Below are 144179 nucleotides of genomic sequence, written 5' to 3'. Positions count from 1 at the left end.
GAATTCTGCAGGTCCAGGAAGCATGGCCTCCGCCCTCCTGTCCTCGAAATGGTCCCCTGCCACCTGCACTCACCCGTGATTTTCTCCGCAGCCCAGTACTTCCCCACGGTCTCCAGCACCCAGGCTTCCTCGCAGTCCACGATCAGATACGCACTTTGGAAGCTGTGGCAGGAGCCTGCATCTTCGTAATAATTCCCGCCTTGTCCGTGTTCCTCCAGCAAGGCGACGATGACATCCAAGGCTTCTTTAGCTGTTGCGCTTCTCTCTAAACCAAGCCTGCAGGAAGACAACCGCAAGCACATGGCTGTCAGTTCGCCCCACCTGAGTAGCACCCTGGGGACCAAAGGCCGGGACGAGGCCAAGTTAGGAAGATACGCCAACGTGGGCATCTATGTAAGACACACAGGCCAATACGCGACCAGATGAATAGCGTCTAAACTCGGAATGCACAGCTCTCGCACACTGGCTTCAAAATCACGGGGGTGTTTTCCATCTTTGGACACCTCCCCCTTCTACACAGAGAGTCAGGAGCCCAGTGTCTTCATCCTCTTGAAGGGCAGTTCAGGAGGAGTTCCCATCGTGGCGCAGCAGAAACGAATCCGACTAGAAACCATGAGGTTGCGGGTTCGATCCCTGCCCTCCCTCAGTGGGTTAAGGACCCGGCGTTGCCGTGAGCTGTGATGTAGGTCCCAGACGCAGCTTGGATCCCACCTTGCTGTGGCTGTGGTGTAGGCCAGTAGCTGTATCTCCAATTCAACGCCTAGCCAGGGAACCACCACACGCCGCAGGAGCAGCCCTAAAAACCAAAAAGCAAAAAAAAAAAACAAAGCCCGTTCAGACACCTTTTTCTCTTTTCTGAGTCCCCTGGAACTGGCCAGCTCAGCTCCAGCTCTTAGAGGGACCCCCTCTCTGTGGCTTGTTCTCCCTCCTGCCTCTGGGCAAAAGGCAATGTGTGCCCAGTCCAGCCTTGACTGCTATTACTTTACACCAGGTGGCTTGGTTAGTTGGTAACAGACGTGTTCCGCAGCCAGCTCTTGCCCCCGCACACATAATTCACGTACAATCTCATGAGGGGTGGGTGGCTGGTTAGGGCACGATCAATCGTTTTTCTACATATTTTTCCTCCTACCTATCAGCCCACCTCTGCTGGTGGGACTTTCAGCTTCAATCATCCAAAAGGACATGCTTCTCCCACAGTGACACAGCATCTCCTATCAACAGACCCCTTAACACGGGCACAGACACTGCCCTCTGGGTGACCTTGGGCAAGTTACATAATATATTTGAACTTCACCTTTATGTCACCTCTAAAAGAAATACCAAAAGAAAATAAGAAAATAAAAAATGAAAGAAGTACCTACATCACTGAGTACTATGAGGATGGTTTTACGAAATAATGAACATGAAAACACCTAGGGCTGGTGCCCACAACCCAAGCACATGATCGGGAAGTTTCCAGAGGGAGCACAGCGTGGCACAAAAACAAATGACTCAGAAGTAAAGAGACCTCATCTCTAATTCTAGTTCTGCCACCCACGGCCAGTACAATCGTAATGTAACCTTTCTGGACCTTGACAGTCTCATCTATAAAGTGAAAGATGCTCAGTAAATGTCTCTTCATTCAAATTGGAATTCTGCTGGCAGGAGCATGGAGTCTTAGAGGCGATGGAGGCTGCCAGGATGGCAGCACAGCTCAGCTCTGGGTGTGTTTTCCACCTGAGATGCCATCATTATTAAAATTCGCCCAGCTTTCTTTCTGGAGGGACATTTCGCTGGGCTGCCCGGGAGAAGAAAAGAGGACGCGATTCCATGCCCCGGACTTATCCTTGCCACAGGCTTATTTTCATAAATAATTATGTATCAATTCATCTGGCGTTTCTCAGTTTAAGCTTATTTAGGAAGCCTTGGTGACAAGGTGATGCATTGAGAAGCTGAAGCCGGAGACGCTAGGGGAGGGATAAAAGAAAGAACTCATTAAAAGACAGAATTAAGAGGGCTTCCTATCGGTCAGGGCCTTCTTCTCCGAAGAGGAGTGGCGGACACAAGCGCTCACCTTACCTTGAGGACACAGAACAAAAGAGCATATGCTCCGAGGACCTCTCACAGCCCGGGCTGGGCACACAGGAGGGCCCCTTCCTCCTCTCTAGAGGTCCCTGGTGGCCCCTGATCACACGGCCCTGTGCTTATTCCTAACCCTGCCCTCAGGGCCTTTGCAGGGCCCATGCAAGCACATGCCAGGAGCCTGTGAACACCCCTCCAGGGGCAACAGCTCACCTCTGGCCGTAGTGACTTCTCTTCTGCGGTTTCTAACTCACTCTCTTGCTGTTCTGCCAGTGTGCGGCCCACGCTGAGATTCCCAACACCCCCCACCCCCGCCGTGCCCTCCCACACTGACTTTGGTGCCCTCAGAGCATGGTGTCTGCAGTGGGACCTCAGCCCTCATCCATCAACACAATTCTGATGCTACCCCTCCAGGTCTCTGTGGCAAAGATACACGTTAGTCTCACCTGACCCCTCCCACATGGTCTCCCTGCCACTCCGGGAACACAAGGCCCCTGCCAGGGCTGTGATGGACAGAGGGGTCACACCCCCTCCACCAGTGACTCACGGGGACAGATGCACCAGGCTGCAGAGATCCAGGCCACGAGTCACACGACATCAAGGGACCTATTCTAAAGCCATTCACGACAGTGTCACCTCCTAGAGGAGGCAGATTCATAAGAACAGAGCCTTGCCGGCGCCCCCACCTACTTTTCCTTTGGGTGCTAGACCACGTGACGCCCTTGACTGGAGCAGGAAAAGGGATGAGATGAAAGGGGCCAAGGTCAGTGTCTTGCTCTGACATCCACCTGTGGCGCCGTTCAGTTTCTTCCAAAGTGGGTGGCTGGTCTGGGTTTTTCTGGGTCTTGGAGTGAGAGGCTCCCAAATTCAGGTCCTTATTTTTTTCATACAAAATCCTGAAGAAAATCCCGACTTGGGATTTTCAAATAGTGTCATTTTTACGCACAGGAGTCACTGCGTAGACACCAGCCAAGGGCTTCTGTAGATAAAGGGCAGTGGAGTAAGTATCTGACAGGCCGTAACTTGAGTCCACTGCCTTTTGCCTTTATTACGTGAAAGCTTTGAATTACGCGACCAGTGATGCGGGTTTTATTTTGTATTTGCCACCTTTGCCATTAGCAATAATTACTGCCCTCCTTATGGAACCTCCTGTATCTGGACCTTAGCAAATGCAAAGTTTCCTCTCAGTCTGCCCTGCCACCCTTCGGGTACACTTAGAAGTTAATTTCCTTTTTCACAGATGATATGATTTCTTACTGTTTTAAATTGGAACGTGTCTTGCCTCATGAAGCTTTAATTTTTTTTTTTTTTGTCTTTTTAGGGTCCCACCCAAGGCATATGGAGGTTCCCAGGCTCGTGGTCGAATCAGAGTTGCAGCTGCTGGCCTACACCACAGCAGTGTGGTATTCAAGCCGCATTTGCAACATACACCCCTGCTCACGGCAATGCCAGATCCTAAATCCACTGAGCAAGAAGGCCAGGGATCGAATCCACACCCTCATGGATGCTAGTCAGATTCCTTTCCCCTGAGCCACGACGGGAGCTCCATGAAGCTTGAAATTATTATTTTAAGTTCCTCCCCGATGAAGTGTTGTCACCTAACATTGGCCCAGAATTGTGCTGAGCTCACTGTGCCCATGTCTGAACGGTTAACGCAGCTCACCAAGGAAGACAGTACCCTTCTGCACCTCCCCTGATGAAAGCCTCTGTGCTTGGGGACTCTGTTTGCTTCTTTTTTGCTTTTCTCTTTTTCGGGCCACACCCACCACACATGGAAGTTCCCAGCCTCGGAGTCGAATCGGAGCTGAAGCTGCCGGCCTACGCCACAGCCAGAGCAATGTGGGATCTGAGCTGCATCTGTGTGCGGACCTACACCACAGCTCACAGCAACGCCGGATCCTTAACCCCCTGAGAGAGGCCAGGGCTCGAACCCGCATCTGCACGGAGACAATGTTGAGTCCTTAAGCTGCTGAGCCACAACAGGAACTCTGCCTGTCTTTTCGACACCTGTGCCTCCATTGATAAGGGAGACCCCTGTGCCTTTGTGTCCCAGCTGAAGTAAAACTAGGTTATAACTAGATTTACTGTGGCTATACAATCACTGCTCTGGGGAAAGTCACACAATTAGTCAAGTCCCCTCCCCTTTTAGGGACGAGCCTGGTGCTGCCACAGGGAGGCAGATGCACATACCCCTCCTTCTTTTCCCGCACATCAAGGGGTCTGCAAGGCTTCCCGCGGTTCATGATTTTGTGGGTGCTGAATGATTCCCCGCCTCCAGCCAGAAGGTGGAGGGCAGGTGGGAAAGAAGTGGACATTCAGGCTGCACTGATTTGGGGGAAGGGTTGCAAAACCTTTGGACTAACCTCTGCCTCTTGGTGGCCAGAGCTTCCTGGCTGCAGGAGAGGAGAAGTGACATGGGATCTAGTTGGGGAGGCGAGGGTAGCCTCCCTGAGGAGAGCGGCCCTGGGATGCCAGGCTCTGGCACCTTCCAGCTCTGAAGCCTCAAGCAAGTCCCTTGGCCTCCCTACGCCCCAGTTCCCTGTCCACCAAACAGAGGCAATCAGGCCCACTTCACTGGGTTTGGGGGAGAGTTAAATGAAATGCTTTTTGCAAACCTCATCATATGATGGTGTTCGGGAAAAGGCAACTCTAATTACACACGTTCTTTCCTCCTAAAGCTAGGCTTTTGGCATAAACATCACTGCAAATGAAAGAGAAAAACAGTATTGCTTAAGGCTTGCTTTCAGACAGCAAGCCTCTAGGAAACACAAATTATACTTTTATCTTAAACGCAGTGCCTATTACAGTGCTACCAGTGTTGATTTCTGTCCCTCTGAACTGAGGCTGGATTTGACGTGCTGTTGGAAAGCACAAAGAATCAGAATCCAAAGAGGGGCAGCCACCAGGTTCATTGAATAATCCACCTCAGGTCTGGGAGGCACGAGAACCGGAGTGTAACAGGCAAGAGCCCTGCTCTCCCAGCAGCTGTCCGGGGGCCAGGGAGGAAGTGGCTTCCAAGCACAGAGGACAAGCGAGGAGTGGTCCCTCCTGCAGCAAGACCTAGGAAATACTGAGGCCGAGTTGAGAGCCAACCGAAAGAAGGATTCCGCCGGAGCACTGGTCCCCCACACCCCCGTCGGAATCACCCGGAGGGCGTGTTCACAAACGGATGGCTGGTCCCACCGCCAGAGCTTCTGATTCAGGAGGTCTGTGCTGGGGACCCAGAATTTATACTTCTAACCAGTTCCCAGGTGCTACCTGAGTTACCGCATCACCAACCACATGTGGAGACACCCCCCCCACCCCTACTCTGGAACCTTGTCCCTCAAACAGTGCTCTGTGGATTCCCAGCGCCCGTCGCCTGGGGGGTCTCTTAGACATTGATCTAGGAGGGCTTCTGGCTCGGGGGCCACGTTCAGGATTCGGTTGGGATGAGATGGCCCCTTCGTGTCTGACTGTGCCTGGCCAAACTGACCCCAGCTGTGTCAAGGTGAGACCTTGAACTCCAAAGAGCCACTCAGGGTGCCGATGCCTGCAGCAGCGTCCTCTTCACCCATCTTGTTATGGAAATAGCTGGACACAGTTGGCCAGGGAAGGAGTTCAATGGCTACAGTTAAATGCACCCTGTCATCTACTCCCGACACGGAGTCCTGTCTCAGACCTTGGTAACTATCACAACCCCAATTACGTGCCAAATATATCTTTCTCTGTCTACATCCCTCAGCCTTCTAGATCAAGGTCAAATGCCTCTCCTTCTAGAAGCTTCCCCAGACGAATGTGGTCTGTTGTTATCTCTGAACACCCAGCAGTGTTCTCTGAGGGCCATAGTCTAGGATTCTCCGCCACGCATGTGGCTACAAATCTCAGATGACCTGATACACATCTCTCCTTCTGTCATCTTACATTGGTCTGAAAATGGTGCACTGCTCAATTTGCTTCTCCCTGCAACCAGACTAAAATCTCTTTGAAGTTTTTGAGCTTCTTCATGAGTCCAGAGTCAGGCACAAAGCAGATATTCACTAACGCCCCTTGCTTTATAGGCTGATGATCTTGAAAAGCTACCTCAGAGGCTTTGAAGCAAGAAAGAAACATTCTCTTGCGTTGTCCCTTAGAAATCAACAGTGAAAATGGTGATATTTGACAGTTCTATAAACACCCTCCCATAAATACAATGATAACTCAAAGTGCAAGGCTATAAATGAGGCACAAAAGGGGCATTATTTTTCATTAACGCTTCATTTTCAGGCTTTCTCTTAAGCATGGAGGTAAAGTTACCAGAGCAGCTGTCAAAACACAGGCTCAAAACTTGCTGTTATTCTATCCATTTCATCCTGTTGATCAAGAGAAAACTGATTATAAATATGAGGCCTCGTCCTCCTTTTTTCCAGCTCAGGGAACCTGCTTCTTCTTTTGTAAGAAGCGGGAAGAGTGAGGAAGGGTGAGGAAGGTAGAAAGGCAACGTGGCATCAAAGAGGCGTGCCAAGAGTCCTGCCCATCAGGTGGCAGAAGCCATGGACCCAATGTTCTTTCAACCACACCTTGATTGCATTTCACTCGTTAGGAAAAAAAGGAAGGCATTTCAGAGTGCTGTTTCATTCCCGCCCATCCTCCGCTTCTGTCCTGCCTTCCAAACTCAGTCATCGATCAGCCACTCCGTGCCAGGCACACAGCCCCGCACGCTTGCGACCAGGTGTAAAGAGGCACAGGCACGCTGGGATCCCCGTCCTGGGCAGCTTACACTCTGCTGCCCTGTTAGTTGCTGGCTGGAAGGGGAGGGAAAGGATGAAAAGACGACCAAGACATAGAGGGAAAGGAGGGAAGTGATTTCTGTTGTTGTTCCCTTTATAGTTCATGTATTTTTATAACTTTTTACTTTTATGTATTATTGGATCCACGTCAAAGACCATAAAATTCACCCATTTAAAAGTGGGGCTCAGCGGTCTTCGGCATATCCATAAAACTGTGCCACTATCACCACAATCCACATTTGGAACATTTCAACATCCCCAAAAGAAGCCCCATATCCATTACGAACCACTCCCCAGTCCCCGCTCCAACCCCCGTCAACCACTAATCTGCTTTCTGCTTCCACGAATTAGCCTGTTCTGGATAGTTTCCATCAATATGTGACCTTTTGTATCTGGCATCTTTCACTTAGCATAATGTTTTCAGGAATGCAACATGTTAGAGCAAGTATCAGTCCTTGATTTTTTTTTAAATCTGAGTAATAGTCCACTGTCGTCTATTTTTTTCCATCCCCTCCCACTTTATATCAAAAGGCACAAGTCAGGCATTCCCACTGAGGCTCAATGGTAACGAACCCGACTAGTATCCATGAGGACGTGGGTTCGATTACTGACTTCACTGACTCTCTCAGGAGTTAAGGATCCAGTGTTGCCATGAGCTTTGGTGTAGGTCACAGACGCGGCTCGGATCCTACCTTGATGTGGCGTAGGCTGTGGTGTAGGCTGGCAGCTGTAGCTCTGATTCAGCCCCTAGCCTGGGAACCTCCAAGGGTGCATAGGCTGGCAGCTGTAGCTCTGATTCAGCCTCTAGCCTGGGAACCTCCATATGCCAAGGGTGTGGCCCTAAAAAGCAAAAAGGTGGGGGGGGGGTGCCACAAGCCTTCTTCAGAAGGACTGCACTACCAAGTATGAGGTTTGGAAGGAGAGGAGTCCCATCCCCACCCCCGACCTGTTCTGGGCACTTGTTTTAACGAACCACCATGCAGTACCTGACCAGGTCCATCCCCAGCAAGGCTTCTGTCTCTGCGGCCGGTTCTCTGGCATTGATGGCTTCGTTGGCTATGCACACTCCATGCTCATTGGCTCCCATTTCTGCCCCCCACAGCCAGGCAGGTCTGCTGATCATGATGGCATGGGTCCTGGGGACTTGGTCAACTGAAATGTAAGTGCACTGCAAAATGAAGACAGGAAAGAAAGGGCTGTCGCCTGGCAGGTACCGCTGAGGTTTCACCTTGGTACTCACCCTGAACCACCACATCGATGACAAAGCCAAGAAATAAAAGGCCTTGGAACACGCAGACTTAAAAGATAGCACACGTCTCAAAGCAGCTCAAAGGTTTCCACGGTGAGTTTCAGTCCTGCCACGCACTCAGTTTTCAGCCTCTGGTTAGGCCAGTCTGTGCATAATGCTTCTGTCTATGGTAGTTCATCTTCTCGAATCGGGTATTCAGCCCTTCTCCGCCCTGAATGGTCTGTGTCTAGTCATTTCAGCAGGCACAGGTGGCCACCAGCATTTCACATAAGGGTAGTTATTAATTTGTAAACCTCCTTCTAGATCAGTGGTGTTCAAACTTTTAAAAAGGTATAGAGCCCTTAATATATGGCACAGATGAACCTACCTACCAAACAGAAACAGACTCATAGACATAGAGAACAGACTGGTGGTCACCAAGGGGGAGGGAGGAGGGAGTGGGATGGACGGGGAGTTTGGGGTTCGTAGATGCAAACTGTTACATTTAGAATGGATAAGCAATGAGGTCCTGCTGTACGGCACAGGGAACTATATCCAATCTCTTAGGATAGAACACGATAGAATATAATATAAAAATGTATATATGTGTGTGTGTATGAATGAGTCACTTTGCCATACAGCCGAAATTGGCACATTATAAATCAACAAGAGTTTAATTTTTAAAAAATCATGTAAAAAAGAAAGTTACAGAGCCCTATGTATAAAAAAAAAAACTTTACCTGGATGCTTAACAGAGGATGCAGAGGAAAGGAAAGATGCTTTGTCTGAAGAAGAGAGGTTCCCTAAGCTTCCTGCAATGACCTGAGGGCTCCCTGGCACCCAGTTTGACAACCTACATCATGCTCTAGGGGTAGGAAAGAGAAAAGACAGTAACACTCCACGTTTCAGTAACGCATTAAATGCGCGCTCTCTTACCCATCGTGCTTCCCAGTCTGTCCCATTTGATCCCCACACTGAGCCCGCGAGGCGGACACATAAGGACACAGCCCCAGAGAGGCCTATTTCTGAGCGCTGTCCCGTCAGCAGCACACACCTCTTAAAGAGTCGTGTCTTACCTTCTCCAGGCCGCTGTGTCTTTACCTGGAAAATGAATGAGCTCATCTAGATCAGACTAGTTCTTTCCAAGTATTTTTAGCCCCAGAACCCTTCTGCCTACACACTCTTACATAAAAGCATAAAGACAATGAAACTGGTCAGAGCGTATGGCAGCTGGAAGGCTAGGCCTGGGCCTGGGGTTGGGGACTCGGAGCCTTTCTCTCCCTGCACTGGGCTCCCCGGGAGGACTCCATTGCAGCAGCTGGAGCAGCTGGAAAAGCACTAAACTAGGTTGTCCGTAGGGGCCTCGCTGACATTCTAGCAATCTCTGGAACTCTCCTCGTGTAGTGGAGACGGCAGGAAACTCTGGGCTCTAAATTACACAGAGCTTTTGAGCTCTCAGGGGAGAATTTTAGCAGGCGCAGCAGCTATTTACATTTTAAAGCGGGCAGCTGAAAGCAATGGATCAACACAGCCTTAGATCGCTTTTCGGTTCAAGATCCAGGAACATGGATTGCAGGCAGCCCAGAAAGTTATTCTGCATTGATTTTCCATAATCTCTAAACCTCAGGTAAGAGCTGAAGGGTGGTCACTGGTCACGTGACATCCGCACCTTCCCAAGCCCTGTTAGGCCAGTATCACTCTGCCCTGGGATAACGTTATTTCCCTCGATAACTATTTGTGAACTGAAAGCTGATGAAATCCAGAGGTTGCCAAGAGACTGTTCGATTTTTCATGGCTAATTGGTAATAAAATATACCCTTGAAATGTCTTCCCCTCTTTGGTTCCCCAAAGTTACTTTAAAAAAATTATTCTTTGGGAGCAAAAAACTGGCCAAAGCAGTAAACAAACTGTGCTCTGTGCTCTTCTAAATGGAATTCAAATTTTTAGTTAGAATTGTACTATTTCACGTAAAAAGTAGTCCAGGCATGGTAAGGTCCAGTGACAAATTCTGTCTTGAAAAGAATGAGAAAATAGGGAAGGAATCTCAGATTCTAAAGCACAGATGTATTCTAAAAAAATGTTTAAGGAATGAAAAAAAGCAAAAATAAGACGTGAGTTTATTTATTTGTCCTCAAATTCACTGCTGCACATTCATTCCCATTTCACCCATTTCCTAACAGCACCAACCACACACAAGGCTTTTTGTGCTAAGCGCTGCTGGCAGAGAAATCAGTGAGGAGACCCAGTCACTGTCCCTTCCATTGGGAAAGAAGGAGAAGGCACACAGGTATGACCACTAGCTAACTTCAATAAGTGTCACTCGGGGAGTTCCCACATAGGGCACAGATGCAGCCTGGATCCTGAGTGGCTGTGGTTGTGGCTGTGGGCAGCAGCTGTAGCTCCAATTCGACCCCTAGCCTGGGAACTTCCATATGCTGCCCGTGTGGCCCTAAAAAGACCAAAAAAATAAATAGATAAAAGTAAGTGTCATTGAGGCCTGTCTTTTAATATGTGCTACATCTCGCCCCCTCCTGCTGCCTTGTACCTCTGAGCCACCCGCTGGTGCTCTTCCTTTTCCTGTTCCCTATTCCATTCCACTTAAACCCTTGCCAAACACTACGTGGACTGACTGATGTACTGCAGGTGCTGTTTACGTACGCCGCCTCCCCCAGCTAGAACACACACCACTATGAGACACACAGAAGAGGGGGAGGGAGAGATTATGTGGTTTAGCTCACCAATATAGCCCAAATCTGGTACATAGTAAGCATCAATAAACACTTTTTTTTTGAATGAATGCATGCATGACAAAGGTCAGAGGGAGTGTAATAGAGATTCAAAGGAAAGGAAACACATCCATGTGGCCAGAGGTTTTAGCAGGTGGGTGACATTTGAACGGATCTTGAAAAAATGGGCCAGACATCAAGGTCCTCCGGACAGAGGTCAGAGCCTGAGAACAGAATGGCGGGGATGTCAAAAGTGTGTTCCCGGTTCGGGGAGCCCCCCACCTGCACGCACCCCGTCTCCCTGCGTGCACCCCGCTCCCCACCGCCCGCCACTTAGGTAGGGGAGCTGAGATGGCGCTGAGTCACAGGGCTGCAAAAGCTCAGTAAGCGCTGACTGAGAAAGATGCTCCACAGTGAATCCGAAGGACCATATGGTCTCTGTGGGAGTTCAGCATATCCGCAGCCAACCTGACACTTTTCAGGCCAAACGCAGAACAATGAGGAAGGAAGGAGAGATCCCCAGTTAGCCAGACGGGCTACATCAGCCCCTCCTAAGCACGCGCTGAAAATCGATGCCCCGATCCCTTCAAGGCACGGTGCAGGGAACTGGGGTGTGTGGGGGGGTGCGCCCCAGCCTTCATGAGCCTGTAACACCTGCCCCTTGGGGCATCTTTGACGTGAACCAGAGAAGGCTGGGCCTAACAAGGGCCCCTCTGTGGTGGCATTTCACACACAGCCCCCTGGGTTTGAAATCTGACTAATCACACCCAGGTCTGGGAGGGAGGGGGGAGGACGGCTACACTTGTCTCGCAGAGATCGGTTATTTAAAAATCCCAGCTTGGGAGCAAATCTCACAAACGAGGAACATTTACACAAGATGTAATTAGCTAAACTTTGGAAAGTCAGCCATCTAGAACATGAATTCCACAGGCAGTCATTTTCTTCAGTAAAATTCACCTGCACTCACAACTGGCACATTATTAACGAGGCAGAGAAGAAGTGGGATTTGAGGAAGCAGAGAAGGTTTCTTTAGGGGGGAAAAAAATCCCCCAAAGTTGTTAAGGATCCAGCATTGCCATGAGCTGTGGTGTAGGTCACTGATGCGGCTCAGATCTGGGGTTGCTGTGGCTGTGCTGTAGGCCGGGAGCTACAGCTCTGAATGGACCCCTAGCCTGGGAACCTCGATATGCTTCTGATGAGGCCCTAAAAAGACCAAAAATTAAAAAATAAAAAAGCACCTAAAATCTTCTTTCAGTGCAGAAAAACACTTTAGTTCTAGAAATTCCTAGCCAAATTTCTACTAGGGAAAAAAAAAAATGAAAAAGAAAAAGAAGAAAGGTCCCTGCTCAAAAGATCGGTCTTTACACAGATGGCTAAGCTGCTTAAGGGGGCAGCAGAAAAAGAGGAGTTATTTGTCTATAGCTGCCCCATGGCCACACCCATCCAGCCTTCAGGAAAATCAGTCTTTTAGCCAGTGTGACTTTGGGTACCAAGGCCACACAACAACATAAGGATGCCCAGAGTGGGCAGCATGCTGAGGGCCACTTCCACGTGCCTAATTAGTATCTGCCTCATGCCCACTACGGAGGTTTTAAACCCGTACTGAGCTGGCCACTTGCTCTGAGGTGGCTCCTGGGGACACATCCTCGGGACAGGTTGGAGGACAGAAAGATAAACCTTGACAAGGTATCAGAGACAAAGACAAAAGAGAATTCTTCTGCAGAGCAAACCCTAGATTATTTTTGTGTGATTGTGTCAGAAATGAAAAGGCAACATCAGCTTCCCGCCATCGCCTACCCCCTGCACTTTCCTGCACACACTATTTCTGGATATTGCCCCGTGAAAGGGGAATAGAGACACTTGCACAATAGACGTTTCAATGAATGAAACGCAAGCATTGTGCCTTTCCTCCTGGACTCGGAGAATGAACACAACCCTGGCACCACCAGTGAAAACCACTGTGAAACGAGGTGATGAGTCAGCCAGACTTTGTAGAGTGGGAAACAAAGGTAGGGAAAGAGGGATGCTTTGGGGACATATTTTTAGTTTCAGAAAATTTGTCACTCTAGAGCAGCATTGCTAATTATCACTGAGTTGTTTGTTTTAATTTTTTCATTCCAGTGTCTTCCTGCTCCTTGACTGGGTTTTGAACATGTGCCCTTTAATGCTCACGTGAGTCTAAACAAAGACAAAAGAAGATGTCGACCAAATTTTAGAAGAGCGGCTTTTTATTTCCCTGAAGATCTTTGAGGATGGACAATGCCAAGGCCTGGGGTCAGAAAGAGGTTTGGGAAAGGGGACACGATGCAAGGAAGCCCCCTGCCCTGCCATTCTCCCATGGGGCAAGGGGAAGCTCTGCCGCCACGGAAGGCTGCGGATTCTGCTCCTGGAGCCGCAGAGAAAGAAATGGGAAAATAGACAGGAAGAAAGACACACAATGGACTTAGTGGCTGTGGAGCTCTGCTTAGGTTTCTTTGATTCCAGAATGACTATGCTCTCCTGCTGTAAGGGACAGTCTTTGGAATTAACATTCAGAACCCACCTCTGCCCCATCATGTACACAATACACCCTAAAAATCACAAACACCGCTGCCATCTTGTCATTACTAACAGTGCCAATAGCTGTCTCTTTCTCTCTCTCTTTTTTTTTTTTTTTTTTTGGTCTTTTTTGAGGGCTGCACCTGCAGCATATGGAGGCTCCCAGGCTAGGGATCAAATCAGAGCTGCAGCTGCCAGCCACAGCTACATGGGAACTGAGCTGCGTCTATGACTTATACCACAGCTCACAGCAATGCCGGATCCTTAACCCACTGAGCAAGGCCAGGGATCGAACCCACATCCTCATGGATACTAGTTGGGTCCATTAGCTGCTGAGCCACAATGGGAACTCCTGCCAACAGCTATCATTAATTGGTAATTTTCTATTCTTCTTGCAAATATGTTCATTGGGGAAGAATAGGAAATTATCTGCCAAAAACCCACCCCAAATTGAAAGTTGTGTAACCTCATGAGGATATTATCCCAGACAGAACTTCATGCAGTAGAAAATAAAAATCAATTAAAACTAACTTTCAAAAAGAGGAAACAATGAACTCTAAAGGAGGGGAAAAAATGGAGGAGAGATTTATTATATAATAAGAGAATCTTGCAGCAAACATTATATGTCAAGCCTGACTTGGAATTCTGTCTCCATAAATTATTGTATAATTATCCTCTTGGGCAGGAAGCCTAAGTAATGTAAACTTCAGATGAAATCCATTATTTTTCTAGGAAAATACTCTTTTTTTTTTTTTAACCACAGTGTGCATGCAGCAGCTTGATGTGGGATCTCAGCTCCCAGACCAGGGAACAAACCCGGGCCGCCAAAAGTCGAAAGTGCTAAATCCTAACCACTAGATCACGAGGGAACTCACGGGAAAATATTCTAATGTATCTAATATATCCTTTTTTTTCTTAAAGGTGTGAGATATATTAGATCTTAAGAACAGACCTACACCCATCCAGGAGCACACATCCACACCAACACACACACACACACACATGCACCCACGCACACACAGAACATCATAATCCGGGAACTCATTCATCTGCTTAACACCCCTGGCCATGGGGAGAGGCAGGGCCTGAGGTAAACTGACACCAGTCCTCCGGTGCACAGTGGTGCAGTGTCTTCTGCGAGGACAGAGGGACTTCCACAAATAGATTCGTATTTATCCATCCTACCTCGCAACCAAAAGGGGAGTTGTTTAGAAACCAGAATCCACAGAAGAAAGACTAAAGAATACAAAATAAAATGCTCCAATCTGCCAACTCTGCAACTGAACAAAAATGTGCAGGATAATTTTAGAAACTGAGAAACTCTTGGCTGGAGGACCCCATTTCTTTCTTTCTTTTTTTCTTTCTTTGACCACACCTGTGGCATGCAGAAGTTCCCGGGCCAGGGATCGAACCTGCACCATCACAGAGCCACAGCAGTGACAATGCTGGGTCTTAACTGACTGAGCCATCAGGGAACTCTGAGGACCCCATTTCTTATTCCTCCATCTCAACCAACATGAACTTGACACAGCGTAGATGACAGATGGATGGGCAGACTGATGGACAGACTGAGGGAAGGGTAAAGGGTAGGAGAGGGGATGAACTGGAAGGGAAGACCGCCTGGCAGGATGGACCAGCTGGACCGGTGGGTGGGTGAGCAGATGAGTAATAACCAGGGTGACTTTTTGCAAATGGTTATTTTCAGAAAAATGAATTCCAGGGACTGCAACACTCACACATGATATTTCTAGGGAGACTTCAGAATATGTATGTTTAAAATGTCATGAAATGGCTGAGGAAGAGATTGGTTTTATGAGACGTTCTCACTCTTCAAAGTTAAAATTTTTCTATATGCTAATGAGGACTATTGTGAAAGTTATTGTGGTTCATGGCCCAAATATAGAAAAGAACTCATCATTCTGTACTTGGGACAAGAATACGGGGTGGAGACAGGTGTAACTGTAAAGGAATTAAAGGGCCAGGACTAAGTTTGAGAAGCAGAGTTAGCATGTGCTAAAGACAGGAGAACTTGGGAACTGAGTCCTAGAGCTACAGAATCTCCCAACATTAGCCTATTTCTTAAAAATGACTGTAACTATGACAGTAATATATAGACTGATTTCACCAATCCCCCCAAAAGAAAACAATTTTTGTAAAAAGTGTTATGTCAGTCCTATTTATAAAAGGCTTTGTGCAATGGTGTAATTATTATGGCTACTAAAAAATGACCCCAGAGGTCTAGCAGTGCAGACCGATCGTTTATTATGGTCATGAATTCAATACGGCAGGAATGTGGACAGGGCACAGGAAGGATGGTGTGTCTCGGCTAGTTTGGGTTCCTCCCAGGATGGAGCCTGGGTTCTTAGGGCTGGAGCCCTAAAAGAGGGAGACGAGTAGACCCAGCCCTTAAGGCCACACGGCATGGCCTCCATCGTGCTTCCTCAGCCAAGGATGCCGTCCCAGCCCCCGCCAAGGCTCAGAGCGGGGGCATGGGGCCGGGGAGGCGGGGAGGGATAACCCCCCCCTCCACGGACGCAAGCCCATCACACTGTGCGCAGCACACGTCGAATGGGATGCAGCACGGCCTCCTTTGGGAAATGAAATCTGCCCACATGAAAATCAAAGTGTTGCATCTGCTTGCACGACTCTCCGGGGAAAAGACAGGAAGATGTAGGGAGACCGACAGGGCAGGTCAGCATCAACGCACACCAGGCCAAGGTCACACTGAGCCCTCGCGTCCAGGAACAGGGAAACATTCAGATCCAAACAACATGGACACTCAGACACCACCGAATATACTCATTTGAAACCGCGCATGACCGCCAGCACGCTTCTTTCTTTGCCCTGTGAAAGAAGAAGTCCCACCAAAGCGTAGGAGCTTGGACCAAGTTGGTTCTGGCAAAAGTCCTCCGGGAGACAGCCAGCCACTGCCCCGACCCCAGACTCATGTCCCATCACGCTCAACTCGGCCTGTTCATTCCAGAGCCTCTGCTCAATTCACCTGGCATAAGCAGCTTCCTGTAGAGTTCAGTGCTCTTCGGTACCATTTAATGCTTTTAAAGGGTTGAAACAGGAAGAGATTCAGATAAGAAAAGGAGATACCTGAATGCCTGTTTTAAGCCCAGTACAATCGCCAGAAAAATCCTTTATTGCATAAAAAACATCAGAGTAGGCGTTCCCGTCATGGTGTTAACGAATCCGACTAGGAACCATAAGATTGCGGGTTCGATCCCTGGCCTTGCGCAGTGGGTTCAGGATCTGGCGTTGCCGTGAGCTGTGGTGTGGGTCACAGATGCGGCTCGGATCCCGCGTTGCTGTGGCTCTGGCGTAGGCCGGTGGCTACAGCTCCGAATGGACCCCTAGCCTGGCAACCTCCATATGCCGCAGGAGTGGCTCAAGAAAAGGCAAAAAGACAAAAAAAAAAAAAAAAAAAAATTCAGAGTAGAGATTATGTCAGCAGCAAGAGCTTGTTAATTTACCAGCCTTCAATTTTTTTCTCCAAATTCTTCATCCTTTAACAAAAAATTACCATTTAAACACACCCAATTAAATATACCATAACAAAGAAGTTTATTCCATGAATGCAAAGATGGCTCAATTTATCATTAAATAGAAAAAGAAAAAACCTTCATAATCACTGGAAAAACCTTTTGTTTTTTTTTGCTTTTTAGAGCCGCTCCCACGGCATATGGAGGTTCCCAGGCTGGGGGTCAAATTGGAGCTGTAGCTGCTGGTCTACATCACAGCCACAGCAACACGGGATCGGAGCTACATCTGTGGCCTACACCACAGCTCACAGCAATGCTGGATCCTTAACCCACGGAGCGAGGCCAGGGATCGAACCTGCATCCTCATGGATGCCAGTCAGATTTGTTTCTGATGAGCCATGATGGGAATTCCTGTCTTAGCAATTTTTAAGCACTCCAAATAGAAGTGAATGGATAATTTTTCAACATGATAGAAATATATAAACCAAGACCAGATGCTGTGACAGATACCCAAGACTGTTATTCCCTTCAGCCCTAACTGTAAGAGCAAAAAAGTGGAAAACAACCCAAATGTCCAGCAATATGAGACCAATAAAGTATGATGACATCCATAAATGGAACACTACGCAGCTCTAAATGAGAAATGAAGACTCTCTTCAGAGACCAGATGGCGTGACCTGCAAGATACGGTTTTAGTTGAAAAAAGCAGCATGGGAAAAGTGCATAGAGTATACCAGCATTCATCTAAGAAAGGAGGACGTGACTGGGATAAACATACGTGTGTGTGTGTGTGTGTGTGTGTGTGTGTGGTTTGCTACATACATATGTAATTTTTTCAATGGAAGGATAAACCTCAAACTTCCAAAGCATGATTATCTACAGGAGAAAAGGGAAATGGAGCAAATGTTACGAGACAGAAGCTAGACTTCGATGGATATATCTTGTTTTGTAGCTTTGACTTTGGAACCATGTAACTATTTTACTTAATTATAAAAACGGGCCATAGCAATGAATGCAGAATTCTCCCCATGACCCTGTTTTTAAGGCTACAGACAAACCTGAATGGAAAGAAGAATCTACAGAACCCACATGATAGTTCTGACGAGTGAGCCGGCTTCCACGTTAGGGTGCTGGGCAAAACCAGAGAACTAACTAAGAGACAGTCATGCACGACTCACCTCAACCTTGCTCTCGGGTTCATGATCGGTGGCCGAGAAATATACAACCTCTTGCACTTCATCCCGGGGCCGAGCTGAATTTTTCCCAAATACCACCAGACCGTCCTTCGCACGTGGCGGGAAGGCCACGAAGCAGTAACTTGGAGGGGCTACAGCCATCCTGGAAAGAGAGAGAGACCAGAGAGAGAACGGAAGCGGGCTTCACGTGGAACAGTCCACCAGTGAGTTCTTCAAACATGTTTCATCAGCTAACAGAGTTTTAGTACTGAGCTGTGTGCAGCTAGCTCACGAAGAGATCCCAGCTGGCAAACAAAGGGGGGGGGGCACCTGGAGGAGAATCACAGAGCCCCCGGGACCAGCTATTGTTTAGTATTCCGTGGGATTAAACGAGCTCAGATTTGCAACAAACCGCAGTGACAGCCAAAAGTGCAATGACGTAGGAGAAAGGAAAGGTTATTGTTCCAGGCAGAAAACACACACATACTGCAATCTGTCACAGCCCTAAACAAATAAATACACATACCTTGTAACAGGGCACTACGACAGACGTGGCTCTGATCTAGAGATGCATGGCTACCACATGGTAGATGTGGGGGTGGTGATGGAGAAGTGGGTCTGGAAATAAACCGAAAGGTACACCCCTCCTTCGAACATATTTTTGCTCCACCTCGATGACATAACACTCAAGCATCTCCTGGCTTTCCTGCCCCCCACATTCCCCCACCCCTGCTCTCTAGCTGTTCTTAGGCTGACGAGGTCCCGTCTACCTGGCTGCTGAGCATCCTCCCGACTTGGTCCTTCTTCTTCATTTACTGTTCTTTTTCTCTCTGGGAAAACTCAGCGACGCCCTGAACTTCCTTTGTCATTTACATGTGAATGACCTACACCCGCAATCCCAGCTCAGTTCTCTCCTTGAGCTCCTGACTCATAGACCCAACCTACCAGACATCCTAAGCTGATTTCATCTTCTTCCCCAAGCTGCGTCCCTTTCTAAGGTTCCACATCTCAACAGCCCGCTCCATCATCCCTCACCCTGGAGCACTGGGAACTCGAAGGGTCCTTACCACCTGCTCCTCCACTCCCTAACATATCCCCAAGTCCTGTAAACTCGACCTCCTAAACCTCTATGGAAACCATCTACTTCTTGCCATCTGTACCACCACCACCCTGCACCGAGCCACCATCACCTCTAGCTGGATCACTGCAGCTGCTCCTCTATCAGCTGTAGCAGCTACTGTTCTCCAAAACATTCTTCATATTGCACCCAAAGTGATCTTCTTAAAAGGAAGACCTGATCACATCATCCCTGCTTAAAATCCTTTATATTATCCCCACAGCTCTCAGAATAAAGACCAAAAGCTGATCAAGCTCCTGCCCTCTCCCCAGCCTCATCTCCTACCACTCACCTCTCCAGTCTCTCAACTCCAGCACACAGGCCTTTGTCTGGTTCCTCTGATACCCCCAGGCCCTTTGCACAAGCTATGCCCTTTTCTGCACACTCCTTCCCCTGCTCCCGCCATCAAAACAGTTTGCCTAGTTAACTGCTGCTCCTTCACAGACTAGCTGGAATATCCCTCTAATCTATGCTGCTGTGCTACACAAATAATCACTGTCTGTAATAGCTGGGTAATTATTTTACTATCAACCATCAGTACTTAGTCTTTGCCTCCAAAATCTAAGCAACAGGAAGGCAGGGTCCGTGTCTCTTCTGCACACGTCTCTGTGCACCCAGCTCTGCACAGTTTCTTCCACGGGGTAGATGTTCAATAAATCACAAGCGAGTGCTGAGTCCTTCTTTCTTAATACTCCATCAAGCCTCGGCCGACTCTGCAACTCTTTCTTCCCACCACACCTCTGCACCTGGCTGGAGTGCCCTTCCCTTCATCTTCATGCATGGCCTCCAGGATCTGATTCAAAATCCCTTTCTTGGAGCTCCTGCTGTGGCCCAATAGGATCAGCAGTGTCTTGGGAGTGCTGGGACGCAGGTTTGATCCCCGGCCAGGCACCATCGGTTAAGGATCTGGCATTGCCGCAGCTGAAGTTTAGTTCCTGACTATGGCTCAGATCTGATCCCTGGCCCGGGAGCTCCATGTGCTGCAGAGCAGCCAAAAAAAGAAAAAAATCCCTTTCTTTCAGAAAGCCTCCTGTGAAGAACTGTTGTCATTTTCTCAGCATCCATAAGCACTTAAGCATCTAGTTTGTTCTAGGATAATGTGCCTGTGTTACTTGTAAATGTACTGCTCTAGCTGTTCCAAATGAGCTCCCTACAGGCAGACCCCATGCCACCTAATTATAGCAGCTCTTTCCCCAACTCCCTGCATTATAGATGCTCAACAAACATTATCCATTGAACCAACTATCATATTTGTGCCATCTATGACCCAACTTAAGTGTCTTTTATTTCATGAACCTAAAATAAGTGAGAAGTAAAGCAATAGTCTCCGAAAAGCACCTGGGATTCAAAACTCAGCTCTGCTACCTACTAGCTGTGTGATCTTGAGCAAATCACCTTATTTCTCTGAGCCCAACTGGAGCAGTTTCCAAGCTGCAGAGTCAGCAATGTTCTCTGTTTAGAGCCATCCTTGAGAGGGACCACACTGCTACATCTACAGCCTGGCTGCTTCAGGTCAGCCTGTGCACACAGACCCCGCCTGTCAGCGTTCTTCCTGGCAGTGTCTATGCAGGCCCCTCCCCGGGGCACAGACAAGTAGGGAGACCATAACTCTGAAAATAACTTCCTCCTCACTCAGGAAAACAGCCCTCAGCCCCTTCGTGAGAAAGAAAAGGTAAGAAGATAAAGAGACTCCAGCTCCTTCTCCCCTTTCCCATGTCACAAACCCACATTATCTTCAGACCTGAAGGAGAGAGAAAAACCAAGACGCTGTGTGTGGAAGGAAGACCTGTAATAATTACAAGATAAAACGCCTTTATAGAGGTTCCTAGAACTTGGAGGTGGGAGAAATTGCTGGCTGAGCCAAAAAAAAAAAGTGAAACAGACCCAGGAGCTGAGATACGACAGAGTTCCCATCGTGGCTCAGCAGTTGATGAGCCTGACGGGTGTCCATGAGGATGCAGGTTCAATTCCTGGCCTCTCTCAGTGGGTAAAGGATCCCGCATTGCTGTGGCTGTGGTGCAGACTGGCAGCTACAGCTCCAAATCGACCCCTGGCCTGGGAACTTCCATATGCTCCAGGTGCAGCCCTAAAAAGACAAAAAGAAAAAAAAAAAAAAAAAAAAAGGGAAAAGGACACATTTTCCTGCATTTGTGAGTCTCATGAGTGATATGATTTCTCTTCCTCCCCCATCGCTGGACCACGTCAGACGTGCTGGTGTCAGAGTCCCCTGGTGGCCTAGCAGTTAAGGATTTTTGTTGTCACTGCTGTGGCCCAGGCTTGATTCCACATGCTGTAGGTGTGGCCAAAAAAAAAAAATCTGGAGCTTGCGGGGAGCCGAGAAGATACAGGGACTCAAAAAAAAAGGACCTTGCCTGATGGCAAAAAAACCTGAAGGCAGGTTCCTAGCCAAGGAAGGGAGCTCACCTGAACGGTACAAGCCGAAGGGGGGCTCCTGGTCAGGATAAAAGCCTGCCCGCCTGTATGGTACAAGCCGAGGGCAGGCCTCAGGTTACACAGCTCTCATTTTGGTGTTGATGGGGAAGAATTGGGGCTTTCCTGGGAAAGCAATTTCCATGTTTGCGCCGGAGAACATGGATTGTTTCTCAGATAACCTAGTCTTTCCTGCTGTTTTGTTTGTTATTCAGTTTTCCTCAGTCTTTCCTGATTATTCACTTATTATTCTTATTTTCCATTCTTATTTTCCTGTGGTGATTTGTGATTTAACAAAATTATAACAATAATATAATAAGAATTTCATCCTAAAGGACTTTCCCCTATTTAAATCCAACTTTATTAATACATAGTGTTTATCTACTAATTAGTTATACGGTAAACTTTAGAGTTAGGATTTTAATGAGGTTCATAGAAGTTAGACATATATTATTCTTGACCAAAAGACACCTAGCTACGAGTTATAGAAGCTTTTAAGTGATAGCTAGTTAAGTTGGTTTATATTTTCTTACACTGTCTCCTTGCCATAACACTTTAAAGATAAGCACCAGTCTAAAAACAAGATTTGGGAATGCCCAATTCTTGTGTCCGTGACCTCTTCAACTTGTGGAGACTTGCGGGCCACGGGATGATTGGCACTGAGTCTCCTCCTTTCCGCATGATGTATTGTACCTAATTGCCCTTCAGTTGTACTCACTAAATTTAGTTAAGACAAAGATGTTAAAATGTGATGTATAGCTGCTGTACCATGCAAAAGTTAACCAAGGTACTTTTAACACTATGATGCAATCTGTAGTGAAAAACTGTCTATATAATCAACCATTTATGCCAATAAAATTTGAGCAGTCCAGCGCCCTGAAAGAAGGGACAAAGAGGCTGTCTCCGTTGCAAAAGCTGATGTCCGTCCCTCTCCTTTGGGAAAAAGTGTACACTCCCTGGCTGCCGGAGCTGTCTCTGGCCACAGGAGCTCCCTTGTGGTGCAGCAGGTTAAGGACCTGGTATGGTCACTGCCGCAGCTGAGGTTACTACCATGGCTCAGGTTCAATCCCTAGCCTGGTGACTTCCACATGCCATGGGAGCAGCAAAACAAAAAAAAAGTGCTGGTGTCTCATCTATGAGCAGAACTTTAACTGAGCCTTAAACATAGTAAAAATCCACTGATCTTGCATTTTTAAGACATCTCTGGAGAAAATAAACAACACCCGCAGGGTTTCTGACAAAGCACTGACTCTTCAGTCTGAACACCTGCTTGATCAGCAAGTCATGTGAGTCACTTGACCGTGACCAATACGGAGGCAGTAGATGCCCAGGGATATATGGGCTCGCAGAAGTTGGGTTTTCTGCTGAATTTTATGAGTGACTGGGGCGGCCAGCAGGGAGCAGAATTTTAATGCCTATTTTTTAAAACACTAAGTGAACCAACCATGTATAACAACGTGTAGCAAATTAGCCAAGGCCAACTGTCTTTATTTTTCTTGGATCACCATTTTACACACAGACTAGCCTCAGAAACGACTTAGATGGATCCTTTCCTACTCTCTAGAGCAGTGCTCCAAAAGAACTTTCTACAATGATAAAAATATTTTATTTCCGCTGTCTAATGTGGTCGCCATGAGCCTCAAGTGGCCATTGAAGTGTAGTTGGCGTAACTGGGGAATTCAAGTTTTAATTTTTTTGGCCTTGCCCACAGTATGCAGACATTCCCCAGCCAGAGATTGAATCCACACCACAGCAGTGACAATGCCAGGTCCTTAACCCACGAGGCCACCAGGGAACTCCCTCATTTTAAATTTTATTACAATCTTTAAATTTAAGTAGCCACACTTGGGTAGTAGAAATCCTAGTGGCCAGAGCAGCACTGCAACCTCTCAATAAACCCGGAAATGAAGATTTTCACATTGAGGTTTCCAATGACCCCAAAAGAACTTATTCGCAAAGGCCCCTGCTTAGTCTAATGACAAAATGAGCTATATAAACCGCGTTAGCCAAGAGGGGTAGGACACGTCCAGAACACTGAAGAAAATTATCAGTAGGACGCGGCCGCTAAACTCTCCAGGTGAAGTGAGTTTCAGCAAGCCCCTTTCTCCAGAAGCCAAAGGTGATGGCAGCCCTGGAGGACAATTCCGTTTCTCTTGATGTGACGCTCCCATTCCTCACCCTGAAGATGCCACGAGAGTGGCCCTCATCGCTACCTGAAGTCCCTGGTGTACTTGTTCAGTCAACTCCTCTCTTTACTCCTCTGTGACCTCTGATACCGCGCATCTCTTCAAACACCTCCTCTAGGCAGACATCTCACCTCCTAGTCCACGAGGGTCGGTGGCTGCGGGAGAGACTGTTCCAGAGGGCGGACAGGCAGGTTTGAAGGCCCTGTGGCTGGAGGTGGGGGGAGGAGCCATTACATCAAACAGCCAGTGTGGGAGTTCCCGTCGTGGCTCAGCGGTTAAGGAACCCAACTGGTATCCATGAGGTCTCGGGGTCGATCCCTGGTCTCGCTCCATGGGTTAAGGATCTGAGCTGTGGCATAGGTCGCAGACACGGCTCGGATTCCGCGTTGCTGTGGCTGTGGCCTAGGACAGCGGCTACAGCTCGGATTAGACTCAACCCAGCCTGGGAATCTCCACGTGTTGCAGGTGCAGCCCTGAAAAAGACCAAAAAAAAAAAAAAAAAAAAAAAAAAAAAAAAAAAAAGCCAATGTGGCCAAGCCAGAGAATGAGGAAAAGCTGGAGGGGCAGGTCAACAGGCTGGGCCACACTGGGTCTTGAAGCCCATGGCAGGGATTTTAGTGTCTATTCCATAAAAAACACTGAAGGCTTTTCAGCCAGGTTTTTGGTAGAAAACAGAGCCAGTGCATACAGACAGGTTTTCAAAGAAGCTGGCTCTGACAGGGAGGAGACAGCACAGGTAATTCCATTTCTACGTATCTATTCTAAGGAAATGAGCAGGAATATGGACAAGATTTATGCACAAAAGTGTGCATCATAGCGATATGTACACAGGTGAAAAACTGACTAAGGAGTTCCCACTGTGGCACAGTGTGTTAAGGATCTGACTGCAGCGGCTCAGGTCACTGTGGAAGTACGGGTGTGGTCCCCAGACTGGCGCAGTGGGTTAAAGGCTCTGATGTTGCCACAGGTGTGGCACTGGTTGCAGCCGCAGCTCAGATTCAATCCCTGGCCCAGGAACTTCCATATGCTGTGGGTATAGCCATAAAAAATAAAGAAAAAAAATTTTTAATGAAAAACTGACTGAAATTTAATTGGGCAGCATCAGAAAAATGGCTGAAAATTTATGCCACACATAAATGCTAGAATACTGATTTTATAAATGTACAATAAAAGCATTTTTAAAAAAACAAAACAAAAAACTCAACTATGCAGATTTTATAAATGTGCAATAAAACTATTTGTTTTTAAAAAAATGGTGAAATACTGTAAAACCATTAAAAATGTGAAGAATTTTTAATTGCATGGAGAAATGGCACAGGAAGGGAGCTAATCCGGAATAAATTATCTTAACTGTAAAAATATGCATAGGAAAACACTAGAAGTGGTAGCCTGACCACTAAATTCTTTATTTTTTATATGTTCCTTTAGCTTCAATTTTCCTACAAGTATTCATACTTATATAATCACAAAAGAAGATTAAAAAAAAAATAAACCCGGGGATATTACCAATTTAGTCATTTTATTTTATTTTATTTTATTTATTTATTTATTTATTTTTTGGCTTTTTGGCTTTTTGCTATTTCTTTGGGCCGCTCTCGCGGCATATGGAGGTTCCCAGGCTAGGGGTCCAATCGGAGCTGTAGCCGCTGGCCTACGCCAGAGCCACAGCAACGCGGGATCCGAGCCGCGTCTGCAACCTACACCACAGCTCACGGCAACGCCAGATCGTTAACCCACTGAGCAAGGGCAGGGACCGAACCCACAACCTCATGGTTCCTAGTCGGATTCGTTAACCACTGCGCTACGACGGGAACTCCTAGTCATTTTATTTTAAAGGAAAAAATTTAGCTCTATCTCTATGCCCCAACATCTAAAATTTCAAAACTGACAAATTCTTTTTTGAGTTATAGTTAGGAAAAATGGGGGGGGGGGGTGGCCACATCCGTGGCAACGTGAAAGTTCCCAGGCCAGAGATGGAACCTGCGCCACAGTGCAGATGGGACACAGATGGAACCCAAGCCGCGGCACTGACAATGCTGGATCCTTAACCTGCTGCACCACAAGAGAACTCCTAGGACCAAATTTTTACTCCGTGTTATTATAGTTATTCTCTGATACTTTATTTTTTTCTTTACAGCCAGCCCAATTCAGAGTTATTCAAGGAGTACTCTCATTACCATTATTTACACAAATAGCCGGCAAGCCTCCTACCATTGCCTCCTTACCAGAAAAAGAAAAACCGACCCATCAGAAAGACAATTTTCTGCTGACTCTGAGATGAAATTCTTTTCAAACTGATTCAAGGAAATCTCAGTTTTGTTCCTATTATTTGTCAAATACTGGTTAGCATGCCAGAGAGTCGTGCTAAACAAACACACAAAAATCTGGCAAGTTAACTCATCTACGTACTGTATAAAACATGCATTTTGAAATCTGTCTACAGGATTTTTATAACTGTTAAATCATTCACGGATGACACAAGAAACTGACTTTACATTTTTTCTCCTTTTCCTTCTATAATCTCATACAGCATCATGAAATGTTACGTCTTCCCACAAGGAAACGTCAACTAAAATTTAATTAACTCCCGATCACATTTATTAATGCAGAAATTTACTACATAATTTTTTCATCCTTATATTCAGCTTTGGAAAACAGAATAACCATTCGATAACACATTTTCTGTCATAACTACACTCTATGTAAACTAAAATCAGTGAACAGAGCTTGCTCAGAAATAAAGCCATGATTGATAGCAGGGTTTATTTTTTGTTTTTTGGTTTTTTGTTTTTTTTTTTTGACTTGCTTGCTTTGAGGTCCAATTCTGAAGCCATCCTCTGAGCTGTGGGGATCCAGAGGTAGGGATGGGGGTACAGAGTTTTACTCGAGACTTAAAACCGAATCCAAGAAGGTCTAAAGCAGTGTTTTCCAAACTGCATGTTGTGGTCCTTTTGTGGGTTATGAAAACAACTTAGTGGACAAGATCAGCATTTTTTTTTTTTTTTTTAGAAAATATGTGCATCTCACATAGTAAGGGTAAGTGTTGCCACAAAAAACGGTAAGTTCAGAGGTACACACACCAGTGTGTGTATGTACCGGGTTGAGATGCAGCATTTCTCTTACTATGGGTTTCAAGCAAAAATCTTTGAAAGCAACAGGCTTGCAGGGCAGGTCTACTGAATAGGCTTCTTTGTGGTAAATACCAATTAGGATTCTTGCCAGGTTAGCAATAAACTAACAGTTCTAATTAATGAAACTCTCCAATTTAACCCCCATAGATGATTAAATGAGCAGGCATTTCCTAGGAAGTATTTGTTAAGAATATTTCAAAGTAGATTTATCCGTACTTTATGCTGAGTAGAATAAGCCAGTCACCAAAAAAAAAAAAAAAAAAAAAATGCAAACACCATATAATTTCACTTATATGAGGTTCCGAGAGTCGCCAGAGTCAGCTTTGCAGGATGCACAATTTCTGGAGATTGGTTGCACAGCCATATGAATATTCCTAACACAACTAAACTGTACACTTGAAAACGGCTAAGGTGGTAAATCTTATGTGTGTTTTATCACAACTAACATATAAAAAAAAAAAATCAAACAGCCACACGTGACTCAAGGCCACAGTATTGAACTGGGCAGCTTCAGATACTGTGCTCTCAGCTGTGGGAAAGGAGCCCTCAGCTCGATTCTAACCATCACCGTCCTTATCAAAGTCCTTTCAGGATGCATGGCTTCCTCTTGGGAATTACAACTCCCGAGTCCCCAGAGCTCAGAGCACAGGAGCCTCGTCTACCAGCATCCACCCTCTGCCTGGTGCCAGGAGGCTGGGCCCAGGCTCGCGGGGCTGGAGCGCCATCCCCCTGTAACTAGGAGACGCTCACAGAATGTCTAGACAAGGCGGGGGGAAGCTGCATGGGAAAAGGGGTCTTTGTCCTCAAGTTCGGTGAGTAGTTACTGAAGGGCACGAATGCCCCAAGCCAAGTAGGGCTTCTCTTGGCCTGACTGCCAAACTGCCCTGCCCTTTCATCTCGATGGAGCAGCAGTGGCCCCCGTCAGTCACCTTACCCAGTAATAAGAAAGCCTTGCGTCTCCCAAGAGGAGGACAACGACTGTCTATATAAGCTCCAGGCTTGTTGGCCGTCTTGCATCAAACTGTGATAAAGTGCCTTCATGTGCACAAAGGAATGAAACCCAAATGTCCTCACTTTCGGACTCCCAGCTCTACTGGGTAAATGTAAACCTAATGTTCGGAATTAGCACCTTCCAGAAAAGCAAGGAATGCGTTTTACTATATTACATTATTTATTGATAAATTCCTTCTTTAAACTATTGACATCCCTGCTGAACTGACAACGACAAATGATACTCACTTGCATACTTATTTTTCTGTCCTATACCTGCTATTGAGATAGTAAAGAAGAAATAAGGTGTTCGGGGAAGGAATTCTCTAACTGGAAATGGAGATGGAAATGCCGGCCAGTGAGAGATGCGGAAGTTAGCTCAGGCTCCTCAAGCTCTGCCTAAAGAAAGATGCTACTAAGTGTTTCGCCAAGAGCTCAAGAGAGCAGAGCACAAAGTGACAGCCAGTGATTTCCAGCTTCTAATATCCGACACCTTGAGTGAGGAAGAGAGATCACACAGGTTACGAAGGAGCAGGCTTTGGGGTCCACCCAGGTTCAAATCTCAGCCCCATGTCCTCTTTCTGTAACAGGGATAAGGACAAGGTGGTGGTGAGGTTTAAATGAGCTGAAACTGCAGGTGCTCAGAAAGCCACCTTGGACACAGAAAGGACACGTGACCATGGGGGTGAGAAAAGGTTCACGACGAAGGCTGTTCCTTTCTGAAGGTCCGATCTGTTCATCCTTCAGAAACTTGGCTTTTTTCTTGCAGTATCTAAACGTTCTTTCACCTTTTGAAGATGTGCTTAATTGTCACTTGATGTCTTTCAAGAGCTGCTTGCTATTCCTTTTCTCTAATTTCAAGGGCAACGCCTACCTCTGACAGTTGACTCGAGTCTTCAGTGCCACTCTGCTGCTGACATACTTCTTTTTTTTTTTTTTTTTTTTTTTGTCTTTTTGCTATTTCTTGGGCCGCTCCCGTGGCATATGGAGGTTCCCAGGCCAGGGGTCCAATCGGAGCTGTAGCCACCGGCCTACGCCAGAGCCACAGCAACACGGGATCCGAGCCGCGTCTGCAACCTACACCACAGCTCACGGCAACGCCGGATCGTTAACCCACTGAGCAAGGGCAGGGACCAAACCCGCAACCTCATGGTTCCTAGTCGGATTCTTTAACCACTGCGCCACGACGGGAACTCCTGCTGACATACTTCTGAGCAGCATGGGGTGGCACAGAGGTGCCAGGCTGCTGCGCATTCGTTTGGTTTGGTCCAGATCATTGGCCTAAATGGTGTTTGTTTGTTTAAATCTGGGAGCTCCCGTCATGGCTCAGCAAAAACGAATCCGACCAGCATCCATGAGGACACAAGTTCAATCCCTGGCCTCGCTCAGTGGGTTAAGGATCTAACATTGCTGTGAGCTGTGGTGTAGGTCGCAGACACACCTTGGACCCCACATTGCTTTGGCTGTCAAGTAGGCCAGCAGCTACAGCTCTGATTCAACCCTTAGCCTGGGAACCTCCATGTGCTGCAGGTGCATCCCTAAAAAGAAAAATACAAAAAATTAAATTACATTAAATTAAAAATAAAACAAATCTGAATTAACAGTTTTGAACCTAGAGACTTTCTACAGAAAGTCAGACACTTAGGGTCTCTTGAAAACTCAAAAGATCCAGCCACACAGGGTCCACATTCCTGCAAGATGACAGGACTGGAGCCAAGAAGGGGCTCTGGCCACAGTCCCCGCCACTTCCTGCTACTGAGGCCAGGGGAAGTGCCACCCATCATCACCCACGGGCTATTGCTTTTTTGTTCTTTCTTTTTCCAATGTCAGCTCAACTGTCCTCATTTACAAGGTCTGCTCAGCCCAAAGTCCCGTGTGTTTAGGGCCAAGAGGAAGACATGCCTCAGAGACAAAGAGACTCTTGTTCACAGTCCGACTCCACACACTAACCATGAGAAACAGGCAGGTTCTGAACTCTCTCAGGCAGAGAGAGCTTCCGCCTGTGAAAATGGGACTGATCCTCCACACACAATATAGCACCGTGTTCATCTGAGAGCCTATGGAAAGCACCCAGTCCTGTGGCGTATACAGTGGGTGCTCAACAGATGTTCACTTTCCTCCCTCCTACGACTCACTGGTGATGGGTTTGCCACCTTTGCACCAAACCCTACTATGCTCTTCAGCCTCTCAGCCAGCGGTTTACACCTGGCTCATCAGACACACTCACGTTCCAACGTGAAACTAAAAAGAGGCTTAAAGGATCAGACTGGAATGAGGGAGCTGCTGGTTTTGTTTGTGTGTGTGTGTGTCTGATGGAGCTTCTGGACTGAACCATCAGTTTACAGAGAATACAAAGGACACCATGGGATGCAGTCGGCAAAATCCAGACCACAAGACACTCTCTAGGGCAAACCTGATTTCTTCGACGAAAATTGCAAGAAAAAAAAAAGATGAAGAGACGAAGTTACTTAAGACATATATCAACCAACTGCAATGAATGGAACTGATCTGGGTCCTGATTTAAATAAACTGTTCAAAAATTTTATGACAGTTGGGGGAATGTGAACACTGGATATTTGATGGTATTAAGAAATATTGTTAATTTCTTAGATATAATGATACAGTTGGTACGTCTGAAAAAAAAAGAGCCCATATTTTTAGAGATATATACTGAAGTATTTCCATGTGAAATGATACAATGAAAGTAATCCAGGGTGAGGAGAAAGGGTGGGAAATTCAGATGAGACAAGATTATCTGCCTAATGAAAATGACTGAAGCTGAGTGATAGCAGTGATAGGTATACCATTCTCTTCTGTATATGCCTGAAATTTTCTACAACAAATACTTTTTAAAAATAATACATAAAATGTTTAGGGAGTTCCTGTCATGATGCAGTGGAAATGAATCTGACTAGGAGCCGTGAGGTTGCGGGTACGATCCCTGGCCTTACTCAGTGGGTTAAGGATCCAGTGTTGCTGTGAGCTGTGGTGTAGGTTGCAGACAAGGCTCGGATCCCGCGTTGCTGTGGCTGTGGTGTAAGCCAGCAGCTGTAGCTCTGATTCGACCCCTAGCCTGGGAACCTCCATATGCCACGGGGGTAGCCCTAAAAGAAAAGAAAAAATTGTTTAAAATTCTTTATTTTTTTTTTTTCCTAAGGCTGCACCTGCGGCATATGGAAGTTCCCAGGCTAGGGGTCGAATCAAAGCTTCAGCTGCAGGCCTACACCACAGCCACAGCAACACCAGACCCAAGCCACATCTGTGACCTACGCCAAAGCTTGCAACAACACTGGATCCTTAACCTACTGAGCGAGGCCAGGGATCGGTCCCTCATCCTCACAGACACTAATTAGGTTCTTAACCCATTGAGCCACAAGGGAAACCCCTTAAAATTATTTTAAGGTTAGGACTGATCCAATACAGGGAATTTCTCCTTGGAGTTACAACTTGTGAGTGACTTATTTGAGGGCTCAGGTTCCTCTTAGAGGAAAGATTTGGGGGGGCAGGGAGTGTGGGGAGAGATTTCAGTGTGGCTTAGTATGTTAGTGCATTTGGGGGAAGAGGTGAGCTCCTGGCTCCCTGCTGCATCTCTTTCCCTCAAGCTGTTGAACATCTGTCTCTGCTCATTGGACTGTGAGCTTCGGAAGGGCAAAGACACTGATGTAAATCTTTATTTCCCTGGCACCCTGAACACAGACTGGCACATAATAAGACGCAGACAACTGCTTGTTGAGCAAATGAAGGGGAAGTGGGTACCTATGTTTCCTCTTCAATAATGGAAAAAGAGTAGGTAAATCTGATTCTTACAAGGTGCCCCTAAGCTGGGCTTCAATCTGTGGGATTCACATTTGACCACACGTCAAAATGGTCTGAGGAGCGGATTTCTAGAGGCCCCTTCCTTGCAGATTCTGACTCAGGTTGTCTGAGCTGAGATCACAGGAAGGGTATTTTTAGCAAATGGCCAGGTTATTCTGAAACAGTCAGTTCAGCTTGGTGTGGAATATCCACTGTTACAGGTTATTTAACCACTTGGCTTCTCAAAAGTAGTATTCATTTTTCTCTACCTGGACTTTTTTTTTTTCTTGGATTGTGGAAACTTTCAACACATGCATCCAAGAGAAGAGTAGAATAAATCCCCTAAAGCTTCAGCCAGCTTCAAGGGTCATCAACTTTCTGCCATCTTGCTTCTCAAATTTATTTTGAAGGAAACCATTTGATTTTAATTGATTGTTGCTGAACTCAGCAACAGCATTGGCTGTGATACTCTCTGGCTCCGAGACGAAGGTGGGTGAAACCCATCCCTGGTTAATTTGAGCACAGTATGACAACGACGTAGGAGGCTGTGTTTTCTTAGTCTTTGGCTTTAAAACTAGGAAATCAGACCACATGATAATCAGGAAGATTTGGATTGTTCGTTCTTATTTAAATGTTTCACATTTTTCACTACTTTAAAGAAATAAAGTCTCATGTAAATCTTTTAAAAATGCCTTTTAAAAAAGTGTTTTTCATTCAACACAGATCCTAGGTAAATCCTTTGGTGATGACCATGACTCCTCTGCCTTCAAGAGAAAGTGAGAATTTAAGCCAAAAAAAAAAAAGGAGCTAAATATCATTTCAAGTAGCTGATTATTTTGAAATCAGTAGGACCTGCTCAGATTGATCCTTTGGATGCAGTTTTCTTAATGACTGAAATGATCACAGACTGAATTCCAAAAGATACTGCAATTTAGGTGATCAGCAAGAGGAAATCAAAAGAGTGTCTATTTCAAGTGTGCAAAACCAAAATTCCAGGTATTTAATGACTATTCAACTTCACCATAACCCTTGAGAATTTAATGGACCACTGCTGGTGCATCCCCCTTTGCCAAAATGCAAACACTTAGATGATCATAAGAATCAAAAAACAAAACAAAACAAATTTATGATATGTAATATGCTATCTATGCATATCATGGAAAGCTGGGAAATATACGTAAATACACAGGAACAAGGTGGTGAAACGAAAAGAGGTCGCACAAATTATACATGGTGTCATTCAAATGATGTATACTATATAATAGATAATACAAAAAAATCACAAGGAAATGCAATAAAAATTTTAAGATCAACAGAATTCCTGGGCTTTAGAATCCCAAACAATTTCTTAACCTCTCTCTCTCTCTCTTTCTCTCTCTCTCTATATATGTACTTTCAAATATCCCACATGAAAATACAGAATTTGTAATGAAAATATTTTTTTAAAAAAGAAAATGAAGAGATGCAATCAAAATAAGCTATTATCCCAACTCACTGCAGCTAATATATGGCTTTGCAATAAGGCAGAGACTCAGATTGAAGAGAACCCCACAGCTCAGCTGTGGCAATGAATTCATTTTATCTTTTGGCCACATCTGATTTTCCCTCATTTTCAGCATACAGTGACAATGAGAAATATGAATAAAGCAAAATTAAGTCTAACTTAATGAATGATTCATGTGACAGCCTAACGACTAGGGAAATGCAGAGTTTGCTATAGTCAAATGCACTGCTGTGCTTCTAAATCTATATTCACAGGATTAAACTAGGAGGTAGGTGGCCACTCTACAAAAGCATTCTTCAAATCACTCCATTATTCCTCTATAATGCAAAATATTCTAATGTTTCCCAACTTTTAAACACCACACAATTTTCATAGGCAGCCCACATAACAGTGACTGTGGTTGGCTGGGAAAATATATAATGAACATATTTTATGAATTTAGTAACACTTTCAGTGCCTTTCTATGCACTAACTGGCAATAGAATACTTCTACATCTGAAAAATAATGATGAAGATATATGTGGCTCATTATTCTGTGTCCACTGAATGTTGGGACATATGTAAATTCAAGGACTACCTTCGAAAACTCCACTACACCCAGTGACCTGTCCATCACCTTGATGCACTTAAAATATGATACCACTTAAAAGAAAACTCAACCTGCATAAGCATCACTTTTGCCAGAGCTCTTTCAGGAACTTTAGAATGACGGAAAGAGAGGGGTTAGTTGAATGGCATCCATTTTTCATGGATACAGTTTTTTTAATGCCAGAAGGAGTAGATAAAAGCACAAGCAAGAAGCTCCCTAATGGCTCAGTGGGTTAAGGATCCTGCATTGTCACGGCTGTGGCTTGGGTCACTGATGTGGCATGGGTTCTACCCCTGGCCCAGAGACTTCTCCATGCCACGGGTGTGGCCAAAAGAAATATGAAAGCACAAGCAGAGTTCATTCTTCATTCAAGCTATCCAAATGAGAAAAATATAGTCAGATCAAGTTCATTGTAAGGAAGATGTTTTCCAATACATGGCAGCTTGGAAGACGATTTTCCATCTTTTATAGTAATATAAAGAAAGGGAGTTCCCTTGTGGCGCATCAGGTTAAAGATAGGGCATTGTCGTTGCAGTGGCTTGAGCCACTGCTGGGGCATGGGTTCGATCCCTGGTCTAGGAAGTTTCATGTGCTGTGGGTACAGCCAAAAACAAAAACAAAAGAGAGAAAGAAAACGACTTGCACCACATTTATAATATACATCAAACTTGTGCAGTCAGGATACTCCCACCAAGAGGTTACATTATGGCTTTTTAAGAAAAAGTCAGATAGGGAGTTTCCATTGTGGCTCAGCAGGTGAAAAACCCAACTAGTACCCATGAGAATTTGTGTTCAATCCCTGGCCTCACTCAGCGGGTTAAGGATCTGGTGCTGCATGAACTGTGGTGTAGGTCGTAGATGTAGCTCAGATCTGGCACTGCCATGGCTGTAGCGTAGGCTGTGGCGTAGGCCAGCAACTCCAGCTCCAATGTGACCCTGAGCCTGGGAACTTCCATGTGCCATAGGTTCGGCCCTAAAAAAGCAAAAAAAAAAAACAAAAAAACAAAAAAACAAAAAACCAAAAAACAAAAACAGAGAAAAGAACATTTAAAAAAAGAGAAAGAGTCAGACAGATCTTGATTCCGAGTACAGCGCTTCCACGTACTAAAATCTTCATCTATAAAATGTGGCCATAAAATGTGGCCATGATGTCTGTCATGTACTGTTACGAGGATTAAATGAGATAATATATGCAGAGTATCTAGAATACAGAAACACTCAAGAAAGGTTTGTTCTTAAAGGTTAGGGTTACCTTGCTCTTAAAGGTTAGGATTTTGGGGATGTAACGGCTATGGAGACAGAGGAAGAAGAATGTGTTTGAACTAGGCAGGTATGGAGGTCCCATCGTGGCACAGTGGAAACAAATCCGACTAGGAACCATGAGGTTGTGGGTTCTATCCCTGGCCTTGCTCAGTGGGTTAAGGATCCGGCGTTGCTATCAGCTGTGGTGTGGGTTGCAGACATGACTTGGATCTGGCATGGCTGTGACTGTGGTGTAGGCTGGCAGCTATAGCTCTGGATAGACCCCTAGCCTGGGAACCTCCCTGTGCTGCAGGTGCGGCCCTAAAAAGACAAAAGACAAAAAAAAAAAAAAAAAAAAGAAGGCAGGTATGTGATTAGCTGCCAAAAGCATGCCCTGTGGGAAAGATCTGCGAGCTACTGAACCAGCCACCTGTAGGGTTCTTTCATTTCCTTCTGTTCTCATTTCTGACATTGCTGCCATTGTGTCCACCACTTTGGCAAGGCTGCTTTGAATGATGACCTTCCCATTCCCACCATCTGTTTTCCTCTTTCATGTAAATAATGCGTTGTCTATTCTGATCTTTTCCCATTAACATGAGATGCGTACCTGTTAACTCTGCAAACTGGAATTTTAAAAAATTGTCCCAATCACCTCTTAAAATGGTGGTTTACACTCTGCCACCATCCTAACTCAGCTAAACATTCATCTCCTACAGAAGAAGTTTAAATCTTGCTAGTATGAAACCAGAGGGTTACTTTATGTCTAGCAAAATGGACTGAAAAACTACTTTTTAAATGTCCATTAATGCTAGCGATGTTTACTGTGTTTTTACCATTAGGAAATTTATCAAAAAGGACCCTATATACATATGCATGAATACATTAGTGTGTGTATGTAAATACATATATATATATATCTGTGTTTACAAATACTGATGCAAATATAAGTCTGTATGATAGGTAGGAAGGAAGGAAGAAAAAAAAGACCTGGATGAATTAAAATCTAATGCAGAGTCAGAAGTGGGACCAAGGATGGGTGGGCTGTCGAGACAGAAACTGCACATTTTATCTAGTTATGTCATTTTAAATTTCCTTATTGCAAGCTCATATTACTTTATTGGATTTTTAATTATTTTTAAAAATCTGATTACTTTAGTGCTTAAGAAAGGACATTTTAAGACATTTAATTCCTTCAGGTCACTAGGGCACTGCTAAATGCAATTTTACAATACACTATGGTTTTACTTAGAGAGGGAGAAAAAGATATTCAGAAGCGCCTTTAATCACTACATCATTTTAACTAGGATTTTTAAGAAGTATATTAATTACTATATGTATTTTTTGGTCTTTTTCGCTTTTTAGGGCCGCACCTGAGGCACATGGAGGTTCCCAGGCTAGGGGTCGATTTGGAGCTGCAGCTGCTGGCCTACACTACAGCCACAGCAATGTCAGAGCTGAGCCATGTCTGCAACCTATACCACAGCTCATGGCAATGCTGGATCCTTAACCCACTGAGCAAGGCCAAGGATGCAACCCAAATCCTCATGGATACCAGTTGGATTCATTACCGCTGAACCACAATGGGAACTCCCACTAATGTGTATTTTGAGCCCTAACCACCTACAAGCACTGTGTGTAACCTGAGAGAAAATGAAGCTAATAAGATCTTCTCAAGGTCTTTATCATCTAGAAGAACAGGTGCACATGTACACAACCAAGAGAGGAAGGCAGTGACCCCACTTAAAACAATGATCAGAAATGCTTATTGGAGATTCAAGAACTGGGTCACCATGCTGTACAGTAGGGAAAAACATAATGTATTGGGGAAATAAATAAAAATAAAAATGAAAAAATGCAAAAAAGAACACTGAGCGCACCTTAGCAGAGTAGATTAAGCCCTGGGAGATTTAGGTTAAATACATAACCATTAAGAACAGAAGGAAAAGGGAACACTCACCATCTCAACCTCCTCCTCTCTGCCTCAGCTGAGGCTCAAGCTGGGAAGCCCCCAACTCCCTCCCTCCAAGTCACCCACACAGTTTAGCCCATCACCATCGCAGACTGGGGTGGAGGCCCTGAGGATGCTGGGAACTGCTGGTGGAGAGGACAGGTGGGTGTGATGGACACATATATCACTTGCTGCCTTCTTGGATCTCAGGTGGCTCACCTGTCCCAAAGGAAATGAGAGCAGGTGGTCTTAGCCCTGCCTTCCACAGATAAGGGCTTTGTAAACATCCCTGAAAGATACCGAGAACAATGGACCATGTAAGGCGCAGACTGGGGGCAGGTCTGAGAGTGAGGGTCAAAGAGGCACAGTGAAGGATGGAAAAGGACATGCTTATTGCCAGGTACAGGACAGGTACAAAGTGCTGGAGGATTGTGGCCCAGCTGCCTTAGAGCTGAAGCAAGCACAGCCCCCAACATCTCTTTTTTACATTTCTTGGTTCTTCCATTCACTGGTTTCCCAGGACGAGGTGAACTTTTTAAAACATTAGCAAATTGTTTCCAGAGTCCCTGAGGACTGGACTGGAATTATACTACTGGCTTTATAGAGTCATTTGACAGGGGTAATTAAAATAATCAAAATTACAAAATTTTACACTTTATGTTAGAATATTAAGCACTCACAACACGTTTAAACACATGCTAACGATAGGTATAACTATCTATATACTATGCACAAATGACAAAATAATCCTCACAATAACTACATCACAAAGGCATTGTTATTCCCACTTTAAAGATGATAAGATTGAGGCTAAGAGTAGTTCAGTCTTGCCCAAGGTCATATAACAAGAACGTAGTGGAATCCACTCCCCAGACTCCAAAATGCTCTCAACCACAAGGCTCCCCTGACTCCATCTTCCCAATCAAAGACTAGAAGCATCTCTTTGTTAGCATGAGCTTTTTTTAAGTCCATTATTGGTGTTCTGTAGTTTTATTAGGGGTTATGCCCATTTTCTGATAAGATTACTCTGGAGAGATGTGCAAATCCTCCATGGAGAAACCTCTAAGACTTTACGGGGACGCTGGAGAAGATTTAAAGAGCAGAGAGATACTCCTTTTCTTTGCTGAGAAGATCCAGTGCTATAGAGAGGCATCGGTCTTTTCTATATTAATTCATGGGGTGACTAGACAGCAATCGATTTTGGACATAACCTGACAAAAACAATCCTGAGGTTCATCTCAAAAGGATACGTGGAATTCGCCAAGAAGTTTCAGAAATGAAAACTCATGAGCAAAGACTAGCCTTGCATGGTATTAAACCATATCATAAAGTTTCAATAATTAAAACAGTTCAATAATGACACAAAAACAGACAGATTAACACAGTAGAGGCTCCTGAAATACACCCATATAACATAGGAAATTAGTATATGATGAAGGCTGGATGTGAAACCGAGGTGAAAAAGATGTATTAAATAATAGTGTTGGGATAACTGACTACTTGAGATAGGGAAAGGAGGAGAGATATCTACCCAGATCAAATCACTCTTAATCCTCTCAAAATATTATTACCCCAAAATGTAAATGTTTAGGTCATGTATACTGGTAACACCAGAGCAAGTCTGGACTTACCGTTGTCCCCGTATATATGAGTGAGAAGTAAAATTTACCTCGATGTGTAGTGTTGTAATAAAGTGACGTGAATTGCAAGAATCCTTTGTGTTTTTTAATACGCCATATCTCAACCCACAGAAACCACCTAGTAAAATTGGTGGCCGGCTCTCGTTCATCCTGTTTTTCCAAGGAGATGGGTAAGTGTGACTTAACTCAAGGTCACACCCGTAATTCAACCTAGAACAGGAACTAGAAACAAGAACTAGAACCAAAGCCCCCTGACTTGCAGCCTGGGGACCTCTCTCTGTATGAGAGGCATTCATCTCCTTCTGATTGTGGTTGGCACGTTCATTGAAACCTGACAGATCAGAATGTGGAAGTCACTTTCCAGTGTGCTGTGCAGTCGTGTCCACGCTGCCCTCTCACCACCCTGGTTACTGATCCACCGCTGTGACCCCTGCCAACCCCGATTCCACTGACTCCAAATCCTAAGTCAGCCCACACTCTGCTTTTTCTGCTTCATAAAGTCTGACACGGCAGCAGTCCCAGCCCACGGCGCACTCACCTTCTCCATCTACAAAGTGCCCCCAAGCACGGCTCCTCGCAGCCCTTCTCCACTCATCCCGCCCCGTCCAGTGTTTGTTCAAACGCTCTCCTTCTGCATCCAGTTCTATGACCAGCATCACACACCTCAACCAACCTCCACTTTTGGTCAGCGACCTAGACCAACACAGTCCCAAAGAAATATGCTGGAAGCTGGATGCAAATCCCATATGAAACTATGTTTTCCAGGAGCTGCGTCTAAACAAGTGAAGGGAAATGGGTGAAATCGTTTTTAATAACATATTTTGTTTAAATCCCAATATATCCAGAGTATTAATTCAATATTCAGGCATCCTCATCTCATCATGCTTTGCGTTTACTGCGCTTCAGAGATAACTGTGTTTTTTGCAAACTGAAGATCTGTGGCAAAGCCTAAGGGAAGCAAGACTACGGGTGCCATTTCCCCAACGGCAATTAATTGCTCACTTCCCGCCTGTGTCACATTTTGGTAATTCTCACAATATTCCAAGGTGAAAATAAGTAACAAATATAATAAAAATAATGTTAAAATAAAAAATAAATAAAACGACCACCAGTGATCTTTGATGTTACTACAGAGAAGATTATAACTTGCTGAAGGCTCAGATGATGGTAGCATTTTAGCAATATGATTTTTTCTTTTTTTAATATTTTTTAAATAATGTAGAGTTGATGTACAATATTGTCTAATTTCTGCTGTACAGCAAAGTGACACACAATTCCTTTTTTAGATATTATTTTCCATCATTGTCTGTCCTAAGAGATTGGATATCATTCCCTGTGCTACAGAGTAGGACGTCATTACTTATCCATTCTTTTTTTTTTTTTTTTTGGTCTTTTTGCCATTTCTTGGGCCGCTCCCGCAGCATATGGAGGTTCCCAGACTAGGGGTCCAATCAGAGCTATAGCCGCCGGCCTACGCCACAGCCACAACAATGCGGGATCCAAGCCGCGTCTGCAACCTACACCACAGCTCACGGTAACACCGGATCGTTAACCCACTGAGCAAGGGGCAGGGATCGAACCCGCAACCTCATGGTTCTTAGTCGGATTCGTTAACCACTGGGCCACGATGGGAACTCCACTTATCCATTCTAAATGCAATAGTTTGCATCTACTAACCTCAAACTCCCAGTCCATCCCACTCCCTCCTCTCTTCCTCTTGGCAACCACAGTCTGTTCTTTACGTCTGTGAGTCTGTTTCTGCTCTGTAGATAGGTTCACTTGTGCCATATTTTAGATTCCACATATAAGTGATATCATATGGTATTTGTCCTTCTCTTTCTGATTTACTTCACTCAGTATGAGACTCTCTAATTGCATCCATGTTGCTATAGATGGCATCATTTTGTTTTTAGGGCTGAGTAGTATTCCATTGTATACATGTACCACATCTTCTCAATCCATTCATTTGTCAATGGACATTTAGGTTGTTTCCATGTAATAAAGTGTTTTTAAATTAAGGTATAAACTTTTTTTAGATATATTGCTATTACACACTTAATAGACTACACTATCAACATAAGTTTTAGATACTTGGGAAACCAAAAAATTCTTTCTTTTGATATTTGCTTTATTGCAGTGGTCTGAAACTCAACTCTCAATATCTTCCAGGTATGCCTGCATAATCACTATAAGAATTATTAATGAACTGTATCTATTCAGTGAAATTCTGCCATTTGCAACAGCATGGATAAACCTAGAGGGTATTATGTTTAGTGAAATAAGGCAAAGAAAGACAAATACCTTATGTTATTGTTTATATGAGATCTAAAAAATAAAACAAACAGATAAATATAACAAAACAGAAAGAGACTCACAGATATAGAGAACAGACTAGTGGTTACATTGTACCACACACTCCATAATTTAAAGTGGAGAATAATCTATAAAAATACTATGTTGTACACTGAAACTAATAATAATATTGTAAATCAACTATACTTCAATAACTAAATAAACTAATGAAATATTTAAAATTCCCTTTTCATATACATTTTTGAAATATGGGAACTCCCACTGTGGCTCAGGAAGTTAAGGACCCAACATTGTCTCTGTGAAGATATGGGTTCAATCCCTGGCCTCGCTCAGTGGGTTAAGGATCCGGCATTGCCACATGCTGCACTGTAGGCTGAAGATGCAGCTTGGATACAGTGTTGCTATGGCTGTAGCACAGGCTACAGCTACAGCTGTGATTTGACCCCTGGCCTAGGAACTTCCATTATACCAGAGGTGCAAGCATAAAAAGAAAAAAAAATTTTTTTTGAAATCTGGTGTGTATTTTACATTTACAACACATCGAAATCCAGACTAGCCACATTTCAAGTGCACACAGGGCTGGGAGCTAGTGGCTGCTGGATTGGACAGCACAAACCTAGGCTCTTACTCCAATGAACATGCTCACAAATTTCCAGAATGACTGACGGGTGCTGGATAAAAGGATCATAGGTGATTTTTTTAAAAATAACTTTGGCTTTTTTTTTTTTTTTTTTTTTTTTTTGTCTTTTTGCCATTTCTTGGGCTGCTCCCATGGCATATGGAGGTTCCCAGGCCAGGGGTCGAATCGGAGCTGTAGCCACGGGCCTCCGCCAGAGCCACAGCACTGTGGGATCCAAGCCGAGTCTGCGACTTACACCACAGCTCACGGCAACGCCGGATCCTTAACCCACTGAGTAAGGCCAGGGATCGAACCTGCAACCTCATGGTTCTTAGTCGGATTTGCTAACCACTGTGCTATGACGGGAACTCCTAACTTTGGCTTTTTTGTATTTTGTATTGTTCTCCGACAAATACAGACTGCATGTGTTAATGTATTTTTTAAACTTGTGATTTCAAGTATCTTTGGCTTATCAGGAGACTGTCAATGAAGGAATCTTCACATTCATGCTCTAATGTGAGTCACTTTTTAATGGCACACGTGGCAACAGCATCTGTCTTCACTTCAACACATCTGTCTATCCACACTGAGGTCCTATCTGTTTTCACCATCAGAAATTATTCTCCCTGTTCCCTGCAGCCCACCCACCTTCTCCTTTTACAGATCACTGGGTTGAAGGTACAGAAGGTTCAGAAGAAATACTTTCCAAACCCTTACCACCTCTGCACAAATACCAACCCAGGCACAATTTCTAGTTCTACTTTAGTAGAACTAGGGTCAGTGGTATGACTCCGAGAGCTCAAATTCAAATTCTAGAAAAAGTCTCTGTCTTCAGTGCTGCTGCAACGATATTTTAAAATAGGTTTGTTATTGACTGTCACTTAAAGTTAGATATATTTAAAAGCTATTAGAGGATCCACCTTGGTTTCTTTGAGAGCAAGACAAGCAGCTAATCTTTAAATCAAAGAATGCCCTTCTCACTGGGACTTTGACATAAAACATACAAAACATAAAATTATGTTTTTGGTGCTTAAATATAGAAGCAGTTTAGTCCCTGGAAAAGGGGAACAGGAGGTGGACACAGCTTAAGAGGTTAAATGGGCTTAAGTTGGGAAACTAAAGTGTAGGCACTTACTTTAAATACCTACAGCTTTTAAAATTCATGTTACAGTTGGGTTTCATGAAGTGTTTGCCATGCTAACAATGACAGGTTTGCCCCTTTCTCCCAGGCTTTGAAAAGTGGCACGTGGAACCCTAAAATGGGGAATTAGGAGACCTGAGTATCAGATCCCACTGCCAGCTGCTAACCAGCTATATGACCTTGGGCACAGTCCATTCCCCCTGCAGGATTCAGCCCCTCTGGGTGTAAAGAGGAGGCTGACAGCAAGAGCTTTCTCAGGCTGCTTCCAGCTCGCTGTTCCTGACCTTTGCACTAATCTTCCTCTATCCCATTATCCCTGAAACACTTGCCTCCTCGTGCATCTCATCCTAGCTAAATGAGAAGATGGCTGGCAGCACAACAGTGAAACGGGAAAGCAAGGTTGTTTGAAAAAAAAAAAAAAATCCTAAAATGAGTCACCTTTCAAGAATTTGCCATCCTTTGGGGCCTTAGTGCTTGCTCATAAGGTTAAATCCGTTTTTCCAATGAAACTTGCTCTAAGAACCTGGTATTTCTTACGTGTACTGATCTTGGATAATGTTTATACTAAACATCTCTTCTAAGAGCCACTTGTAGGTACAAAACAGCACCTAAGTTATCAAACAGGTATCAGCAGCCACACAAATTGACTTTAGTGGAGCCTGGAGAAAAATCAGACCAAAATCACAGAGTTTTAATCAGGTGTTTGCACCAGCTTTTAGTAATTTAAAGAAGATAATTACAGCTTCTCCAACTTCCCACTTAACCTCTCCAGAACCCTGCAGCGCCCTAAAATCTAGCCCACTACAAGAATCACTCCCTACCCCACTAGGGCTGGCTGCAGTGATACCCAGGAGAACCTTTCCTTCCGCGGATTCCCTCGGCAAGGCTTAAGCCAGGGGGCAGCTGCTGTTAGCTGTGGTCTGTGCTGCGTTCGCCTGGCCTGATCGTTCATGCTGCCATTTTGAAGTAACATAGGTTTGCTCTACAACTGATGCATCTTCTAGTTAGGCTTGGAACACAGTAGGCACACCACACACACACACTCCATCTGGAAGCTGGACATAAGCGTAATTCAAGAAGGCACTTGCAAACCAGAGTTAAACAGCAAATCTAGAAAGACTATATTATTTTACAGAACCCTTCCAAGACAGTTTCGAGTTCCAGCAAATGACTGCTTCCTTATCTGCATTTGAGTTTAATGGATATTTTTAACCCCTAACTTAGTTCTCTTAGATTCTCTGAAGTTCGAACATCCCTCCCGCTTTGCAGATCCCACCCGTCTCAGACCTCAAGAGTGATGTCGCCTAATAATCCGCGCCCCGAAAGACAAGCGAACGGAGGATGCAAAGACACACTGAAGTGGATAATCGTCTCAGAAATACGCGTGTTTTTTACGCCTAAGTGCCCGGGCGCCACCGCCTTAACTTGCCCTGACCTCCCCCACCCCCAAGAACAGCCCGGGTGTGGCTTGCGGGGGGAGGGGAGGGGGTTGTGTCAAGTCCCGCGGCCCGCGTAGACTTTAGCCACAGAACGCGCGTTTGCCCCTAAGGGGAGGGTGGTCTTCCGGGCACGATTCGGCGGCGACTCCGGACCGGGTGGACAAGGGGGTCAGGGCCAGGCCAAGGGCAGCGGGCCCTCCAGGCAGCCATGTTCTCGCGAGCCCGCCGGCGCGGCAGGTGCGTTACCTCCCTGGAAAGTGCCAGGCCCGCCCCGCCACCAGCAATGCGCCGGACACAGCCGCGGACCCCCGAGCGGCCTAGAGGTGGCGGGGGCCGGGGGGCCGCACAGGGCACGCACCCCTGCGGGCCAGCAACTTGGGTATCAGGAAGCCACAGAAAGAGCGGCCTGGGAGGTGAGGAGAGTTAAAGAGAGGTGGGGGGGAAGGATGGGTTGGGATGCGGAGACCGAAGACAGGTTCCAACCAGGCTGCAGTGCCTGCGCCCCTGGGTGGGGTGTCCCTCTCCTACGTCCCTGCAGCCTGTATCCCAAGTCACCCCCAACCCCGGGCTGAGGTCCCCTCTCCGCGATCCCCTAGAGACCCCAGCCAGCCCGGGGCCAGCGTCCGTGGGATACGGCCCCAGTAGTGCTGCCCGCCAGTTTGGAGAGACAGAGGGAGGCGACGAGGCACTGGGGACGGCGATGGCGGAGAGGGTGAAACCCGCCGAGGGAAGCGGCTGCAGACTCCCTGCACTCGCAGTGGTGCTGGTCACGGCTCACCTGCGGGGCGGCGGGCTCCGTACTCGGCTCGGCGGTGCTGATGCTGCGGCCGGAGAGGGTGCGGGTGCTGCCTCGGCTGCGATTACTGTGGCGACATCGGGGGCTGTAGCTGCAGTGGCGGAGGCGGCTGTCGGGCGCTTCCCCCTCCCCAGACTCCCGGCGCTCGGGCCCGCCGCCCCCAGCGAACAGCTGGCCGGGCTCACGTGATCGCGGGACCCACCCCCACCCCCCGCCGCCTCCCCCCACCCCGGCCCGAGGCCGCGCTGCACCCGCGCGCTGCCTGCTAGCGTAGGCGCCTGGGAGCAGAAGGGGTGCCGGGGAGGGCGAATCTCGCCGCGGAAAGTGGCTCCTCTTTGCGCGATTTTTATTTCTTTTGGTCCCTGCTGGGATCGCGGCTGTCTCGAAAGGGAGAACTCGGGCTTTAAGGAGCCAGGCCCCACTGTCTCCCGCGTCTCTCCTGGACTCAGCAGTTTTGGTGGCTACCCGCGGGCCTTGGTGCCTAAGCACGATTTCCCCGCGGAGAAACGTGTCCCGTACTTTGTTGACTGATGTGTCCAAGCCGACTCCCTTCCTAGGTTTGAAAATGCGGTTCTGCGCCATGTTGATAAGCCAGACCCTGTCCCCAGTATTTGGACACTAAAGCCTAAAGAGGTTAAGCAACTCGCCCAAGGTCACAGAGCAGGTAGCAAAGTCAAGATACCATACCTGGGTTAATAAATCCACAAACAGGTGACAGGTGTGTTGATACTGATGTCAAGGCCATTGGTCAGGACGTGACCATCCGTCTGTCGGCAGAACACAGACTCTATTCATAATCAGAAAAGACCATCTCAAAGGATGTGAAGAGAGAGCTCACAGGAAAACAAATGCAATACTACAGGTACATGAAAAAATTTCAAGCTCACTTAACTGCAAATCAAATCGTATACAAAGTTAGCATTTTCCACCTGTCAGATTAGCAAAAATCAAAAAGTTTTATAACCTCCATAGAGGACAACGTGACAAAATCTACTAAAATAACGTACAAATATAGTCTTATCTAAAGATTTTGTTTCTGAAATTTATCCTGCAGATATACCAACATAAGTAGGAAATACATCGAGTAAAGGTCATCCCTTGCGACATCATTTGTGCTAGCAAATATTAGAAGCATATGTCCATCAATAGAGAACCGTTCAAATAAATTACAGCACGTCAATGCAGTGGAATGCTATCGAGCTATTTAAAAAATGAGGAAGATCTATTTCTATGTGCTGATATGAAAGATTTTCAACCTATGTAAGGGTGGGTGGAGCCACTGCAGAAGGTTGTATAAATGTGTTATCATTTATGGGGGGGGGGAGTGTGCCTGTAGTCATTTGCAAATGCATAAACCAATTTTGGAAGGATACCTAAGAATCTGTAATAGTAGATGCCACCAGGGAGGAAACTGGGTGACTGAATGCAAAGGAGGAAAGGAGACTTTTTTTTTTCTGCCTTTGAATGTTATGCCTGTGCTCGTGGTTTGTCAGGAGTGAATGGATAATGGGAGTGGGCTGGGGGAATCAATCCAGAAAGGGGAGAACAGAGCAGTCCTCTTAGATACTTGCAGCACAAAGGGACCTTATTCTGCATTTAAGTCCAAGGAAACTATCCTTTTACTCTTTTAAAAAAAGTAGAGTTGATTTACAATGATGTGCCAGTTTCTGCTGTACAGCATAGTAACCCAGCCATACATATATATACATTCTTTTCCTTATACTGTTTTCCATCATGTTCTAAACACAAGAGATTGGATATAGTTCCTTGGCTGTACAGTAGGATCTCATTGCTAAATGTAATAGTTTGCATCTACCAACCCCAAACTGTCCTTTTACTTTCAACTTCTGTCTTTATGTTATAGTAGATTGTTTTTGTTTAGACAGAATAGAATTGGCTCTTGCTTTTCATTCAGTTAGATACTCTTTGCCTCTGCATTGATGTGCTTAGATCAGTGGCTCCTAAAAGAAGGAGGGCAGTTTTGCCCCCAGGTGACATTTGGCAGTGTCTGGAGACATTTTTGTTGTCACAGTGGCAGTTATGAGGGAGGTCTCCACTGGCATCTAGTGCATAGAGGTCAGCGGTGCTATTAAACATCCTACAAGGCAAACTGCAGCCCTATATGTCAGTAGCACTGAGGCTGAGAAACTGGTATAGACTATGTTTAATGTAATGATCCATATGATGGGTTTTAAATGAAACATATTGCTACTTTTATTTTTCTAGCTGTTCTTCATTCTGTTTTTTACTCTTGCCTTTTTTTGGAAGAATTGAGTGTTTTTTCCTATTCCTTTTTATATCCATTATTGGTTTATTAGCCATATGGAGTTCCTGGGCCAGATCCTTTCACCCACTGTCCTGGGCCAGGGATTGAACCTGTGTCCTGGCACTGCCGCCATATTTATATTTTAATAGCTATTTTAAAGTCCTTGTATGCTAATTCCATCATTTCTGTAGATTTTTAGTCTTTTATTGATTCATTTATCTCCTGCATCTTTTGTAATTTTTCGTTGGATGTAAGACTTTGTGAATTTTATGTTGTTGACTGATGGATTTTTAAAAAAATTTCTTTAAAGATTGTTGGACTTTGTTCTTAAGAATCAGCTTCGCCCATTTGAAACTTGTTTATAAGCTGTTTAAGACAACTCTAGGGTAGCTTTAATTCTGTAGCTACTTTAATCCTTTTACTAAGGTAGACTCACCAATGGGCTCTAATGAATGGCTCATGTAATCAGTATGATCAGTCTGGCTGGTAGGAACCTGGACAATTCCCAGTGTGTGAGCTCTGGGAAATTCTTGGTGCACAGCTCCCCAATAGTTGTCCTGTCCTCAGGAGTTACTCTTTGCCCGATCCTGTGGTGATTCATCATATGCATGCACAGATTGGTATTCACTCAAAAACTCAAGGAATTTGAGTTATGCAAATTTCTGAAGTTTTTCTTCTCTTTAGTTTTCTCTTCTTCAGAGCTCTGCCCCCACAGATTCTAGCTGCTTTGATCTCTGTTTAACAGTCAACCCCACAAAACAACTGGGCTCTGTTTTGTTTCCCTCTTTTTACCATGTGCAGTTCAGGAACTGCCTCCAAGCAGAAAGCCGAGGTGATTGTAGCTCTTATTTATTTCCTTTCTTGAGAATCACAGTCCTGCTCTGCTGGTTGTCCAGTGTGTGACAAAATTTATGTCATACATTTTGCCCAGTTTTCTAGTTGCTCACAACAGGATAGCAAGTCCCATGACAATTTTTCCTTCACAGGCGGATGTGGAAGGCCAGGAACACTCACTTTAATGTCCTTAAGGAACTGAATTGCCTGATACAGAATCAACTAGATGCATAATTTTAAGAACTACAAATGCGTAGTTTACTTATAGAATTCCTTCATCTTTACTGATTTTTTTTTCTTTTTATGGATGTGCCCATGGCATATGGAAGTTCCTGGGTCAGGGATTGAATCTGAGCCACAGCTGTGACCTCCACCGCAGCTGTGGCAACACTGGATCCTTTAACCCACTGCACCAGGCTGGAGACTGAACCCACACCTCCGCAGCATCCCAAACCATTGGAGTCCAATTCTTAGTCCACCGCACCACGGTGGGAACTCCTGATTTTTTAAGTTTAATTTTTATTTTATTTTGGAATAAAGGAGTTCCCATTGAGGTGCAGTGATAAAAAACCCAGTAAGTATCTATGAGGACTCGGGTTTGATCCCTGACCCCACTCAGTAGGTTAAAGGATCTGGTGGTGTTGTGAGCTGTGGTGTAGGTCGCAGATATGGCTCGGATCTGGCATTGCTGTGGCTGTGGCTATGGCTGGTGGCTACAGCACCAATTCGACCCCTACCTGGGAACCCCATATGCCACAGGTGTGGCCCTAAAAAGACAAAAAAAAAATTTCTTTATATTGGAGTATAGTTGATTTACAATGTTGTGTCAGTTTCAGGTGTATAGTAAAGAGATTCAGTTATCCATATACATATGTCCACTCTTTTTTAGATTCTTTCCCCATATAGGTTATTACAGAATATTGAATAGAGTTCTCTGTGCTATACAGTAGGTCCCTGTTGATTATCTATTTTATATATAGTACTGCGCACACTCAACATACTGATTTAACAAGAAACATTTATTGAACCCCTGTACCGGGAACTGCACTATTACTACAAAAATGAAAAAGGTGTATCAGCCCCACCTCTCAAGACATCAGAGGCAAGCAGGGAAGTTAATTAAGTATACAGGTAATATATGCATATATCACATGTTGTTGTCAGGGTAACATTAAGAGTTATGCCTAGATAGATATATTAATCTAGCATATTGGGGACTATAAACAAGTTTGAAAGACGATGATAAATGAGGGCTACTCAAAGCTAGACCATTAAAAAAAATACATTGTTGACAATTTTGCCTTTCTTCTAACCAGTGTGGATTTTCTAAAGAAGCCCATGCAATGATTTGGGAGGAGCTGAAGTACATGTGTAATTGAGAAAGGCCTTTAACACATTGCATGTAGAGGTATTTTCCACTTAGTACTTCTTTTAGTGTATCATTGTAGCAAGAGGAAAAAGATCTGTCACTGGGCAACTCTCTCGGGGATGAACGAGAGACAATATTATGTGAGTGAGGCACTTATGCATGGGTAAAAAAGCCTGTGTCATTGCCTTGCATGTAATCTTATGAGAACTAAAGAAAGGAGCTGACAGAAAAGCCATGGGAAAATGACAAAGAAAAGCACTAGTTAAGAGTAGTCAGCCACCTGCCTTAGTCCTATGACAACCACGTTTAGGAGGTTAGTTTTCTGAATTTGGTTACCATAGTAACAAACCTTTAGAATGCCCTTAAAACAATTTACAGAATGACTGCACACATTGAGTATAGGCAACGCTGAGAGAGCTTGAGTATTCAAATCTATTTTTAAATTATTTTTAGAATTTAAATGATCCATCAAGCCCTTTAGCTATGCAATTTAGACAACCATAAAAAATATTTTAGCAAAAAGTTATGAAATTCTACTCATATAATTAGGCCGGGGTTTATAAGTTCAGTTATTCAAATATGTCATTTTAATGAGGCTCCTATTTAATTTTATTTTTTAATTTTAAATAAGATAGTTCATGAATGTTCTGGACCTGGTTTTAGAAACAAATTATTATGTATGCTTTACATTCGTGGCTGTACCTCTTGGGGTTGTTCATGGGTTTAGCCAACTCTACAGATAATTTAAAGGGAGATTGATGAAACTTCACTTTACAGTCATTAAAGAGCAGACTAGAGGATTCTACGATCAGATTTAGGAGTTTCAAGCTAATCCTTTCTTCCTGACATGTTTTCCTAGTTTACCTGGGTAGAAAAGTTTCACCTCATGCTATGCAGTTTTAAAATAGGGCTGGTTTTTAATATTCTAGTGACACTTGAGGCTGCCTTTTTAATAAATGAAAGCTTGTTTTGAATTGTAAATGTCGAGCCTCTTATGTTGGCAGTTTTAACACCATTGCTCACTTGAGATAATGTATGACTTAACCAGAAGTTACTATTAGTTATTTTCCAATTCTTCAGAAACCAAAACAAAGTCTTTCTAAATTGCTGTAGGAATTTTGGATTTAATTAAAGGAAGATTTCTTTCATGCTATGAGTGATTAAACAAACATTTTACCTATTGATAGAATGTATGAAATTTCTGACTCTAGAGAAAGAGTATTTTTGGGGATTACTCTTCTATGTACTATAAAAGACAAACAAACAAACAAACAAAAAACCCTGGTATTATTTGTTTCTTCTTCTTCTTTTTTTTTTTTGGTGGTGTGAGGGCCACACTTGTGGCATATGGAGGTTCCCAGGCTAGGGGTCTAATCAGAGCTGTAGCTGTTGGCCTACACCGCAGCCACAGCAACTCCAGATCCGAGCCGCGTCTGCAACCTACACCACAGCTCACGGCAACGCGGGATCCTTAATCACTGAACAAGGCCGGGGATTGAAACTTCGTCCTCATGGATACTAGTCAGGTTCATTTCCTCTGAGCCACAACGGGAACTCCTGTTTTGTTTATTGTTGGATTAATTAACTGACTTTCAGAGAATTGGGAATAATCTAGATATATGGAGATATTTTAGTTTTTAAATTCCTGATTATTCTTTATTCTCCTTGCCACTGACTTTCTACCTTAATCATAAACCAAGTCCTAGGTTTTTTTACTATTCTTATTATATCCCTTATGTCATTGATTCTAGCTCTTCTGTATGCAAAGGATTTGGCATACAGAGTGATTTATTACTCAGAGCTGGAATCTTTGGTTCTATTTGAATTTCAAAAATCTCATATTTTTTGAAACAAAATTTAAAAGTAGAGATTATTTTAGTATCATATGAATTTCTCAGATCATTGATTTTTCCTTACACTGGGTGAAAAGAAAGGATTGAGCTTTAAAAATTATTAGAAAAATTCTAGAATAGCCAAATACATAGAGAGAGTAGACTGGTAGCTTAGGGGGTGGGAGGAAAGTGGGCAGTAACTGGTAAAGGGTATGGAAGTTTCTTTTCGGGATGACGAAAATGTTCTAAAACTGTGGTAATGGATGCTTAACTCGAGAATATACTAAAATGTATTGAACTGTAAAAAATAATCATTGTACTACAATTAATTTTTATTAAAAACGGAAATAAAATACCCCCCTCAAAAAACATATTAGAAAACCAGAGAACGTTGCCCAGTTCAGGATAAACAGGTGAATAAAGAGTTAATAGTTTTAAAGAATTATTGCCATGGTAATAAAATGTTTGAAAAAAAAAAATCCAAGGAGCAGCTTTGATTTACTGTTCAGCCTTAATATGAGTGAGAATCAATTAACTTTAGTAGGCTGCTTAATTTTCTTTAAAGACTATGATTCAAAGCAGAAAACCCTGTATACTAAGGTATATGGCATGGCATTTTATAAAAGATTACATATCATAAAATGTAGCCAAAATCATGCAAGGAAAAACTTAAGTGATTAGTCTCAAGGAACCCATTGGAATGAAGATAGCAGGAGAGAACAATGATGCTGGGGAACGGAGATTTGGCCATTCAAATGCGGATTTCATTGCAAGACCCTTTTTTTAAGGTCTCTGTTTTCCTGCAAGTGAAATGTTGTCTCTTATTTTAGGGCACATCTCCTATACTTGTACTACTCCTCTTCTTGGTTATTCTACACAATTATAATTACCGGCTTAATTAAATTTAGCTATTAATGTCAAGAACCATCTTTTAAAAATCTACTAAAATGTCTCAAAGAGAATGTCTATTGCACAAAATAGCTGTGCCACAATTCCAGGAGATGTGGTCATACAGGTGAAGAATCAACAAAATGTGGTTGAATGTCATGTCTTACTCTCCTACCCAGAGGTAAAAATTCCATCCAAAGTTACATTAACATAAAATGCACTCCGACAAAGTAAGTCTAACCATGAATGAGAAAATGCTACAAGAAATGGGAACAAAGCCCCATCAGATCTCCCTACCCTTCCTTCATTCTTTATAAAGTCAAACTATCTTGTGTTTGGAATTGTTTTTTACTGCATCTGTTTACCGAAGAGGAAATTATCTTTATCTTACTGCAGTATGGAATTTTCAATTAATTGTAAATTCCCAGAAACCCCTAAGTGGGATATAATTTACCTGAACCTAGAGACCAAGAGGACAGCATCCGTTTTACTCTGGACTTTTAGAATAAGACCTCAGCAGACATATCATGTTATTTGTCTTTAGATCATAAAATAAAATTGATGGTCGTCTAGCTCACAGGCACTTAAGATTGGCTTTGTAAATTACTGGCTGACTCATACTCACTCAAGTCATCCATTTTATGCCCAGAGGCTTTATTAGCAGCACGGGGACACAAAGAACTGGTAAACAAAAGAATCCAGTGTGCGATGTGTTTAGAGCTCCCAGAATCTTCCAACCATTTTTATCCTTTCCTTAAAAATTATCTATGTATATCCAAAGGAGCCACTTAATCCCTTGGTAGCCCTCAAGCTGAAGGGGGTAAACAAAGATTATTGCTGGTTTCATATGGAGAACTGCTAGGTAGTTTTACCTTAATTATAAGTGAAACACAGAAAAGTGAGCAAAGTAGAGAATGACAGACTCCAGACTGACAAAAAAGCAAGTGTGCACAGTAAAGAAGTTTCCAGAGAGAGGAAATCCTGTACTAGAGAGAGCATTTCAATGACTATATTTGGTGCAAGACTAACACACACACACACACACACACACACACATCTAAGTATATACATAGCCATACACAGTATATAGTTTATACACAGTATATAGTTTGTTTTCTCTATATAAATATATATACACATCTATATATTTTTAGGAGAATAGTTTTATTTTTCCCTAAATCTTAACTGTATATTGTTCTAAAAGTGTGGGTTATAGATATTTCTGAGAAAAATAATACAGAAGAATAATTTGAGGAAAGTCTGGTGCTCTTTTCTGGTAGATAGGGTGTTCACAAAAACATATTTACTGTCCACCTAACTTTCTACTGTAAGAATTCATAGTCATAAAAAGTTTTTATCCCTGGGGAGAACAGTTTCTCCATTCAACTTATCCTTTAACTATAGATTCATTTTTAGGCACAATCAGTTGCCCCATTGCCCAATGGTTTCTAGAATGCAAAGAGTATTTGTAGAAGAAAAAAATATACGATACTATATATTCAAGGGCAGAGAATTAGGGAAGTTGATCATCTCTCAGATTAAGGCTCTTGGACCATCTGCATTGGTATCATCTAGCAAGTGGGTTGAAATGCAGATTCATGGGCCCAATCCACAAACTAATCAGAATCTCTAAGGAAAGGGTCAGGAGCCTGAACTTCTGGCACATATCTCATGTGATTCTAGTGTACATGAAATTTAAATCACTGCTACATTTCTGTAGCCTTTAGGAACCAAATCTTGCCCCTGACTGTATTTGAAAACTGAGCTGTGAAACCAGTGTTTGCTAAGGTCTCTTTCTGCTGTCAGTCTGGAGCAAGGAGTGGAAGGTAACAGAGGCAAAGCTGAAAGTATATTTAAAATAATATTTTTAGGAGTTCCCATCAGGGCGCAGCGTAATTGAATCCAACTAGGAACCACGAGTTTGCGGGGTTCGATCCCTGGCCTCGCTCGGTGGGTTAAGGATCTGGTGTTGCCATGAGCTATGTTGCATCCACAGCATATGGAGGGTCCATATGCTGTGGGTGCAGCCCTAAAAAGAAAAAAAAAATAATAATAATAAATAATAATATATTTAAAGACAGAAAAGAATTTACTTTTAAATAAGACTCCAAACCCATATATATGAATGTATGGATTGCATTATACTGAAAGGAATATGCGAATTCTACTATTAAGAATGCCATAGATGTTAAGATAGAAGTACTAGAATTTTAAAGTTTTCAAGTGGGCATAAGAATTTATATTCATGTTTGACAGTTTAGACTTCAAACTAAAATGGTTAAGAAACCAAACCAAAACAAAACAAAAACTCTTATGCCCAAGTGCTCTACATCTCTGGAAAATAAATCCCTTGTTATTTTTTCCCAGAGTTATTATTATAACGACGATTTGCTTATTAAAAAAAAGTATAGATTTGCAATATTGTGTTGGTTTCAAGTATACAGTAAAGTGATTCACTTATACGTATATTTTTTCTTTTTTTTTTCCACTATAGGTTATTATAAGACATTGAATATAGTTCCCTGTGCTATACAGTAAATCTTTGATGTTTATCTATTTTATATATAGTGATACATATATATCTGTTAATCCCATACTCCTAATCTATCCCTCCCCTGACTTCCCCTTTGGTAACCACAATTTTTTTTTTCTATGTCTATGAGTCCATTTCTGTTTTGTACATAGATTCATTTGTATTATTTTTTTAGATTCCACATACAAATGGTATCACATAATACTTGTCTTTGTCTGGCTTACTTCACTTGGTATGATAATCTCTAGGGAGACAATTTGCTTTTTGTGTGTGTGTGTGTCTTTTTGCCATTTGTTGGGCCACTCCTGTGGCATATGGAGGTTCCCAGGCTAGGGGTCGAATCAGAGCTGTAGCCACCAGCCTACGCCAGAGCCACAGCAACACGGGATCCAAGCTGCATCTGCGACCTACACCACAGCTCAAGGCCACACCGGATCCTTAACCCACTGAGCAACGTAAGGGATCGAACCCGAAACCTCATGGTTCCTAGTCAGATTCATTAACCACTGAGTCATGATGGGAACTCCAACAATTTGCTTTTTTAACAAGGGGTAAGAGGTTTATTTTTTTCCCGTAACATTTTACCAAGTTTCTTTTTCCCCTCCTGCAATTTCTAAACAACACTGAGCAATCACCCATATCCTCAATTCAGTGGGGAGATTGCACAGTGATGTCTAAATAGCATTAAAGATGTGAGCAATAGCCTATATCAGGAATGAGATGAGAAATACAAAGTCCCCAGGAAAGATTCAAATGGTTAATCACCTGTCTGAACCAGAAATCACTGTTTATTGTTATTTTCAGAGTAACCCAGAATTTCATTTAATTACATAAGATATCTCATAGCCGTAATTTACTTAGCAGGCATTAATCATCATAATGTCCACCTGTGATGCACAAACCCTAAACCAAAACAATGATAACCACCCTGAAACAAAGCAAAACACCACACATATTTCCTCCAGGGTAAAAATTCACCATTCATGATCAAGGTTTGATGCTTATTTCAAAACAACGGAACCCAACCACAGCTTTCCTTACAAATATATCTAAACAAAGTAGATAACCAGAGACACATTCCAAATGCCACCCTACCCTTCACTTCCCACTACCTGTCCAGTTTCCTCACTTATTGTTTTGTTTTGTTTTAGGACTGCACCCCACAGCGTATGGAGGTTCCCAGGCTAGGGGTCGAATGGGATCTGTAGCCACCGGCCTACGTCACAACCACAATTAACACCAGATCCAAGCTGCATCTGCAACCTACACCACAGCTCAGAGCAACACCGGATCCTTAACCCACTAAGTGAGTCCAGGGATCGAACCTGCATCCTCATGGATGCTAGTCGGATTCGTTTTCGCTGAGCTATGATGATAACTCCCCATTTTCCTCATTTAGTTTTGATATAAAACCTAAAATAATAGTTAAGAAAAATCCATAAAGCTGCTGGGGAAATTGGGGCTTGAATAATTTTTCACAAAACCAATTATTTCCTAAGTAAACTTTATTTTGAAAAGAATACCACAACATAGTTGTATAAATTTAAATATGACACATCTTAGCAGTATTACTTAATCAAATTATATACAAGCGAAGTCACAGTTCATGTCTGATTACTTTTATGAATGAAAAGGTACAAAGATGCAGCTAACCTAAAAAGGCCGATAACTTAAAAACAACCATAACCTACTTATATGTTGTCATTTCATGCTTGTGTCTATATAATAATTTAGATGGGACTTGATCAAAATTCACACAAGATTAAAAAGATATGCTACTTAACCAAAATTCTTTTTTGGTTTTCTTGCTCTACAAAGAAGTACCATATGACTTTCCCCTGATTATAAAGAATGAAGCTTTCTGTGTTGTGGCTTGTAACTCCTCCAGGTTGAGGAAAACAGCAGTAACAACTTAAAGAGTTTTCTAAATAGAGCTGATTTCATCAGAAAAAGGTGTTATGTTCTTTCCAAGAACTCTATGTTTTCGTGATGAACATGTCAATATATAAGAGGTGAAAGTAGTCTACATATATGATGTAATTATTGCTCATACATCTTCAAACAAACAAACAAACCTAGAGGTAAACAGTAATGAAAGGACTATGACACACACACCTGGACCCTCTCACTGCATAGGGTTTTTAAGGCAATTCAGTGCTCACCCCAAGATTATTCAAGGAAAAGAGAGCCATTTCTGGATCATGGGGAGAATTCAAAAGTACCAGAAACAGCCAGTTAATGGTCTTCAAAGGATATGGGCCTAAAGAAAAAAACCAGAGTTGACTACTAGGAGAGCAAACTGAAGAGAGAATTAGGGCCAATGAATTCAAAGAATATTTTCACTTTTTAAAAAAAATGGTACAGGGCAATAGAAAGATACTGAACTTGGGGACTGAAATCTGGTTCTACAAGTTAGATGGTGATCTTGGGCACAAGAATCAATTTCCTTGAATGACAATTTCCTCATCTATAAAATAGGTACATTAAGATCTATCCTCTTTTTTTTTTTTTTTTTTTTTGTCTTTTTGCTATTTCTTGGGCCGCTCCCGCGGCATATGGAGGTCCCCAGGCTAGGGGTTGATCGGAGCTGTAGCCGCCAGCCTATGCCAGAGCCACAGCAACACAGGATCCGAGCCGCGTCTGCAACCTACACCACAGCTCACGGCAACGCCGGATCGTTAACCCACTGAGCAAGGGCAGGGACCGAACCCGCAACCCCATGGTTCCTAGTCGGATTCGTTAACCACTGCGCCACGACAGGAACTCCTATCCTCTTTTTTTCATTGGCTTCAGAGCAATGAGAATCAGACAATGGTGCACATGAGATCACTTTGTAAACTTATAAAGGGCTATTCTTAGCAAATGGATATTTGGGCAATTTTTAAAAAAGTATTAAGGAAAAATTCCAATTTAAGATAAAACTATAAAATCATTTTTTTGACCCAGGATAGACCTCTATTCAATAGCAGCTGCTGTGGGTCTGCCTCTTTTTTTTTTTTTTTTTTTTTTGATGAAGTAGAAATGGGAAAAATTCAATTCGCTTACTACTTTCTCTTATAAAACAGTGTTACTGTAGCATAATATATTAGTTACAGACTTTATTAATTAAGAACCAGGAAGGGTAATCCCCTAGCCTTAAAAAGTAAACAACGACTCAGTACAACTCTCTACCTCCTCTACAATACTTTGACACATGTATTATGAAGAAATAAACACATAAATAATTTGTTCCATTAATCATGACAGGTCATTCATCACTAGGAACCCAACCTATGTAGCTTAAATCCTAGGCAGAATATTTCAATGTATACATATTTATAAATTATTGACTCTCTTATTCACTTCAGCATTGCACATCTCAGTAAAGCAGTAACTCTTAACAAATAGAGTTCAATAGCCATTCTCCTCTTTTCTCAAGCAGAGATTCAAACGCAGTTACAGACATAGTTTCATTATAATATGAAAATAATAAGCCTTGGGCAATTGTGAAATATTAGCATCTAACTTGGAGAAAACAGAGGGAAGAAGAAATAAAGGGTGCTGATTTGTGCTATAACTTGGTCCTAGGTTGGGCATGTTCCCAGTTGCAATATTTTATTTTATTTTTTGTCTTTTGTCTTTTTAGGGCCACAATATTTTAAAATTAGAAGCCAGCAAGTAAAACATGAGGCTTCATATGTGAAAGTGAAAATGGTCCGGAAGTCTTCTGTTCCAAGACAAATCAGTTTTTTTCTTCCCAATAACTCACCAGAAAGAAATGGGTCCTTAGAAACGCTAAGGAGTTCTTCATATAATATTCAGAAAAAAATATTAAAAATAAAAAACAATGAACAGAATATTATGAACAAATAAGACTTTCTTTCAAGATGGTTACCCTCTCTTTTAAGGATGGATGCTACATAAAATGGGCAGTTGTGTCTCTATAACTCATCATGTTTATATGTAAATTCTCTGGCAGATATAAATCCATCTTTATCTTCATCTTCTTTATCAAAAATATCCTCCACCAAAACATCATGATGACTTTCATTCACCACAGCACCATGCTTTTCAAATTCCTTCTTTAAATACACTTTAACCTACAAAATAATGGGTCACATTAATAATTCTAATTCATAGTATACCAATATCAAGTCAATTGATATCACAGACTGGACAGGCAGTGCATGTAATTATGTGTAATAACTGCTAAACAATACCTTATGATATATTTCTAATGACAGTAAAAGAATTATAAGGAATTTTTCCCCTTAAAAGCTGTTGCTATACAGCTACAGTGGAGACACAGAGTATTGCTCAGAGGCAAAGAAAAGGCTTGTATCACATGAATAATACACAGAGAAAGCATATTATATGTCCTTAATCTGAGTCTAAATAAAGCCAAGCATTTGAAAGACTGCTATTTTTCAATCCAGTGAGTTATCCAGATCTTATCAGTTAACAAGGGTCAGAATTCCAGATATTTCTCTTAAAATTAGACAAAATGATGGCACTTCTTAATTTAAGTATGTGTCTGAGAATACTACCTGCTGTGGACCTGGCTATGATCATGCCAAATGACCTTCCAATCTCAGAAACTGAAGCAAAATCCAGCCTGATGAGCACTTAGACTAAAAATGTCCATTTTCGTGTTTAAAGATATTTAAAGATATAAACAAAATACTGCCCCTAATTACCTACTAGATTCACCACAATGCAAGTCAACCTACATTTTCATTTTTAATCATATCCCTATTATTCCTTCTGTTAGATCAGCAATTTCAAACCCTCTCTCCTCCCCCTATCACCAACATACAAACATACAGTGTATATTCATTTTTAAGGTTAAGGTGATTTAATGCAGTTGTTAAGGGGGGGCAGGTGTGATAATGAAATCCTAAGGGTTAATGTAGAATCTATATCCAGGGTATATTGTGTGAATAGAGCAGTGTGTATAGTATAGCTACTTTCTGTGTAAGAAAGGGGGAAATTAGGAGTTCCCACTATGGCACAGTGGGTTAAGGATTCAACTGCAGTGGCTTGGGTCGCTATGGAGCTGCGGGTTCAATCCCTGGCCCACTGCAGTAGGTTAAAAGATCCAGCGATGACAAAGCTGTGGTTCAGATCCGATCCCTGGCCTGGGAACCTACATATGCTGCAGATGCAGCCAAAACAAATACATATTCCTGTTTGCTTATGTTTGCATAAAGAAACACTGTAAAGATGTGTTAGAAACTAATGAAATTGGATACAAAGGGAGGAGGGTCACATGGTAGAAAGGGGATGTGGGTGGGAGAATGACTTCATAGATATCTTTGTATATTGAATTGGGTTTTTTTGAGCCATGTGAATGTGTTGTATATTCAAGCTATTTTTAATGAAATGGGAATTCAAATTTATCTTGGAAAAAATCCATGACCGATAACACTCTGAAGTGTTAGAAACTGAATAGCTGTGGATCATGAGCCTGCGGTTTATAACAGCATAGCTTATTCAAGACTTAATCATTTCCTGGCCATTAGAATGAAATTGAGGGAAGCATTAAAAGAGACTTGGTTTCTGACCAGCCAAGCTACCTCCACTTCTTTTCCCACAGCAGCCAGACTAAGATATTTGTAGCAGTGGCTACAAAAGCATAAATTATAGGGAGAAGTCTTTGTCCTTTCTCCTTACTCAAACACCAGGACTTTGAGGGGGTTAAGAAAGGGCTCCTACTGGGGAAAAATCCACCCTGGGCTCCCCCCCTTTCCAGGTGCCATTCTGAGCAAAACTGAGCATGTGATGTGCTTGTTGCTGCTAAATGCTAGAAAATCACTATGAAACTCATTGAATAGCTAGTCTAAAGCTTTAAACAGAAACTGTCCAGATGAGGAACGCTCTCATAGGAAATCCATGTTTCTTAATGCAGTAACTTCAAAATGGGAACCGTCTTGGCGAAACAGATCTTCAAAAACTGAGGGCAAGATACCGTGAGCCCTAAGCATTAAGGAAAAAAGCAAAAGAATGAATGGTATTTTTTTTTTTTTAAGTCTCGATATACTTCTCTCCGAAGTGAAGCTCTCCTATGAAGCAAGACAATTTTCAAAGCATCAGTATTTAAATAACATTTTATGCAAATAAAAATAAATGTTTTTTCAAATATATTTCTGAAAAAGTGAGCTAAAAGAAAGGGAGGAAGAAGGAGGAAGGGAGGGGGGAGAGAGGGAAAGAAGGGAGGAAAAAGGAAGGGAAGGAGATAGAGAAAAAAAGAAAAGAAGAAAGAAAAAGGAAAGGGTACCTCATCTTTAGAGAGTTTCCAGTCATCATTAAGATCCATTTCTTGGAATGATTCATGGGATCTTGGTCCATTTCGAATCTCCAGGAGATCGATGTTAAATATCAGTGTACTCTCCGGGGGAATTTTACCTGACGTGGGGGGAGGGTGTTAAATTTTGTTAAAAAGATCCCAAAGTTTTTTCTTAATTGGAGTAGTGTTGACTTACAATGTGATAATTTCTTTTTTTTTTTTTTTGTCTTTTTGCCATTTTTTGGGCCGCTCCCGCGGCATGTGGAGGTTCCCAGGCTAGGGGTCGAATCGGAGCTGCAGCCGCCGGCCTACGCCAGAGCCACAGCAAGGCAGGATCCGAGCCGCGTCGTCGACCTACACCACAGCTCACAGCCACACTGGATCCTTAACCCACTGAGCAAGGCCAGGGATCGAACCCACAACCTCATGCTTCCTAGTCGGATTTGTTAACCACTGCGCTACGATGGGAACTCCATGTGATAATTTCTGCTTTACAGCAAAGTGATTCAGTTGTGTATATGTATACATATTCAGTTATATATATGTATATACTCTTTTTAAAAATATTCTTTTCCATTATGTTTTATTATAGGACATTGAATATAGTTCTCTATGCTGTACAGTAGGGTCTTGTTGACCAAAATTTTGATGATAAAAATCTTGTGGCACTGGACAAATACTATTTTAATTGAAGAGCCTTTCTAAGATTGTCCCATATGATAGAAATTACTGAAAGTTTACTCAGACAAATAGAATAAAGAAGAAATAATCCAAACTATCGGATCAAAAGCAGTCTGTTTTGGAGTTCCCATTGTGGTGCAGCAGAAACGAATCCAACTAGGAACCATGAGGTTTTGGGTTCGCTCCCTGGCCTCTCTCAATGGGTTAAGGATTGGGCATTGCCATGAGCTGTGTTGTAGGTTGCAGACGTGGCTCATATCTGGCATTGCTGTGGCTGATTTGACCTGTAGCCTGAGAACCTCCATATGCTGTGGGTGCAGCCCTGAAAAAGCAAACAAACAAGCAAACAAACCAAAAAACACCAGTCTGTTTTGGGGTCTGCAATTAAAATTTGTTTTACACACACACAGACACACACGCACGCAGATATGCCAAATGTTCTGAATATTAAATTTCAAATATAACTAAGATATTACATATTATATGAACTAATGGGCTTTAGATAATTCAGAATTAATTACAGTACAAGTGATTTACTAACTTTTGGGTCAGAAAGTTCTGGACTAGAAATACATATGGTACTGCCATTTCCACCACCGGGAGGCAGTATATAATTGATTGCCCTCTGGTGGGTTACACTGGGATTGAGGCTTATATCTGCCCCTCTTTAAGCCTCAGTTTTCTCATCTGTAAAATGCAAATTCAACACCCACTGAGGAAATTCCATGGGGAGGAGAGAAAACAAATTCCTGAGAAGGGAGATAAAAATCTTTTAAAGTGAGAAGAGCTTTGTTAAAGTACCAGGAACCTCAAAAAACAAAACAAAACCAAAACCAAAACAGAAATTTCTGGGAAACATGGATCTTTTTTTTTTTTTTCCAACTTGTTTCCTTACAACTGTATTTAACATACAGGTCTGGGTAAATATTACAAATATTTCTTGGTGCCCCACCCCCTCAGCCCACATATTTCCATGAAAGAAGATTTGTCAGCATCAGAAGAACAAAACTTACACTGTGTGCCGAGGCGTACCACTCCAGATCTAGACAGAGAAGGGCATGCACTAGAGGTCATCGGTACAACTGGTATCTTTCCAAAGGAAGGCATGCAAACATGGTACTACAAAATTAGTGTTTAAAGACGTATTAGTAGAGTTAGTTCCATGATAATCTGTTTGAAGAAAATGACTCAAATTCAGATCTCTACTTGTTAAAGTTAAATCAAGTTTCAATAGCGTATGGAGAAGGGGAAATGGACTAATACTAAATACATAAATACTAAAGGTAAGACAGTAAAGGTGCAGGAAAGTGAAAGAAATACGTTTGTTTAAGCATCAGAGAAACATTTTCTAGATACTTGATTTTCTTCTCTAAACGGATCGTTAGAAACATAGGAATTGAATTTGGTTAGTAAATGCTTTTCTATGCATAAGATTTCCATAGCAAGATCCATTTTAGAAAATGTAATAGTTCACATATGCACCAACTTTCTTCTCAGGAAACTGGGGTGAGGCATCACAATCCCCACCTTGGAAATGGTTAAGTTTAGACCTATGGATGCTGTGAAGTCTCTATTTCCACTGTATCCGAGTGATTTTCTGTCTAGTTCTGATAACTTCTTAAATTCTTTTTCTTCTTCATTATGTAACTTGTGCCCATTGTAGAGAAAGTGGAAGAGAGAGAACTAGAAATAAAAATAATTCCAGCACCACTGTTCACTGTTAACATTCTTCTTTATTTCCTTGTGATTCAATTTCTATGTGTATATATTTTTTCTATACTATCATAATATATATGCTATACCATATCTTTGTTTTCTATTTTTATATATAATGTTATATCATACCTACTTTAGATGTTAATTTTTTAAAAATCTTTGAAACACCACCATAAAAAACCCCACCAAATTAGCGAGCAATATTAATAATAGTTGAGATTACAGAATGTTTTTCACTGTTGGCTCAGTTGATCATTTACATATTATGGCCTTCATTGGCATTTCAAATGGTAATCAAGACATAAATATATTTTCCTAAGACATTCAAGTCCTCTATTTACATCTAGGAAAAAAGATACATAGTAGTTACTAACTTCTGTCCCTAATCCAAAGAAGAGTTGTAGTGCTATAGTAAAAATGTATAATTTTTATTACCTTTTCCTTCTTTTCCATAGCCCAAGGCAGGAGGAATGATGAGCTTTCTCTTCTCTCCTACACACATTCCCTTCAAACCCTGGTCCCAACCTTTGAGAGCCTCCAAGATGCCCAGGGTAAACCAAATAGGCTGACCATTGTTATGTTTGTGACTACAATAGAAAGAAAACACATTAGAACTCTCAAGTAACTTAGTCATTTTTTTTTTTTATTGCTGTGGTGTAATTTTTCCACCACATGATTAATTTTATTAGTTTGGAAAACAGCATACATGCACAGGTCCACTCTACAGTAATTCAATTCACGGCCCATCTTTCCTGATGCACATTTCAGAAAGCTGACTTGGCTAGAGAGGGCAGAGAGAATAATAATGAAAACAACTATCTGAGCATTTACTGTAGACCAGATATTATCTTAAATGCTTTGATTCTTTTAAGTCTAACAATGATCATATGAGGAAAGCACCACTACCACCCCATTATACAGATGAGGAAACTGAGGTTAAGTGAGCCAGTCTCAGACCTAACTCGGAAGTTCTAAGTCTTAATCAAAAAGTGATACTGACCCAGGAAGGCCACTAGGGTGCAGAAGAGGGATGAAATAATGGAAAATGAGTGTGGGAAGGAGGATGAGAGGCTAAGGAGAATTTACTGCCAACACTGGCGGGTCCATGCTCACATGGACAATGGAGAGTCAAGAGCACATTGTCTTTCATCCTGCCGACAGCTTTTCTGATGTGTAGCCTGCTGATGGCTCTAACAGATTCAAGAGACTGCTCTTTTCACAAACCCTGGCCCAGTTCTCTCCCTAGGCATTGACTCTGGGGCTATGCAGGGAGGCCTGGAGCAGTGGCCCCTCAAGGACTGGGGAAGAAGGGAAGGGTCAAGATATCCAGGCTCACGAGCTGAAGAGAGGCCAGCTGTTGAGCAACTGGAGAAGGCCTGCTGGCCGGGTAGTACATGAACCTGCTAGCTCCTCTTAGTGCAATGAGGAAAGGGTTCTATTCAAGGATCTCTTACAGATGAGAACTGTACCAGGCTTCACTCTACCAGGCTTCACAGGTACCATGGTTAATAAATGGAGGTAAAGACCATTACTTCTTTTCCTTAAAAGTAATCAAAGTAGCAAAATGGCAACAGTAGGAAACAGGGGACGGTCAGAAAATATAGAAAAAAATGAAAGAATCTACCACCCAGAAGCCTACAGTTTTGGCACACTTCTTGCCGAATCCTTCATGGCTAAAGGATTTAGGCTATTTACCACATAGGCTGTGGTTCTCAAAATGATGAATACGCTTTTTAAACTGATCATTAGATGGTACTTCTTTATAATACTCAGAGTTAGCAGTACTGGCCATTTACATGGAGGCTGCCTGACAATATTCCTGTCTTCAGGTACTAGAACTTTAGTAGCAGAGTGCTAATTAATATCCCGATGTTCCCACCGAAATCCACACAGGCTTTTGGTTCTGAGACCTGAAATAGATCAGCCTGGATCTAAAAGAGATCATACCAAAAATGAAAATGTAAAGGAAAGTTTCGGAAGGCAAATCATAATATCATTTAATGTCCACTGTGGCTCTGGCCTTGTTGACAAAAAGATAAGACTGTTGAGAAGTCTATGGCAAGCCGGCATCTTGGAACTTTTTGCCATTGACTTTAAAATGTCATGACAGATCAGATCTGAATGCCCAGTAATGGCAGTTGATCAGAAGATGAGGTCGAGGGAGTGCCTGTTGTGGTTGAGTGGCTCATGAACCCAACTAATATCCATGAGGATGCAGGTTTGATTCCTGGCCTTGCTCAGTAGGTTAAGGATTCAGTGTTGCCATGAGATGTACATCGCGGACACAACTTGGATCCCATGTTGCCGTGGCTGTGGTGTAGGCTGGCAGCTGTAGCTCCAATTCGACCCCAGCCCAGGAACTTCCATATGCCGCGGTGCAGCCCTAAAAAGAGAAAAGAAAAGAAAATGAGGTCTAGGATGGGCCACGAAGCTTTGCTGCTTTAGTTCAGGCTGCTCTTTCCACCTGGTGTCCTTCCTTCCTCATTCTCTACCTGGGAAACCTCCAGCCACCCATCTTTCAAGACCCACCTCAATTATGATCTCTCAGAAGGTGTTCTTTCCCCATCTCTCAGAGCATGATAAATTCCAGAGTCCGTGCTTCATTAGCACTTTGAACATTCTGAACTTTACAGCTGTCTTCCTCCCCCCTGTACTCGGTGTCCTGCTAGAGGACAAGAACCCAGTCTTAGTCATCTCCGCATCCTCAGGGCCTGCCTTGGGGCTGCTCAGTAAAGATTTGATAGATGGAGATGAATGAATGGTGAGGACAGAGAGAAGCCAGATGTTTTAAATCCACCTAGGATCAAGCACAGGGCCTAACATAAAGAAATGTTCAATGAATACTTTAGGGATGGAATCCGAGAATCAAGGCCTGATGGGAAATCATTACACTTACAAAACTTTTCCCTGTTGCAATTTCTTTCTTTATAAAACAGAAATAAGGACAGTGTAACCATCTGAAAATCTTTCACTGTAGGTATTGGATTAATCTTCCATAACCACACCCACACCCATCAATGAGGTCTTTGAATTTCTAGAAAGAAACAATGAAACAAATCATGGCCCTGTGCCTTGACCAAAATGTCACCAGACCAAAGTTAAATAGGGCAGTGGACTACTGTTAACATATCCTACCACAAGCAAATAAATAATTGTGTATTCTGCTCATGAAAGGGCTATGAAAAGTTTAATTTCACCTTTACCAAAGAAAAATGGAATTGAGTTATTTTCCCTCAGGAACAAGAGAAATGAGAATGCCTTTATGTCTTTTCCACTTATTGCCTATTTATACACCTAGATATTTCTACAGGATTTCAGAGATTCTAGCTCTAATTTTTACAATAAAAAAATTTATCGTTTTATCCTGACCACGTTTCCAGTAAGACCTTCAAAGGCCTTGTTATATAAGATTGACTTTAACCAATTCCTTTCCCCAAAGAGAGAAATTCGATATTTTAGTTTTTTAAAAGGGAGATAACGCTGGTACACGCTACTGTTCCTGCCCAAGAGCTGGCCTAAGTGGGTGGGTTCTTTACTTCTTTACCTGCAGGGTATAATTACTTACGTGGAGTGAAATAAGGAGCCGTCCTTTTCTAAGTAGCCTTCATAGTGGACCAGCATCAAATCCCCCCCTTTGGTCTTGCGATGGCAGATGAATGGCTTCTGGAGCACTTCAATCTTCACTTCTGGTTCAGGGATCAGAGCCCCGCTCGAAGAAGTGACTAACAGCGTCAGGACCGCGTTCCACAAGAAAAGCCTCATGTTGCCAGAGCAGGAAAGAAGTTCCTAGAAAAACAGAGAAAGGGCCCCCGACCTCATAGAGTTAAAAATGTAGTTGAAAGCTTAGGACAACAGCCTCTGGCAAGTTCATAACTCTCCCTCCCAGTAGACGTGGCACATTCACTACGGACAACTTTCCCGTGCAACTTCGAACTGGTTTCTAAAGAGTTAAACCCAAGCCCGGGCCTGACTGGCTCCAACCACGCGGACGCCTGGGCAGGGCGGCCTCTTATTGGCTAGTGGAGCTGTCTCTCGGGCGACTCTCGAACCAATGACTCTACAACCATGTAATTTACCACCCGGTAGCCCAGGGGAGAACCACCCGGAGTGGTCCCGGAGCCCGACAGACTACAGAATTCCTCTACCTGGCACTTTAAGAAAGGGGTGGGGCGCGGAGCTCACCGGAAACTTCTCAGGCAAAGTCACGGCTGCGGAGAACCTGGCTTCAGTGAGAAGTCGTGGACCCAGGTGAAACAGCAGAGGTTTAAGGAAAGACTCCTTTGCTCTCATAGTTGGTGCGGTCCCCCTCCCCCATAGTAATTGCTTATTATTTAATTTACGGTGCAATCGATAAAGACTTTAGCAGTGCTTTTGGTTTCACAAAGTGCATTCCTGTGTTTGACGCTCACTACCCTGCGGGTAAGGCAGATTCTTTTATTCCATTTAAAAGATGAGCATATATAGGCTAGGAGAGGTTGTGTCCTGCTTAAGGTTGTTGAGCGTCAAAAGCCGTTGAGCTCCGCCGTCAAACCAGGTATTGTGATGTATTGTGCATCACTGCATTATGTTACGGCTGCTAATAATTTATCATCTAAATGACCTTAGTGTAGAGAGTCAATAATAGCCTCTATCAAGAATAAGTGCAGACCATAGTTCCCGTTGTTGCTCAGCTAACTCGACATTATATCTGAGAGGATGCGGGTTGGGTCCCTGGCCACGCTCAGTAGGTTAAGGATCCAGCACTGCCACAAGCTGTGACATGGGTTGCAGATGCAGCTGGGATCTGGCGTTTCTGTGGCTGTGGCCAGGGAGCTTCCATATGCTGCAGGTGCGGCTCTAAAAAGAAAAACAAAACTCGAGAGAGAGTGCAGATCTCGGCCTTAAAGAAATAGTAATCACATTTACGAGTTACACAAGCTCAACTTAGTTTAAAATTTTTAGTTTTACATTGTTCTCATAATTTCAAAAGCAATACGTGTACATTGTAGTCGAGTTGGAAGAAACTGGAAAGCACTAGAATTCCCAGTTAAAAAACAGGAGCCACATTAAATTTGAATTCCAGATAAACGAGTTGATTGTTCTTTGTTTTTATTTGCTAAATCTGGCAGACTTTCACTAAAGAAAAAGAAAGAAAAAAGATTTCCTATGATACCACCATCCAGATATAATCCTCTGAACACCTTGTTGTATGCTTTTGTGACACATGCCTAAAACAATTAGGATCCTATTGTACACTGTTTCATAACCTGCTTTTCCACTGAGTCTACAGTTAACATTTTCCCTAGTCAAATATCCTTAGCACAGTGCTTTCTCACACTTTAATACGCATAGGAATCCCCTGGGAGTTCCTGGACCCATTCAAGAGTTCAATTCAGCAGTTTCTGGGCTTGGAGCGATATCCTGCAATTCCGGCAATCTCCTAGGTGAGGTCAATGCTGCAGTCGGTGGACCACACTTTCTGTAGCGGGGCCTTAGAGTTTAGAAAACGTCTGCTAACACTGCCACACACAACATTCATTCACCTCCTTCTGCCCTAATGGGCACCTCAATAGCCTTGAAGTGTGTGAGATCAATTAGCTTTGAAAAAAAGAATTAGACCTTGAGGACTAGAATCCAGGGAGCAGCCTAAGGGGTCCCGGTGATCCCAAACGTTAAGAGGTAGGTAGGATCCATCTACAGCACATTAACTTGGGACTTGCCCCAGTGGCCTCCCTCCTCTGTTCTCACCCTTTCCATAGTCCCCAGCCTGCGGGACTCCTTTTCCCCGCCGGCCTCTGCGGCTACGTCAGCGCGGCCGCCGCGGTTGCCGCTAAAGCCCGGAGTGGATTTTGGGAACGTGCGCGCAGGCGATGCACGGGGCATGCGCGAGCGGGCTCCGGGCCGGGTGGGTAGAGGCTTCAGGTGGCGCGCGGTGGCGCCGCCCGCGACCCGCCGCCCCGCTTGCGGCCCTGTGGTGGCCGCAGCCGCCCCTCGGCCTCACCCAGTGCTTTGGCCTCCTTGTGGACAGCGCGCCGGCCCCGCGGTGCGGGGCCACGGGTCGGCCGCGCCTTCACGTGTCCAGGCCGCCGCAGTGACCCCGCCCCCGGGCCCAGGATGTGAGGCCCGCGGGGCGTCCCCGCACCGGGCCCGGACGCCGGGAGTGGCCGGCTCGGCAACGCCGAGCGATGGCCCTGCTGCCGGTGCTCCTCGCCTCCTGGGGCCTGAGGCAGTGAGGGGGCCGGCGGGCGAGGGCTGAGGGGGCCGCGGGCGCCATGGAGGGGGTGCTGTACAAGTGGACCAACTATCTGAGCGGTGAGTGGGGGGCGCGCCAGATCCTTTGTCTGAGCCGGAGGAGGGCGGTGTCGCGACGCGCCTCCTGGGTCGGGGTCCCGGTCCCCAGCATTTCCCGCAGCAGTTTTGTCTCCCGTGCTTACAGACAGAGCCCCCCGTTGGGGCTGGGTGACAGCGCTAACGGCCCTTCGCAGTGAACGCTGCGAAGTCCTGAGATTTGGGGTGACTTGAAAGGCACGACGCCCTCAGTGTCAGCGGGAGGGAGGCGCTGATTCCCGCAGTGGGGTCCTCTAGGAGTCTCTGGAATTCTGGCGGAGGAGCTGGTTTCGGAGGGTGTCCCATGAATGCCGGCAGTAACCCGGCATTCCAGAGGGGAAAGGTTCTTTTTCAAACCGAGTCCCCAGTGCCAAGTTTCCCTTGTCACCTGGAGAGTCATCTGCGTATCTGCGTCTGCGTGCAGAACAAGGTATCAGAGTTGTGTCTCAGCAGCTTCAAAGCTCCAGGTTTGGGGTTTTCTCACTGATGATGTTTTTGTTTTGTTTTGTTTTACAGACTCAGAAAGCACCATAGAATGAATGCAAATATTAGCAAGTCTTTTCTGCCCTGCTGAGCAGAGTGGCTTAAAAATAGTACCCCGCCCCCTTTCCAGTTTGTGGAAGTACTTTCTTCCGATCTTGAGAAGGTCATAACTATTCTTCAGCTGTGACTATGATTCAGAAGGAGCATTTTCATAAATGAGTGTATAAATAAAAGCCTTCTGTGTGCTGGAAACTGTGCGAGGCACTTTTTTGAAATTAAACTTTTTATTATGGAAGAGGAGGTAGGCACTTAAGATTTTAATAGCAGTATATTTGAAATGAGAAATATTCCCAGTATCTCTTAGGGAGGTGGAGATATAATTTTCTCATCCTAGGGAAGCTAGGACAGTTTTTTAAGGTTGTAGTGTGATTCTCTGGGGTGTTTTAAGGACATTTGTGTCTGGGAGGATTAGTTGGCATAGTGACTTTGATGAGGTTACACAGCACAGCTAAAAATGCACCTGTTGGGTGTACCCAGAATCTCTTCCCTGTGCATAATGTGGTTAGAAGTGGAGTCCTGTTCATTTTTCTTGCGATCATAAGTAGAAATTGAGAGAGGAAAGGTGTTTTAGAGGACTTAGCCCTTGCTGCAAGGACCTTCATTAGATGTCAAGTGATTGTATTAAGTGTGGATACCTCATGGTTGGGCTACAGTGAATGTCAGAGACTAGTTTTCTGCTAACCTAAATGGAAGATGCTTAATCAAGTATTTTGCTTTCGAGGTGTCTTTAAGCTCTGAGATGTTATGACCTTATATCCTCGAGTGAAATTTAGTTGCTGGTCTTGGACTTTCACCCCTTTCCATCACACACACTTTTTTTAACTTTCTTCTTCTTTCTCAGTGCTCTTCTTTTTTTCCATCTCCCCCCAAAACTTTTTTTTTGGCCCCTCCTTTCTTCCTCTTCTCCTACTTAGAAAGTTGAGTATCTTGGTACTGTATCTACTTCCTGGTCATGAAGTGCTTCTTCCACCCCCCACCCCCACTGTTTTGATGTATCTGTCAATAAAGCAAATCTCTCTAGAAAGATCTTTTGGAATCTTTATCATGTAATGCCCATACCATCCATTCTGTTGGAAAAGGGTCTCCTTTTTCCTGCCCCAAGGAAGAGAAGTTAGTTCAGTGAGTGGTGCCAGAGCAGAAGCCCTAAAGAAAAGGGGCACTGAAGCCATTGCCAGAGGTGACTGTCCTTACATCATGCTGCTTGTTCCCTGGGGCCATGAGCCGCCTCATTGTGAACACACCATTCATAGAAGCCCATCACACCACTGCAGCCTTTCCTGGGTACACTTAGAATTATGTTCAGCAAGTTCTCTTTCATTAGGAGATAAACTTATTTTGGAAAGGAGCAGTCATAGCCTGGGAGGAACAAATGCATTCTTGTTTCTTTCACCCTCCTGTGCCAGGTAGTCTCCCCAAAAGAGCATAGTGGGAGTGTTAATGACGAGCTTTGATGAAGACATCACTACTTTTTCTTCTTCTGAAGCTTGTTTTGCTTTTTTTTTTTTTTTTTTTTTTTTTTTTTGCTTTTTAGGGCCGAACCTGTGGCATATGGAGGTTCCCAGGCTAGGGGTCTAATCCGAGCTGTAGCTGCCAGCCTACACCACAGCCACAGCAACGCCAGATCCGAGCTGCGTCTGAGACCTACACCACAGCTCAGGGCAACGCTGGATCCTTAACCCACTGAGTGAGGCTGGGGAGCTAACCCACATCCTCATGGATACTAGTCGGATTCGTTTCCACTGCACCACAACGGGAACTCCTGCATCTTGTTTTTTACGGTAACATTTTTCTCCTATGGTTTTGCACATAGTAATTTAAAAATAGATATAATCTCAAAATAAGTTTTTGTTCATCTTGAGTTTTTCTCTGAAGGGATTACATAACCTGTTTGTGTAGCATATGTATTTCTGTTGTGTCCACAGCTTGATATGGGATGCCTTGTGTCCAGATCAGTTTATGAGCTGATCCTTTGAATCCTTGGAGGATGTTAATTTTATCGACCACCTAATGTGTGCTGGGCCCTGAGCTAGGCATGGGGCAAGCAGTGTTAAGACAGACACTGCTCCTGCTTTCCTTGAGCTTACAGTCTGGTGGGGGAGACCGGCATTCACTGGATAAATGGTTAGAAGCAGGTTTCAAGTGTGTGATATTGGTGGAGAGGAAGGGAGAGGCTAGTCTGCATCTTTGAGGAAAATTTAAGCAAAGTCCGAAGGATAAATAAAAGCTGGATAGGTGGGGATCCCAAAACAGAGGTACAGCTGGAAGCTACAAAGAAGATTTTTAGGCACAGAGAATGTCAGTGTGAAGGCCCAGAGAACACCCAATTGGCTGGAGAGTTGAAAAGGGTCTCCACCAGGTCTACAAGGGTAGGGGGCAGGCTTGAAATTGCAGGGCCTCATAAGCTGGTTTAAACAGTACAGAGTGATTGCTTGTGTGTGTAAGTACGAGCGAGCAAGAAATGATAAGATTGTTGAAAAGCTCATTTTGGGAGTTCCCTGGTGGCTTGGGCCTGAGAACTTCTACATGCCTCCAGTGAGGCCAAAAAAACCCAAAAAAGCTCACTTTGGTTACTATTATTTTATTTTGCCAAGCACTGTAGTTATTTTGTGAGCTTCTCTTGCCTCTTAATTAAACTGTTAGCTGTCAGTTGCTGAAAAGATGGAAACATCATTAAGCCCTGAGAATAGTAGCATCTAAATTGCTTGCATGAATGTACTGATAAAACACAGAAAGAAAAAGGAGGAAAAGTCTCATTTCCCTAATATACTAGGTACACTCAGGTACCTCGTGCTCCATCAGAGGAAAAAGTAAAACAAAGGAAAAGTTCTATGTATTTTCTTCAACAGTCTTGAGCCATCCTATCTTTAGAAGAGAATTACATTGGATATTCTGGGATTTAGTGTCTAGGCTCTCCACTTATTAGAAGATTAATCCTGGAATGAAAAGGAAATAGATTAAACATTTCACAGGCACCTCTATTGTGTGAGACATAATGCTAGGCACTGTAAGTTTATTTGTATCTTTCAAGCCCTGCAAGTTAGTCAAAGGGTATTATACTTGCTTAGTTATATGTTAATGCTCTCTAGTAGAACACTAGTTAAGGAGTCACGGAGACCTGAAGTCTGATGCCAGCCCTGTCACTGTCAGCTGCAAAGTCACGTTACCATTCTGAGCTTCAGTATCTTCCTCCATAAAAGTGATGAGATTTCTCCATTAATAATTGTAAGAGTAGTAAAAAACATAACGCTTCTAATGTTCCAAGCACTATTCTAAACATTTTACATGGATTAACATATTTAATCTTTGCGGTGATTTAAAGAAGCAGTTGCCTTTGTTACTCCCATTTTCCAGATGAAGACATTGAGACACAGAAAGGTGGAAGAAGGAACTGGCCCAAAGTTATGCAGTTAATAATGGCTCTAGCATCAATGCTCCATTACATAATACTTGTAAATGTCCTTCCTGCCGGATCATTATATAATTGTAGCTGATTCATAAGGTTCCTATATTTAAAGTATGTTGACCTAGAATAGCAGATTTTATTTGAGGGTGGGAGGTGGGGAGGAGTTCAGGAGTGAGGAGGACTTTGCCGGGTGTTGTGCACATGTTTTGTTCACATGGAAATTTTCTGAGCTGTGCTCTGAGCTTTCTACTTTGCAGTTTTAGGTCGGTTTCCTGCCCACTCAGCACACAGAAGGGCTGCTGCCATGAGCTCTAGCCAGCTGCAGGCTGGGCCCCTCCAGTGCATTAGAGCACAAGCACACTGCAGCACTGCATTCCAAAAATAGCAGAAGCTTGCATCATGCTCACCAGATGGTTGTTTGAGGAGGTGCTGCAATTTTGCGTACCCCCGCAGGTGGAAGACGGTGACACGTATGCGCATGTACTGTGTAAACAGTGCCAAGAGGTCATCTGGACCATGTGAATGATCCAGAGCAAGATTCTCAGGGTCTCAAAACCACTAGTCAACCTTTTTTTGTTACTGTTGTTTTTAAACATCTTTACTGAGATAGCAATTGATCTATCAGGAGTTTCACCCATTTAAAGTATACTAGTCAGTGTTTTTAACATATTTACAGAGTGCAACCATCACCACAATCAGTTTTAAAACATTTGCATTATCCCGGAAAGAAACACAGTACCCATTAGCAACCATTCCCACCCTACCCTCTCTTGCCTTGCCAACCACTCATCTTCTCTTTGTATGAATTTGCTTATTCCAGACATTTCATATAAATGGAATCTTACATTATGTGCTCTTTTGTGACTTCCATATTTTACTTAGCATGTTTTTGTGGTTCATCAGTGTTGTGGTGTGTATCAGTACTTCATTCCTTTTTTTTTTTTTTATTAACAAATAATATTCTGTTGTTTGGAATATTTTATTTATCTGTTCATCAATTGATGGACATTTAGGTTGCTCTTTTTTTTTTTTTTTTCATTGCGAGTAATGGTGCTGTGAACATTGGCGTCGAATTTTTGTGTGGACATGTTTTCATTTCTCTTGAATATAAACCTAAGAGTGGAATTGTGGGGTCACAGGGTAACTCTGTAACAGTTTGGGGAACTGCCAAACTTTTCCACAGTGACTACACCATTTTACATTCTTGATAGTAATGAAAGAAGATTCCTAGTTCTTCGCATCCTCACCAACACTCATTATTGTCTGTCTCTTCTCCATCCTGGTGAGTGTGAAGTGGTATTTCAGTGTGGTTTGATTTGTATTTCCCTAATGACTAGTGTGTTGATCCTCTTCTCATGTGCTTATTTGGCCGTTTGTACATCTTTGGAGAAATGTCTATTCACATCGTTACCTGTTTGTTAATTGAGCCTTTTTTTTGTTGTTTTTTTTTTTTTCCATTATAGAATTGTTAGGGTTCTTTAACCTAGATACAGTTTCTTTAGCAGATACATTACTTGCAAATATTTTTTTTCCTCTTCTGTAGGTTGTATTTTACTTTCTTAATGGCATCATTTGCAGCACAAAAATTTTTTAATTTGGTGTCCAGTTTATCAATATTTTGCTTTTATTGCTGTGCCTTTAGTGTCATATCTTAAACCATGGCCAAACCCTGGGTCACAAAGATTTACTCTTAGGTTCCTATGGTTTTTTTTAGAAGTTTTTTAAAGTTTTAGCTCTTACTTAATCTCCCTGAGACCTCACCTTGCAGTTTAATGGTGACAGAAAGAATAATTAGCCATACTAGATTTATTATGGAGATGAAATGGATAGCATATATGAAACTGCTTGGTACATTGTTCACTCTAGGATAGGTTAATTCGATGGCTATTTTGATTAATGTTGCCAGAAAAATTCAGTTTGTATTGCCTGTGTGGAAATTGTGGCTCCTCAGGGTTTCTGAGAGTACGTGTATCCTGAATTCCTTAGATCTTCCTTTTGGAAGTTGGAGGGGTAGAAATTAAAAGGAAAAGAGTCAGATAAACCATCAGAATTTTGGAATTGACCCTGCAGTCCTGTGACAGTCATTCTTTTGGGTGAATGATGATTACAGATCGTATAATTCTGTGTACCACTAGTCTGCATGTCTACTCTCAGCAAAAATTAATTAATAATTTCTTAAGGAATGTAAGAGATGTTAAAACCATTGCCTCGTTGGCACTCCATCAAAAGCAGTACGGGTCTTCCCCTTGATTGTGATGTGGTTGGAGATACTAGGAGTGAACCATGGAGTCTTACGTGATTACAGTGGTCTGTGGATGGGAGAAGCCTGGGGACCGTTGTTCTCGGACTGTACTTTCAGTATTTAATCCTTACTACTCCCTGTTACCATTATTGATATTTAGAATTGAGCCAAAAAGCTAGTTAAATTCCATTAGGAACAGATTTGAGACAGACCAAAGAAACTTACATTAGAGCTAGTTTTTGGACCTAAGACAGCTGAATGAGACAGTAGGGAAGGTAAGTCCAAAAGATACCATGATGCTTGGGCATTTTTTTCCCTGAACCCGTTTTCAAATTGGCCTTGGAAAGTATAAAAGTACCAGGAGAGAGGGAGAAAGCCAGAGAGAAATAGCTGACGTTTCTCAGTATTCCTGTCACATCAGAGAAAGCTAAACATCATTTTCTTGAGAATCTATTTCATGTCCATCAGATAAGGTTGTTTCTCTATAATCCAAGACAAAGATGACTCCGTTTTGCTTTTTAGATAGCAGAGAAATGATCTCAACAGTCTACTTTTAACGTGGTCTAATAGTCCCCGGTAAGTCAATCTCTCATTCACTGAAGATAAGTGTTAAGAAGCACTGAATATAAACTTCATACCAGACCCTCTGTGGGGTGTTGAGAATACTGCTATGAGTAGGACATGATTCTTATTCTCAAGGAGGTCACAGTCTAGTGGAAATCTTTCTCAACGATGAAAATGCCCTTAGAGCTGGACTTGTGATTTGGACTTTTAAGCTTTTATGTGGTTGTTCTGAGGCTGTGGTTTGACAAGACTTTAGAGGGACCACACTACATACAGCTAGTTCCTAGGTGTAGTTAGAGGTTACCTATCACCCTCTGGTGTCTTTGTTGGAATTTTAAAGGCACATCTGGCATACTCTTGACTGGCTGTAATGTTAGTCTTCGGTCATCCAGGTTGACGTCACAGATGTCCTGTTGCTTTTCTGCCTCTGTTGACCAGTATATACAACTTGGATGGAGACTAGCCCCTCTACTTCGGAGGCCAGGATAAGCAGCCAGAAATAACGAGAAGGAAAGTAAGAAAGTGAGGAAGGCACAAAACTGGAGTAGACAGGCATACAGTGAATCCTTTGCCAAGAAAAACAGTGAATCCTTTTTCAGGAGTGATCAGAGAAAACAGCATGGAGGAGGAGAGACCAAAGGGCGAGTGAGACTGGCGTGGGCAGAAGGGACCCTCAATGGGGAAACCAGCAAGACCAAACTGGGGGGTTCTTTTTTGGGAACAGGAGGGCTTACTAGGGTGTTATTAGGATGGGATGAGATGATTAATCCAAGCTAAGCCTGAGAGTTTAGAACTGGTTTTGTAGGAAGTCATTAGGCTTTTCTAAATAGGAATAAAGAACAGGTAGAAACCGTGCTTAAGGAAGATTCAGCCACCTGAAACATGATAAGAGAAGAGGGAAAGCTGAAATATAAGAGCACAGTGATGTGGGAAGGGAGGGGGGGCATTGGTCCCCATTTCACAGATGAATAAACCAGGGCTCACGTGATATTTAGAATAATACGGCAAATAACTCTTGAGCCAGGTCTGCCTGACTCTGTGTCCTTTCCATGACTTTGTGCTCCAGTATGAGCAATGGTGGAACACAAGCCAAAAGTAGAAATGAGGGTGGTTAGGTAGGACTTAGTGACCAACCTGGAGGAATGGGGCAGAAGTGACCCTCAGGCTTGGAGGCAGGATGATATGAGTGTGCTGGGTTTGTTAAGGGAGACAGAATAATCTGAAGGAAGATGATATATTAAACCTTTCTCAATGTATTCCATCTCTCTCTGTTTATAAACGAGAAAAATAATGCCCAAAGAACTTAAGTGATGTGCTTAACATAACATCTGGATGTTATGAATCTGAACTTGAACCAAAGCTTCTGAACTCTAATTTTCTAAGGAAGGTGATGGTGGGACATATAAAAGGGCATTGCCTAGAACAAATAGAGCAGATACTTAGTTTGGTAGCCCAGAGCACACATAAGTGACTAACAGAAGGGTTTAAAGAGACTTTGATATCATCAATTGTATTTATAGTTAGTCTCCTTGCCATCTGCACACCTGACTCCCCAGAAGACTGCCATTCTTTGAGAGCTGGGATCTTCTTTTCTGTATATCTCTAAGCCTGACAAATTATAAGTGCCCCCAAAATGCTTTGTGAATTAATGATGATAAATTAAGAAACCTGTAATTTAGCTAATGCTGGTTATTATCTATTAAAACTAAGGGCGCCTCCTCATCCTTCTTCCTCAGCTGCACCAAAACTCTTAGCAACTGACCTGACAGGGCTTTGTTATCTACTATCCTGTCTGGAGCTCCCCGAGGGGAGCTTAGTTATGATAGATGGCTCTGTTGAGGTAGAGTATGGCTGAGCAGAGTTGAAGGACTGACGCTACCTGACCTCAAGACTTTCAGTAAAGCTACAGTATTTTGTGGTGCTGGTGAAAAAAAAAAATAGACAGACAGATCAGCATAACAGAATAGAGAGCCCAGAAGCAGACCCATGTGAATACAGTCAGCTGATCTTCGACGGAAGAGCAAAGGCAGTACAATAGAGCAAAGATAGTGTCTTCAACAAATGGTGCTGGACAACTGGACTTTCATCATATGCAAAAAAATAGATCTAGGTATAGACTTTACACCCTTCACCAAAATTAACTTAAAATGGATCGCAGACCTGAATGTGAAACGTAAAGCTAAAACCCTTAAACTCTTAGAAGATAGCATTGGAGAAAACCTAGATGACCTTGGGTATTTTGATACTTTTTTGTTTGTTCGTTTGTTTGTTTTTTGCCCTTTCCAGGGCCGCTTCCTGCGGCATATGGAGGTTACCAGGCTAGAGGTCTAATCGGAGCTGTAGATGCTGGCCTACACCACAGCCACAGCCATGCCAGATCCAAGCCACATCTGCGACCCACACCACAGCTTATGGCAATGCCGGATCCTTAACCCACTGAGCGAGGCCAGGGATCAAACCTGCAACCTCATGGTTCCTCGTCGGATTCGTTAACCACTGCGCCACGACAGGAACTCCTGATACCTTTTTATTTTTTAATTTATTTTTCTTTTTTGGCCTTACCCGAGCAGGCTATGAAAGTTCCTGGGCCAGGGATCAAACCTGTGCCACAGCAGTGACCCGAACCACGGGCTGTGAAAATGCCAGATCCTAACCCACTGCGCCATAAGGAAACTCCTTGGTGCCTTTTTAGATACAGTCCCAAACACACTATCTATGAAATAAATGATTGATAAGCTGGACTTCATTAAAGTTAAAAACTTCTGCCCTGCTAAAGACAATGTCAAGAGCAGTAGAAGACAAATCGCATGCTGAGGGAAGACATTTGTAAAGGACACATCTGATAAGAGGACTGTTATCCAAAATATATGAAAACTTAAAATTTAACAATCAGAAAACAAAGAAACCAACCCAAAAGTGGGTGAAAGACACCCACCAAAGAGGATATATACATGGCAAATAAGCTTATGAAACGTCGCTCCACATCATAGGTTATCAGGGACATAGAAATTAAAGCAACATCGAGATACTATGAAACAGCTATTAGAATGGACAAAACTCAAAACACTGGCGACACCAAGTGCTGACAAGGATGTGGAGCAACAGGAACGCTTCCTACATTGCTGATGGGAATGCAAAATGGGGATCTCTTCTTTAGAAAACAGTTTGGTGGTTTCTCACAAAACTGAACATACTCTGGTCATAGGATTCAGTAGTCACATTCCTTCCTATTTACCCAAAGGAATCAAAAACTTAGGTCTGCACAGAAACTTATGTTTATATGAAAACTTGAACAAAGATCTTAATAGCAGCTTTATTTGTAATTGCTAAAACTTGGAAGCAACCAAGATGTCTTTTAGTAGGTGAATGAATAAACAAACTGGTGCCTCCAAAAAAAGGAGTATTAGTCAGTGCTTAAAAGACATAACCTGTTGAGCCATGGAAAGACTTGGATGAACCTTAAATGCATGTTAGTAAGTGAAAGAAGTCAATCCAAAAAGACTACAATGTGAACGATTCCAATTATGGGACGTTCTGGAAAAGGCAAAACTATGGAGACAGTAAAAAGATAAGCTGTTGATGGCAGGGGGAGTGATGATTGTTGTGGGAGATGAGTAGATGGGTATATACCGTCATACATTTGTCCAGACCAATGAAGTGTGCAACACCAAGAGTAAACACAGGTAAACTGTAGGCTAAGGTAAATTATGGTGTGTCAGAGTAAATGATAAAAAAAATGGACCACTCTAGTGAGTGAGGTTGGTAGTGGGGAAGGCAATGCATGTGTGGAGGCAGGAGGCATGTGGGGAATCTCTCCTCAATTTTGTTTTATTTTATTTTTTAAAATTTTGGTCTTTTTTGTCTTTTTAGGGCCACCCCCACAGCATATGCAGCATATGGAGGTTCCCAGGCTAGGGGTCCAATTGCAGCTGGAGCCATACCCAGCAGCCTACGCCACAGCCACAGCAACACGGGATCCAAGCCACATCTGTGACCTACATCATAGCTCATGGCAACACAGGATCCTTAACTCACTAAGCGAGGCCAGGGATCAAACCTATGTACTCATGGGTGCTAGTTGGGTTCGTTAACCGCTGAACCATGATGGGAACGCCTCAGTTTTGTTTTAAAACCTAAAATTGCTCTAAAAATTTTAAGTCCTTTAAAAAAGTTTTGTTTTTGTTTTTGTTTAAGATAGGAAAAGGTATCAGAAGAAAGCTGAATTGGCTAGATTACTGTTAGACAAAGTAGACTTCAGAAGAGGGAAAATTGTGAGGGATAAAGAAGACATTGCCTAATTATAAAAGGGTCAATTCATCAAAAAGACACAGGAATCCTAAATGTGTATACAACTAAAAGCAGAATATCAAAATATATGAAGCAAAAACGGATAGAACTGACAGGAGAAATAGATCCACAATTATACTTGGGAACTTCCAGTTCTTTTCTGAGTAATCCGTAGAACAAGTGTCCAGTAAATCACCCAAAGATATAGAAAATCTGAATACTGTCAACCAACTTAACCTAATTGACATTTCTAGAAAAATCCCCCAAACAACAACAGAATACTACATTTTTAAAAATGCACATAGAATTTTAGTGACTAAAATTGACCATGTTCTGGGACATAATAGAAACTCTGCCAAAATGAAAATAATGTTCTGTGTCTTTCCCAAAAATAAACTAGAAATCAATGACAGAAAAATGTTGGAAATCCTCAAACATTAGGAATTAAACAGTACACTTTTAAATAACCCACAGATCAAAGAGGGAGAAGTCTTTCAAGAAAATTAGAAAATATTTTCAACTGAAATTGAAAACACAATAGTGGTTAGCCAGAGCATGAGGAGGGCTTGACTGCAAAAAAAAAAAAAGGTAGGACAAGGGTATCCTTTTGAGGAAAGGATAATGTAATTTTCTTTATCTTGATTATTGTGGTAATTATTAGGGGAACTATGCATTATCTAAACACAGAACTTTAACCAAAGAAGAAATTGAATTTTAGAATAAATGCTATACATATACGCAATGGAATATTACTCTGCCATCAAAAAGAACGAAATACCGGCATTCTTAGCAACATGGATGGACCTAGAAACTGTAATGCTAAGTGAAGTCAGCCATACAATGAGACACCAACATCAAATGCTTTCACTGACATATGGAATCTTAAAAAAGGACAGACTGAACTTCTTTGCAGAGCAGACGCTGACTCACAGACATTGAAAATCTTATGGTCTCCAGAAGAGACAATTTGGGGTGTGGAGGGATGTGCTTGGGCTGTGGGATGGAAATCCTGTGAAATCAGATTGTTATGATCATTATACAACTACAGATGTGATAAATTCATTTGAGTAATAAAAAAAGTAAAAAAAAAATAAACTGTTAAAGATTCTGGAAGAAAAAGTAGACACTGTACAGTCAGGTGGAAAATTTTGGCAGAGTTGGAAACTTTGAGGTAAAATGAAAATGCTAGAAATTAAAAGCACAGTAATAGAGATGAAAAAAATTTTAAAAAAAATACTAAAAAAATGCATCTTGTAAGGGAGTTTTAAAAAAAATTTTTTTTTTAAATAATGTGTTTGGATGAGCTACTTGTCACAAGACTGCAGAGTAAAAAATAAGGAAACCTACAGTATTTTTAGTCAGATGAGGGTATGACTCACAAGTAATCACTTTTTTGGTTTGGATCTTTAAAGAATAAGGCATCTCTATGGTGGCTCTTGTGAAATAAAAAAGGAAGAAAATATAGAGCAAAATTAACATGAGTTGTGCCATTTTAGATCCAAATAAAAGTGCATTTGTTAAGAAAATTTGCTAATTGGAAAAATACATATTGTTCAACATTACTTGAAATGAAAGAAGTGAATTTTGCAAACAGTTGTTATCTAAAAAGTATAGAAAGACATTTGCACTATGTGAGGGAAAATAAGCTGGTAATTTTAGAATTTTCATTAGAATAATCTTCAAATCTTTAATTTCTTTGAATAATGTTTTGTAGTTTTCAGAGTATAAGTCTTACACTTTTAAATTTACTCCTGTTTTATTCTTTCTGATGTAAATGAAAATTTTTCTTAATTTCATCTTCAGAATTTTCAGGGTTTTCATTGCACCTATATAGAAATACAGTTGATATTTGTATGTTGGTCTTATATCTTGCAACCTTGCTGAACTTATTTATTCTAATATTTTTAAAGGAATATATATATATATATATTTAAAGGAATATATGTATATATTTAAAGGAGTATATGTATATATTTAAAGGAGTATATGTATATATTTAAAGGAGTATATGTATATATTTAAAGGAATATATGTATATATTTAAAGGAATATATATATATATACATATATATATATTCAAGAGCACGTCTGTAAATAGAGGTAGATTTGCATCTTCCTTTCCAATCTGGATGCCTTTTAAATCATTTTGTACCCAAATCGCTCTGGCTAGACTCTCCAATACAGTGCTGAATAGAAGTACAAGAGCAAGTGTCTATTTCTCTTCTTCCGGATGTCAGGGGAAAAACATCCAGTTTTTTTGTCATTGAGTATGATGTTAGCTGCGGGATTTTTGTAGATGCCTTTATCAGGTTGAAGAAGTTGCCTTATATTCCTAGTTTGTTAAGGGTTTTTGTTTTTTGTTTTGCTTTTTTGCCTTTTTATGGCTGCACCCATGGCATATGGAAGGGGTCGGTCAAATCCAAGCTGCAACTGCCAGCCTATGCCACAGCCACACTCAGGATCTGAGCCGCATCTGTGACCTACGCTGCAGCTCATGGCAATGCCCGATCCTTAACCCACTGAACAAGGCCTGAGATAGAACCTGCATCCTCATGGATACTAGCACCCGTCTAGTATCCACTGAGCCGTAATGGGAACTTCTGTTTTTATTATGAAAAGGTGTTAGATTTTGTCAAGTGCTTTTTCTACATTTAGTGAAATAATCATGTATTACTTTAGAAATCTTTTACTTACAGAAACATCCAACTGAGGTTTGAGGTAAAGAACGGACATCTATTTGTCCATGTAACTGAAAAGTCCAGAGGGTATCTTATCTATCAGTGTGACACAGTCTGATTGAGGTGTTCCAAAACTGTTATCTAGGAGTTTCCATTGTGGCTCAGTGGTGATGAACCACTCTAGTATCCATGAGGATTCGGGTTTGATCCCTGGCCCCACTCAGTGTGTTAAGGATCTGGCCTTGCCATGAGCTGTGGCATAGGTCACAGATAAGGCTCAGATCTGGCGTTGCTGTGGCTGTGGTGTAGATCGGCAGCTGCAGCTTTGATTGGACCCCTAGCCTGGGAACTTCTATATGCCATAGGTGCCATCCTAAAAAGGAAAAAAAAAACAACAAAAAAAACCCTGTCATCTAGATCTGCTTCCTTTCTCTGCCTCCCTCAGGGAGAGGTCTTCCTACCCCATTTCCTTTTATGTGTAAATTATGTTTAGGTCCCTGGGATGCGAGATGACTGCCAGGAACAAAAGAGTCTCCATTTCTTTCCACCTTTCTCCAGTCTCGGGAAAAGTCCCAGAATTATTTCTAGTTGGGTCACTTGCCTGTCTTGGAACATATTATTGAGGACGGGATGTAAAGCTGCATTTAAGCCTGATAGCCCCACCCAAACTACATGGACAGGGTGTGGAGAAGGAGGGTATTCAGTAACAGAAGTGTGGGAAGTAGATGCTGGGTTGCCAAAAATAAATACTCACTATACCTTCTATAGTAAAATAATTAGGATAATACAAAGTGTGTGAAATTGGCATTTAAATACTTTTCTGCCCTGCCCCATCCCTGGCAGTATAGCTTACATGAGCTAAAACTTTTCCCTGCTCGTTGAAGTTTCTTATCACATTTTCCAAGCAGGGAGTTCGACTGACACCATGGTCCATCTCCAGTAGGGGACAGCCAAAAAAAAGCGGAGGGGGGGGGGGAGAGTAGGATTGACAGGAAGAGTCTGATGGAAATCTGAGGGATCAGGGACTGGTATAGACCCACAGTTTTCATCTGCTCTTTTGTTGCTGTGAACATTTTTTATCGTGTTCAAGTGTATTGGGCTTCTCCAGAGGAACAGAAACACACACACACAGAGGCTTACACCGTTGCGGAGATTATGCAGTTCCACAGGCTGCTCTCTGCAAACTGGAGAACCAGCGAAGCTGGTAATGCAATTCAGTCTGAGTTCAGAGACCCAAGAATCAGGGCTGGAGGATAGTGGAAGTCCTGGTCTGAGTCCAAAAGTCCAGGCATGCCGAGTGCCTCCGTCCCAAGGGAGGAGAAGATGGATGTCTCAGCTCAAGTAGGGAGAGCAAATTCACCCTTCCTCAGCCTTCCTGTTCTGTCCAGGCCCTTAATGGATTGGATGATGTCTGCGCCATCGGTGAGGGCCGTCTTTACTCAGTCTGCTGATGCAAATGCTGATCACTCTCAGAGACACCCGCACAGACACACCCAGAAGTAGTGTTTTACCAGCTGTCTGGACATCCCGTGGACCACTCGAGTTGATAGTTAAAATTAACCTTCACACTAAACCAAGTTGACAGCAGATTGATATAAATCAGGAAGTGAATTAATGGCATCTCTGCTTCTTCTCTCATGTAATTGCTGAGCTGTGTCTGTGCTGCCCACAACTGGCCGTGATAAAAGAACAGTGTGTTTTGATACTGCTCTGGACTCTCCATTTCTCTGCCATTAAATTTCAGATAACGGAAATAAGACTTCTGTGGTCTCTTAATGTGTATTCTGAAATTCTGGGAACGATAACGAAAACTTTCTTGTTTTTATGGTTGCAAACTACAGGATAAAATAATTGAACTTCTGTAATTATAACTTCTAGATAAATACAAAACCTGTTACAGAAAGGTATTGTTTTGGTTACTATTATAGTTTACAAGCTACTTTTATTTTTATTTTTCTGAGAAAGTTTTTTTTAAATCTTTTTTAGACATGATTTTTATTTTTTCCATTGCTGTATAGTTGATTTACAGCAAGCTACTTTAAAAATGTACTGCAGCTGTGCTTTGCGTTTGTGTGTTTGGGCTGTTTAACATTTTTCAGATTTCCTATAAGATAAACCTAGTATAGTACCACATTTTTTTCAATTTTTAGGCATTTTCCCCCACATTCCAATAGCTCTGAAATTGGAAAGCATCTTAGACTCAGTGCCTTGTCATTGCTTAACAAGCAGGTTTTTTTTTTTTTCCTTGTGTTGCATAAAATAATACTTTATCTTAGATTTTTTTTTAGGTTTTTGAAATGTAGTTGATTTACAGTGTTGTATTAGTTTCTGGTGTACAGCAAAGTAATTCAGTTATACATATATATATTCTTTTTCATATCCTTTTCCATTATAAGTTCTTGTAAGATATTAAATACAGTTTCCCTGTGCTATACAGTAGGTCCTTGTTGTTTACCTATTTTATATATAATAGTTTGTCTCTTTTAATCCCAAACTCCTAATTTATCCCTCCCCCACCCTCTTTTCCCTTTGGTAACCATGTTTGTTTTCTTTGTCTATGAGTCTGTTCCAGCTTTGTTTGCAAAAATTCATTTGTATCATATTTTAGATTCCACATATAAGTGATAGCATATGATATTTGTTTTTGGCTTCACTTAGTATGTTAAACTATAAGTCATCCATGTAGTTAAAAATGGCATTATTTTGCTCTTTTTATGGTTGAGTAATATTCCATTGTATAATACATACCCCATTTTTATTCATTCAACCGTTGGTGGACATTGAGGTTGCTCCCATGTCTTGTTAATAGTGCTGCTGCGAACATGGGGTGCATGTATTCTTTCAAATTAGAGTTTTCTCTGGATATATGTCCAGGAGTGGGATTGCTGCATCTGCAACATGCACCACAGCTTGTAGCAGTGCTGGATCCTTAATCCACTGAGCGAGGCTAGTGATCGAACCTGTATCCTCTTGGATACGAGTTGGGTTCATTTCTGCTTGAGCCACAACAGGAACTTCCTATTTTTAGTTTTTTTGAGGAGCCTCCATACTGTTTTCCATAGTGGCTGCACCGATTTACATTCCCACTAACGGTGTAGGAAGGTTCCTTTTGCTCCACACCCTCGCCAGGTGTTATTTATTGACTTTGTAATGGTGGCTCTTCTGACCAGTGTGAGGTTATACCTCATTGTAGTTTTGATTTACGTTTCTCTGATAACTAGTGATGTTGAGCGTCTTTCCATATGCCTGTTCATCATCCATAGGTTTTCTTTGGAGAAGTATCTATTTAGATCTGCTGTGTTTTTTGTTTTTTGTTTTTTTTTTTTTATTGTGTTGTGGTTTTTTGTTATTGAGTTATATGATCTATTTGTATATTTTGGAAATTCAGCCCTTGTCAGTTGCACTGTTTGCAAATATTTTAGTTATTTTAAAACCGACAGTGTGTGGAGTTCCTGTCGTGGCACAGTGGTTAATGAATCCAACTAGGAACCATGAGGTTGCAGGTTCGATCCCTGCCCTTGTTCAGTGGGTTAAGGATCCGGCGTTGCCGTGAGCTGTGGTGTAGGCTGGCGGCTACAGCTCCAATTCGACCCCTAGCCTGGGAACCTCCATATGCCGCAGGAGCGGCCCAAGAAATGGCAAAAAGACAAAAAAAAAACAAAACAAAAAAGAAAAAACCGATAGTGTGTGATGGTTAATTTTATGTGTCAACTTGCCTCTTCTGTGGGGTGCCCAGACATTTGACCAAACATTGTTCTGGATGTGTCTGAGGGTATTTCTGGATGAGATTAACATTTGAGTTGGTAGACTGAGTAAAGTAGATTACTTTCCCTGATGTGAGTGGGTCTTAGCCAATCAGTCAAAGACCTAAATAGAGCAAAAAGGCTGAGTAAGAAATAACTCCTGTCTGACTATTGAGTTAGGACATTGGTCCTTTCCTGCTTTCTGACTCCGACTAAAACATTGGCTCTTCTCGGGTTTCAAGCCTGCTGACTTTTGGACTGGAATTATAAATTGGTCCTCCTGAGGCTGTAGCTGCAGATCTTGGAATTTCTCAGCCTCTATAATTGCATGAGCATATAGATACATATACAATTGGTTCTGTGTTTCTGGAGCACCCGGACTAAATACAGGTGGGCTCCTATATTTGATAAAATGTGGTAATTGAGGGTATGTTGAATTCTCTGTGCTCAAGAGTCACGGTGTTTTTGGAGAGTGTTCCCATCAGACATAGTCATGAGTTGAGCTGTAAGTGAGAAGATGCTACGGTTTTGTACCAGGATAGCCTTATAGCAATGGGGAGTCTAGACTTGGGGGTTGTTATGCTGGGAGGGACTGTAGAAAGACATAGTTTTCTTCCCAACTCTGCTGTGTACTTCCTGTATGACCTTAGGTAGGTCACTTGATCTACGCGGGATTGGTTTCCTTTTCTGTAAGACGAGCTGGTTGGACTAGGTGATTTCAAAGGTCTCCTCCATTTCTCAGGTTCTTAGGAATTGATTCTTTTGTTTCAGTGAGGGGAGATGGCAAAAGTTATAAATAATGACTTTTGCAAAGGGCTAAGATATCACCAATAATACCTATTTCAGGAGTGCTGACTTTTTGCTTAATAATATGTAGTCTGAGGATCAGTTTGGTTTCCTGTATTGTAATGTTTGTGCCAAGAATGGTGGCCTTCAGGTTTCTTTTTCCATAGAATTTGAAGCCAAGGTCAGGAAGTATCACCTTCTAAAATACATTTACAAGTTCATCCCAAGAGGTTTTCCAGCCAGTAATTGACCTATGTGGGTACTGAGATAAGGCTTCAGGCTCCTGACATCCCGTAAAGGGTGTAGGTTCTTGCTTCCCTGGGAAGGATGCCCCAATACAAGATGGAACAAAAGGAACATAAGCCATGGTTTTAGAAAACATTACGTATCTTTGGTGAGAAAGGATATTTCAGTGACTGGTATGAATTATTAGAGGGTGGATATTGAGAATTAGTGTTTTCCCAGTTTTGTTTAAGAAAGTGAGAGACATGGTACCTGGCAGGTCTGAGTATTCTGGTTCCCAGAAAAGCAGACTCTGACAAAGTAGATGATGAATGAAACATCTTGCCTGTCACCTAACCTCTGTGTCTAATTTAGATTTAGTGCTGACCATTCAGCCTCCTGATGACAAATGTAGTTTCTCTGAACTATGACCTTAGGCTATGGGTGCTCCAGGAAGTGTACTAATCTCCTGTTAGTAGTAAATTGATACTATTTTCACATCTCTTGGTGACTTATATACTTGGTTTGTGTGGATCAGTTCCCAAGGGCCCATCAGGTATGTACTTGAGCAGCCCTTGTGGCTCTGCCCAAAGCCCCTACCAGCCTTCTCTCTGGCTCTCTCAGTCACAGAGGGGTCCAGTGGGAGAAATATATACTCAAAGGGCTGGGGCATTTCAGAGAAAGAAAATAAAATACATCTGACTTAGGATACTGACAAGGCTTATGCAGAGATAGTCAAGGATGACATTTTAGGGAGAAGATCCAGTTCAAGCAAAAGCCCTAAAACAGGTGTATAGCAAGGAAGTTTGGTTCGTTTAGAATCTAGGTGTGTAAGAGAGCTAAATAAGATGCATGTATTTCCACTGAATACTGTTTATCCCCCAAAGTTCTCTGAAGTGGAAGTAGTTAAGCCCTTGAGTGTTTTAAGAATATTCCATTTCAGCGGGTCAATACCAAATCATCATTTAAAGTTATCTTTCCTTAGATGTCATATGGCCCTAGGCAGGCTCTGTATGTTGTTGAAAGGCCAAAGCAATCTTTAGTCTTATTTATAACTTAGGGATAATTTTTCTTAACCATAGGGGAAAAGAGTAAATGTGTTAACAATAATATTTGAAAAACAATAATCTTTTATCTTAGAAAAATTAAAAACCAAAGTTTACTGGTACTATATTGAGGGGAAAGGAGTAAAAATCAGTAATCCTGTTACCTAGAGAATCATCACCATGTTTATTGCTGATCCTTCAAGACTTCTCTGCAATCTTTTCTAACTTCTTTCCCTTCGAATTTCCCCTGGATTGTAAGTTCCTTGGAGCTGGGATCTTGCATCCTTTGTTGGGTCCTAATCCTGTGTCTGGGAAGCTGTAATTGAGACCATGCTCTTGCTTCTGTTTTTAGGTTGGCAGCCTCGGTGGTTCCTTCTCTGTGGGGGAATATTATCATATTACGATTCTCCTGAAGATGCCTGGAAAGGTTGCAAAGGGAGCATCCAGATGGCAGTCTGTGAAATTCAAGGTGAGAAACCAAAAGACTTGCAGGTTTTATTTTTCTTTCTGTCTCTCTGTCAAAATGAAAAAGCACTAGCTTCTGCATGCCTTTCTCTGCTGCTCCTATAGTTCAGACAAAAGTATATAATGTTATGTCCCAGAAGAAAGTCTTACAAGTAAAACCTAAAACTGCAGCCAGTTTTTACAAGGAGGTTGTTTAAGAGGTAGAATAAACAAGAGCAGCGTGCTTCACTACACCTCCAGTGCTCATTCCTTTAGTCGCCTGCTTACCTGGGGCCAGTGACTATTTGCTAAGCTTATTTATCTTATTGTATATTTTCTTATTGCACTTGTATGTTTAAATCAGGAGACACACACACCTCCTGGCCACCACCTCTACACTAAAACAAAACACGCAGACACCTGACAGGCCTACAAATAGCCTTTATTTCTTGGTTTTGAGAATCTTGAGATATGCTGAGAAATGTGGCTCAGAAACTGAGCAGAAGGGAATTTGGGGCATGGGGTTTGGGGGGGTGAAGGAGGGTGTGGCTTGCTTGTTTCTTCTCCTGAAGTGCTCTGAAGGGATTCTCACATTTTTTATATGACTAGTGAAGAAATTAGAAAAGGAAAAACACTGTGTTCTTGATGGCCTTCCAATAGCCCGAGGAGATAAAGAGCATACCTTTATTTTTTGGCATTAAGTCTTGATGGCCGCAGAGCAGCATACTTTACATACACACCACCCCCCAAAAGAAAGATTTTCCTTTCTCCTCTTATAAAAGTTCCCAAGGAGATTTGGGTGGTTCTTTTTTTAGGCCAAAGGCTTGTTGAGACCTTGGAATCAATGCAGAATTTTCCCTTTTCATCAGCAGAGGCCTCTAGGAAGAGGTAAATAAACTAGAAGTCATAAGGCCTGACGTCTTCTCTTGGAAGAAGTCCTCAGTGACTGGTCCCCGTGAAGCTCAAGAATTTGCGTGCAGCGGAGGCTACCCAGCTAGGGCTCTGCTAGGTGTCTGACCTCCCTCTGCCTTGCTCCCAGTTCATTCAGTAGATAACACACGCATGGACCTGATAATCCCTGGGGAACAGTACTTCTACCTGAAGGCCAGAAGTGTGGCTGAGCGACAGCGGTGGCTGGTAGCCCTGGGGTCAGCCAAGGCTTGCCTGACAGACAGTAGGACCCAGAAGGAAAAAGGCAAGTATTGATTATCCTCTGGTCTGGGAACCCTGGGAATCACCCATTGGCATCTCTGGGTTCCCATATTTGCTATCTTGCTTTTGCCCACCTCGCCATTTGTATCATACAAATACTGTATATCTCAGTGGAACTTAAGCAGTCTAACTCTTCTTTCTCAACATGGCATAGTAGAAAGAGTACAGGTTAGGAGCCAGATACAATAGGACTTAACTCATGGCTTTGTGGGGTACTGGCTTTGTCACCTTGGCCTTGGTCACTTAACCTGTCTAACCTTTCTATCTCCTTATATTTTAAAAAGAGGTAATCACCTACCTTAGAAGGATCATCATGGGGATCAGTGATGATATGAAACTGCCTGGTACTGTTTCTGGCACAAAGTTGACCTTTAGTAGAAGAGTAGCTGAGCCAAAGCAGCCTCAGATCTGGGTGCTTCCAGCAGTAACACCCCACTTCCCCCCTCCTTTCCTAGGGTAGGTGGATACTTAAGGTTGCTGCTGCTTCAGGCTCATTAACTCAACATCATTAGAACCATGGCATAACATGAGTGCCAGGACTTACAGCCTCCCTGGAAGCCCCCCAGCTCCCAGTGTACACCTGGGAAAGTGTTTCAGGGGGCCTTTCCCATGGCATGTATGGCAGATGTGCCTAACCCGTCAAGTTGAGACAGTAAATGGCCTCTGTGGGTTGTTTTTTAATGCTCAGTCGGGAGCAAACTCCAGACACTGTCAGCTTTGACTCTGATCAGGTTGGTGAGGTGCAGCTTTTTTGTGGAGAAGACAGCAGAGGCAGTAATGATCATAGCTGGGCCCTCAGTGCTGGGGTGGCTGGAGTGAGTGCTAATGAAGGGGCAGCAGGTGCACAGAGGGGCCATTAGCCCTGCCAGGTGGCATGCTGGACCAGCCCGCTGAGTTAACCAGCTGTCTTACTAGCGGTAATTGCATGTCACAGAACACTGCTTCCCAGTTTCCAACCCTGCGTCGGCAGCTGGGATCCCATTTTACAGATAGTAAAACTGTGTAACAGAATTGAGACCAAAATTCTGAACCCTTGACTCTGTTCCCAGTTCTGACACAAGTAGATCAGAGGTATACTGTCTCCTTCTTCCTGACCCGGTGATATCGAATATGTTGCCTCAAGAAATAATGTAGATTCAAAAGAATGGAAACCTCTCTCTTCTGTTTTTCTTGCTCCCATAACTTATATCATATCTGCCACCCATACTGTAAACATCCAACTTTAGGCGTAGATTATATTTCACTTGTCTGTATAGTATACTAACTAGTAAATGAGTTATTCTTTCTGGTAAATACATTTTCATCGTTTTGTTATTTAGAGTTTGCGGAAAACACTGAAAACCTGAAAACTAAAATGTCGGAACTAAGGCTTTACTGTGATCTTCTTGTTCAGCAAGTAGATAAAACAAAAGAAGTGACCACAACTGGTGTGTCCAGCTCTGAGGTAAAATGCCATTCGTCTTAGCCACCTGAAATGTGGCACAAATGTTGCTTATTCTCACACAATCCCTACCATGGGATTTACTGCTTTTCAGAGGAAAACAGTGACAAAATTCAACAAAAAGAAGGGTGTGATTCCAGCATGTGGAAGCATATCGTTTTCCTTTCTGGGTTGAATTCAGGATTAATTAACTGATAACATTTGGAACTTTCAACTTTATTACTGATGTGCTAAAATATATTTTCCCCCAGTTTGCATCACTTTTAATTAATTAGTTTATTTTTCTTTTTAGGACTGCATCTGTGGCATGTGGAAATTCCTAGGTTAGGGCTTGCATCGGAGCTACAGCTGCTGGCCTACACCACAGCCACAGCAATGCCAGATCCAAGCTGCACCTGCAGTCTGTACCGAAGCTCTCGGCAACACCAGATCCTTTAACCCACTGATCGAGGCCAGGGATCAAACCTGCATCCTCATGGACACTAGCTGGGTTCTTAACCCGCTGAGCCACAACAGGAACTCCTTCATCACTTTTAAAATATAGCCTTATTTGTTTAGCAGAACTATTTCTATACTACTGGTGTGGCTCTTAAGATGCAATGTCATGTCTGTCAGTAATGCATATCTGTCACCTCTGATGAGACTGTAGCAGGGTTTTATTTCACTATGACAGACATTCTGCTTTAGTGTAGGCTAGTGCTTTCAGAAATAGAGACACAGCTTTATTTCTCTGCATCATCAGCAAGAATTGTTTTTTTTATCACTTATTAATGAAATTGTGATTCATTCATTCTAAAATACATATGAAAAGATCTGTCTGGTATTAAATTTTGCATTGAATGGTTCACATTAACCAGAAAAAGGATCTCTGCTCTGCTTTCAAAGACGTTTTCTAAAGAACAGTGCCTACAAAATGAAGAATCTGCAGGTGATAATTAATTGCTTTAAATTACTTTTCTTAGGTAATGTAGCAGTGTGCTACTAGTAGTGTATGTGAAACTAAGTTTTTCTAGTAATGGTGGTTTAACTCACTTTCATTACCTTTTTTTTGGAGGTGGGGAAGGCCCTCTTATTCATTCAGCAAGCTGCCAATTATGTACCAGATACTGTGCTGGGAGAGGGAAAAGAGAGGGGTGCCAAAAACATTTTCAGTCCTGCTCTTGGGATGTTACAGCCCAGAGCAGTGATTCTCAAACCAGATCAGTTTTGCCCCTTAGGAGACATTAGCAAAGTCTGAAGACATTTTCTGGTTGTCACCACGGAGGAAGTGCTGTTGGCATCTAATGGGTAGTAGCCAGATGCTGCTTAATACCTGCAATGGACAAGAGAGCCACTCTCCCTCCATCCCTTACTCCACTAGTTAGCCATCCCCAAATGCCAGCGGTGCCAGGGTGGAGAAGCCCTGGTCTAGAGGGCAGGGAAAAAGTGAACACAGCAATTTTTAATTCAAAGAAGTGTTTCTAGTTAGTGCCTTGGGAACATGCTGATGAAACTGTGGTTGTGATATTGAGATTTATAAGAAGAAATATATGTTTGGTCTTCCTCTAGTTTTTGGCACTGAGCTCCTAAAAAAAAACCTTGAAATTTCCTGTGCTGCAAGTGACTAGATGTCCTGTTATGTTAACGAGGTGACATTAAGAAAGTACCTAAGGATGGGGGCTAATTGACAGTGAACCCAACCAAGTGATTAGAGGATTGGAAGGAGGGGAGAGGGGCTGAAGGTGGACCTCAGTCTCCATTGGCCAGTGATTTAATCAATCATGCTCACCTAATGAAGCTTCCATAACCCAAAGCATGGAGTTTGGTGAGCTCCTGAGTTGTTACGCACCCACTGGCTGGAGGAATGGCATGCTCGGGGAGTGCGGAAGCTCCAGGCCTCTTCCCACATGCCTTGCCCTGTGCATCTCTTCCATCTGGCTATTCGTGTTTATAATATACTATTAATCTAGTAAGGAAAGTGTTTCTCTTAAAAAAAAAAAAGTTTCTCTTAGTTCTGTGAGCTGCTCTAGCAAATTAATGAGATGCAAGGAGGGAGTCGTTGGAATCCTCAGTCTGTAGTGGGTGAGTCTGTAGCACAGGTGACAACTGGGACTTGCCATTGGTGTCTGAAGTGGGAGTGAGGAGCAGTCTTGTAGAACTGAGCACCTAACTGGTCAGATCTGATGCTATTTCCAGGTAGGTTGTGTCAGAATTTAGGACACCTAGCTGGTGTCTGAGAATTTCATGGTGGAGAGGAAAAAACCACACATTGTAATTGGTATCTGAATCAAAGTGGTTCACGACCAGCAACATCTAGCTTGTTAGAAATATGAAGTTGAAGAAAATATAAAGGCCACTGTTAAAAGAGCAAAATCCACCTGAGTAAAATTTAAAGCTCTTACTGGCTTTATTCAGTGATTCATGAGTCGGACAGCAGCCCATCTAGCAGATAGAAAGGAGCTGTACAAGGAAATGGATTTTTATGGACCAAAGTGAACAGGAACAGGGAAGTTATACTGAGCGTTTGTGGAATGGTTAAAGCACAGTTGCTTTTCTTATGTGGAGCAAAGGGGAGTCTTGGAGCTGGGTCAGTACTTGCACTGCGCTGGCAAGCACTGATTGGTTGGGCTAGGTCTGCCTTTTCTGGGAGAGTCCAGCACAGAAACTTGGTTCAGTTTTTGGTTTGTTGATGTGAGGCCTAGCATGAGTATCTCCATCTTTGGCCAGTCTGATAATTTTAACCCAGCTAACTAGCTACCATGTTCCTTAGGGGGTGACCTCAGTTTCCTAAACAACTTATTAATGTCAATATCAGAAGAAAAATACTTCGAGCAAGTGCAATAACTTGGAGGGAAAAAAGTGATTAGATGTTCAAGAGAAAACCTCTTAGACTCATCTGTAGTAAAAGCTAAAAAACCTATTCAGAAGGCAAACTGTGATTCGTGGTTTCTAATGCTTCATTTCTAGAGCCTCATTTTTACTCAGACAGTGTGTTACGTTTTCCCATTGATTCTAGTGTCTTCAGTTCATGTGATTCAGCTTCATGTCTGCCACCCCTTATAGTCTGGAAACCCCATGAAGGCTCAGTGCCCAGTACCTGACATAGTGCTGTCATATATTGTTGAAAAAAGCTGTTGCCTTCAGCTAGTGAGTGAGCCTGAAGGGCAGACTGAGGATAAGGCTTGTGTGTGATTAATAGATAAATTGGACTTGCTCAGTCTTTTTCTTTTATAACTGTTGCTGAAACTCGGCCTCTGTCCACTGGTGCTGAGTAGAAACATGGAGACAGTTTTGGGTAATGGAGGAAAAAAAATGGCTTTTATTGTTTTGCCAGGCAAAGGAGACCAGAGTAGACTAATGTCTTAAAGACTGTGTCCTCCATTGGGAAGAATTGCAGGAAGTTTTATAGTGAAAAGGAGAAAAACAGGATTCCAGATAAGAATCAGGGTTGAGGGCAAATATGCATTCTTCTTTCTTTGCGGGAATCTTTAGTTATGGAGGTTGGTGTCATGACGTCTCAGCATGATCCTAGTGGTCTTTTGGGTTATCATATATCGATTTTTCCTAAAATAAAAATACTTGCGCAAAGGCATATAGATCAGAGATTAGGGCGTTCTAGGAAAGTCCCTCCTCCCCCACAAAAAAACATGTGCTTTTAACCTTTGACCCACAGGCAGTAGTGCTCAGGGTACCTAAGCTGTAGGTCATGGGTGATTGTGTTTAGGGTGCAATTAAGCCAGGGAGAAGCACAAGGAAGGGCTCTAAGCTGTTTAATTTTAAACTAGTCATTTCTCAAAGAAGCACAAGGAATATAACTTTTCTCTTAGGTATATGAGGTGCCTGCATCCTAACTGATACACGTATTTGTCCAGCAAAGTAGATGGCACATTATTATTATTATTATTGTGTGGTAGATAAAAACCTCTAAGGACAGTCCTTATCTGGGCTTTTTCCTTTTTGACAAAGTAAAGGAGTTTTTCACTCTGGTTGTTTCATAGGAGGGAATTGATGTGGGAACTCTGCTGAAATCGACCTGCAATACTTTTCTGAAGACTTTGGAAGAATGCATGCAGATTGCAAATGCAGCCTTCACTTCTGAGCTGCTCTATCGTACTCCCCCAGGATCACCTCAGCTGGCCATGCTCAAGTCCAACAAGGTAACAATCCCACTTCAGAAGGGCATCCGGAAAAGTTAAGGAAGAGATGCACTGAGTTATATTCTCCATCACCCCTTGGTAACTGATGAAGACAGTTTGTAATGGACTTTCCTGTCTGTCCACTTTTATATCTGCCCTCAGTGTCTCACATCCAGTCAGTTTTTGTTAGCAGTTTTACCACCTGACGGTGTCTCTGATGTAACCAGCCTCTTCTCTCCAGTCTCCTTGTCCAGTGGCTCTTGCTGAGATTGACAGTAGCCTTCTAACTAGTTGCCTTCAGCCCCCACAACCCCCTGCCTCTTCCAGGCAGCCTGTGGTATTCCCTATTCGTATGCAGTGTAAAATTTGGACTCCTACCTAAACCTTTCAGTGGCTCCCTCATTGCCTAGAGGTTAAAGTCCAAACTTCTAGCCACTTCTCCCATGACCAGCCTCCTCTCTGTCACAACCTGGCTTGAATGTATCAACTGCTTGTAGCGCCCCTACTTCTTTGTGTCATTTCCCAGGGCCAAGAATGCCCTTCTCACCCATCTTTCTCTGGTTAGCTCTTACTCATCCTTCAAAATTTAATCTCCTTCCCTGAATCCCTTAGATGGGCTCCTCTGGGCACACCCCTCTTTTGGCCTTATTCTGTGTTGAAATTACCTTAAGGTCAAGAACCCCATAATGTTTATCTTCATACTTCCAGTGTTTAATACAGTGCTGTATTAGTTTGGTATGTATTACTGTTTAATGAGCGTAACTCTAATTACAAGAAAGCCAACCACCAAGGGTTTGAATATTGTAATTAGGCCCTTGAAAAACCATCTTCCTTTTTCTTAGAAGTTTGAGTTACCCTTATTTGAATAACTCTTAAAGACTGGTTGGGATCAAAGACTTCCTTCTTTTGGGAGAACCTAAAATTGTTCCTTGGGAGTGGGGCAGTGTATGTTATGATCATATTAATAACTTTCATATGTGATAAAACTCTACTTATGCTCTATTGGAAGTTTAACATGTAAACTTCATTTCTTTGCTTCTTTTAAAGATGAAACATCCTATTGTACCGATTCATAATTCATTGGAAAGGTACAGTAACATTTTTTTTTCTTCTTTCTAAAAATATAAGATAAGGATATCGGTATTCCTTTTTTTCTAAAGAAAAGTTTTATCATATGGTGGTTTTTCTGATGATTTGAGATGATACCAGAGGGTGACAGTAACTGATTTTCCTCTTTTGGGTGAGCCTAAAGCCATGCAGACCTTTGATTCGGCCCTGACTACTAGGAAGGATGTTTGTGTTTTCCCCAGGGTATGAACCTCACCCATCGAATGACTCTAGTAATTTCTGGTGTGCGAGTGTTAGTACTTCCTCTCTTGTGGAGGAACTGAACATTGATTGGTGTGCTTTTATCCAGAAAAGACAGTGCCGTTTTCTTTTGCTTAAAAATAAAACCCTTAGGTAGCTTTACAGGTTGGGAAAAGAACTTAATATCAAAATCTTGAACTGTTGAAGAAAATGACATATTTACACAGTTATGTTCCTATTATTTGGGGTCTTTGTTCAGTTATTATTTCATGGAGGCATTCACATATTTTGATAGTCCATGTATTTGTCCTTTCAGATTACTATTTAATATTTCATTTCTCTAAATAGTGTTGTTTGCCTCTTTAGTACAAGGATTCTTCTCCACTTTGGTTAATGCTTTTCTCCTGTTCCAAATATTTTTACTAGGAGCATCTTTTTAGATTTTTTTTTTCTTTTGAGGTATCTCATCAGTATACTCCTATATTTTTAATTGCCAAGTTGAAATACAGTGTTTCTTTTTAAAAAATGCTTTTCCTGGAGTCACCACATAGCTTGGACCTTTTCCCCTTTATTCTTATTAGAAGAAAATGTTACGATTGTCCCTTTAACAGACTCAGCTATTCCACTTGCATGTTACAATAGCATTTTCTGTTACCCAAAAGAGCAGCAAATCCTTGAGGTACCCTGTCCTCCTCGGTTTTTCCTGTCTTCCCGGACCACAGCTTGTGGCTTCTAGACAGCTCACTGCTAGGCAAACAAATGGAAGTGGCTGGTAATTTGAGAGCTGAAAAGAGAAAAAAAACCTCCCAGGGAGAAGCTGAGGAAAGTGAGAAAAGTGTAAAATGTGTGGTGGTACCTGTAGAAAAACTGATTGAAAACCAAAGAGCTGTCAATGCCTATTTCCTGTTGCTGGCGGGGAGCAGGACGGATGAGTCAGTTGAGGGTGCTGTGAAGAGCCTTGAGTGGCTCTTTGGTTTCTGAACTTCGGTCTGGAGACAAGCCTGCTCCCAACACAGGAAGATAACCGCCTGTGAGGCAGGCTGGTGAGAGCTTTGGCTTGATTTAACAAATCCGTCTGGTCATCAGTGTTGAATGGAATTGGTAATTGTGAACCCTTCCTCCATCTCTCAGAATAAGATCTAACTGTGCAGTCTATTTATGACCAAATAATTGGACTTTTTGGATTTTTTCCTTTTAAAAAATTTCAGGCAAATGGAATTAAACAGTTGTGAAAATGGATCTGTGAATATGGAAATAAACGATGATGAAGAAATCCTAATGAAAAACAAGAGCTCCTTATGTTTGAAACCTGCAGAAACAGATTGCAGCTTATCAAGTGAAGAAACTACAGACGATAATATAACAGGTAAAAACCAAAAAGGCCTGAAGCAAGGCATTGACTAAAGAATTTTGAGGGTTTGATTCATTATCCATGATGTGACACTTGATGGAGTGTGACCTCAAGACAGCATGCCAGCTAGCTCCTGAGGTTAGATAACACGGTCACTTGACAGCATTCTGCCGTCTCATCTGACCCCTGGTTGGAAAGGAACAGGGAAGAGGAATTTTCGCACTCACTGTTCTTAGCTGATGTTTATGGGCTTCTGTGAGCTGTAGCTGTCCCGGCTGACTTTTTAGAGAGTTATGACACTGGCCTTCCACTCTGAATTTCAAAGTCCTTGGAACATAGGCTCTGGGGTGAGACTTAAGAGTCTGGTCAAATTATGGGGGTTCACTTCCCATCCTCCTGGTTTCTGGTGAGGCCTGAGGGTCTCAGAATTCAGCAACCACCATCAGATTTTAAGCCAGTTTCCCAAATTTCAGGTAATAGCTTGTAGTTGAAAATGCTCCCTTTTGAATATACTAATTTCATTGGCTCTAACCACTAAAACTAACTTCAGATCAATCCATGACACCCATAATTGTGTTGTGTGTAAAATATATTTTGAAAATAATTTTTTTTTTAAAGTTTCATCTTCATCTCCTCTGGCGAGTTGAGGAAAAAGAAGATGCGTTTTCATAACTGCTCATCTGCAGCAAACAGTACATATGTTGCTAAAGTCTTATTCCTTGAGTAGATAATAAAGACAGAAGAAATTCTGTTAGAAGAGTCCTGTTATTTATTTGACCCAGTAATTTTCTTCTAGGAATTTGTCCTTAGGAAATAGTCAGACATAAGGACAAATATCTGTGGACAGGGATGTCCTTTATGACATTACAGTTAATTTTCATTATTATTCAAATACTGAATGTTGCTCCTAGGAGAAATACATGGCTAGGTTCGTACAAGCCTCTCTTCGCATTTTCAACAACTGATCAGTACATAATGTTGTTTTATGTGTGTTTCTTTCTAAAGATACCTTGTTTAATACCTATTGTTGATTCATTAACATCAAACCCATGGCCAACAGCACTATAACTCATGCTTGAATGAAGCTTGTCTTATATAAGCTTATATAACACATGGACTTTCTCCATAAGGCACATCACAGCTTTCTTGTGCTTAGGAATACAAGATAGCATTATCTTTGAAGGTCCTTTTAAACAGCAAAATCAACAACAAAATGCAAAAACATGGCACTAAATAAACACATTTGTGCACACTATGAAGGTTGGAACAAGAAGGCAGACATCACCGTGTTTGACATCAGCTGGGAACACTTGTATCAAGTAATTCAAATGTTTTCACCAGTCTGCACATGTCCGCAAATGACTGCAGAAGTGCCACAAATGGAGTTCCCCTTGTAGCTCAGTGGTAACAACCTGACTAGTATCCGTGAGGCTATGTATGGGTTCAGTCCCTGGCCTTGCTCAGTGGGTTAAGGATCCAGCATTGCTGTGAGCAGTGGTATAGGTCACAGATGTGGCTCGAATCTGGCATTGCTGTGGCTGTGGTGTAGGTTAGCAGCTGCAGCTCCGATTTGACCCCTAGCCTGGGAGCTTCCACATGCTGCAGGTATGGACCGAAAAAGACAAAAAAAAAAAAAAAAAAAGCCACAAGTATTGATTGACTAGTATTACAAATAAACTTCAGCAAGTAGGGAAATCCACAAATACAGAATGCACTAATAATGGGGATCCACTCTATTTGTATTATTAACATTTTAGAAACCACCCAGATGCCCTCCCTATAAGCATGATGCAGTGTTGCATGACCACTAAAATCATGTTTTTGAAGGGTATTGAATGACAGTGAAAATATTCATGATACACCATTCTGTGAAAACAAGCAGGATGAAACTCGGCCTCTGTTTAAACCCAGTTTTATTTGTGTGTGTGTAAGTATGGTGTTTCACTGATTTTTCTTTCTGGACACTTTTCTGTGTTAGAAATGTCTAACAGTGAATGTATATTTTAATCTTTATAATAAACGAATAGGTTAGTAACAAGTATCTTCTACTTTGCGGTCCAAGGTGAAATGATGAAGGAAGATGGAGAGGAAAACCTGGGAAATCATGACAGCAGCTTGGTGCAGCCTGAATCACACTCCTCACGCAGCTCTCCAGAACCCCACTGGGAAGAAGGCCAAGAAGTTATCCCAACTTTCTTTAGTACCATGAACACCAGGTATTCTGTACTCTAAAATCACTGACAGTTGGATACCAGCTTTCCTTCTGCAACGTCAGTCCTGGTGTTCCTTTCAGCTGGTGGTATGTTCTAACAGTAGAGAATGTGGCATTCCAAGTGTCCGCTTTCCTCTCTTCACCTTGTCTGAAGCAGTGGATCAGAAGGAGTTGGATTGTCAGAGTATACCTCTTGACAAATTTTAGCTTGTGTTGGTGGATTATCTTTAGAAAATGATTTTATTAGACCGTATGATAATGGAAAAAATCACTGGGGCATACTTGTGAAATCAGGCTAAAGGATTTGACCCACAAAGGGGCAGTTATTTTACAGCTACCTCCAAACTGCAGAGGATGCTGATGTTGTATTTTTAATCTTTCCTCCTCTGTATCACCAAATTGTTTAGCTTTAGTGACATTGAACTTCTGGAAGACAGTGGCATTCCCACAGAAGCATTCTTAGCATCATGTTATGCTGTGGTTCCAGTATTAGGTAAGATTGCTGGATTTGCCTTAAATGTATAAGTATCTAGAATCTGTTACACTGCAGTTATTTTTTAGTAGAAATATCCTGAACTATGAGATGACACTTCTTACCCACCTCTTCCACATGCGGTTAGAACTGTGTGATCTTAATCATTGCTGCATATTTCCGTTTCATCTCTGACTGTGATTAAATAGCAATCTCAGCGTTGTTTAATGAAAAAGGGGGAATTCTGTTTTCTAGAAATCATACTTAAGAGCCAAAGTGAACGTAGTTGAACAGATCTTCAAGTACTATGAAAAAAAAATTTCACCAGCTAAAACTTTTTTTTTGAGATTTTTAAGAATTATGTATATAAATTTAAATTACTTTTTATGGAGTCAGTAACACCAGGAATTGCTAGTGTATTGAAATTTGCTATATAATTCTTTTAGCTATGTATCTTTTTTTAAATGGAGGTATACTTTGCATAGAACTTAATTATTAAGACTCAGTGAGTTTTGACAAATGCGTCTACCTGTGTAGTCCACACCTCTATCAAGACAGAGAATGTTTTCATCACCCTAGAATGTTCCCTGTACCAGTCAGTCCCCAACCTATCACCCAGCCCAAGGCCACCATACTGATTTCTGTCACCATAGATTCATTTTGCCTGTTTTAAAATTTCATATAGATGGAGTCATGTAAGGTACTCTTTTGTGTCTGGCTTTTCCTCCCAGTATGTTTTCTTCATCTTTGTTACATGCTTTGGTAGCTCATTCCTTTTTCCTGCTGATTAGTATTCTTTTAAGTGATTATACTGCAGTTTGTTTATTCATTCTTCTACTGATAGACATTTGTGTAGTTTCTTGTTTGGAGCTATTTTAAGTAAAATTACTTGAAGATTTTTGTGTCTGTGGTACATATTTTCATTTTTCTTGAGTAAATACTTAGTGGAATTGTTGATTTATATGTTTATGTATTTAATTTCATAAAAAGTGCTTACACCTTGTGCATTTCCAACAGCAGTGTATGAGTATTCTGGTTGCTTCATATTCTCACTAGCACTTGCTGGTGTCAGTATATTTGATTTTGGCCATTCCTGTGTGTTTGGTGGTATCTTGTTGTGACTTTAATTTGCATTTCCCTGATGACTAATGATGTTGAGTACTTTTTCATACAATTATTGGCCATTGCTATCTCTTCCATTGTGAAATCTGTTCAAATCTTTAATCCATTTTTAAAAGTTGGCTAATTTTCTCTTTATTATAGAGTTGCAATAGTTCTTCGTATGTTCTGAATAACATTTCATTGTAGACATACTTGCTCTGAGTATTTTCCCCCAGACTATGGCTTGCTCATGTATTTTCTTAATGATGTCTTTTGAAGAGCAGCGTTTTTAATTTTCATTAAATCCAATTTATCTATTTTATTTCTTTTGTAGTTAATGCTTTCAGTGTCCTAAGAAATCTTTGCTATCCCCAAGGTCATGAAGATAGTCTCCTGTGTTGTCGTCTATACTCTTTAGCTTTGATTTTGTGTTTATATTAATGATTCATCTTGAATTAATTCTTGTATGTGGTGTGAGGTAAGGGTTGGGATTCTTTTCTTTTTTTCCATATATATGGTTGTTTAAGAACCATTTGTTGAAAAAGCATCTTTTCCCTTTTACATTAATTTGGCAGCTTTTTGAAAACTAAGTGACCCTATAAATGTGGGTCTGTTTCTGGACTGTCTTCTGTTTTAATGATCTGTTGGTTTTTCCTTATCCTGATAGTACAGTATCTTAATTATTGTGCCTCTATAGTAAGGCTAAAAATCAGCCTTGGAATATAAGTCTTCCAATTGTGTTCCTTTTTTCCAAGATGTTTTGGCAATTCTGGCTCCTTTATATGTCCATATAAATTTTAACTTTTCAGTTTCTATTAAATAGCCTGTTAAGATTTTAATTAAGATTACGTTGAATCTGTAAACTAATTGGTAGGACGTTGACGTCTTAAACAGCATCGAGTCTTCAGCTCATGGGTGTGCTGTTACAGCTCTCTATTTACCGAGGTCGTCTTTAACCACATTTTACAGAGGGTGGAGGTCCTGTACATCTATTGTTAGGAATAAATTTGGGGATTTTATAGTTTTCTTATGCTATCATAAAAAAGTATTTCATTTTCCAATTGTTCATTAATAGCATATAGATGCAGTTGACTTTTGTACATTGAATTGTTTTTTTACAATCATGAATGAGTTAATTTTACAAAATGTAATTTTTATATTTATTGAAATTGTTATGTTTTTTCCCTGTATACTTCATTAGTGTAATAAATTACATCATTTGGGTGTATTTAAGCCTGCAGTGGATTTCTCCCTTCTTGCTATTTATTTTCTGTTTTTCTCATCTGTTCTTTGTTCCTTTCTTTATTCCTTTCTTGATTTCTAGCCAATTTATCAGTTATTTTTTTAGTATTCTATTTTATTTCTTCTTTTGACTTTTTAGCTCCTTATCTTTGTTTCTGTCTTTCTTTTGGTTAAGTCATGTATTTTTTAGAATTTTGTTAAATTTTCTCTTTGTACCCTTTTGTGTTAGTTTTTAGTTGCCCTATGCCGCAAAAATATTCAAGCTACATATGTAATTTAAAATTTTCTAGCAAGCACATTAAAATAGTAAAGCAAAACAGATAAAACTAATTTTAATAATGTATTTTATCTAACTTGGTATATCCAAAATATCATCTCAACATGGAATCAATGTAAACGAGTCAGTAATGAGATAATTTTGTTTTTTGGCACTAAGTCTTTGAAATCTGGTATGTGTTTACACTAACAGAACATTTCAGTTTGGAATAGGGTACATTGCACGTGCTCAGTAGCCACACATCTAGTGGCTACCATATTGGACAATGCAGCCCTAAGGATTACAATATGCATTCAGACTTATAAAGTTATCTTCACCTGCCCCTAGGGCTGTATTATAGTTACTCACTTGAGAGCAGACTAGTAGAAGAAAGCAGTAACGGTGTCCTAGAAAGCTTTCAAGCTTATGTTTAGAAAGTGATTTAAAAGCAAAAAATTAAAGTTTGTGGGGGGTAGTAAATCTGTTTAATTCATTGTTGCTATAAAACTTATTTTCCACTTGAAAAAAAATCCCTTCTTCAAAGATGTTTTCATTCTTTTCTTGTAGACAAACTTGGCCCCACGGTGTTTGCTCCTGTTAAAATGGATCTAGTTGGAAATATTAAGGTGAATATACTGGCTTATCTTTGTGTCCCTGTATATTTAGAGGGAGGAGTTGCATGAAATCTCATTCAGAGACAAATAACTCTTGACTTTTTTACTCAGCATGAAAAGCACAGGCCAGCCGTAAGAACATTTCTCACAGAAAAAAATACTTTAACAACAGTGCTTTTAAACCCTTAGAATATTTAATTCTAGCATAAGCCTCATAAAAACTTGCAAACAAATAAAACCCATTACTTTGAAACCATAAGGAAGGTGACAGAGACTTTTTTTTTTTTTGGCCGAGCCCACAGCATGTGGAAGTTTCCAGGCCAGCAATTGAATCTGCATACAGCAGTGACCCAAGCCACAGTAGTGACAACATCAGATCCTTATCCTTTAGCCACCGGGGAAGTCCAGCTTTAACATTTTTAACCTAAGATTGTTTCCCTCCTTTTCTTGCAGAAGGTAAATCAGAAGTATATTACCAACAAGGAAGAGTTTACCACCCTCCAAAAGATAGTGCTGCATGAAGTGGAAGCCGACGTAGCCCAGGTTCGGAACTCAGCTACAGAAGCCCTCTTGTGGCTGAAGAGGTAAGGCAGCTGGGGTGGGGCAGCAGTTAAAATCCCGCTTAGTTGAAATGTTGCCTCCAAAATCAATTGCTATACAAAGGAGACTGCTTTTGAGGGACAGCTGTAACTCAGCTGTATAAAGACCTAGTGAATAGAGCACCACCTTTTTTTTTGCCTCCATCTTGATGGTGAGAAGCATTGTTAATAGAATATATAAGATTGGTATCATAAAAGACAATGCAGTTGATTGGTTTGTCTTTAAGTCAGTGGATCACAAACTTTAGTGGCACCACAATCACCTGGAGGGCTTATTTGAAAAAAACAGAAATTGCGCCACTCGAAACTCAGAGTTTCTAAGTCAGTAAATCTGGAATGAGGCTTCCCAATTTTGCATTTCTGACAAGTTCCCAGGTGATGCTAAAGCCTCTGGTCCTGGGACTACATTTTGAAAACCACTGTTTTGGTATTTCAGATAAGAAAGGTCTAGAGAAAGCTAAAGGGAAATGACAGGGAAGAAACTCAGAGAGGACTGCTATGTGACTTGACCTAAGATACTCTTAAAAAGAAGCTAATGTCATTTCTATATACCCATTTAATATGAGTGAATTTTGAAAATTATGTTTCTTCTTTTTTGTTTTAGAGGTCTCAAATTTTTGAAGGGCTTTTTGACAGAAGTGAAAAATGGAGAAAAGGACATCCAGACAGCCCTGAGTGAGTGTTCTTTACATGTTGATTGGTTGATTGACTGCAGTGTGAAATGGAGACCCCTGGTGGAGGAGACAGGGTCTGCTTTTCAAGACTTGATTTTTTTTCTACTTCATTCTTACTAATGTTTATTATGATGATGATGTTTCGTATATGCTTTGTTAAAAAAGAACCCTGAGATAGTGACCTAGTAATCTAGATCTAACTTATTAAAAATCAGTATATCTTTAAAAAAGAGCTAAATTAATAGCGAGCTCTCTCTTAATCTTAATAGGAAAACCTACTATTTTTAAGACATTAGTTCTTCCTAAATTATACTGTGTAGTTCTCTAAAATCAATATCCAAATGGAAGCTAGTTTTGGAGGCAGTAAAAGGGAGGGGGATCCCTGGGAATCTGCTCTGAAGTGAAAGGAAGGGTTGGGCATCATCCCGTGCTCCTCAGGTTGAAACTAGGATGAAGGCCTTGGTCAAAGGAGATGGCCCTCTGTCTCTAGCACTTAATGCAGCGCCTGGAATGTTGAAGGTGCTTATTAATAAACATGGGTGGGTGGGTGGAGGGATGCATGGTTCATTGCATCTGTCAGGCCATTTTTGGAAAACATTGAGGACTTGGAAGCGTCCTTGTGGTGCTCCTAACAAAGTGACTGAGCTCTCACTTAGGAAATCCTTCCAGGATGAGCATTGAGGCACTGGCGGGTGCGTGGGTGGGAATGAAATTCCATGTGTTTTGAAGCCCTGTATTGTTATGTTGTAGAGAAGCACATGGTCACACTCGAAGCAGCCGTGATTATAAATAGTGAAGTGAATGAATTAGATGCTTCTGTTGGGAAGGAGGAGCCAGTGTTCACAGCAGAATTTTATCAGGGTCAGGGGTGGGTTCTTCCTTTTGTCTGTCCTCCCTCTGGGTCATGAGCCCTGAGGGATCCTGCCCTCTCATGATTTTCTCAGGCTTCCCTGTCTGGAAACTAGCTGAAGTGCCATGAAACAATAAAAGGTGTTATTTCTGTAATACTGTATTAAAAATTCAGACAACCTAGTCCTCACATCAGTCTATTTTTATAAGTTAGGTGATTGAAATTCTGCAAGATTTAGAGATATGCTAAGACCACAAAAGATCTGGAGCAGTGTCACTTTGGGATCCCTGCTTCCAGAGCCTTCATTTCTTCCACAAAAGTCTCTACCATCCCTGAGCTGCCTGCATTTTGGAGTTTCTCATCCATCCCTGAGTTTCCAGGGCAGTGTCAGTTATATTCTGCCCTTTGTGTCCTGATTTCAGGACTCAAAGTTAGACTCACCGTGACTGTTAGGACCCGCTGAAGCATCTACCAAACTTTACGGCTTTGTGGAGAGATTAAGATCTTGGCCTCTCAGGTTTCACCAGCGAATGGTATTGTGCCCTTAAGCAATTGACTGAACTTTTCTCTGCCTCTGTTTCCTCATCTATAAAATGGGAGTGATGATTTGATTTCCCTAATAAGATTGTTGTAAAGATTAAATAGGTTTATGCATGTGGAAAGTTTAGAAAACTGGTTCATGGAGTTCCCATCGTGGCACGGTGGAAATGAATCTGACTGGGAACCATGAGGTTGTGGGTTCAATCCCTGGCCTCACTCCGTGGGTTAAGGATCTGGCGTTGCCAAGAGCTGTGGTGTAGGTCGCAGATGTGGCTCAGATCTGGCATTGCTGTGGCTCTGGCGTAGGCTGACAGCAGTAACTCCGATTAGACCCCTAGCCTGGGAACCTCCATATGCTGCAGATGCAGCCCTAGAAAGGCAAAAAAGACAAAAAAAAATAAAGAATGCCTTGTCTGAAATCCATTCAGTGTATGGATCTGTGCAACAGTGGTGAGACACATGGAAAAGAAGCAAGAGCAATTAAAAAAAAAATTGGTTCATAATAAGCACTTAATAGAAGTTAGCTTCTATTATTGTTTGTATTTTTATCATGACATACAAAGTTAATAACCTGGCAGAAAATGGGGCTTATTTGTCCCGAATCACAAATGGAGAGTTTGCAAAGCTCAGTTGCCTAGGCCAAATTTTCTGTCCAGACTAACTTCTTAATATGAGAAAGTTCCATTGGAGGAAGACTCTGCCCCTTGCAGGAAATGCAGATGATATGGGATTCAGCACTCTGTGCCTGGCGGACTCCACATTACACAGGATGCTGTTGCTGTGTAGTGGCTGTCTGTGTGAGGGGAAGTGGGGGATGCTAATCTCGTGACTCTTCTAGTGGAGCTGGGATGGACTAGAACCCAGCCACTAGCAGCCAAAAAGAAAAGCTTTGTCTCTTGGAGGTAGAGGAAGTTGAGGATATAACCTTTCTGCCCTTCCCTCATCCCTCATTCTGCTCCTTTTCCTCCCCTCCCTTTTACATAATTTGGGAACTGGGCCTAGAGATGTTGACATTGTGAAAAGAGAGGCAGCTCGAAGGGTGAATGCTGCTTCAGAACTGAAATAATCACAGCCAGTCTCAGCTTCTCCTTCCCTCTCTTCCCCTGTGGACTGTTTCAGCAGAAAGGAAAAGGGACCATACATTTGAGATTTTCATCCTGACGCTCAGCCTTTGCTCAGAACTTTTCATGATTTAAATCACCTTTGCTTGTAGAGATTCCCAGTTTCCTGCTACTGTTCAGTGTAGAGAGATAACACTCCCCTAACCAACCCCCTCCGGACAGACACAGCAAGCTCTGTGCAAACAAATAGTTTTATGAGAAATGTTTACACATTAACTGTTCAGAACCCATATGCTCCTTGATGCATATTCCTTCTGGATTAATGGCTTCTTTTTTCTCATTTTGAAATCATAGGCTTTATAAGCAGAACTGATATATTGTCTAAAATGAGGGAGCTTGGGTATGTAGGTAAAAGAGAGGGTATGTGCAATTTCTGTGCTATCTTATAGGCAGATTAGCTGCATTTAATTCTAAAATTGAGTGAGTTATTGTAATTACCGCTACCATTTATGGAGTACCCAGTGTTGGCATGACACTAGGTTCTCTGTAAACATTTCATTTAATCTTCTGAGTACGCCCCTTTTACAGTGAGTAAACTGAGGTTTAGAGAGGATAAGTACCTTCCCTAGGGTCTCAGATGTAGATCAGTGGTTCTCAGAGTGGGAAGAGGACAGCAACATCTTTACCACCTGGAAACTTATTAGAAGTGCAGACAACTAGGTCCCACCTGCCACCAGCTGACTCAGAAACTCCCAAGGTGGGGCCAGTGATGCATGTGTTCACACGTCATCCCTGTGAATCTAATCCATGCTCAAGTTTGAGACCCATTCATCTAGAGCTGGGGTGTTGAAGCTCACCTGTCACTAGGCTACATTTTGATTATTTGGGAATTTTGACTGTGTCTAAGTGATTATTTAATAAGCAGAAATAAAGGTGCTAAAATTAATTAGCCATAGCATCAGTTAATTCTGCCTCTTTTTCATTATGATTGGCTGGTTCTCCAATGCCTGAAAGCTTTTCCTAGCCTAGGAATAGCAAGACAGGTAGCCGGGATGAATGAAGGATAAACCTTTTGTGGCACTCCCAAATTTGAACACATTGCTGAAGAAAGCATGCTATACATGCTCATAAAACTTGTATAGTCTTAGTGGCTCGGGAGATGATATGTAAAAGTCCTCAATGACACAGTGGAAGCCTTGACATCTATGAACTGGCTGGAAGATGCATGTATCGTCATTGTATTGCTGCAGTTCTGTGACCTAGAATGAGTTTTCAACATCTGGAAGGAGACCTTGGGCTTTATACTGCCCCCTTTGGCATTTGAGCCATCACTTGGATCCCCTATAATGATGAGCAGAGGGGAAATTTTGGGAGTTCTCACGCCAAGAGCTGCTCTGAACTCTTGGTGTCCTCTGACATTCTCTAGACATCATTCTAAGGCAAGAGTTGGGTAACAAGGCAGATATGTTTAATGGTCCACACTGTAGCTGAGGCCCTCCATTTGTAGATGCCACATCAAAAAGAGCCTTTGGAAAGCATCCTTCTAAGTGAAGGGAAGAAAAATTGCTCTGCCATTTCATGCACCATTGTATTAAATGTTATATGCTCAGCATTACTCCCATAGTGGGCTGGCATGTGGCCACATCCCTCACCTCAGAATGATTCCATAAATGTCAGGTAAGCATTAACCTAACCAAGATCTCTAGCACAGAATGGGGAAAAAACTGTAAAGGATGCTCAGTTATGTATTTAATATGAAAGGCTTTCACAAACGAGAGTTGTATGAGAGATACAATGTCAGGCTCATAATCAGATATTCTGCATCAAATCCTAACCTGAGTAATTACCTTGACCGCAACTCCTGGGCAGTGTGAATCAGGTCGTGCCCTCTCCAGGGCTCTTCACAGCATGAGCCTGTAGCTCTGGGTACTTGTTTCATCTCTGTCAACTGGTTATTGAGTTGGCTTTTCTCCATACAGTTCATTTATCCATATAGCTTAGTCACTATAAAGAATTTGGGGTACTTTCCAAATAGGTGGGTTTTTAAATTATATCAAACATTTACCATTTAACCAAATAAATACAATGCCACCTACCACCTTGTGACCCTATTACTTCCAAAGAAGATCTTCATCCTGAATTGGTAGTTTATCATTATAATAATGAGTGGTTTTATGCTTTTACTGTATATTTATTTGTCCACAAAGTATCTAGTAATACAGTGCATGTTTTAAACTCAGGTACGTGGTGTCACATTATACACAGACTTCTGTTTTCATTCGGTATTTTCAGGTTTATTCATTGCTTATTCACTTTCAAACTTGTTGCTGATTGTTGCCTTAGGACTCCCTAGTTTATTTGCAGGGCTGAGATGATTGACACTTCCTGAGCTTAGTGAATGATTGATTCCATGTTTCTGGCTTTGCTTGTTTACTTCCCAAGCTCTCTGCTAAAACTTAGCTTTGCATCTCTCCTTTGTCCTCTCTACACCCTAAAGTAACTTTACAAATTCTTACCAATTGTAGATTTACAGTAAGAGAAACACTGTCTTATATTCTGTTCCTGGACAGAATAGTTATCCACCAGCAAGAATGGAAAAGTTGCTCTCATTTAGATGCTGTAACAGGTTGAGGCATCATCTCTAAATACCTCACAGCAAGTTTCTGACTAACCAGTAAAGAAATCAGATCTGGGTTGTGTCCATAAATAGAATTTTTCCAGTTTTGTTCAAGAAATGGCTGAGAGAAGGCATGTTTTTCATGTTTGTTATTTTGTTTTATCACAGAGAATAAACATTAGTTTTTGTTCAGTGGTTTAATGTGACATGAATGAGCCAAGTTCTCATTGCTTTTAACTTTGTGACCTTGGGCAAAAAACTATCTCTCTGAGTCTTCTGTTTTTTTATTTGTAAAAGGGAGAAAATTCAGCAAAGTGATTCTTAAATACTTCCTAGTCAGAAATTTTGACTCAGTTTTTGAGGAACTGACACATCTCGAAGAACTGGGAGAAGGGTATCATTTATGTCTTTCAGAGGCCAAAAATACTTCCAGATTATAGAACATGCATTATGATAATGAATGGGTATTATGGTGAAGATTAATGTATTTCATTATCTAATCTTCTGTGGGTAACCAAAATAGGGGTCAGGCTTAGACTTCATCTTATATTAATGCAGTCTTGCATAGCAGGGATATTTACAGGCCTAGAAGTCAACTAAGGACTATGGGCAAGTCTTTTTCTTTTTTCTTTTTTTTTTTTCCTTTCCTTTCCTTTCCTTTTCTTTCAGTGAATTTTATTTATTGCATTTATTTATATATTTATGTATTTTAGTGCTGCACATGCGGTATATGAAAGTTTCCAGGCTAGGGGTCGAATTGGAGCTGCAGCTGCTGGCCTCTGCCACAGCCACAGCAATGCATGATCCAAGCCATATCTGCAACCTACACCACAGCTCAGTGCAACGCTGGATCCTTAACCCACGGAACGAGGCCAGGGATCAAAACCGCATCTTCATGGATACTAGTCGGGTTCATTACCGCTTCGCCAAAACAGGGAACTCCCTATTTGTTGCTTTTAAGTTGCAGCAGTGTTCTTCCTAGGCTTAAGTCAGGACCCAGCCTAAATTCTCAGCCTACTCTTCTCCTGTTAGACTATCTGGCCCACATTTTGCCCAGTGAGCCTCTTTGGCAAGGCGCAGGCGCAGCAAAGACCACCTGCCTCCTCTAGAAGAGCCCAATGAGGGCCACAGGTCATGCGGCTGTATAAACACTTCGCCTTCCTTAGACCAGGCTGCTCCTCTTATTTGGACATACAGCGTCCTTGTTTTCTTGGTGTCCCATAGAAAGGGCATGGAGAAGGGTTTCTGGGCTTTTTTTTGAATAGCTGACTTCACTGGCAAAGCGTAGGAAAGGTATAAACTCCCTGCACTTGGGGTAACCCTGGCTTCAGAGCCCGATGAACAGGCAGTTTGTCTGCCAGGTGAGTTCTGGAGCCAAAGGCACAAACAGGACGGCAGTGAGCAATTGTTTGTTGCATACCATGAAGAAATGTGGATCTCTTTTTATTTTCCTCCTGTAACTCTAAATCAGAATGATTATCACTTTTAGTAAAAGAAAACACTACTATCTGCATAGGAAAAAAGGCTTAAGAGACTAGACCTTCTGAATGCCCTCTACGGTTATCTTCGGGAGGCATGACTAGGGGTTTCTTTAGCGTTTCCCTTTTTGCATTTTCCATATTTTTAACAATGAACATGCATTATTTATGAAATCAGAAAAAAAAGCAGGAAGTGTTATATATATTTTTTAACTACCACTGTGCCTCTGGTGGAAAGTTTAGAACTCTTGACCTGGCATAAAAAGGTCTTCACACTTTGGCCCTAGGCCCAGTGATCTTCAGCCCTAGTGAACTGCTCCCCCTTCAGGCCACCATCTCTCACAGCTCCATGAAGCTTCCTCTGTCTGCAGTCCTGGTCACTACCCTCCGCTCTGCCCTGCCCAGCCTTTGAGACTCCTTGGAAAATTCTCTCTGTCCACATGCTCCCAGGCTGGATTCATCTCTCTTCCTATTCCTGGAGTACTGGATTCAGATCTCTGTTATAGCAGTTGACAATTTGCATGATGATGATTTGTTAAAGGCTGGCTCTCTTATAAATAAGACCATGAATTTCCTGAAGATAGGAGTTTGAGTTTAAATCAGGCCAAGATCCCTGCTGCCTTGCACAGTGAGGGGTGTATGGTAGACTCTCACCAAGTTCTGGTTGAATGCAGCAGCTGTTCCATTGTGGACGTCCACCAGCAGATTGTAATGGAACTGGGTTTCATCTCTATTTTTAATGGCACTTACCTTACCTGGATTAGGATCACAAGAAAGAAAGCATTCCCACTGTCTTGCCTCTGTGAGTCACCTCAGGATGCCTTCCTTGGACGTGTGCACTATCATGCCAGCCCACATGGCTCTGTAGACAGTTGGAAAGTTGATTGTTTTGCTGATTTACCTCAGAGGCTCTGCCTGGTATTTTCTGCCTACCTATGCACTTGGTGTGCTAGCAACCCTTTCTCCACCAAGGTCTTATATACCATCCAAAATGTCCCTGATAACATGCCCATAGAGAACCAAATAGATTTTATTTATTTATTTATTTATTTATTTGGTCTTTTTGCTATTTTCTGGGCCGCTCCCGCGGCATATGGAGGTTCCCAGGCTAGGGGTCCAATCGGAGCTATAGCCGCCGGCCTACGCCAGAGCCACAGCAACGCGGGATCTGAGCCGCGTCTGCGACCTACACCACAGCTCACGGCAACGCCGGATCATTAACCCACTGAGCAAGGGCAGGGACCGAACCCGCAACCTCATGGTTCCTAGTCGGATTCGTTAACCACTGCGCCACGACGGGAACTCCTCAAATAGATTTTAAAATGTGGGTTAAATAGGAGTTCCCATTGTGGCTCAGTGGTTAACGAATCTGACTAGGAACCATGAGGTTGCGGGTTCCATCCCTGGCCTTGCTCAGTGGGTTAAGGATCTGGCATTGCCGTGAGCTGTGGTGTAGGTCGCAGATATGGCTCGGATCTGGTGTTGCTGTGGCTCTGGCATAGACTGGCGGCTACAGCTTCGATTAGACCCCTAGCCTGGGAACCTCCACATGCCTCGGGAGCTGCCCCAGAAAAAAGACCAAAAAAAAAAAAAAATGTGACTTAAATAGAAGATTTGTATCTTTGACGATACCTTAGTATACTCAGACTCTTCAGAGAAAAAAAGATTAATCTTGCGTTCTCCTTTCACCTGTTTCAAAGAGTCCTTTCTACACTTGAATCTGTTGACTTTTATCGTTTCCACTTTAGCTTCGCCACACTGGGTGCTGGCATTTCAACCTTTCCTAAAACTTTAGATACCAGAGAATCTGCTTTTATTAGAGATGTACAATCTTCTTTTAGACGAAATATAATCTGTTTTATGCAAACTTGAGTTCTATAAAATTGATAGTATGGTATGCTAAAAGTATTAATAAAGCCACACACAAATTTTAAAAATAGAACTTGACAAGAATTATATCATTTCAAAGCTAGAGGGCTTAAAAAATTGTAGACTGTGTTTAAGTTACAACCACATGGCAGCACCCTTTTGCTCACTAAAATGCAGCTAGATACCTGATGTCCTTTGGTGGTATTCTGTGAACCACACTGCTTTTTACTGCATAGGAACTTAAGGTTGTGGTTTTGGTGTCTCTTTTTTTTTTTGTTATTTTAATAGCTGCTCTTGTGATAATTTAAAATATCTTCATATCATCTTACTGTATTGCCCAAACATTGATTAAATGGCGGTGGTACTTGTACCAGTGCTGAAACTAGCTCACGAAAATGAATAGGTTTTGAAATAAAATTTAGATGTGGTAAAAAATAATGAAGGTCAAACAACCCCCATGGTATTCCGTGCTGTAATTTAGGAATGCGAGCACTCTGTAGGCCGTTGGAGACGATGCTGAGAAAATAAAACGCAGCCCTGAAATAAATACATTGTGTGATGATGTAGTTTTGTCTCCTGAGACTGCGTTTACTCCTATGGGAAAACCAGCTTTGAATTTTGCATATATTGAATTATTCAGAGCCTTCAGGAACACATCCATTGCGTAAAGTGTAGTCATCTCGTTCTTCAGATTTTTTTGTAATTAAAATTATTATATAGCAGCTTTTAAATCTCCTTTCAAAACACATTGGGACAGGAGTTCCCGTCGTGTCGTGGCTCAGTGGTTAATGAACCTGACCAGGATCCATGAGGACGTGGGTTCCGTCACTGGCCTCACTCAGTGGGTTAAGGGTCCGGCATTGCCGTGAGCTGTGGTGTAGGTCGCAGACACGGCTCTGCTCCCACATGGCTGTGGCCAGCAGCGACAGCCACAGTTCAGCCCCTGGCCTGGGAACCTCCATGTGCCACGAGCATGGCCCTAAAAAGACAAAAAAATAAAACCACATTGGGACAAAACCAGATTTTTATCTTTAAAGTCTGGAATATGAATGACTTTTTATTACTAGGCCTCACCAATTACCAATATCTAGCTTAGTAACGTGAAGCCATTCTTTCCAATTAATAGTTTTAAAAGTTTCCAGCTTTCATACTGTATATCCAGGGTCAGAGGGACAAACATTTGACATCCCAAAAAAGAATGTTAGAATTGAAGAGACCTTAGAGATCATTTTACAAAGGGAGAAACAAATGGTTGGAGAGGTCAGCTGAGGGACTGGCTCGGGCTCATTCAGCATTTCAAAGAATTGCATTTCTATATTTTTACAGTGTATTTTTAATTGTATTTAGTCTCTATTTTCCAATATGCTTTCCTCCTTCTTTACTTCCTTATATACATTGAATTTTCCAACCATGATAATAAGCTGAAGTTCAGATATTTTGACATAGAGTACAAGTGGAAATACCAGTTGTTCTTTTTTAAAAAAATCTATATGACCTTTTTTCCTACTCAGGACTTCTGGGGTATACAATCTTGTAGTTCAACTTTTTCCATAAGTTTTTAATCCAATAGGAATGTGCTACTACATACATTCGAAAGAGCATGATATGAATAGCACATCAAATTCTGATGAAATTGTTCCTCATGGAGTTTTTCTTCTTTTCAAGATAATGCGTATGGTAAAACATTACGGCAGCACCATGGCTGGGTAGTTCGAGGGGTTTTTGCGGTAAGTATTCCTTTTGCCTCCTAATATTCTGATGGTCGCAGGGAGGTGTTTTGTGTGTCTGATGTTTCTGTTTGCTTTGTGTTTGTGAATAAGAACAAAATGTTGCTTATTCCACTTCAGTCTGTAGGTCTTTGCTGTGTGGAAGTGCTGGCAATAAAAAGTGAGAAAAGACTGTTAGAGTGTGCATCACTCTGTCTCGTTCCAGCGACCCTGTGAAGAGTTGTCTCAGAAGTGATTGCCTTTCGGATAGGCGGTAGAGCGTGTCATCGCAGAGACAGGTGGCAGCAGGCTGCCAGATGCTCACCATCGAGGGGAAACCAGCAGTGGTTTCAAACCCGTAGCTCCCTCTGCTGCCTGTTACAGTCAGTTCTCTTAATTCTCAGACTTGTCAATTTTTTTTTTCTAAACGAGTTTTACTTTTGAGCCTTAACTGACCTGGGTTGCCAGTGGCTAGGACAAGAAATCTCTTCTTACCCGGTTATTTTATATGTGGAGGTGTTCGTGTTCATATATTTTGGCTTCTGTTACCTGCCACTCCTTCCGTCCCTGCACGACCTAGGAAGGACCCACAGCTGGAAATCATAGTCCCCTGGACAAATCACGTAGCCCGCTTTGTAAGATAACAGGAGTGGATGGCTCCTTTATGTCAGCAGTAATACGCTGAGTCTCCTGGCTGGTCAGAGGTCAGCCTTAGTCAGATGCAGCCATGAGAAGACAGTCTCACGTTAATGGTGCAATAGGAAATGTCATAGAATGTGAGTGTTCTTTGGAAGGTCAGGGATTAAAACTAGTCTTGCAGATGATGTCTTGTATTACATTAAAGCAGGGGAGATAGCATTTGCCTAAGGTAAGAACTGTTCAGGTCATGATTTGTTAGGAGACAGGTAAAGAAAGTGGGAAGAATTTGCCGTGGAATAAATCAAATTTTAGTGAAAAATGAGACATTTTTGAAAGCATAGAGATGACTAGCTCTATGTCCCGTGTTCACTGGAATAGGAGCCAGACCATTTGCAGCCACAAACTGCTCACACTTAACCTTCAATGCATGGTTAATAACACAGTGATAGCTACTGTATGGCTCTCGGACACTCACTGTGTGTCAGGCACTGTGCCAGGTACTTCTGTGTTTATTATCTTTGGTAATCCTCAGGATTAACTCCCAACTCTTCTGCAAGTTCAGAACTAAGTCCAATCCCAAAGTGAGGCAGTGGCAGAACCCAGGTCTAAATGCAGATCTGCTGTCTCCAAGGCTCATCCCACACGTAACAGCTCTCCACAGGGAAGACAGAGTAATTGAGATGCTGCTAGTGAGAAATTAGACAAAAGATGCTGCTGCAGTCTGTCTCCCTGTGATATGTGATTGCCTGCTACCCGGGTTCCCTTAGTGAGATGATAAAGCACGAAAGCATTTGAGTTGCACTGCTTGTAAGAAACATAACTGTGGCTGGGTTGTTTTTTTCCTACTACAGAAGGCAGAGTTTAATCCCAAAAAATTGATGATTCAAGAGATGTTACCAACAAGAATGCAGTTATAGCAGAAAATCTATCATAACCACAAATCTTCAAAAGGACATTTTAACATAGGATTTTCCCCAGTATGTAGTAATTTAGACTCATTGTACAAATTTTTTAGAAACTCTGGAAGAATAGATAGGGTAAAAATTAAAATTGTCCACATTCCCATCATTCTGTAGAAACCATTTTTAACATTCTTTACAGATAAACATTATTTTCCATCATGTTTATCATAGGACATTAAATATAGTTTCCCATTTTTAACATTTTTGGGTTTTACCTTCTTAGCTATTGTTTTCGTATACTTTCACATATTCTTTTCAATACTATTCTATTTCATTTTACATATTTATATAAATATATATCTATAGATGTTTGGTTTTTGTTTTTATATCTACATATTTGTATTATATAATTATATTTATTTTGTATACTTATTCTGTATATGCATACAATTTTTTGACATTTGGCTGATTGTATAATTTTATATTTTCTCTCACTTTTTTTGTCTTTTTTTTTTTTTTTTTTTTTGTTGTTGTTGTTGCTATTTCTTGGGCCGCTTCCGCGGCATATGGGGGTTCCCAGGCTAGGGGTCCAATCGGAGCTGTAGCCACCGGCCTACGCCAGAGCCACAGCAACGCGGGATCCGAGCCGCGTCTGCAACCTACACCACAGCTCATGGCAACGCCGGATCGTTAACCCACTGAGCAAGGGCAGGGACCGAACCCGCAACCTCATGGTTCTTAGTCGGATTCGTTAACCACTGCGCCATGACGGGAACTCCCTCTCTCACTTTTTAATTTTTAAATATTTTCTAGCTTTATTGAAAAATAATTGACATACACTACTGTATGGTTAAGGCACTCCACATGATGGTTTGATTTTTGTCTAAGGCACACAGCATGATAATTTGATTTGATTTACAGGGTTGTTTTTGTTTTTTTGTTTTTTTTTTTTTCTTTCTCAGGGCCGCATCTATAGCATATGGAGGTTCCCAGGCTAGGGGGTCTATTCAGAGCTATAGCTGCTGGCCTACACCACAGCCCCAGCAACACAGAATCCGAGGAATGTCTTCGACCTACACCACAGCTCATGGCAATGCTATATCTTTAACCCACTGAGCAAGGCTGGAGATTGAACCTGCGTCCTCATGGATGCTAGTCAGATTTGTTTCCACTGAGCCATGGCGGGGACTACGACAGTGATTTTTAAAGTTGCCGGTTTTAGAGAAAAATAGATTATGTCAAGCATTTGGCAACAGCCTTCTCAGTGGGGAAGCTAGAAATGCCCTTTCAGCCCCTCTCCTCTTATAGAGTTTTCTAATGTACTAATTACAATTTGGAGGAGCAAATTCATTTTACTGACTGATTTTTTTTTTTTTTTTTTTTTGTCTTTTTAGGGCCACACCTGCAGCATATAGAAGTTCCCAGGCTAGGGGTCTAATCTAGCTGCCAACCTATGCTAGAGCCATAGCAACGCCAGATCTGAGCCACGTCTGCGACCTACACCACAGCTCATGGCAATGCCGGATCCTTAACCCACTGAGCAAGGCCTGGGATTGAACCCACAACCTCGTGGTTCCCAGTCGGATTTGTTTCCGCTGCACCACAATGGGAACTCCTATTTTACTGACTGATCTTGGTTGCTCAGGGAACCTTTTTTTTTTTTTTTTGCTTCAACTGCAGTGACTCAATATGGGATCTCAGTTCTCAGACCAGAAAGTGAACCTGGGCTGCAGCGGTAAAAGCGCAGCAGAGTCTTAACCACTAGATCAGCAAGGAACTCCCAGGGAAAGATCTTTCATGCCAAGGAATTTGACTTGTTTACAAGCCAAATAGTGAACTTTATCTTCAAACAGTTTTCATCCATGAAACTGATTCCCAGTCCAGGCTCTGCCGCTTTCTGTGGCTTCCTCCTTTTGGCTTCTTCTCCAGTTGAGTTCTGTCGCTGTTTCCCAAATAGCCCACATTACATCCCCAAGGAGCCTTTGAGAAATGCATAGTCCTGGGCCCCACTCCGGAGAAGCTTTAAAAATTTTTTATTCTACTTAAATTATGTACCTTGAGTTTTGTTTCGTTTTTTATCACAAAGTCCAAAAACGTTATAATAGGAGTTCCCTGGTGGCTTAGCAGTTAAGGATCCGGCATTGTTACTCCTATGGCATGGTTAGACCCCTGGCCTGAGGACTTCCATATGCCACAGGCGCAGCCAAAAAAACAAAGAAGAAGAAATGGTTATAGCAGAAAAGAACAGTCCTTTTGTTCCATGCTTTCCAGACTCACTAAAAGAGGTTGCCACTTTGAACTACTTTGGCTATTCCTTCCAATACCTCTCTAATTCTAGGAGTTCCCTGATGGCTCAGTGGGTTAAGTCATTGTCACTGCTGTGGCTCTGGTTATTGCTATGGCACAAGTTTGAGTTTGATCCCTGGCCTGGGAACTTCTACATGCCTCTCAGGCGTGGCCAAAAAAGAAAAAAGGCCAATACCTCTGTAATTCTAAAACTATTTACTATTCTTTGTGGCCTTACCAATTTTAATTAATGTTGACTTTCTGTTATAGATTAGAATTTAGTTCTCTTAGACCTATTCTCACTTCCTCACCTCCCCTGTCTCCACCTTATATCACAAGCTTATATTATGATGATGAGCCACAATTCTATGATTTCTTTTTGTTCTTCATTATATGAGTTTTATATTTTTCCCTGCACCATCCAGTCTGTCCAATCACCATCATTTTGAACTCACAAATGTATCAGTCTGTGGGGTTTTTTTTAGTCTTCCCTTTCAGAACTTTCTAAACTCTTTCTAAACTTTCTAGACTAAGTTATTGTACTACTGTTGCCCTAGGACTTTTCTTTCTTTTTTTTTTTTTTTTTTTTTTTTTGTCTTTTTGCTATTTCTTGGGCCGCCCCTGCGGCATATGGAGGTTCCCAGGCTAGGGGTTGAATCGGAGCTGTAGCCACCGGTCTACGCCAGAGCCACAACAACACGGGGTCCGAGCCGCGTCTGCAACCTACACCACAGCTCACGGCAACGCTGGGTTCTTAACCCACTGAGCAAGGGCAGGGACCGAACCTGCAACCTCATGGTTTCTAGTCGGATTCGTTAATCACTGCGCCACGACGGGAACTCCGCCCTAGGACTTTTCTTCACAAATTATCCCATATCGAATCCTTACTTCACCTTGATTTCATTTCCCAGGTCCTTTGGCTTCCTAATTCTTGATCTAGTTCCTTTTTTTGATGGTATCCATCCTCTAGTAGCTTCCTAAGAAAGGGTGCAAGGGAGCTAAATTTGGGGATTACCGTGTGTGTGAAACTGTCTTTATTCTACTCCTTTTTCCCTAAAATGTTGCTTTGGCTGGTGTAGAATTCTAGGTTAATAGCAGTTTTCCCTCAGAACTTTGAAGGCATTCCTCGGTTGTCCTCAAGCTTCTAGAAGTACTGTTGCAAAATCTCATGTTCCACTGTGTATAAACCTTCCTCACCTCCTTCTAGATGCCTTTAGGATCTATTTTTTTTTATCCCCACATTCTAAAATGTCCTCATGTTCTCCTTTGAGGCTTTATCATTCATTCTGCTGAGCACTTGGAGAGCTCTTTAAATCTGGAGACCCATATTCTTCAGTTCTAGGAGATTTTCTCACATTACATTTTAGGTCAGTTGTCTTCCCGTCACTCTCTGCTCTCCCTTGTACTCCTGCCATTATTTGTGAATTTATTGTGTGCCAGGCAATGAAATAAACACATCCTACATGTCTCATTAATCCCTCAAATAAGGAAAGCGGTATCAGTTGTTTTCTACAGATGAGGAAACGGAAGTTCTACAAGTTTAAACTCCTTGCTTAAATTCCTCAAGCTAATCTGTCAGAGGTTTGGGATTCAAGTCCAGGTCTCCACACCCATGCTTGTGCTTTAACCCCTGCGTGATAATGCCATTTGCTCTGCAGTTGTGAAAAGGGGGAGAGGGGGTGTTGGTTTTCAAAGGCTTTCAACATAAGGAAGCTCACGAAAGCAACTGCAGAATGATAATTCAAGATTCTGATAAGTCTCTAGAGATCTCAGCAGAGCCAACCCAGTAGATGCCAGATAGCAGATTTTAGCAAGCTTAGGGAACAGTTGGCCTGCGAAGGCAGAGGGAAGGGAGCTATAAGGAGCTTAGGAAATTTTCTGTCAGGGAAGTGGTATGTTTGAAAAAGCATAACGACCATCCTAAGTTCAGATCCTGGCCCTGGCACTCGTTAGCTGTGTGGTGCCCATATGTAAAATAGGGATCGAAACTGTACAAGGTTCTTAAATAATTAGCTGGAGTAAAACACCTTAAAGCATCAGCGCACAAGCCAACAACAAACGATAGCCCCTTCCATTTTAGAAGATATTCAAGAAAACAAAGGAAATATTATCCATGTGGGGGGAAATAAAGGATATGCAAGGAAAGTCTATGGAGATGAGTATATGGAGTATGAGGCACCTGCCAGGTTGGCCATGCACAGAGCCTGGTAGCAACATGCATACAGGTAGTTCTGAGCACTCAGCAGCAAGTGTCTGGGTCACTGAATGAGAATGGAGCTTTTCTCAAGGGAACCCTCCTACATCGTTGGTGGGAATGTAAATTAGGACACCCATTCTGGAGAACAATATGGAGGTATCTTAAAAGGCTGAAAATGGAACCATCATAGGATCCAGCAATTCCCACTCCTGGACATCTATCTGGAGAAAACCATAATTTGAAAAGACACATGCACCCCCGTAATCACTGCAGTACTATTAACGATCGCCAAGGCATGGGGGCATCCTAAATGTCCATTGACAGAGAAAAGAATAAAGAAGATGTGGTGTATATATATATGTGTGTGTGTATATATATAATGGAATATTATTCACCTATTAAAAAAGGAATAAAATAATGCTATTTGCAGCAACATGGTTGAAACTAGAGATTATCATACTAAGTGGAGTAAGTCAGACAAAGACAAATACCATGATATCACTAATATGTGGAATTTAAGAGGGTACAAATGGATTTATTTACAAAACAGAAACAGACTTCAAAAACAAACTTATGCTTACCAAAGGGAAAGTGTGTTGAGGGGCATAAATTAGGAATTTGGCATTAACATATACATACTACTACATATAAAATAGATAATCAATAAGGACCTATAGCACAGGAACTATACCCAATATTCTGGAGTAACCTATATGGGAAAAGAATCTGAAAAAGAATGGATATATGCTTTATGTAACTGAATCACTTTTCTGTACACCTGAAATTTAACAGAAACATTGTAAATTAGCTATACTTCAGTATAAAATTAAAACTTTAAAAAGTCCCACTGTATAGCACAGGGAATTATATTCAATATCCTATGATAAACCATAATAGAAAAGAATATTTACAAGAATGTGAAAAATAAAAATAAAGCTGAGGGGGGAAAAAGAGAGAAAAGAGCTTTTCTCAAATTTCTTTTCTCCCGGCATTCCCAGACTCGATGGCATTTTTCATCAAGATGGCCCAAGTACACACTTGCTGCTTCTAGCCTTAAAAAAAGGTTCACGTTACTTGATTTGCTGCTTTAAGTGTAATTTTAGAGTCCACACACTGGAGGAGTGTATTCCTGTTTTTTCGCTCTTGCTCTCCTCAGCTCTGTGTATGTGTGCAAGCGTGTGTGTACGCATGTGCAAGCTGTGGTGCAGCTTCTCACGGGCAGTTCTTTTGCAGTTAGCTCTGAGGGCAGCTCCATCCTATGAAGATTTTGTGGCTGCGTTAACCATAAAGGAAGGCGACCACCAGAAAGCAGCTTTCAGTGTTGGGATGCAGAGGGACCTCAGCCTTTACCTCCCTGCCATGGAAAAGCAGCTGGCGATACTGGACACTTTATACGAGATCCACGGACTGGAGTCTGACGAGGTGGTATGACGACTGCAGGGCAGTGCCGCCTTTTAACTTCAGGGAATAAAGTTTGCTCAAGTGTTTTGTTGCCCTGCTTAGTTTCCAGCAGCAGCTTCAACCCTCTTCAGTCCCTTGCTTGGGAGTATGGAGAGGAGGAAGCAAAGCCCAGTGCTTTTATATGTAATTTTTTAAATGCATATATGTTTCATGTGTTTAAAAATCAAGGTGCTATATATATTCAGTTCAAAGGGCCTCCTGGAAACCAAATCATAGCTGTTATATAGATGTGAACGGCAGTTGTAGGAGCAGATTTGGCAGAGGACTCTGTTAGTGTTGTGTTTGGTTTTTTTGGCTTGTCTGTCTCTTTGTTTAGCTTTTGGTTTTGATGGGCTACCCAAACCCAAACTGAAAAGGAACAAATTCTGTATCAGAGATGATGACTCCTAGGCAGTGTTGCAGTCAGTTTAAAGCTAGACTAAGAACGTGGAGGGCGCCAGGCCCCTGTGTTGAAGCTATTGAGATGGAGTTTGCTGTTCCTGGACGTCCTGCAGAGATCTTCTTCCCTGTGGCTCTGGGGCCCGATGAGCCTGAGCGGGCCAGGTGTCCGGGGCATTGGTGCGACCAAGCAGTGCCATCCTTATTGACAGGTGGGAGGCTGTGGCTCTGAAGAGATGAGTGGCGTGTCCTGGCTCCAAGCTGGAGGACTGGACAGAAAGATTAGGACAGGTCTTCTGAGGTGACCCGTCTGTGCACCCTTTGCCAGCCTGCTGGTCTCTGCATCATCTTAGTTGGACATCACAGCAAAAGCGTGACATTCAGGAATTGCTTCCCGGTTTTAAAGGTGAAAGTTAGAGGTCAGGAGATGCGCTCAGTCACACAGCCGCTCTGTAGAGGAACCACGTGATTCCCATGTGTGATCCGGGCCACCTCTGCCTCAAAGTGCCTGGGAGTGCTTGTCTAAACAGCAAGTTCACAGGCCTTATCTTGACCTGAACGACCAGGATTGTGGAAGTGGGACTCAAGATAATAAACCTCGGATATGACTAAACTTTCTAAGTTATTCTTGTGCATATGGAGTTGGAGAATGAATCGCTAGATTAAATTCCGGCTTACGGAATTCCCAGTCTTCTGCATGAACTAAATGATGTGTCCTTTTTCTTCAAAAAGGAAGAGGCCGTTGCTGAAGTGAAGCAGTTAAAGGGGAGAGTGAGAAGGGCAGCAGGGCTGTTCGGCAGCTTTCTTAATTGAACCAGCAGGCCTTCGTGTTGCCGTCTGGGCCCACAGTTCTAAACGTGCTCTCTGATCAATCTTGGCTTAATAATGCAGGGTGAGCTAAATGCAGCTTATCAATTTCAGAAGCTTCAGGACCACGTCCCAGGTTAAAGGTGGGATTTAAGTCTTTTTGATAAAACAGCCTTGTGTAGGCATTCTCCTGAAGAGTGTGACACCAGGACTGTGGCCCTCGTCTCTCAGGCCAGGCTGCCAGGAATGGGCATTGGGGAGAAGCAGGGGTGCCTCCCCATCACAGGCTACATGCTTAAGGTAGGTGGCAGGTGCTGGCGCGAGGTAATTCCCCAGGGCCTTTGCAGGGCGTAGATGACTGCTCTATGAGAGCCTTAGAGGCTACTCTTCCCAGCCCAAAGAGATCTCCTTAGGCAAGAGATTAATGCAGGGAGGGGCTTGATTTTGTCTTTAAACAAATGGGCATTTATGGAGCTCAAATTAATAAAGCAGGTACTCTGCTCACTAAAGACTTAGGGAAAATGCTTGAGCTTAGAAAAGCAACATCAAATGTTTTAAGGCTGAGGAGAAAAAGCGCACTAAAATGAGGTTTCTTTTGTGTCTTAGCGCCTGCTGATGGCAGCTGTGAGGGTGTGCGTGTTGTCTTTCCCCACTCCCACGAGTGATGAGCGCGGACCCCCTCTCTGACCAGTGTGAATATGGTCATGGGACCAGGGGATGATTTAGACTTTCTGCCCTTGACGGAGCCTCCTAAAGGGAAAAAGAAAAAGCCACCAGCCTTTGCTTTACCTTGAATGAACACACATGAGGCGTTGTACCACGGGGCAGGGCTGCTCAGGAGGTTGTGGGTGTCGTGAAGCCTGACATTCCGAGCAAATGCCGGACCTCCCCGTCGCTCAGGTGACCTGGTGTGGACTCTTGGAGAGAGGTGGGCTCACTGAAAGAACCTCAGGTTCTCCACCTGGGCTCTGAATACAGGCAGAGAGAAAGGTGTAAATGACCTTGTTTTCTAGAGAAGGAGGAAGGGTTTCACATTACCTCGGATCGTTTGGACCCCAGAGCAGAGAAGCTTGAGTCACTTGAATAAGTTACATTAAATACCCAGTACTTTTCCAACCCTACAGAAAGATAGGTATTTTCCTCACTGGAGCATGTGAAGTTTAACTAAGATATGTAAAGCTCTGGAAATTGAACCTCATACCAAATGACAGATTCACCTTGCCCTGAAGCTTGGCACAGTAAGAGCCTCCTCTTGGAGCTACACTATTTGTTTCTCCGTGTTATTTAAAGCCATCATTTGTGCTGATGTGCATTTACTACCTAAGAAAAGGAAAAAGAGAAACGATGGTTAAGGCTTTCTCTCCGCAATCCTCCAAGATTCCTGGGACAGCGAAGCTTTCTTCCACGCTGACAGCGAGAGGAGACGGGAAGGCGCCAGTGTGTTGGGTGGCGGAGTGGTCACCTTGCTCGCTTGCTCAGTTTTAGGATTCCTTCTCCAGAGGGACCTTTGGAGAGGTCCTGAAGGAAGGGCAGCGCAGCTTCTCAGTATCAGTAGAAGCTAATAAGTAGCATGTGGAGGAGCTTCCGGAGGGCACTTCCACACACGTCACTTCATCACATCGGCACTTCTGCCCACAGCAGAAGCCAGGCTTACGCTTAGGAGGGATTAATTTGATCTGACGAACGGAATAAAACCCTTTCAATGGTGGCAGTTTTCTTTTGTCCTTTGAAAGCAGATTTGATTCTTTGTAGCTAATCTTGGGAAAATGTCAAGTTAAAGGGATACTCTTAGGGGTCAAAACCAACTTGTGACTCTGAGATGTAGGTGGTTTTCTTATCCCCTCTTGATCCAGTGGCTTGGGGATTTCAGTCCTCAGGGATTGACTTTGAAAGGCAGCGTGTGTTAGGATGCTTAAGTCGTGGCTTGAGGCGCCTCATCCTTATTTTCGTGTCTTTCTGAACATCAGTACTTCCCAAATATCACATTCCACCGTCAGGGAGGTCTGAACTCGGTAGTTGAGCCCTGCACTTCTCTCTCCTCCTCTCTATTCCCAACGATTGCAGACAGCACCCCCCTCAGAGCACCACCCCCACCCCCCTCTTAGCTGTGCTGCACCGTGCCTAGCAGCAGCTTCTCGTATGGAGGTGGAATGTCAGGCCTAGACCCAGCCAGGGTCAGGTGCGCAGTCAGTGGGCATCCTGCTCCCATGCGTAGCTGCGAAGCAGGTGACTGCCGTGATGTGCAGCATCTAGAAAAGGCCGTCCGGTATTAGATGAGTGCTGCTGGAAAGGTTTGCTCGCTTCTCTCTTTTGATCATTAATTTTTTATACGGACACATACATAATTCCAAAAGTGAATGCTTTCAACTTTTTATTTTCAGAAAAGTGTTTTTAATTAAAAATATGTGGTAGGGATCAGTGAATAAAGTATACTTAATTTGAGGTAGAAGAGCTGAACCAAGAGGTATCTTATTAAAGAAACCTGATCTGATTGTGCAGAGCACATATATGAAGAAATATGTAAGCCGGTAGGGTGGGTCAGAGGGTCAGGATCAATACGAGATGATGTGATGTTGAAAACGTTCTGAAAGACAACTGTTTTTATGGTTGTTTTTTTTTTCCCCCCAACTAAACTACCATGTTCTACAAGAAGTTGGTTTCATAATGGTGCATTGCTGAATCATCAATTAAATGATTTTAGTTGCTTCGGATTTTAGTCTTAGGTTTTAACAACTCTTGAGCTTTCCCACCCTCATGTTTCATTTCTTTTTTTAAGGTGAACTATCAACCTTTAAAAATTTTTTTAGATTTAGAATTGATAAGTTATAGTCTGTTGTAAGCCATTGTCCTGTTAGCAGAGCTAATGTTTGGTCTTGGACAGCCTGACTTCCATGCTCTTTTGATCTGGTGGAGCCTGTACACAAGCCTCAGTGTCTCCGGCAACCTGTGTCCCTGTGACGTGCACATAGGAAGACACTCTGCTTCCGGACGGCCCTTTGTGGTCCACAGTTGCTTACTCAGGGGTTCATAATAGTGACATAAAAATACCGCCAGCTGTCTAATAGTATTTTAAGACTGCTTGTCTGTTACAAGGGTGTTAGGGTTCTTTCAGCAATTCCACGAACATACTGTCCACTAGACCTCTGGAAATGTCCCCAGCCCCATCCTGGCTTGGGCAGTGGCCTGTGTACAGAGGCCATCTGCGTGCTTTCGCGTGGCACTGCCTCATCAGGGCACTGGGGGTCCCACGAAGCATCGTCAGTGGAACGGTTGCCGCAGGCTTTGATCTGTCTTCCCCACTGTTATACAGCCTTTCACTAAAAGGAAAAAAAAAAAAAAAAAACACCACTACTCTGCAGTGCAAAAGTCTTCAAAATTCTTCAGTTAACCTTTTTGATTCATCATTTCTCTTTCAGAATGAACAAATGTTCTTAACTAAGCGATGTGAGATCACAACAAAGAGATTTGCTTGTTTTAAGCACCATCCTTTCTACTTTTATGTATTTTAAAGTGTGGTCAGTATTTCCTCCCTGTACTTTATAAACAGGAACCACCTTGGGGTGGTTGGTACCCCTGGCAAAGCTGATCCGTCCACACAAACTCCTACGTATGTGTGACTTTAGGTGTATGTGGAGTCAGTGGTGACAAGAAGGTGATCTAGAAGTAATTCTCTTGCTTTCCCGAAGGCCGGTGAGCCAGTCTCATGGCATGTTTGATGCATGAGCCCCCTCTGTCATGACATTTTCACTAGAACGTTAGTAAACAGCCTAACTACCTCATGCGACATTGGCTGTGGACAATCCGTGTCAGATGAGACATGCGTTAAAGTTGATTTACTCTGGTTAATAGGTTGAATAAAATGATGTCTCTATAAAGAAGAAACACATTAGACCAGATGCCAAAGGCTACAATGTACATAGATTTCCTTGGATTGCTTTTTTAAGTCAATGTTTCATTCCACCCCCAGTATTATCTCGAATATCTGTGGTTTCATAGATCCATGCACTTTGAATATCTGTCACATGCCGTCTGACGTTAGCTGTTCTGAATGAGCATCATAATGACAGTTGAAAGCAAGTATCCAGTGGTTTGCTGATTTCTTAATTTTAAAGGACCTTTACTTAGAATATAATGTGTTGGAGCCTTTAAGGATCAACTGATAAATGAGAATTTCATGTGTAGGTTTCATGTAAAACTCTGTCCAAGTTCTTACTCTGTCTCTTGCAGGGAAGGGGAACAAGGGAGGGATTTACTTTTTTTGAAACATGTTTGAAAATGTCTGTCAGATTTTATATTCATTAGTTATAATAAACTTATTTTTAAAGTATTTTATCAAGTGTTTCCTTAAAAAGTTTTTGTGGGGGTTTTTACTTGATTGTGTCAATAGTGAGTATCATTTGTGGGGCAGATACTTCGTTGCTGGGCATCATTCCAAGCCCTTTACAAATATTAACCCATTTAATCCTCTGAATCACGCTATAGGGCAGGTACTGCTATTATCCTCAAGTTACAGATGAGAAGACTGAGGCACAGGGAGTTCCCGTTGTGGCTCCGCCAGTTAAAAACCTAACTGGTATCCATGAGGACACGGGTTTGATCCCTGGCCTCACTTAGTGTGTTAAGGATTTGCCATGAGTTGTGGTGTAGGTCGAAAACATGGCTCAATCCTGCATTTCTGTGGCTGTGGCTGACGGCTGCAGCTCTGATTCGTCCCCTAGCCTGGGAACTTCCATATGCCGCAGGTGCGGCCCTAAAAAGACAAGAAAAGAAGAAGAAAAAAAAAGTCCCCTGCAAAACTTTGGGAGCCTTTTTGTAATAGCTTTGTTCTCATACATCTTAAACATCTGTAGTGCCAGAGACAGCTGTGTAAGGACCAGCTGGCCACCTCCTGCCTTCTCCACACCTGCCTGGAGCAGAGTGCTCAGATGGGTGTGTGTGAAGAGAGTCGGTTGCTCTGCCTCAGCTGCGCCCTCAGCGGTACTTGGGGGCTGTGAACAGACAAGCTTCCTGGAAGATGAACCAAGGTGGGTTCGAAAGAGACCGTGTTTGGATATCTGTCCTGGTTTCTTGTGGGCCGGAGAGAAAAGATGCCTTGTGGTGATAGGGACCAGCTGAGGACAGGGGACGTTTGCTGCCTCTTGTTCTTCCAGAACCTGGGAATACTACATTCTCTGGTCTCTTACTATTCTACAAGATCGTGGCTACACCTGGAAAATCTGGGCCTAGTGGCAGCGATCGGGAAACCCAAAGAGCAAGAAGAAATGGAACCGTCCTGGAGCTGATGTTTTTATTCTCACGTTCACACAGATCACTTAGATGTCCAAGCACACAGACACACACATTCTCACACACACACCCGCGTCCTGGCCCCCGTCATCACCGTCACTCTCTCCAGAAGCACAGCGTAGAGGGTGCCTTTGCAGCAGGATGGTTTGGTTGGTAAGAATTGATAAGTGTTGATGGCCTGACATTGGCACTGAGGTCCCAGCCACGTCCGAGTGGTTCACCGGGTAAACACATCTCCTTCCTCCGAGAACGGAGTTGTCACATCTCTGCTCATACCAAGTGTGTCACCAGTTTTAGGGCTTTTTGCCTTGCCTTGACAGCCCAAGGTATTGCCGAAAAGCTTTTAGGTGTTTTAAGAGTCAAATCCAGCTTCTGAGGCCTTCATGACGTGGCCCCTGACCATTGTGCTTTATGGACCAAACCTCTTCCCCAGGGTTTTGTGAATCATGGTGGGGAGATGGATGAATCTCTGCCTGCTTCCTCCTGGTTTAGACCTTACTACTCACTTCCCTGCAAACTGGCTAAAATAACGCATCTCCACGGCTCCAGGCGGCAGCCTCCCTGCACACCGCCCTTTACACTCACCTGGGTTGTAGTCTCAGCGCTCCGATCCAGCCCCACCTGCCTCCTGATCACCTGCCCTTAAATGCCCTACCTTCGTCCGAAACCCCAAGTCCAAACTTATTTGTTTCTTGGAGTTGCTGTCATGGCTCAGTGATTAAGGAACCCGTCTAGCATCCATGAGGATGTGCGTTTGATCCCTCGCCTCGCTCGGTGGGTTAAGGATCCAGCGTTGCCGTGAGCTGCGGTGTAGGTCACAAACAAGACTCGGACCTGGGGTTGCTGTGGCTGTGGCGTAGGCCAGTGGCTACAGCTCCGATTGGACCCCTAGCCTGGGAACCTCCATATGCTGTGGGTGCGGCCCTTAAAAAGACAAAAAAAAACAAAAAACAAAAAAAACCCCCACGTGTTTGTTTCTTAAGCTCTGCCCTCTAAGTCAGTGACATCAGCATTACTCCAGTCCCTCGGGCAAGAAACACCCTAAACTCCTTCCTGACTTCTATGCTCTCGACCCCTTTTTTACCCCCTTTTTTACGGAGGCCTGCCCCAGCCTCCACACCCCCAGTGGCTACAGCCTGGATGTCTGGAATCTGTGCCTTTTCCACCTATCACTGTCTTCCAACCTGAAAATCCTTTGTGACTCCCTGCCATGGCTCAGTTTCCTTTACGAACTTGCAATGCCCTTTTCCCTTCCCGAGAGCCCAGATTGAGCGTCTTCAGAAAATCCTGGCTGTCAATTTCATCTCTAAAGACTTCCCACACTTCTCAACAATACCACATCAACTAGATCTTAAGGATGGGAAGCATGAGTACATGGAAACAACTAATGCTTTGGTGTATGTTTTAGTTACCAATATAGCCGCCTCCCTCACTAAATCAGGAACTTGACCTTCTTCAAATTAGTGTGCCCAGGACCCCACAGCGCCTTTCCTGTCCATGGAAGGATTCCAGAACTGTCTTAGAAATTGAGCATTACCTCCGATGGGGCTCCCTGCTTCTTTCAGGTGGGTTGGTTCTGTTTCCCAGCAAGGTAACAATATTTTGAAGCAAAGCCATACACATCTATTTCTTCCTGTTTTCTTGACTGCTCAAAAAATACTAACTAAATGTCTCTTTTATAGTTTGCCTTCATTAATGTAGGTATAAAATGCTTCATGGTCCTTAATGCATATCAAATTATGAATATTTAGAAGACAAAGTCTGGCTCATGGATCTCTGCCCTGTTTGTGCATTAGAATCACTAGAAGGACTTAAAGAAGCAAATTAAAACACTTATGTCTATAGAGTACCCTTCATGGCGCAGCGGAAACAAATTCAACTAATCCTACCCCCACTGGAGGAATTTGGATTCTGCAAATCCAGAATCCATGAGGATGCCGGTTCGATCCCTTGCCTTGCTCAGTGGATCAGGGATCCAGTGTTGCTGTGAGCTGTGGTGTAGGTCGCAAACGTGGCTCAGATCCCGAGTTGCTATGGCTGTGGTCTAGGCCAGCACCGATTCGACCCTTAGCCTGGGAACTTCCACATGCTGCAGGTGCAGCCCTAAAAAGCAAAAACAAAAACAAAACACTGGTGTGTAGGCCCCTCTCAAACCACTTAAATCAGTCTCTTGTATTCTAAAAATCTCCCCACTAATTCTACTAGGCAGTCCAGATGGAGAACCCCAGAGCTGCTGCTGGCTTAGATCTTTAAAATTATGCTTTGGGGTCTTGTAGGATAAGTAAAGCCAGATCACAGAAACTCCATCCCCTAAAGCCTAACCACATCAACTACCAAAATAAGTAAAACTTTAAAAAGTAAAAACCAGTAGAACTAGCATGAAGCAAAAGAAGCCCAACCTTGTCATTGTGCCCTAAACTGTAAAAGATGATCACCAAAGAAAAAGACCAGATATTCTGGCAAGAATGAGAAGGTTGCTAATCCTACCCCCGCTGGAGAAATTTGGATTTTGCAAATCCAGAATTCACTTTAAAATCTCAGATATTGGAAAGAAGATTGGAGAGTTGGGAAGGCTGAGTGGGGCTGGGGTGTGTGCATGCGTTTGTGTAAAGGCAGGTGGTTTTGCTGGGGAGAGATGGGTGAAGCAACCAGCGCATCCCTGAATTAAGAGACAAACCCACATCCCAGGAGTCCCCTGGTGGTCTAGTGGTTAAGGATTTGGTGTTGTCGCTGCTGTGGCTCAGGTTTGATCCCTGGCCTGGGAACTTCTGTGTGCTATGGGCACAGCCAAAAAAAGAAAAACCCCCATCCCAAGGTTCTCCTCCCCCGTGATATAGTATATATCTCTCCTCCATTCAGAAATCACCGTGGTGCAGGACTTGATCTAAGCATCAGACGGCAGAGCAGGGTTCAGTCCCTCCAACAAAAGGCTGTGTGCACAGCTCTCCCTCCTCCCCTCTGTGGACGCACACAGACGAGCAGGGCTTGGGTTTGGCTGGGATACACTCTATGGCTGTGCTGGTTATTAAAACATCAGACTGCTTCTACACCAGGAGGTAAATACCACTATCCAAAGTGTCTCCAGCTGCTCTGATGCCAGCCCCTCTCACAAGAACCAGCCACCTCCAGACCACCCGCAGTCCAGTCCCTAAAGGAGTAACATAGAGTAACTTGAGGTTTTCCTGAAAAAACCTTCAGGAGTAACAAAGGAGTAACAAGGAACCTCCAGGCCCCTGCCCCAGTGCTATGGTCCGCCTCTATTTTGCTTGTTCAGTGTCTGTGTCATGATTGTTATTAAATATTTTTAATACCATCCATACAGGAAAGTGTAGAAAGAAGGTCATAGAGGAAGAGACATCGTTGTCAAATGAGATGTGAACGCTGTCAAGGATGACACACCAAGCCCACGTCAGAGCAAATAAATGGTCGGAACAGGTGCTTAAGGTGTCTGAGGTGCTCACCTTAAACAGGAGCACATTTAAATAAAATGACCTGGTCACCACACCAATATGTAATCACCAAAGCAAAGGGAGCAGAGTGAGGAAGAGAGGAAACCAGTAGGGAAGAAAAGCTGACCTAATAAACAGAAGTTCCTACAGGTATGATGTGTTCTCGGAGAACATCAAAAGAACATGAATTCAATAAAACGAGAGCTCACGTCTGAGCTGATGAAACAACAGAGTGAGATCAAAAGGCAGATGACACAGCTAAGGAAACAACTGGGCCAAAATAACACTATCATCGAACAAACGAATTAGAAATAGTAAGAAACATGGTCGAAAACTGAATCATTAACATAGAAGAAAAGGCTTGGGATGAGTGCAAGTGAATGAAGAATTTAAACCATAAAGATTAATTCTTGAGAGGACAGTCGTAGGAAGACAAATACACATTCACATACATGTAATTGGTGGCCAAAAAAAAAAAAAAGGCAAAGCAACTGAAAACAGGCAACTGAAAGATGTGAGACATCTTGCTGAAATGATAGAATGAATCCCCATTGAAAAAGTACACCATGTTCTAGCGAATCTCACAGAAAACACCTGACACCAAAGCATCGTGATGAAGTTAAGGTACTTCAAGAATGAGGAGAGAATTCTTTGCCGATTCAGAAGAAACACCAAAGGGTCTCAAACTTCTTTACTGCCCGATTCAGTGGCAGGAGGCAGTGCAGGAACGTTTCTGAAGTTCTGAGTAGGAAAAAAGAGTGACCTGAGTGTGTTATGCCAGCCAAATTGTTTGATAGGAGAGATGAATCAAATAAAAGGACTGGGAGTGAGCCCTGAATTTATATAAAGAACCAAGACCAAGCTGGGAATTATAGATACAGGTTGCAAATATTATAAATCTTAATAATAGAGCTAATAAACTGGGAATGAGGAAAGGGAGGTGTAAGAGTGCCACTCTCCTCTTATTTTTATAGAAAAGTGTAGATATTGCCTAAAATTAAAAACCGTAAAATATATGCATATTATATAAATCATGACTAACCTTGTAAGTTTTTTGGTAATTTTTTTAATAAGCTTGAATGAATTTTTAAATAAGTGCCTCTTGAGATAAATAAATATTTAAAGTTTAGAGTTCCCGTCGTGGCACAGTGGAAACGAATCCAACCAGGAACATGAAGCTTCAGGTTTGATCCCTGGCCTTGCTCAGTGGGTTAAGGATCTGGCGTTGCCATGGGCTGTGGCGTAGGTAGGTCACAAGTGCAGCTCAGATCCCACGTTGCTGTGGCTATTGTGTAGGCCAGCAGCTGTAGCTCCGATTTGACCCCTAGCCTGGGAACCTCTATGTGCCACGAGTACCGCCCTTAAAAAGTTAAAAAAAAAAAAAAAAGAAATATTTAAAATTTAGTATTTTCTTCAGTTTAGTTTCTTATTTAACTAAAAGCAGAGTTTCCTGGTGGACTTATGGTTAAGGATCTGGCATTGTCCCTGCTGTGGCTCAGGTCTCTGCTATGGGTCAAGTTTGATCCCTGGCCCAGGAACTTCTGTATGCTACAGGCATGGCCAAAGGAATAAATATAAGCAAACTACCTGAATTCTTTATTTAAAAAATTAATGTGATTTGGAGTTCCCCGTGTGGCTGAGTGGGTTAAGAACCTGGCATAGTCTCCATGAGATGTGGGTTTGATCCCTGGCCTAGCTCACTGGGTTAAGGATCTAGCATTGCCACAAGCTGCAACATGTCACAGATGTGTCTTGGATCCCACGTTGCTGTGGCTGTGGCATAGGCATGCAGTTGCAGCTCTGATTTGACCCCTAGCCCAGGACCTTCCATGTGCCACAGGTGAGGACCTAAAAAGCAAAAAAAAAAAAAAAAAAAGTGACTAGAAACAAATATGATGAATAAAAATAAGCATCCATCCATGTTTATAAAAAATCTTCTATGTTTTATCTGTATCTGTGTAAAAAAGTCAGGAATGATATTTAACACAAGTTAAGGCGAGTTATTTTTAAGTGGGTATTGATTTAATTTTACTTGTTTCTTTGTACTTTATTATGTTACTTGACTTTTGCTTGATAACTATGCTATCCTTTTATTTTAAAATTGGGGGAAGGGGCCTATTCTAAAAACGAGGTTCAAAAAGCATTGTATAGTGTCGGTGGACCCCCTGATATATGCTGCTCCTTATAATGCCATTTGCTTTATAACTCCTAGCTAGATACTTTAAAATTTTAACTTAATCTCAACACACTTTTTTTCCTCTCATTATTTTTCACTCATTAGCCGCTATTCCTTCCCCCACATATTACTTATCTAGATGTCCTATCTTATACAACTCACGAGTGTTACATTCCTTGGGGCTAAGGGAGAAAAACAGAACTGATACCTACTGACTTGCCCAGTGCGTCTGAAACATGAAAAAATAGAAAAAGAAGCCATTTGGAGTGGCTGACAGTCATCATACAAGAGGAAGCCAGAAAGACTCAGCAACTTGGGAATTTTGCACATGAATTGGCTGCAGTCCATCAGAGGAGCTGAAAGGTTTCTTTCTTTGTGCTTCTGTGCGCTTGGAAATGAAATGTCAACCCTTTTTCTGCCCAAGTGAAATGGCTGGGCAGTAGAACTGTGGTTCAGCATTAGCTTGAGCTGCTCAGGCTCGGCTGCCAGGCATGGCAGATGCGAGAATGCAGGGGAGTAAGTGTCTTCGGTAAGCGTTTGTTTGAAGGACCGCTCCACATTGTGTGGCTGGAAACCTGCGGAGGCCCTGTGTTTGGCGGCAGGCATGAGAACAGCTCAGGACCCTCTCTTTGCCCCACCATTTTATGAAACCCCAAACCCTTGACTTGAGTAGCATAAAAAAGATCGCCCCGAATTGCAGCACTGGAAAGCTCTGTTGTGGTTGTAATTGCTTCCCAAAAGGTTGTTCTCAGGGTCAAGTCAGGAATGGCGCATGATGTCAGCTCAAGGTAAGAGCTCGAAAAATGGTGGTGGCGATAATAAGAGCTGTTATTATTACTGTTTTAACGGGAAGGAAAACTTTAAAGGCCATCGTGCCTGGAGTTTTCCTGGCTGAATAAGCCTTTTCTTGTTTGGGGCACCTGTCCCTGCTCTCACAAAGGATTCTGTGCCGCCCCTAGGGCAGCCCCCTCCCTGCGCTGAATGTCATGCCACCTTCAAAAAGGAGACCTTCACTGAATCCCGTTTCCACGGAGACTGCAGCATTTCCTCTTCCTTGCTCGAGCTCTAGAGCCAGCTGCGATGCTTCATTGCCGTATCCCACTTGGAGGATTCCAGAGGCGGGCTGACAGGGGATTGGGTGGACCTGATCCTTTCTATAGGACATTCCCGTTCACTCCAGAGGGCATCTAATACATTTTCCTGTCCTAATCTCCTCTCCCCTTGTTCTGGAACATACTTCTTCGAGGGACGGCCCCCTCGCTACTCTTGAGTTCTGATTGAGCCACCAGTCGCAATGCCCAGCCCTCTGGCCACAGTGGTGGGTGTGTGATCCATCCTGAGACATCTGGGGACCATGTATTTGGACACTGGGAGAGAGTATTGTTGTTGTGAATTGCATGTTTGTGTCCCCGCTCCCCAATTCCTCTGCTGAAACCCTAACCCCCGGTGAGATGGTATCAGGAGGTGGGGTCTCTTAGAAGCAATTAGGTTAGTTTAGGTTATGGGGGGGGCTGCAATTAGGTTCGATTAGGTTATGGGGGGGCTGCATGGTATGATCAATGCTTTTAGAAAAGGAAAACCAGAAGGCCCGTGTAAGGACATACCCCCACCAAGAATCCAGCCAGTCCAATCCAATGCCCCTGATCTGAGACTTCTAGCCTCCAGAGCTGGGAGAAATAAATGCTGTTGAAGCCACCCAGACTGTGGTATTTTGGAACAGCAGCCCGGCTAAGGCAATCCCTTTTCTCAAGGGTCACCAACCTGGGCTGGCAGAAGACTTACTCATGGGCAGCCTGCCTCCCGTGGCTGGCTGGGGGCAGGAGGGAGCTGGGAAATGGCACAGAGGGCCCCAAGCACGAGAGGATGTTGGTTGTCGCTGTTGGGTGCTGGGTGCTGGGTCAGACGCTGTTTGGGGCCTGTCCACGGCCGTCTCTCCCAGTCGTACACATCAACACGTCTCCCTTTAGTGCTAGTTGGCATTAGGTTGCTGTAACTTGGAACCGAAAAAGCCTGAGAAATTTTCAAATGCATCCAAGACATTTGCCTTTGGCCAGATTATCATATCCTCTCTCAACGCTTCTGCCTCTGCATAATATACAGACATGATCTTTTGTGGTTAATAGAAGAAAAACGAGCAACGTGCCTAAAGGAGAGCCAGCTGGGGGACCATTTAGGTCATAGCTCTTTGGCACTGCAGCAGCCCCGGCACACGGGGCTGAGTCTTTGCTCACTGTTAGCCTTTACCCCTTTCCTAGATGACAGCCAATGAATTTTCATGTACTACCCAGAACTGTGTGAAGAACTTTGTACAGGGTACCTCATTTAACCCTTGGGATAACCAGGAAGTATATGCTGTTTTAAACTCCATTTATATAGGAGGGCACAGAGGCTTAGAAACGGTGCTCCCTCTACCCAAGGAGCATGAGTGCCAGGGGTGGATCTGAGCCTGTGTCCTCACCACTAAGTGGGTGAGGTAGGAGAGGGCAGACTCCTGGGATCAAATCCCAGCTCTGCCCTAAGCCTGCGGGGCTCTGCCCAAGCTAGTTACCTTCCCTGAGCTTCCCTTTCTCCTCTGTCAACGGAGAGAATGAAATGACACTCCCTGCTCTTGAGGTCCTTGCAAGGATTAAATGAGGCAGCATATGAAAAGCCCCTGGCATGTTGCCTTACTCGCCTGGACAGGCACGAGCTTGTGGGTGTTTTCATCATGGCCCACATTCCAATCTCCTAAACACAGTAGTGAGAGCTCACATTTTTGTGCAGATCATTCTGCACCCTTCTTATCTTCCTGGCTTTGAGGGTGGAGAGGGCATGGGACTAGAAGGGACAGATCTGGATCCTGGTTCCACCCTTCTAACTGACCCTCTGGGCCACCTTGGGCAAATCATTTCACCTCTTGAGTCTTTGTTTCCTTGTCTATAAGACTGAGATGGTACTGCCATGAGCAGCATGTTTGATGAACATATTTATAGGCACGTGGTAAGTTCTATTTAAGTTGTGATGGTGGAGTGGTTAGAGAGGTACCTGTTCTCAACAGGTAGACACTAAGGTAGTTAATTTCTTCTCAGCTCATACTAACTGCAGGTCGACACAGAGGAAATGACATTAACAGGAAGGACATCTTTAGATTGTTCATAAATGTCATCCCTGGCATATGGAAGTTCCCAGGTTAGGGACTGAATCTGAGCCACAGCTGAGACCTGCACCACAGCTGCAGCAATGCCTGATCCATTGAACCTGCTCCTCTGCAGTGACCCAAGCACTGCAATTGGATCCTTAACTCACTGAGCCACCGTGGGGACTCCTAAGGTCCTTTTTTAATTATGTGATTTAATCTGCTAAATATTCAGGATTCGTGGAGAGGAAGATTCTATTAAAATAAAATTATTTAAAATATCTTCTGTTTTACAAAATCTTTAATCGCACATCAAAACTGAGATCTATTTAATATAACCCTTTGCCAGTCCCTGCATTATAAAACTGAATTCTATTGGCAGAGATTATTGCCACAACCAGGCAAGAAGCAAAACACTGCAAACAAATGAATACCTAAGGGGAGCTTCCACTGTGGCGCAATGGGATCGGTGGAGTCTTGGGAGTGATGGAATGTGGGTTTGATCCCCGCCCGACAGTGGGTTAAGGATCTGCTGCAGCTTGGGCCTAGGTCGAGACAGCAGCTTGGATCTGATCCCTGGCATGGTAGATGCCTTGCGGACACAGAAATGAATCTGATACACACCCTTCTCTCCAGGAATATTCAATCTAAGAAAGGAGATGAGACATGTCCTTGAATAAGAATAACTGTTCTAAAACAGAATGTAATACAAGCTCTGTGAGAAGTATAAATAAAATGCTTTGGGATCCCAGAGTGGAGAGTGTGTTCTTTTAGTTGAAGGCACAGCACAAAGGCTCCCTAGAGAGAGTGGCAGTGAGGTGGGGACATAAGGAGTGTTGTGCCAGACAGCACCCTTTGGGTTGCAAGTGACCAAAGACCTGACAAATGCTATCAACCAACTCAACCCCACTGACATTTGTACAAATCTACATCCATTTACAAAATTCAAGTTCTTTTCAAGTACTCATGGAACATTCACCAAATGAAACTATGTGCTAGACAGTAAGACAAGCTTAAAATCATTGATGTGAAGAAAGATTCTGGGAAAATGGGAATGGCAGCAGTATAATTTTTCAGTCTCTAAATTTCCACATAAAAACAGACAGAAAACAAGATAGCAAAACCAAAAATTCGTGAACATCTTTTACGAAAGAAACTAGGTACATTAGTTCACTAGGACAATAGCAAATTACCACAGACTAGTTGGCTTAGCACATCAGAAATGTATTCTCTCAGTTCTAGAGGCTAGAAGTCCAAAATCAAGGTGTTGGCAGGGCCATGCTCCCTCTGCAGGCTCTAGGGAGGAATCCTTCTTTAGAAGAATCCCTCTTCATAGCTTCTGGTGGTGGTCAGCAATCCTTGGTGTTCCTTGAGTTGTGGCAGCATAACTCCATTCTCTGCCTTCATCTTGACGTGGCTGTCTTCACCTTGTGTCTCCCTATCTCGTTCCCCTTGTAATAATACAGTCACTGTATTTAGGGTCCACCCTAAATTTGTATAATCTCATTTTAACTCAATTACATCCACAAAAACCCTATTTCCAAATTCAGAAAATAGGATTCAGACATATCTTTTGGAGGGACACAATTCAACCTGTAACACTAAAAACAAACAAACAAAAAAATTTAAAAAACAAAACAAAACCAAAACCAAACACCAAACCTGTAACACTAGGTGACATTATACCTAAAAATATGATAATGAATGTTTCCCCCATGTCCCCCAACCAAAGATCAAGAGCAAGGTAAGGATGTTTGCTCTCACCACACCACTTCCATTTGTGCTTGAAGTTGAGGTTCTAGCCAATGCAGTAAGGCAAGAAAATAAATAAAGGAGAGAAAATGAAAACAAAACAAAAAACAAAACCAAACAAGAAAACTCCTACAATGAATTATTACCTCACACTGGTCAGAATGGTTATCACCAAAAAGTCTACAAACAATAAATGCTGGAGAGGGCGTGGAGAAAAGGGAACCCTCCTACACTGTTGGTGGAAATGAAAAGTGGTGTAGTCACTGTGGAGAATGGTATGTGTTCTCATTTTGGTTTTGGTTTCCTTTTGCTGTGCAAAAGCTTTTAGGTTAAATTAGTTCCTATTTGTTTATTTTTCATTTTAATTTCCATTACTCTAGGAGACAGAGCCAAAAAAATATTGCTGTGATTTTTGTCAAAGAGCATTCTGCCTATGTTTTCCTCTAGGAGTTTTATAGTATCCAGTCTTACATTTAGGTCTTTAATCCATTTTGAGTTTATGTTTGTATATGGTGCTGGAGAGTGCTCTCATTTCATTATTTTACAAGCAGCTGTCCAGTTTTCCAAGCACCACTTATTGAAGAGGCTGTCTTTTCTCCATTGTATACTCTTGCCCCTTTGGTTATATTTATTCCTAGGACCTTATATTTTAGTGGGGACATTGAAAATTATATTTTTAAAAATTACATTTTATAATTTTTGTTGCTGGTGAGCAGCAGTGTTACTGATTATTTCCAGTAGTTTGTAGATTCTTCTGTATTTTTTTAACTTTCCAATCTTTATAATTCTTATTTCTTTTTCTTGTGCTATCACACTAGTGAAAAACTCCATTACAATATCGAATAGAAGTGTTAATATAACAAATCTTCACTGGGTTCCTGACCTGAAAGAGAATGCTTTTAGCATTTCACAATTATATATAATTTTTGCTATGATTTTGGTAGACACCATTTACCAGGCTAAGGAAGTTGCTTTCTACTCTAGTTTGCTATGGATATTATTTATGAAACTAGGTTGGATAGTATCAAAAGTTTTTCTATATTTATTGAGATGATTGTATGGTTTTCTCCTTTAACCTGTTAATATGATAAATATTATTAGATTTTCTAATTTTAACCATCTCTGCTTTCCTAAGATGAATCCAACTTGGCAATGATATATTTTTAATAGTATTTCTGAATTCAGGTGACTCACATTTTATTTAGAATTTTTACATCTATATTTAGAAGTGAGATTAGCCTTTAATTATTACTTTCTCATACTGTCCTTATCTGATTTAGCCATCAGAATTATTTTACTTCATAGAAGGAGGTGGGCAGTGTTCCCTCATTTTACATTCACTGGAACAGTTTGTTTAAGCAAACAGTGATCTGTTCTTTGAAGTTTGAGTCTGACTGGTAAAATCTCCTGGGCTTAATGGACTGTTTTACTTTTTCTTTGCTTCTTTCTTCTTTTCTTTCTTTTTACAGAGGAATGTAGTTTTAAAACTCCTGGCTCAAGTTATAAATTATATTTCTTCTTGAGTGGTTTTATTATATTTTTCTAAGAAACTATACATTTTGTGTATATTTTCAATTTACTTGTTGTAAGTGTCAAGTACAAATGTGCAAAAGTAACCCTGAGAGCTTACTCTGGATGGACATTGCAGAATTCATCCTGAGCCCAGAGACCTGACAGGTGGTGACAGTGAAGGAGCCTACTTTGCATAGCACAGGTAGACCATCGTTCTTAGAATTAGCGTTAAACCTCCACTATTTATAGTTTACATCCCATGTGTCACTCCTAATTATTTATTTGTGACTCCTCTCCCTTCCCACACCCCCATAGCTCTAGATCGAGCACACTAAAGGTTTGCCCAAAGTTATGGAGTTCTCGCTAGAGTCTAATTTTACAATATTTTCATCACCCCCAAAAGAACCCTCTGCCCATTAAGTAGGTGATGATTCCCCATTCCTCCCTCCTCCAGCCCTAGGCAACAGGTAATTGCTATCTGTCTCTATGGATTTTCCTATTCTGGACCTTTCATATAAATGGAATTATATAACGTGTGGTCTTTTATGATGCGTCTTTCACTTGCATGTTTTTGACATTCATCTATAGTGTAATACATATCAGTACTTCACTCTGTTTTATTATGAAAAGTGTTCTCTTGTAAGGATGTGTCACATTTTATTTATCCATTCATCAGTTGATGGATACTTGAATTGTTTCCGTTTTTTGGCTGTTATGAATAATGCTGCTTTGTATATTCGGATACCAGTATTTGTGTGGATGTACATTTTCATTTCTCTTGGATATATATATCTAGGAGCAGAATTGCTTGGTCTATGGTAACTGTAGCTCCACATTTAACATTGGGAGGAACTGCCAAACTGTTTTTCTAAAGTGGTTGCGACAGGAGTTCCCATTGTGGCACAGTGGAAACGAATCTGGCTGGGAATGATGAGATTGCAGGTTCGATCCCTGGCCTCGCTCAATGAGTTAGGATCTGGCACTGCCGTGAGCTGTGGTGTGGGTCACAGACGTGGCTCAGATCTGGTGTTGCTGTGGCTGTGGTGTAAGCAGGCAGCTGTGGCTCTGATTTAACCCCTATCCTGGGAAACTTCCATATGCCATGAGTGCAGCCCTAAAAAAAAAAGTGGTTGCAACATTCTATAACCTACCAGCCACGTATAAAGGTTCCACATTTTCACCAACATTATTATTACTTTTTATTATTATTATTATTTTTATTTTTTATTACTATACCCATCCTAGTGGATGTGAGTGGTATCTCATCATTTTTATTTTCATTTCCCTAATGACTAATGATAATGAGCATTTTTCCATGTACTTATTGGCTATTTGTATATCTTCACTAGAGAAATGTCTATTCAAATCCTTTGCCCAGTTTTAAGCATGTCATTTATTTTCATATTATTCAGTTGGTGAAGGTTTTTATATATTCTGGGTGCAAGTCCCTTTTCTGATATACGACTTTCAAGTGTTTTCTTGTGGTCTGTGAGTTGTTTTTTCACTTTTTTGGTGTTATCATTTGAAACAAATTAGTTAAAATCTGTCCATTTGACTATGTCATTCTACCAACTATGCTATTACTTGGTTCATAGAACATTCTTTAATATCGACTAAGTCCAGTTTATCAGAATTTTTATTTTATTGCTGTGCTTCTGGTATTGTACCTAAGAAGTCATAGTCTAAGATCATGAAGATTTACTCTTATGCTTCCTTCTAGAATTTTATATTTTTAGCTCTATGATCCATTTTGAGTTAATTTTTATATATAATGTAAGCTAGAGGTCCAGTTTCATCCTTTTGCATGTGGCTATCTAGTTATCTAGTTCTCCCAGCACCATTTGTGGAAAAAACTATTCTTTCCCCATTGAATTTTCCTAGCATGTTGTCAAAAATTGGTTGACCGTTGACTTATGGTGCAGTGGGTTAAGAACCTGGTGTTGTCACTGCAGTGGCTTCGGTTGCCATGTGATACAGTTGGATCCCTGGCCCAGGAACTTGCACATGTT

The 144179-nt window shown here is 42.5% G+C and overlaps 3 protein-coding genes and 1 long non-coding RNA gene across 9 annotated transcripts in view; 2 read left to right on the top strand and 2 right to left on the bottom strand.

The window, feature by feature from the left end:
* SCRN1 (secernin 1) overlaps positions 1 to 44982 on the bottom strand; it is a 62549-nt gene extending 17567 nt beyond the window's left edge. The window contains exons 1-5 of one of the 2 annotated variants that reach the window (XM_085005657.1): positions 44827 to 44982; positions 23829 to 23905; positions 17968 to 18127; positions 7796 to 7977; positions 74 to 276 (exon numbers count right to left, since the gene is read on the bottom strand). In XM_085005657.1, the coding sequence (XP_084861783.1) occupies positions 74 to 276; positions 7796 to 7977; positions 17968 to 18126 (544 nt within the window). In that variant the 5' untranslated portion in view covers position 18127; positions 23829 to 23905; positions 44827 to 44982. The remainder of the gene's footprint in view (positions 1 to 73; positions 277 to 7795; positions 7978 to 17967; positions 18128 to 23828; positions 23906 to 44826) is intronic. The other variant, XM_003134812.5, reaches the window with a different exon arrangement.
* LOC146395042 (uncharacterized) lies at positions 25831 to 34724 on the top strand. The gene is made up of 3 exons (XR_014834076.1): positions 25831 to 28808; positions 29349 to 30788; positions 31138 to 34724. It is a non-coding gene; the product is annotated as an uncharacterized LOC146395042 (long non-coding RNA).
* Positions 44983 to 56053: 11071 nt separating the features above from the next.
* On the bottom strand, positions 56054 to 67170 carry FKBP14 (FKBP prolyl isomerase 14). Of its 2 annotated transcripts, XR_014833143.1 has the most exons (5): positions 66794 to 67170; positions 63664 to 63815; positions 62526 to 62631; positions 60823 to 60950; positions 56054 to 58645 (listed from the first exon to the last, which is right to left on the bottom strand). XR_014833143.1 is itself a non-coding variant. In NM_001244527.2 (4 exon segments), coding segments are annotated over 4 exon segments (636 nt in total). In that variant the 5' UTR covers positions 66991 to 67152; the 3' UTR covers positions 56054 to 58486.
* Positions 67171 to 69105: 1935 nt separating this feature from the next.
* Positions 69106 to 129207, top strand: PLEKHA8 (pleckstrin homology domain containing A8). 4 transcript variants are annotated; one of them, XM_005673281.3, is made up of 14 exons: positions 69106 to 69519; positions 89401 to 89517; positions 90532 to 90687; positions 92024 to 92148; positions 96123 to 96281; positions 97308 to 97348; positions 98777 to 98934; positions 100982 to 101135; positions 101539 to 101624; positions 104770 to 104828; positions 105270 to 105400; positions 106020 to 106090; positions 116170 to 116231; positions 123468 to 129207. In XM_005673281.3, the coding sequence occupies exons 1-14, from the start codon at positions 69480 to 69482 to the stop codon at positions 123663 to 123665; spliced, it is 1557 nt and encodes a 518-aa protein (XP_005673338.1). In that variant the 5' UTR covers positions 69106 to 69479; the 3' UTR covers positions 123666 to 129207. The 4 variants fall into 4 exon arrangements, with proteins under 4 accessions (XP_005673338.1, XP_084861752.1, XP_084861751.1 ...); XM_085005626.1 differs by having other exon boundaries at positions 90365 to 90687; XM_085005625.1 differs by having other exon boundaries at positions 90362 to 90687.
* Positions 129208 to 144179: the final 14972 nt, after the last annotated feature.

Source organism: Sus scrofa, chromosome 18 (genome assembly GCF_054392235.1).
Source record: "Sus scrofa isolate SSC_HxYL_T2T_F1_AM1 chromosome 18, Sscrofa_HxYL_maternal_Yorkshire_Landrace_v2.0, whole genome shotgun sequence".
NCBI lineage: Eukaryota > Metazoa > Chordata > Mammalia > Artiodactyla > Suidae > Sus > Sus scrofa.
This window is presented reverse-complemented; position numbering and strand designations above follow the sequence as displayed.

Excerpts from the sequence above, each read along its gene's own strand:
- PLEKHA8 (XM_005673281.3), top strand. The coding sequence starts at position 69,480 with ATGGAGGGGGTGCTGTACAAGTGGACCAACTATCTGAGCG. Across the intron at positions 105,401-106,019 it reads GCCCTCTTGTGGCTGAAGAG|AGGTCTCAAATTTTTGAAGG; the intron begins GTAAGGCAGCTG and ends TTTTTGTTTTAG. Across the intron at positions 106,091-116,169 it reads GGACATCCAGACAGCCCTGA|ATAATGCGTATGGTAAAACA; the intron begins GTGAGTGTTCTT and ends CTTCTTTTCAAG.